The following is a 124825-nucleotide window of genomic DNA, read 5'->3' as shown; positions in this document are numbered from 1 at the left end:
AAGAATTTTAAAAAGTCTATAAAATATCTTCCAGAAAACAGAAGAGAACACTTTCAAGTCTATTTTATGAAGCTAGTATTACCCCGAGAGCAAAACCAGAGAAGACAGTATAAAAAAGGAATCTACAGATTAATATCCCTTGTGGATATAGGCACAAACATCCTTAGTAAAATATTAGCAAGACCAGGGATCATGGCGGATGGGAGGCAGGACTAGATTGCAGCTCGGACAGAGCAGCATGCGGAGGCTTGCATTGTGAATTTTAGCCCCAGGTGGGCTGCAAGAACAAACCAGCAATCCTGAGAGGACCCACAGACCCTCTGAAGGAAGTGGACTGCTCCTGCAGGACCCAGGAGACACCCCAAATACTATGAGTGCCCCAACTGCAGAAGTGGGAAAGGGAGACCCTCCTCTCCCAAACACACACCCACAGTGGAGAAGCTGAGAATCTGTTTGAGGAAGTTCTTGACTTTACCTGGAGCTGAGTCAGGTTAGAGAGCTGAGCTGAGCGAAATACAGGGGTAGAGGAAGCAGCAGGGAGGCCCTGGGAGCTCAATGGATCCCGAAGCAGCCCATTCCTGCCTGGCACCACCGGGATCCATCAGGAGGGTGGCCAGAGGAGCAGGGGGTAAAACTCCACAGGGACAAGGACTTTTCTAGCTGAACTTTGTAACAATTTGAACGGGGCGAGAAGCCTGGGCCAGAACTTGGGGGAGGGCACGAATCTGGCTTGCAGACTTCTCAGGCGGGGGAAGAAATAAAGCCCTTTTCTTTCCCAGCTGGGAGGCAGAAAGCCTTGGGCAAGTCTTCAAGCTCAACTTGCCCTCCACCTGGAAACATATTTGGGGCTGTTGCGGGGGTCAAGGTGGGAGTGAAACCGACCCTTGGGTTTGCATGGGAGCTGGATAAGGCCTGTGACTGGCTTTTCCCCTCTTCCCTGACAACCTGCATGACTCAGCAGAGGCAGCCATAATCCTCCTAGGTACACAACTCCAGTGACCTGGGAATCTCACCCCCATCCCCTATAGCAGCCACAGCAAGATCTGCCCAAGGGGAGTCTGAGCTCATACACGCCTAGCCTTGCCCCCACCTGATAGTCCTTCCCTACCCAACCTGGTAGCTGTAGACAAAGTGTGTCCGGAATTGGTTCCTTCCAGTGGGTTCTTGGTCTTGCTGACTTCAAGAATGAAGCCACGAACCCTCGCAGTGAGTGTTAACAGTTCTTAAAGATGGTGTGTCCAGAGTTTGTTCCTTCAGATGTTCAGATGTGTCTGGAGTTTCTTCCTTCCGGTGGGTTCATGGTCTCACTGACTTCAGGAGTGAAGCCACAGACCTTTGCAGTGAGTGTTACAGCTCATAAAGGTAGTGCAGACCCAAAGAGTGAACAGCAGCAAGATGTATTGTGAAGAGAGAAAGAACAAACCTTCCACAGCACAGAAGAGGACCCAAGTGGGTTGCCACTGCTGGGTCGGTGGCCAGCTTTTATTCCCTTATTTGGCCCTGCCCACGTCCTGCTGATTGGTCCATTTTACAGAGCGCTGATTGGTCCATTTTACAGAGTGCTGATTGGTGCGTTTTTACAGAGTGCTGATTGGTGCGTTTACAAACCTTTAGCTAGACACAGAGCACTGATTTGTGTGTTTATAATCCTTTAGCTAGACAGAAAAGTTCTCCAAGTCCCCACCCGACCCAGAAGCCCAGCCAGCTTCACCTCTCAAAATGACATATAATCTTGGGAGTTCTAGGGCCCTGCCCACCACCGGTCCCTCTCCACACTACTATAGCTGATGCTTTCTGGAAAGTACCACCTCCTGGCAGGAGGCCAACCAGCACAAAAATAGATCATTAAACCATCAAAGCTAAGGACCCCCACAGAGTCCATTGCACCCTCTGCCACCTCCACTGGAACAGGTGCTAGTATACATGGCTGAGAGACCCATAGATGGTTCACATCACAGGACTCTGTGCAGACAGCCCTCAGTACCAGCCCAGAGCTGGGTAGACTCGCTAGGTGGCTAGACCCAGAAGAGAGACAGCAATCACTGCAGTTCAGCTTACAGGAAGCCACATGCACAGGAAAAGTGGGAGAGTACTACATCAAGGGAACACCCCATGGGACAAAAAAGTCTGAGCAACAGCCTTCAGCCCTAGACCTTCCCTCTGACAGAGCCTACCCAAATGAGAAGGAACCAGAAAACCAACCCTGGTAATATGACAAAACAAGGCTCATCGATACCCCCCACTAAAATCACACTAGTTCACCAGCAATGGATCCAAACCAAGAGGAAATCCCTGATTTATCTGAAAAACAATTCAGGAAGTTAGCTATTAAGCTAATCAGGGAGGGACCAGAGAAAGGCAAAGCCCAATGCAAGGAAATCTAAAAAATGATACAAGAAGTGAAGGGAGAAATATTCAAGGAAATAGATAGCCTAAAGAAAAAAACAGTAAAAAAATTCAGGAAACTTTGGACACACTTTTAGAAATGCGAAATGCTCTAGAAAGTCTCAGCAATATAACTGAACAGGTAGAAGAAAGAAATTCAGAGCTTGAAGACAAAGTCTTCAAATTAACCCAATCCAACAAAGACAAAGAAAAAATAATAAGAAAATATGAACAAAGCCTCCAAGAAGTCTGGGATTGTGTTAAAGGACCAAACCTAAGAATAATCAGTGTTCCTGAGGATGAAGACAATTCTAAAAGCTTGGAAAACATATTTGGGGGAATAATCAAGGAAAACTTCCCTGGCCTTGCTAGAGACCTAGACATGCAAATACAAGAAGCACAAAGAACACCTGGGAAATTCATCGCAAAAAGATCTTCGCCTAGGCACATTGTCATCAGACTATCCCAAGTTAAGACAAAGGAAAGAATCTTAAGAGCTGTGAGACAGAAGCACCGGGTAACTTATAAAGGAAAACCTGTCAGATAAACAGCAGATTTTTCAGCAGAAACTCTACAAGGTAGAAGGGATTGGGGCCCTATCTTCAGCTTTCTTAAACAAATTATCAGCCAAGAATTTTGTATCCAGTGAAACTAAGTATCATATATGAAGGAAAGATACAGTCATTTTCAGACAAACAAATGCTGAGAGAATTCATCATAACCAAACCACCGCTACAAGAACTGCTAAAAGGAGCTCTAAATCTTGAAACAAATCCTGGAAACACATCAAAACAGAACCTCTTTAAAGCATAAATCGCACAGGACCTATAAAACAAAAATAGAAGTTTAAAAAGCAAAACCAAAAAACAAACCCAAAGTATGCGGGCAACAAAGAGCATGATGCATGCAATGAATGGTACCTCGTATTTCAATACTAACATTGAATGTAAATGGCCTAAATAATCCACTTAAAAGATACAGAACGACAGAATGGATAAGAACTCACCAATTAACTATCTGCTGCCTTCAGGAGACTCACGTAACTCATAAGGACTCACTTAAACTCAAAGTAAAGGGGTGGAAAAAGGCATTTCATGCGAATGGACACCAAAAGCAAGCAGGAGTGGCTATTCTTATATCAGACAAAACAAACTTTAAAGCAACAGCGGTTAAAAGAGACAAAGAGGACATTATATAATGGTAAAAGGCCTTGTCCAACAGAAAAATATCACAATCCTATATGTATATGCATCTAACACTAGAGCTCCCAAATTTATAAAACAATTATTAATAGACCTAAGAAATGAGATAGACAACAATACAATAAAAGTGGGGAATTTCAGTACTCCACTGACAGCACTAGATAGGTCATCAAGATAGAAAGTCAATAAAGAAACAATGGATTTAAACTGTATCTTGAAACAAATGGATGTAACAGACATATACAGAACATTTCATCCAACAACTGCAGAATACACATTCTATTCAACAGCACATAGAACTTTCTCCAAGTTAGGCCATATGATAGGCCATAAAATGAGCTTCAGTAAATTTAAGAAAATTGAAATTATATCAAGCACTGTCTCAGACCACAGTGGAATAAAACTGTAAATCAACTCCAAAAGGAATCTTCAAAACCACGCAAATACATGGAAATTAAATAACCTGCTTCTGAATGAGCATTGGGTCAAAAACAAAATAAAAATGGAAATTTAAAACTTCTTCGAACTGAATGACAATGATGACACAACCTATCAAAACCTCTGGGATACGGCTAAGGCAGTGCTAAGAGGAAAGATCATAGCCCTAAATGCCTACATCAAAAAGTCTGAAAGAGCACAAAGAGACAATCTAAGGTCACACCTCAAGGAACTAGAGAAACAAGAGAAAACCAAACCCAAACCCAGCAGAAGAAAGGAAATAACCAAGATCAGAGCAGAACTAAATGAAATAGAAACAAACAAAAAATACAAAAGAGAAATGAAATAAAAAGCTGATTCTTTGAAAAGATAAATAAAATTGATAGACCATTAGCAAGATTACCTAAGAAAAGAAGAGAGAAAATCCAAATAACCTCACTGAGAAACGAAACAGGAGATATTACAACTGACACCACAGAAATACAAAAGATCATTCAAGGCTACTATGAACACCTTTACATGCATAAACTAGAAAATCTAGAAGGGATGGATAAATTCCTGGAAAAATACAACCCTCTTAGCTTAAATCAGGAAAAATTAGATACCCTGAACAGCCAATAACAAGCAGCAAGATGGAAACAGTAATTAAAAAGTTACCAACAAAAAGAAGTCCAGGACCAGGTGGATTCACAGCAGAATTCTACCAGACATTCAAAGAAGAATTGATACCAATCCTTTTGATACCATTTCACAAGACAGAGAAAGAAGGAACCCTCCCTAATTCATTCTATGCAGCCAGCATCACCCTAGTACCAAAATCAAGAAAAGACACAACCAAAAAAGAAAACTACAGACTGAGATCCTTGATTGACATAGATGCTAGAATCCTTAACAAAATACTAGCTAACTGAATCTAACAACATATCAAAAAGATAATCCACTGTGATCAAGTGGGTTTCATACCAGGGATGCAGGGATGGTTTAACATATGCAAGTCAATAAATGTGATACACCACATTAACAGAATTAAAAACAAAAATCACATGATCATCTCAACAGATGCAGAAAAAGCATTCAACAAAATCCAGCATCCCTTTATGATTAAAACCCTCAGCAAAATTGGCATGCAAAGGCTTAGTGTAATAAAAGCCATCTATGACAAACCCACAGCCAACATAATACTGAATAGGGAAAAGTTGAAAGCATTCCCTCTGAGAACAGGAACAAGACAAGGATGCCCACCTTCACCACTCCTCTTCAACATAGTACTGGAAGTCCTAGCCAGAGCAATCAGACAAGAGAAAGAAATAAAGGGCATCCAGATTGGTAAGGAGGAAGTCAAACTGTTGCTGTTTGCTAACGATATCATCATTTACCTTGAAAACCCTAAGGGCTCCTCCGGAAAGCTCCTAGAACCGATGAAAGAATTCAGCAAAGTTTCCAATACAAGATTAATGTACACAAATCAGTAGCTCTTCTATACACCAACAGCGACCAAGCAGAGAATCAAATCAAGAACTCAACCCCTTTTACAATAGCTGAAAAGAAAGAATAAAATACTTAGGAATGAAAGACCTCTACAAGGAAAACTACACAACACTGCTGAAATAAATCATAGATAACACAAACAAATGGAAACATATCCCATGTTCATGGATGGGTAGAATCAATATTGTGAAAATGATCATACTGCCAAAAGCAATCTACAAATTCAACACAATCCCCATCAAAATACCACCATCATTTTTCACAGAGTTAGAAAAAAAATTCTAAAATTCATATGGAACCAAAAAGAGCCCACATAGCCAAAGCAAGACTAAGCAAAAAGAACAAATCTGGAGGCATCACACTACCTGATTTCAAACTATACTGTAAGGCCATAGTCACCAAAACAGTGTGGTACTTGTGGAAAAATAGGCACATAGACCAATGGAACAGAATAGAGAACCCAGAAATAAACCCAAATACTTACAGCCAACTGATCTTCGACAAAGCAAACAAGAACATAAAGTTGGAAAAGGACAGACTTTTCAACAAATTGTGCTGGGATCATTGGCAAGCCACATGTAGGAGAATGAAACTGGATACTCATCTCTCACCTTATACAAAAATCAACTCAAGATGGATTAAGGACTTAAACCTAAGACCTGAAACTATAAAAATTCTAGAAGATACTTCAATAAAGGTGTCAAAATGTCAAAAAAGGGAGTCAGATTAAATTTCTAGAGATGAAAGCTACAATGCCTGACATGAAAAATGCACCAAATGGAATTAATAGCCATTTAGACACTGAAGAAGAAAAGTTTTTTTTTTTTAGATATAGCAATAGAAACCATCCAAAATGAAACATAGAAGAAAGACCCCTAAATGAAGAATTTTAGTGAGCTGTGGGGCAATTTTAAGTTTAACGTAAATGTAATTTGAGTACCTGGACGAGGAGAAAGACTTGAGTGTGTAGTTGCTTCATGGCGTCAATGGTGTACTTAAGTGTGCTTTTGTGGTGGCTGGTAATAGTTTTTCGTTTCCATATTTAGCCCTCCCTTAAGGATCTCTTGTAAGGCAGGTCTGATGGTAACCTAGGAAATACCATTCTAGACATAAGCCCTGGCAAAGATTCCATGACAAAGACACCTAAAGCAATTGCAATAAAACCAAAAATGGACAAATGGAAGCTAATTAAACTAAAGAGCTTCTGCATAACCTAAAGAATAGGAGAAAATATTTGCAAACTATGCATCCAACAAGGGTCTAATAACCAGAATCTATAAGGAACTTAAACAAATTAACAAGCAAAAACCAAACAACCCCATTAAAAAATGGGCAAAGGACATGAACAGACAGTTTTCAAAAGAAGATGTAACACGCAGCCAACAAGCATATGAAAAAATGCTCAATATCATTAATCATTAGAGAAATGCAAATCAAAACCACAGTGAGATACTATCTCACACCCGTCAGAATGACTAATTAAAAAGCCAAAAACTAACAGATGCTGGCAAGGTTGCAGAGAAAAGGGAATGCTTATACACTGCTGGTGGGAACGTAAATTAGTTCAGCCACTGTGGAAAGCAATTTGGAGATTTCTCAAAGAACTTAAAACAGAACTACCATTTGACGCAGCAATCTCATTACTGGGTATATACCCATAGGAGTATAAATCATTCTACTATAAAGGTACATGTACGTATATGTTCATTACAGCATTATTCACAATAGCAAAGACGTGGAATCAACTTAGGTGCCCATCAATGGTAAATTGGATAAAGAAAATGTAGTATGTTTATACCATGGAATACTACACAGCCACAAAAATAACAAAATCATGTTTTTTTGCAGCAGCAGCATGGATGGAGCAAGAGGTCATTATCCTGAGAAAATCAACACAGGAACAGAAAACCAAATGCCGCATGTTCTCACTTACAAGTGGGAGCTAAACAATGAGTGCACATGGACTCAAAGAAGGGAACAGTATTCACTGGGCCCTATTTGAAGGTGTAGGGTAGGAGGAGGGTGAGGATCAAATAACTACCTGTTGTGTCCTATGCTTATTACCTGGGTGATGAAGTAATCTGTACACCAAACCCCTGTGACTCACAATTTACCCATGTAACAATCATGCACATGTACCCTAAACCTAAAATAAAAGTTGGAAGGAAAAATAGAGAACGAATACTAAAAAAAATTTGCAGAAATAATGGGTCAAAAATTTCCAAACCCTCAAACGTAAAAACTGCATCAAGGTATATCATAATCTAATTGCTTAAAACCAATGATGAAGAGAAAATCTCAAAAAGCAGCCAGAGTAAAAAGATCTATGTGTAGAAAAGAGTGAAGACTGCTGTCCTTAGAAAAGGCTACTTGTGGGTTTCGTCCTTGGCTGGTGTCTGGGAACTTGGATTCCAAGAGACAAGTTTTGTTTCCCTCTTTCCTTCTGTCTGAAGGCTGATAACTCTATTGCAATGACCAAGGATTCAGGGAATGTTAATTCTGAAGTTCTCCATTCCCTGGACCCAAGCACAGTCTCTCCTATAGAAGCCTGTTCAAATGGCAACAGCTCTGAGCCCTCACTTAATTTACTCAGAAGGGGTCCAGCTTTCTCTAGTTCCCCAAATTTTCCCAGGTGCCCAGAGGTTCTTGCGCAGTCTCAGGATTTGGCTTTCATTCTGCCTCTCCTTGCCTGAAGAACCCTTCCCTGATGACCTTGTGATTTTCAGAATATCTGCAGTGATATGGCTCCAACAGAGCTGCCCACCTCCTGTGAGCACAGCTTCACCTTCCTCAGCTCTTTGCTTATGCTTAGTCAGGGGAGTCACCTGGCAAGCACATGATCACATGACAAACATGGTCCCCAAGTGTCCCAGGAGCTCTTCAGTGATGAGTTCCTTGAGGATGGACACCATATCTTGTCTCCAAGGCATGACCACAGTGCCAGGTGGCTGGACCATGAATGGGTTATGATGGATCAGAATTCTCTGAGGACAGAATTCTCAGGGTTGATTCCTGGTTACTTGTCCAGGCTCCTATCATCATGCCCCTTAATTCCCAGCTATCCATCCCAGGGCAAACTTCCTCCCAGGGTCTGTCCTGTCCTTTCAGCAATTGGGCTCCAGTTGAGGCTACCCCAGTCCATAAGGTGTATTTTAATAATTTAAACTTCAGAGGGGAGGGATCAGAGTTCTCTTCCCTCTTCTCTTTGGAGGAACTTATCATATGTAAAACTACGGTTGCAAATAAATAAGTAAAAAGCAAATGGTGTGATGAGGGAGGGTTGATATCCCATTACTTTCCTGCTGGTCTTTCAATTCCAGTTGCTTGCTTAGGGTCAGCTGTTTGTAAATGTTTGTTGAATGAATAAAATAGAGGAGGTTAAGATGATTAGGCTCTGTGTCCCCACCCACATCTCATCTTGACCTGTACCCCCCAGGTGTTGAGGGAGGAATCTGGTCGGATTGCAAGGAGGTAACAGTGGAATGCCATGCACGATCTCGGATTTTCTTTTGGGTAGATGACATTATTGGGACAAGTTGGTAAAACCTAAATAAGGTTTGCAGGGTAGATAATAGTATTGAATTTATGCCAAATTCCTGATTTTGATAAGTGAATTGCAGTTATATAAGGGAATGTCCTTCTTTTTAGGAACTAGGTACTGAAGATTTGGGGGCAAAAGAGGACCACATCTGCAACTAACTGGAGATGGTTCAGATGATGATGCACACACACTCAAGCATATCGAGAGAGAAAGGGGCAGAGGACACAGAAGGCTCTGAGTTTAATGTGCATGTTTTGGGGAATTTGGAAGAAGAGCCCCTGATAATTCATCCTTCATTATTCTTGCAACTTTTCTCTAAATCTGAAATTATATCAAAATATAAAGTTAGAAGAAAACATGAAGAGTACTCACTTAGTATTCATTCATCTCACACCGACATTGTACCCTCTCCAGACATTGATCCATGAAGTGACTTTTCCTGTGATGGGCCATGAGCCAGGGATGTGCTGGGGGGAATGGGGAGATGAATAAACTCCCACCTCACTCTTTAGGGGTCTGTGGAATGGTGGATGAGACAGACACACCTTGTCTCTACCCTGCACCGTGTAACTGAGCCTTGCGTGGTCCTTTGTGAGTGTGTAGTAAGGGTAATTTCTTCAGAAGAGTTCATGAAGAAGCAGAAAATATGGCCAGGTGAATACATTTTCCTTAAAAAATAACTTACATGGTGAAACCCCATCTCTACTAAAAATACAAAAATTAGCCAGGCGTGGTGGCAGGCACCTGTAGTCCCAGCTACTCGGGAGGCTGAGGCAGGAGAATCGCTTGAACCCGGGAGATGGAGGTTGCAGTAAGCCGAGATCGCGCCACTGCACTCAGCCTGGGCAACAGAGAGACTCCGTCTCAATAATAATAATAATCAAAATAAAAATAAAAAAAATTACACATCAAAGTGCCCTTTGTATAAAGCACTTAGAAGTGAGTCTATTTAAAATTAATTTTAGAGACATCATAAAAGTGAGTCATCTCATTTAATTTTTACAACCATCCTCTGAAGTAGGTACTTACTTAATCTCATTATGACACAACTTATTTGCAGTAAAGGAAACAAGCGTGGAAAGGTGAAGTTACCTGCCCCAAATCAAGGAACTACAAGGAACTGTCCATCTGGACGCTGAGCTCTGAGCTTCTAATAATAATTGCACACCTCTAGGGTTAGGAAGGGCAGGTCTATGGGCTGATGAGAAAGTGTCTAGGAAGCCGATGGCCAAATTTACCTGCTTGGCTTTACGCTGCCTGCGTGGGTGTGTCCAAAGCTCAGAGCTCCTTGAGGCCTTCCTCTGTGGGTCCGCTAGAGGGCGCTGTTGGCCCAGTTCAGAAGTACGTTTTTGCCCTTGAATTCAGGTGTGGTCAGGGAAGGAATTGCTGTAAAAGCTAAAGAAGCTTAAGCTTTAGGACTTTTCACCTGTACAGACCCCTTCTGCTTTTGTACCTAACTTTGCATTTATAATTTCGTATCATTTTCCCATAAGAGGGCTTCCTGAATAAGTTGCGGGCTCCTCAAATCTGTAGTCCCCTTTCTTATGTCAATGCTTTGGTAACTCAGCCTGGGGGACTGGGACATTGAGCGTCTTGAGCATCATGAAGTGTACATTTCCAGGGCATCTGGCTGTCCGTCTTCCGGCTGTGGACTCCCGGAGGGCAGGGGCTCTGCCCTGTTTGACTTGGACTGTCTGCTATGTAGAACAAGCTGTTTGTAAATGTTTGTTGAAAGAATGAAATAAAGGAGGTTGAGATGGTTAGGCTCTGTGTCCCCATCCAAACCTCATCTTGACCTGTACTCCCCAGGTGTTGAGGGAGGAACCAGGTGGGAGGTGATTGGATCATGAGGGCGGTTCCCCCCATGCCGTTCTCGTGATAGTGAGTGAGTTCTCACGAGATCTGATGGTTTTATAAGGGGCTCCTCCCCCTTCGCTTCCTTCACAAGCGTCCTCTCCTGCTGCCGTGTGAGATTTGCCTGCTTCCCGTTCTGCCATGATAGTAAGTTTACTGAGGCCTCCCCAGCCACGTGGAACTGTGAGTCAATTAAATCTCTTTTCTTTATAAATTACCCAGTCTCAGGCAGTTATTTAGAGTCGTGTGAAATGGACCAACACAGAGGTAAACAGCGCCCCCAGCACCACTGCCGCTGCTTTAATCTTCTCTTTGGGTCTCAGTTCCCCAACTTTAAAGGTGGGGGCAGGCATTGGATTAGAGTTCATCTCTAAGTCTCTTTCCAGTCAGATGTTTACTCTAGGATTTGCTCCCTGTCCATCCCTTTCTCAACTCTACCACCTGTCATTTCATTTTATTTCTCTAGTTCTGTCCTCTTCTCCAGCCCATGCCCTCACATGGCTAGAGCCTCCTTGGCTCTGCTAACACCTTTAGGTGCTGGGATTACATGCATGAGCCACAGAATCTGGCCATGGTATAGAACATTTTTACCACCCCAGAAAGCTTCCCATGCCCCATTTCTTCTCCAGTCTCTGGCTTCTGGCAACTACTGATCTGTTCCCTGGTACTGTGCTTTGCCTTTTCTAGAATTTCATATACATGGAATCCTACAGAAAGTAGTCTTCTGTGTCTGCCTGCTTTCATTCAGCATAACGTTTTTGTGATTCATCCAGGTTCCGTCATGCATCTGTCATTCATTTCTTCTTGTTACTGACTAGTATTCTATTGTATGGGTATACCATAATTTACCTACCAGTTGATGAACAAGGCATCAGAATGAAAATGGTCCGAGTTTGAATTTAGACTCTGCTATGCATTGCCTGTATGATCCTGAGCAAACTGTGTAGCTTCTCTAAGCCTCACACTTCTCAGCTGTACAGTAGGGACAGTAACACCTTCCCCTAAGGTTGCTGAGAGGATTAGATGAGCTCAGCCCTGAGGAACACCTCGCTGTGTGTCTGGTACTCAATAGCTGGTTGTTATCAAGGATGTATTGAACTGTCTGAACCAGGTGGGGGCATATTCTGCTCTACTCTTATCTTTCTTACAATATCGTAGGCAGATCCTTGAGATTTTTGGTCATTTGCAGCTAAGTACTTCAGTCTTGTTTTTCATTTAATGCTCCTCTTTCCCACCCTCCCGCTCAGGCTTGACCCAGCCCCAGAGACCTGCGCCGGGAGAGGGATGGGAAAGGTTGGGAGCAATGGGCAGGATGCTAGCTGTTTCTCAGGGTGCCTGTGTGGGTTCTTCAGAGGTCCTCGTGAAGAGCTCTTGTGGGAGCCCTGACCACCCCATTAGCCCCTATCGTTGCCAGGGGGAGCCCACAGCTTCTTGCCGCTCAAGTCTCCTTGGGTAATGATTAGGATCTTTGGACGTGGAAATTGCTCAAGTCTTGGTCCTTCAGTGGTGTTCTCTCTGCCTGTGGGAGACTCACGCATCTTTGCCATGCTATAGTGGGAGTGCCTGCTGCTGCACCTCCACCCCCTACCCTGTGCCTCGCTCCAGGTCTTTTCTCCCCTGTTCTGTTAGACTTAAGGGGCAGATCAGAGAGTCTGCTGCAGAAACACAGATCTAGGGTCCTTTTCTTTCAGGCAGCCCCTAGCAGATGCTGGGACGTGGGCAATGTCTCCCACCTACATTCCTTGTCTCTGCTAAAGTGCTCACTGGCTAACCTCCAGGGCAGCCCCTGTATCTCTTTGCCTGAGGGCGTTCTACAGTGGCCAGGCCCCGGGCCAGAGTAGTGGGCCTAAGTACCAGGAAATTAACACCACAGCAGCAGCCCTCCATGATGACTGGTGAGTGTTGGTGTGTATTAATAAATGCCCAGGTCCCTTGTCCCCTGGTGGGATGACTCTGAGAGTCGTCTTCCTCACTAGCTCCCAGCGTTTCACAGCAGGATGAATTCCCTCTCATCCACAGTGGTCACTTCTCAATAACCACACCCTTTTCACTGCCGTTCTTTCTCCAGCTCTTTCTTATTCCCCTCCTGGAGTTTCCTTGGATAATCTCTCAAGTTAGTCACGTGTCCTTGGATTCTTGCCTCAAGGTCTCCTTCTGGGGAACCCAAACGATGCCATAGCCCTAATCTTTGCAAATAACTTTCTTGAAGTTGGCTTGGGTGGGAGCCAGGGCTGTACAGCAGGAAACGAAAAGACACAGCGTTCTCCCCATATTTCAAATACTCCCTTGTCTAGTGAGTCCTCTGGAATTCCTCCAGGTCTTTTGCTGATAAAGGTTGGAGGGGCTTGGGAAGGGGTGATGGCCGTGGGGCAGAGGTACTTCTGTCCTTTCTTGGCTCATCTTGCATGGCTATGTCACTGTGCTTTTTAGAATGTGAGAGGATTTCATGCCCATTGTCCCTAGTTTGGGGGTTTATGCAGAATTTTGGGACAACAGGGAAAACCTGTTTTCTTAGCACAATGCACAGCATTTACGTATTAGTCTGCTCAGGCTGCCCTAATGAAATATCATAGACGGCGTGGCTTAAATAACAGACATTGATTTCTCACAGTTCTGGAGGCTGGAAGTCTGAGATCAGGGTGCAGTGTGGTAGGGTCTGGTGAGGACCCTTTTCCAGGCTTGCAGAAAGCTGCCTTCTCACTGTGTCCTCACAAGACAGAGGGAGAGCGCTGATGTCTGTTTCTCTTCTTATAAGGGCACTAATCCCATCACGAGGACCCCACCCTCATGACCTCATTAAGCCTAATTATCTCCCAAAGGCCCCAGCCCCAAATACCATCTCATGGGGAGTTAAGGCTTCAATATAAGAATTCGGGGGAAAACAATACGGTCTGAAGCAGCTTATTGACATGATGATGATGCACCTCTGATTTTACCACTGAAACCTGTTTCTCCTGCTGTATTCCTTATGCTGGGGAAGACATTCTTTCCTCCCTGACTTCCTCCTGCCCTCATGTCTGGTTAGGCATAAAGTCTTGTCAATTCTACCACCTCCTAAGTATTAAGTATTAAGTACTTCCTCTCCGCTGTCCTCCACAACTTCTCTAGGCCAGGCTCTCATGCCTCATATTGGTCAGGATTGAGTTTCATGTGTGTCCCTGTGAAGAGACCACCAAACAGGCTTTGTGTGAGCAATAAAGCTTTTTAATCACCTGCGTGCAGGCGGGCTGAGTCCGAAAAGAGAGTCAGCGAAGGGAGATAGGGGTGGGGCCGTTTTATAGGAGTGGAGTAGGTAGTGGAAAATTACAGTCAAAGGGGGTTGTTCTCTGTCTGGCAGGGGTGGGGGTCACAAGGTGCTCAGTGGGGGAGCTTTTGAGCCAGGATGAGCCAGGAGAAGGAATTTCACAAGGTAATGTCATCAGTTAAGGCAGGTATAGGCCATTTTCACTTCTTTTGTCATTCTTCAGTTACTTCAGGCCATCTGGATATATATGTGCAGTCTTGGGCCCAGAGGCCTGACATTGAGTAACAGAAAACAGCTCCATTGCTTACAAAGGTGAAGGGTGTATTATTACATGCAAAAGGAAGTCTGGGGCAGGCAGTCCAGAACTGGAACAAATGCCCAAAAATGTCATCAGGGACCCTGGTGCCTCCTCCTGTTTCTACTCCAGTATCCTCAGTGTTGGCATTGGTTCTTGTGGTCACAGGGTAGTTGCTGCTTCTCCAGGCGTCACTTCCTCATTCCAGGCCATAACTCCTAATTGAGAGCCTTTGTCTTTTTCACTGGGGAGGGGCTCGAGTGGGTGTGCAGGGGCAGGGGGTGTGCAGATGGCTTAGAGTAGCCAGTTCCCGGGATTTGCTACATCATGTCTTACCATAGCTGCCTCCTAACTGATCTTTCTGCCTCCATTCTCACCGGTACATTCTTGTTGACAGCATGTCCCTCTAGGGGCAATAAGAAACCATTATACCTAGCAAATCAATGATAAGACAAATGGTAACCATAATACCAATGGGAAGTACTTATTAGATGTGTAACTTGCATGCGGAACATTCAGTGCTTAAAGGGATACTCATGAAAGCCACTTTGTTATTATTTCACTCTGTCCCTCTAATGCTGGCTGGAGGATGGCTGTCCTTTCCCTGTCCTTGGATGAAAACTCTGCTCATCTCCATGACTCTGTCTGTCACTGGAGGCAAGAGAAAGCCCTATGGTCACTGGGAGGTGCAAAACAGAACCTGAGTCTCTTCCCAAGGTAACACTCCTCCCTCCCCCATCCAGCTGGGACTAGCTGCAGACAGGACACTGGCTTTGGGAAGGGGGATAGCCCTTTTCTCTTTTTCACTAAGATCTGCTGTTTCTGATTCCTTTTGCTGTGGAGTATTGGGTAGAGAAGTGTGGAAAGAAGGAAAGTGGGTCAGCACAGTTCTTATGTGCCTGTTAACAGCATCCTATGGCTTCATGATCTTTGGCTTGGTATGAGATGGGAGCTGACTGTCCACCAGGCACTTGGGTTTTCTGGAGATTCCCTTGCTGCCCTTAACTCCCATCCTGTGCCCCTGGGCACTGCTGCCCCACCAACTGCTGGATTTTCCAGAACCCACTCACACAGACGCAGAGACCTTCTCAGTTGGTTGAGATCCCCTGACTACACACTCAGGGGCTGCCCCTGAGATGAACATTTCATGTACAAATGGTATATTCAGGAGGTGCTCCCAGGAGAAAGCTGTGAGCAAATTGGGCCAGAAGGAAAGGGAAGGGAGAGAAGCCAAGCAAGGCAGTGACTTCAGGTGAAGCCCCAGCTTCAGTCTGATTCTGTGGGCAGCTCTGCAGTATATATTAGACCTTGGAGTTCGTTCCGACTCAGCAAGGTTGCCGGCCTTTCATGTTCCCACACTACATGGTTGTTGGCTCAGGACTGCACCCAGGGGCCTGTGAAGGTGCCCAAGGGCCGGATTCCAGAGACACTCAGCAGGTGCAGCCTTTAGAAGCAAAGGCACACAGGACCCAGTAAGAGTCATAAAAAGGCCAGGCACGGTGGCTCATGCCTGTAATCCCAGCCCTTTTGGAGGATGAGGTAGGTGGATCACTTGAGGTCAGGAGTTTGAGACCAGCCTGGCCGCCATGGTGAAACCCCGTCTCTACTAAAAATACAAAAATTAGCTGGGCATGGTGGCACACGCCTGTAATCCCAGCTACTCGGGAGGCTGAGGCAGGAGAATTGCTTGAACCTGAGAGGTGGAGGCTGCAGTAAGCCAAGTTTGCACCAGTGCACTCCAGCCTGGGTGATACAGCAAGACTCCATAGACCCCCACCTCAAAAAGAAAAAAAAAGAATAATAAAAAAGTACAAGTAGAGCACCTACAGTGTCCCCAGCATCATGCTTACTGGACTCTGGGGGCTGTTTATCTTATTGTCCAAACTTGTTTTTCCAGTGACCAGCTCCTCCTGTTTGTTTGACCCTAACTTTCCACCTTTAAAACTCCTGTCTGAGAGGCTGAGGCCAGCTGCAGTGGGAAGAAAAGGGTATATGGAGAGTGTCACTTTTTCTGAGGCCACCGCTATTCACCCCCCATCCTACCCCCCATTCTTCCAACATTCATCACAACTCATCACCATTTCACATAAACTTTGACACACACTTTGTGTATTTCCATAATGTTGTCAGCTGCCCATAGAGCATCGAGAATATATTTCCCCATTCTAGAGTGTTGGTAACTCAATTTATAGCAATTTATTCCACAAACACAGACAGTTACTCAACTGGTGAGAGGAGAAAAAATAAAAAAAGGATGCTACCAAACCACCACTGTCTCAGCACTGGAAATCAAAATGGTAATGCATGGAATAGATTTCTGCAAGTAATAGGCTTGGTCGGCAGACGTGTGAGCTGAGTTAAATGCCTTCTAAGTAAATCTCAGCGTGAGTTATCTGTTCACTCAGACATGCACGCATGGAGACTGGAGTCTGTGTGGACAGACGGCACATGCTGTAACTTCCATTATCCCACACTGAGATTCTTTGTGAGTAGCCACAGTCAAAGGAACTGGATATTTCCTGATCACTGTGACAGGTGGCTACAAGTGTGAGGGGAGGCATTCATTCATTCCTTTATTAATTCATTCATTCTTCAAGCCTTTGTGAGGCCCCAGATGTGCCAAACATTGTGTGGGGCATTGAAGGTGCAGAGATACAGGGGTGAATCAGACAAGGTCCTTGTCCTGTGGACTCAAAGTCTGATGGTGGGGACAGAGCAGCAGACATTTCAGGCAGTGAATGTTAGCATGCTGCAAAAGCAGGCAAGGTTGCAGGCTCTGCAGTCAGACCAGCAGCGTTGGAATCTGGGCCCTGCCACTTACTCGGTTGGGGAAGATGCTTCACCTCAGTTTCCTCATCTATGAAATGGGGCTAGAAATACTGTCTGCCTAAGGGTGGATGTGAAGATGAGGTGACATAGTGGGGATAAAATGCATAGCAGAGGCCAGGCATGGTGGCTCACGCCTGTAATCTCAGCACTTTGGGAGGCTGAGGCAGGCAGATCACTTCAGGTCAGGAGCTCGAGACTGTCATGGCCAACATGGCGAAACCCTGTCCCTAGTAAAAATACAAAAGTTATCTGGGCGTGGTGGCATGTGCCTGTAGTCCCAGCTGCTTGGGAGGCTGAGGCAGGAGAATCGCTTGAACTCAGAGGCGGAGGTTGCAGTGAGCCAAGATCGCATCACTGCACTCCAGCCTGGGCGACAGAGAGAGAGAGACCCTGTCTTAAAAAAATAAAAAATAAAAAAGGATAGCTGAGAGCCTGATTATAGTAAGTGCTCAATAAATATTAGTTGTTGCTACCACTGTTACTGATACCCATACAGAGCTCAATGTAAGGAGTCAGGAATGTTTCTGTTGTACACACATCAGGTGGGTGGCAGTCCAATGACCACAACCAAGAAAGATTTAACACAGGGATTTCATTGCTTGCAACAAGGAAGGAGGACATTGGGGACAGTGCCCAAAGCAGTGCCTCCCCAAACAAAGGTGAAAACAGGGCATTTATTAGGCTGATTAGTTGAGCCATTATATGTACAGGTGCAGTTGCCGAGCATGCTTCTATGGACCTCGCATCCATAGAAAACAGCCAATAAGCTCCTCCCTGGGTGGGGTTTTTTAGTGTGGTGATGAGGATAATTCCCCAAAGTTCACTCGAATTCAGGCATCTCTGGAGCTAACCAGTTTTGGTTTTGCCAGGGTTAGGCTTCTTTTTGCAACTTTTGAAACAACAAAAATTCAAAATGCAACAGTTACAACTGGGTACTTTTTGACAATGAGTATCCCCAAATCCGGGGACCCTGGGTTACATTTTGATGGAGGAGGTGATGCTCATTTGAGCAGTGTTGGTGCACCTGAGTCAGGAAAGGGACTGAAGTGCAGAGGAGGAAGGATGAACAAAGGCTCAGAGTGGGCAGAAGCTTCAACAACAGACATTTATTTTCTCATGGTTCTCAGGGTTAGAAGTCCATGATCAGGGTTCAAGCCAATTCCATTTTTGGTAAGGACTCTCTTCCTGGCTTGCAGACAGCTTCCTCTTGCTGTGTTCTTGCATTGCCTTGCTTCTGTGCATGTGCAAACAGAAATTGAGATCTCTGAGTCTCTTCTTCTTCTTTTCTTTTCTTTCTTTCTTTCTTTTTTTTTTTTTTTGAGACAGAGTCTCACTCTGTCACCCAGGCTGGAGTGCACTGGTGCCGTCTTGGCTCACTGTAACCTCTGCCTCCCGGGTTCAAGCGATTCTCCTGCCTCAGCCTCCTGAGTAGCTGGGATTACAGGCATGCACCACCACACCTGGCTAATTTTTGTATTTTTAGTAGAGACGGGGTTTCACCATGTTGGTCAGGCTGGTCTTGAACTCCTGACCTCAAGTGATTCACCCACCTTGGCCTCCCAAAGTGCTGGGATTGCAGGCGTGAGCCACTGCACCCGGCCCCTTCTTTATCTTTTTTTAAAGACAAGGTCTCACTCTGTCTCCCAGGCTGGAGTGCAGTGGTGCAACCACAGCTCACTGCAGCCTCAAACTTCTGGGCTCAAACAATCCTCCCACTTCAACCTCCTATGTAGCTAGGACTACAGGCAAATGCTGCCACGCCTGGCTAATTTTTAAATTTTGTGTAGAGACGATGTCTCACTGTTTCCCAGGCTGGTCTTGAACTCCTGGCCTCAAGTGATCCTCCTGCTTCAGCCTCCCAGAGTGCTGGGATTACAGGCATGCACGATGGTGCCCAGCCTCTCTTCTTATAAGGAAACCAATCCTATCAGATTAGGCCCTGGCTTTATGACTCTAATCACCTCCTTAAAGATCCCATCTCCAAATACAGTCACATTAGGGGTCAGGGCATCAACATATGAATTTTTTTTGGGGGGGGGGACACAAACATTCAGTTTATGACAGAGTCATTGGAATACTCGATCTATGGCATGTTTCCCTACTTATTAGCTGTGTAACCTTAGGATCTATAAAATTAGGTCAATAGTGACTGACTCTTGGGACTTTTGTATGGATTAATCCAGGGAATATGTTGTGTTGGAGTGACAGGAAATGTTGAAGCCTGGGGTTGTTTAGGAAAATGATGGAGCAGGACACAGCTCACAGCAGTAGGAGGAGAGCAATGGGGTGCAGGAGCATTTTTGGCACCCACGAGTGAAGAGGTTGCCTGTCCCAGTGACCCAGAGAGTCTCTGGAGCAGTCAGTACTCAGGTGTGTGCAGAAATTTTAACCGAACCTGTCCAAGACTTCCACTCTGTTGCTGTGGACAGCCTATGCTGCAAGAGCTATGGGGGCCTTTTGTATCAAAAGATGTTTTGTATGCCACCAGCCAATCGAAATGAGACATGACAAATCTCATCAGTCCTTTCTCAGTTCAGTACATTCTGACTCCTTCCTTAGCAAGAGTATGAATGCAACATGAAAAGGAAAATTGAATGAGCCAACAAGGCCGGACAACAAGCCGACTGTAGATCCATGAACCTCAGGAATGGTCTTTAGTGGCTCGGGTTTACAGCATGGCAGTAGTCGTGCATGGAACATTCCCATCTTGCACAAGACTGGCATCTCAAAGCTATCACTTCCAATTGACTATTGACAATGTTAAAAAATTTATAATTCATATGAATTGTGGGTCACCTTGTGTCCAGGCTCAACACAAATCTCATGCTGCAAAAAAACCTCAGTCTAGAATTCGAAAGCAACTGAAAAGGCAATTTAATTTTTTAGCATAGTCGTTTTAAGAATGGTGCAGGAGGCCGGGCGCGCTGGCTCACACCTATAATTCCAGCACTTTGGGAGGCCGAGGTGGGTGGATCATGAGGTCAGGAGTTCGAGACCAGCCTGACCAACATGGCAAAACCCTGTCTCTACTAAAAATACAAATATTAGCCAGGTATGGTGGCGCATACCTGTAATCCCAGCTACTCGGGAGGCTGAGGCAGGAGAATTGCTTGAACCCGGTAGGCAGAGGTTGTAGTGAGCTAAGATTGTGCCATTGCACTCCAGCCTGGGCAACAGAGTGAGACTCTGTCTCAGAAAAAAAAAAAAATGATGCAGGGAATTTACATAAAAAGGCAAAGAAAAACTTTAAACTCCTTTATCCTTCTTTCTCATAGTTTTAATATCTCCCCCATACAAAGCCTTCTTCGCTCCATCCTCCCAGCTGACATTACTTTCTTCCCCCTTTCCATGTAGTTAAATTACTTATTTATTCATTTAAATTTGTATTGTGTCTCTCCTACGTGCCAAGATCTGTGATGAACATGATGACAGAACAGAGTTATGGTTCTTGCTTTCTCAAGTTTATATCCTTTGAAGTTGTGGGTATCTAGTAACTTTTCCACCCTCCCCTGGAAGATTCTTAAGAGCCACTTGTCTTACATGAAATTGATAACTTAGACAGGATCATCAGGACAAGAAAAACAGATCTTACATTTGTTAATATTTTATTTTATGTATTTTATTTTATTTGAGATGGAGTTTTGTTCCTGTCACCCAGGCTGCAGTGCAATGGTGCGATCTCGGCTCACTGCAACTTCCACCTCCTGGGTTTAAGCAATTCTCCTGCCTCAGCCTCCTGAGTAGCTGGGATTACAGGCACCTGCCACCACGCCCAGCTAATTTTTGTATTTTCAGTAGAGACGGAGTTTCCCCATTTTGGCCAGACTGGTCTTGAACTCCTGACCTCAGGTGATCTGCCATCCTCAGCCTCCCGAAGTGCTGGGATTACAGGTATGAGCCACTGCACCCAGCCTGATCTTATATTTGAAAGGAGCTTTGGAGGTCACCTGGTCCAGTGTCCAGGGGTCTAGACTGAGAGGACCCCCTCTGCAGTCTTCCTGGAATCACCCAGGCTTTGCCTTGGCTTATCCAGCCTGTCATCTGCAGGGGACAGTGGCCTTTCCTACATTGTTCACTGTAGTAACCCCCACATCTGGACCATGAGGTGCTCAGTTAACAATTGTTGACTTTTGGATGAATGAGGAACTCTTGATTCTAGGAGGCAGCCGGTGCCATGATTGGACAACTGTAACTTTTAAAGAAAATCCATGACATTGAGCCCAAATCTGCCTTCCTATAACATAGCTCCATCATTCTGAGCCCTACTGGCACAGAATGGCAGCTGCCAACAAAGCTGTCCTCTCCAGGTCGGATTCTAAGCTCCTTTTAGGAATTGCTTTTGGTGTTTATTTCTGAGTCACACAAAGGAATCTAGCCTGGTGTTTTTTCTTAATTTTAGTGTCTTGGAGACTTTTCTGTGTTGGGATTTGTAGTGATTTTGTATTTAGACCAAGGGAAACTCAGAGGTCTAGGGAGGGCATAGTGGGGCTGCAGAAATCACGTGGTAAGCTGACTATCTCTCAGGGCTCATCACTGTCCAATCTACAGATTTAAATTGGATGTATAAATGTTGTTGCTAGCTGCTAGATTTTTTCATTTATTTATTTAATTATTAATTCAACCACTGATTTATTCAACAAACATTTAACTAGCATTTACCGCGTGCCAAATCCTATGTTAACAATGTGATACTGAGATGAATGGGGAACCCCTTTCTCAAGAAGCTCTTAGCCTAGTGGGGGAAACAGACAAGAAGATGAATAGTTGCAACATAATGTGATGCATACTATAGTAATCATCTTCATAAGGAACAATGGGTGTTCTGGGTGGGGGTGGGGGCAGGGTCCGTTCTGATTAGCAGATGGCATCGGGGAAGTCCTTACTGAAGAACTGACACTTGCTGAACTGAATTTTCGAGGTGGAACTGGTAGATGGCATGAAAGAAGTTATTGGAAGACATTCCCAGGTAAGGGTAGAGAAAATGCAAAAGCATGTGGGTAGGGCGTGAAGGAGCCTGGTCTGTTTGGGAAACTAGGTGTGTATTTGGATGGCAGGGTTGGAGCATATGTGTTGCAGAGTCACAGTGTGGACGGGAGGCAACGGCAGACCTCAGAGGGCAACCCCTCCCCAGCTCAGAGCCACTCTTGATGTTCTCAACATGCTTTCCCTTAACTCTCTATGTTTAATGTGGAGTTATTGGCTCTATGCAGATCAGAAAAGTGTAGCCAGATTTTTAAAAAAATCATAAAAAATGTGAATACAATTAACAGTTGAGATAGTATAATGCATTTATATATCCATCACTCATATTAAATAATTACCATGTTTATTCTATTCATTTTTTTCCTTTACTTGGCTGAAATATTTGTGGTCATTTTATGCAGCAGTAGATAACTAATACAGATATGCTTGGCTGCAAGTAACAGAGAACCTGCTAGCAGTGGCTTAAAGAGTAAGGAGGTTGATTGTTAGTGAACAGGAAAGCAGATACTTCCAGATCTGTTTCAACCACTCAGTGATGTTGTCCTAGACCCAGATCTTGATCTGTCTGCTCCATCATTCTCAGCACGCTAGGTGATGTCTTCTAAGTGAGTCATCAGATCCTCACCACAGTGATCCAGCAGTAAGGAAGAGGGTGTCTCTCTCTTACTAGGGAGAAATAGCTTTCCCAGAAGCACCAAGTAGACTTCCCTGAGCATCTCATTTTCCAGAACTGGGTCAAACGCCCATACTTGGACCTAGTATCTAGGAAAGAGAGAGAAGATTGCATGACTATTTTGGATTATATCACAATTCATGTCCTGAGGCTGGGTATTTTGCTACTGGAATAAAACTGATGTTTTATTAACAAGAAAGAAGGGAGAAATGACAACTAGAGTGACCACCATCAATATCTGCCAGGTCAATACTGCATGTCGACAGGGGGTTATATATGACCTTTTCCACACATTAAGCCTGCACATCAGGCCTCTTACTTCAGCCTGGCAGGAGCTAGAAGCAACTTTTTCTCCCTCTGGCTGACAGCTGTTGTCACCACTGATTCCCACTGCATTGTGGAATGCAGTGCAGTGCATCTGATGATAACAGACGTCCAATTCTCAGGGCTGGGACCCCTTTGAACATGTCTTTTCCCCCTAATTCAAATGAAAAGAATGCACATGTGTTGTAAAATGATGGTGGACCTCAATATAACGAGTCAGTCGATGTCAAAATCTGGCCTGTCATTATCTGCAGTGTTACATTGGGAAAAGAACTGAACTCTGTGAGCTTCAATCGCCTTATCTGTAAAGTGGGTATAATAACATCTACCTCATATGGTTATTGTGAAGACTGAATAAGAAGCCACATGCTAAGCATCTAGCACAGTGCCTACTGTGTAGTGAGTACTTCCTACAGTAGTCAGGCATCTGCTGAAATGATGCTGAGTAACAAACATTCCCCAAACTTGCTGGCATACAGCCACAAGCATTTACTTTTCTTGCATGGTCCTGTGAGTCAGCTGTGGTTGTGCTGGGCTCTTCTGGGGTTGGCTGGGCTTGGCTCCAGGTTCAGGCCTGTTGCACATGTCTATTCTGGGACCAGCAGCACCAAGGACATGCTCTTCTCAAGGCACTAATGGAACCCAAGAATCCAAGCCAAACCATGCAAGTACATTGAAAGTCTCTGTCCATTTCATGTCTGCTCACATTCCACTGGCCAAGGCAAGTCACACAATGAGATTGAACCTCAATGGGGTGGGGAAATATACTCTACAGGGAGGCCCTGAGGAATCACACAATAAAGGGCATGCACTTTTATTACAGGGAGAGCATAAAGAATTGTGAACAATAATCTAATCCATCTCAGTGGAATAACACTATTATCCCTTGTGTGCAATAAATAAATGCTTATTTTAAGGCTCTGAGTTTTGGAGTTAATTGCGCAGCTTTATTGCTGCAGAAACATGACTAATACATGCTTTTCCCCCCTTCCTATAGCATCAAAGCAGAAAAATGTTGTACTACTCATTTTCTTTCCCCTAAGCCCCACTCAACAGTGTGACACTTGACTCCAGTGGAGGGATCCCTGGTTCACAGCTGGCCCTCTTAGACACACATCACCACTCTGCATTTTTTACAGTAGCCAGTCACATGAGACAGAAATTCACTTTGAACTATTTTGGGCAAAAGAGGAATATTTTGGCTCAGATGACCATAAGGAGCATAGGGGCACAGTTGTACTTCAGGAACAATAGGAATGGGGGTTTTGAATGCTGCAAGGACTCTCTCCCCATCCTATCTTTGCTGTATTTGTTTATCAGGTTCATTCTCTCAGGCTGGCTTCATCCCCATGGTAGGGACCGTCATTGCTCAATTTCACCACCAGAAAGGGGCTGAGATTTGTTTTCCCCGCCCAGTATCCGAGGGAAGGGTTCTGATTGGCTTGGTGTGAGTCAAAGGCCAACTCTGGGCCAGTCCCTGACTGAGGCCAGGGCGGTGGGCTCCTACATCTGGCCCACCTTGAGTTAGGGCAGGGGCAGAAAGGCTGAGCAAATGGCAGCTCCCATGGTTGGGTGGTATGGAAACATCCTCTAGGATGTAGCTGTGATTTCAGACAAAGTAATGTGCCCCTACCCACTATCTCTTGAAGCCCTCAAGCTTAAGAGTGCATTGAGAAGTGGGAGGACCATTTTTATCTTTGACTTGTCAGCAGCACCCATTTGATTTTTTTAAAAAAATGTTTCTTCTTCTAAAGCTAATGTTTGAGGTTTTCTAAAGGACTATGCAAGTGTTTTTTGTTTGTTTGTTTGTTTGTTTTGATGGAGTTTTCACTCTTGTTGCCCAGACTGGAGTGCAATGGCACAATCTCAGCTCGCCACAACCTCTGCCTCCTAGGTTCAAGCAATTCTCCTGCCTCAGCTGCTTCCTGAGTAGTTGGGATTACAGGCATGCACCACCATGCCCAACTAATTTTGTATTTTTTTTTAGTAGAGACAGGGTTTCTCCATGTTGGTCAGGCTGGTCTCAAACTCCTGACCTCAGGTGATCTGCCCACCTCGACCTCCCAAAGAGCAGGGATTACAGGCATGAGCCACCATGCCCGGCCAGAACTATGCAAGTGTTTTAACTAGGGGACTCCTGGGCACTTCAGTTGGGACTTGCTGCCAAGGACCTATATACTGCTCTTGGAAACTGAGGCCTGAAAACCCACTTTCTACTGCTAGCAATTCTCTCTCTCTTTTCCTTTTTTCCAGAAAGGACAATTCACATTTTCTTTCTAGATGATATCTCGTGTGTGGCTTCATGCTATGGTTCAGTCCAGAGAATGGTTCAGACTCTCTCAGTAGGGTTGGGAGCCAGATGGAATTGTTAGGAAGGTCAGACCTGGTGAGGTTTAGCTGGGAAGGGACAAGAATATACACTGAGCTATTGTAAATGGGCATGCTGAACTTTACACATCCACGTGAACTTACTGCTATCAACTGAGTTTTTGTGTCCCACACCCCCACACGACCCCCGCCAACTGGAATTAGTGTTCTTATCAAAGAGATGCCAGAGAACTCTCTTGTCTCTTCTGCCATATGAAGATAACAGCGAGAAGACAGCCATCTAGGAACCAGGAAGTGGGTCCTCACCAAACACCAAATCTGCCCACGGTTTGATGTAGGACTTTCCAGCCTCCAGAACTGTGAGAAATACATTTCTGTTATTTACAAACAACCTGGTCTATGGCTGTTTGTTATAGCAGCCTGAATAGACTAAGATACATCTCCAAAATGCCCCTTTGGAGAGGGACACGTCTTAGGTCCTGGCTGGGCCTGTCTTGTTTTCCTAGAGCAGCTGATAAAGGCAGACATCTGGAAGCAGAGCCTCTGGTAAAGTTAAGTCTTCACTGGATGTAAGGACAGGTGCGGGTGCAGGGGCTAGGGCGATGTCTACTAGACCAGCAAGTCTCAAATGCACATCATGATCATTTGGGAAGTTTATAAAAATTCCAATGCCCCAGCTGAATCCCACACCAGCTACATCAGAGTCTCTAGGAATAAGGTCCAGACACCAGACATCGGACATCAGATACCAGACATCTCTAGGAGTGGGAACTAGACATTAAAACTCCGTAGGTGATTCCTATGTACAGCCACATTTGAGAACCTGTGATCATTGTAGACAGAGGTCAGCAAATATCTTCTTGGTGAGGGGCCAGATAGGAGATATTTTCAGCTTAGGCAATGAAATCTCTGTTGTGATCACTTAACTCTGCTGTTGTTGTGAACACAGCCACAATGTGTAAATAAATGAGTGAGGTTGTGTTTGTTTGTTTTTTTGAGACAAGGATCTTGCTCTGTTGCCCAGGCTGGAGTACAGTGGCTCATTGCAACCTTGACTTCCCAGGCTCAAGCAATCCTCCCACCTCAGCCCCCCAAGTAGCTGGGACCACAGGTAAGTGCCACCATGCCTGGCTAATTTTTTAATTTTCTGTAGAGACAGGGTTTCATTATGTTGCTCAGGCTGATCTCAAACTTCTAGGCTCAAGGGATTCTCCCATCTCGGCCTCCCAGAGTGCTAGGATTACAGGCATGAGCCGCCATGTGCGACTGAGGTTGTGTTCTAATAAAACTTTATTTACAAAATAGGCGATAGGCTGGGTTTAGCCTGCGGGATCTAGTTTGTTGACCCCTGTCTGTTCTAGACCCTGCTACACAGTTTGGGTTACAAGCATCACCTGGGAGCTTGTTGGAAATGCAGAGTCTTGGACCCCATTCAGACCTATGGGACCAGCATGTTCATTTTAATGAGATACTCCAAATTGGTTTATATGCACATTGAAGTTTATAAAGCACTAATCCAGACGAGCAGTTCTCAAAGTGTGGTCCCTAAGTCAGTACCATCAGATTACCTGGGAACTTGTTAGAAATGCAACCCTCAGGTTCTACATCAGACCTGCTGAGTCAGGAACTCTGGATGACTCTGAGGTGCCTTAAATGTTGAGAACCATTGATCTAGACAAGTGCTTCTCAAACATTAACTCATCTGAGGAGGTTTAATCCCCAGGCTTAGGCCTCACTTTGGACCAATTATCAGAATCTCTGTGATACAGACCTAGGCATCAGTATTAAAAAAAAATATCCAAGCAATTCCAAGGTGCAGGTGAGTTTGAGAACCAGTGCTATAGGAAGAATGGGTTTATCGAGAGTGTGGTCCCTCAGCCCCAGAAGCAGCTTTAGTGCAGCAGGCAAAGTCAGAAAGGCACACCCTGGGTAGCAGGCCTGTGACAGACACGGTTGGCTGAGGAGCCAACAGCTTCTCCTACCTTATTTTCCTTTTCAGAGAAATCGTGTGCTTTAGTAGATGCTGGGTCCTTTCTCAGCCACAGGGAGGAGATCAAGATTGGCCAGGCTAGTGAATGGTTTAGGCAAGGATGTATGGGCCAATCTTGGCCCATGGAACTGAGAGGAAGTCTGCTGCAGGGAACTCCCTTGTTTTTGCTGGATGCAATATGTGATGCCTGGAAGTGCTGCAGTCTTTTCATGCCCATGAGGCATGCTGAAACTCACAGAGCAGAAAGAAAGCAAGTACCTGAGTCCTTGAAGCTGGTGTCGAACTGCTGAGTTAACCAACCTTGGACTTCCTTGGACAGCTTGTTACGTGAGATGATAAATTTCTTATCATCTGTATTAGTTTGTTGTCACACTGCTATGAAGAAATATTTGAGACTGGGTAATTTATAAAGAAAAGAGAGTTAATTGATTCACAGTTCTGCATGGCTGGGGAGGCCTCAGGAAACTTACAATCATGGTGGAAGGGGAAGCAAACACCTCCTTTTTCATGTGGCGGCAGGAAGGAGAAGAATGAGGGAAGTGTAGAGCGAAGTGGGGGAAAAGGCCCCTCCCCAAATCATCAGATCTTGTGAGAACTCACTCACTATCACGAGAACAGCATGGGGGAACCACCCCCATGATTCAATCACCTCCCACGAGGCTCCTCCCCCAACATGTGGGAATTACAATTCAAGATGAGATTTGGGTGGGGACACAGAGCCAGACCATATCATCATCTAAGCCACTTTAGTTGGGTCTTCTGTTACCTGTAGCCCAGAGCATCCTAACAGATTTGGGGAATAATAACTGATTTGTGATGTCAGGATTATAGAGGTTTGTCTGAAGCTTTGCCACAGCCATCTATGGGTGGGTCAGTGAAGAAGAACTAAGATATATTGAACACCTACCTTGGGCTAACACCTTTTTCTTCTGTGATCTCATAAAGTCCTGCAATGGAGGCTTATTGTTTCCATTTCATAAGTAGGACATAGAAAGTTTGCATTTTACTCCAGGCAAACTCAAACTCAAGTCTTTTTAATCTCAAAGTCTCTCCATGATCTACACACCACAGCAGCATCCTTTCTTTTCTGATGAGATTGTGGGATTTTAGACTGAAGCTCCTGGTCACAGACAGCCTAGGCTGGTAGGCAGCCCTCCCAACCCCTGCAAAAGCATTTAGTCACAGGGAACAATACAGGTATCTATTTATCATAAGTGGAATGCAGGTAGGAATTTATCTTGGAAAGTAGGCAATACTCTAGTTACACAAGTCAGCAACGGGGAAGGTTCAGGCAAGGCGTGTGGGCAACTGGAGGTTGCATCCTAAAATAAGGCTGGAGGCTGCTGTCTCTTGGGCATTCCCTGGGCATCTCATAAGAGTGCAAATTCTGGTTCAGAAGATCGGGGATTCTGTATTTCTAACAAGCTCCCAGGTGATTCTGATGCTGCCAGTCTAGGGACCACCCTTGAGTTTCAAGCACTTATGTCCTCCCTGCTGAGGCTCTGTTCTTACTCCATGTCTGTTTTGATACGGGCTGAACTCACAGCAGGGGCAGAATTGTGGAAAGAGGAGAGCCCTATGGATTGGGACCCCAGCAAGAAACCAAGACCTGGTATTTTGGTGGAGCCCCTGGACTAATCTCATGCCACCATTGAAAATGGTTTCTGGAATTCCTGGTCAGGGAATCACCTCCAATCCAGTTCAGCCATCTCAGCTGGGGGAGTTGAGAAGGAAATTCAGGGAAGGGTCCTCTGTGGATGGTTTCAGAAGTAGTATTTGCCTTGGGGGCAGTGTGAAATGTTGAAACGTGTATGTGTTGGAGGCATTTGTTCATGTATGCAGGTGTGCACATGCGCACTCAAGCAGGCATTCATGTGTGCAGTGGTCAAGTGGCAGGGTCCTTCTAGGTCTCTGGCTCTAGCCTTGGACAACCCATTCTTATTTTTCTGATTCTTCATTTCCTCATCTGTTAATGGGGGTGAACCTAATGGTCACCTCTTGGGCTTCTTATAAGGATTACATGAAATCTAAGGCAAACTGCTTTTTAGACTATAAGAAGCTACCAGGAATGTGGGGGAAGATTATATATGTTTTCTCATTCACCACGCCCTCCAGACCCTTCTCCTCAGGGCCAGCAGTTGCTCACCAGGTGTTCCTGGAGGCAGCTTTGGCAGGAGATGCTCTGGGAACTTCTGACTCATAGCTGACCATGTGAAACTGCATAGCCTTGCTGCCTTCCAGCTGCTGAGGGCATTTTATCTTTGTTAGGTGGATTCCTTGGCCCTTGTGCAGGGCTGCGATAATGAGTTGGGGGAAGGAAAGAAAGCTGCTGAGGCTGGCTGGACTGGTTTATGCTGGGAAGAGAAAGAAGCACAGAAAAATAAAGCTCTTAAGGAAGAAATTTTGGAGGGACACAAACATCCTCTTAAGGAAAAGATTGCACTTAAAATTAAGGCATTCATGGCACACTTGGAGCACTGCCTCCCCACAGTCAGTGTCTTCCCACCTCCTTTCTTCTTAGAGCATCCAGGCTTTGCTCAAGGGATGGGTGCCCAGGTGCTTCAGGTCCCTTCCTTTACTGGAGGAAGGGCAGGAAATGCTGATTGGTATAAACAGAACACAGAATTCCATTCTCTTGGCCAATGATGGGTCGAGGCACAGGCAGGTGAAACAAACTGCCCAGCGAGGCTGCTGTGGGCTACTGGGCAGGTTTTCTTCATCCCTCTAAAGGGGCAGAGGACAGAGACTTGTCCTTCCTGTCCTAGGGCATTGTCACATGAAGGCACGGTGCTTTGGGTTGGGGCAGCCGTCTCACAAGCATGATGGGAAAGCTGGGAGAACCACAGAGAAACCTCACAGCATGGAGCTGCTGGTTGATCCAACCTAGAAAGCCACTTTTAGTTTGGTTTCCATTAGTTTGCCATTCATCATTCATTGAGTAGTTCATTTATGTGGCAAATACTTGTCAAAGTCCCACTATGTATCAGGACCATCCAAGGGTTTGGGATAAGGCAGTGATTGATGTCTCTCCCTCCTGGAGTCTACTTTCATGACATGGGAGGCAGAAAGGGACAAATCAGTAAGACACAGAGAATTTCAGATGGTGATGGGTGCTGTGGAGAAAAATAATGTCAAGAAGGGGATCCTGGGGGTGGCCTCTCCCCTCCGTAAAACTGAATGAAGATGAGTCCAGAGGATGAAGCTGCCCTGGGGGTCCTGGGCTGCTCACTGGGGCTGACACAAACAGGGATTGAGGGCATGATGGGAACAGTCCCCCCAAGACTGTTCCCAGGGGTCTCCAGACAGTTGGTAGTCTGAGGTGGTGTTGGGCCAAGGGAGAAAAAAGTAGGGGTCTTGCCAGGAGCCTGCATTGTTGCAGGGCCCCCTCTTTGCTTCATGGGAATGTGTAGCCTAGAGGGGCAACGGAGCATGGCAGATCTCCGAAGCTTCCTCTTGACTCTCGATGGCATCTGAGTGATACTACATCCTCATAAGGAATGCCCCTGTCCCTTCCACCTTGGAACTGGGTATGACCCCAAAGGGTTAGGCTTCCAGAAGTCCTCAAGTCAGTGTTTTGGGGTTTTGACATCTGGGAAGCTATGGCCATCCTTCCATTTTCCTTCTGCTTCTGTAGAAATTGAGAATCACAGAGGGGACATGTGGGGCTCAGAGTCTCCCTTCTTATACCCCATTACCAGTTGTCTTGAGCCCTGGAACAGCTGGTTGCCACAGAGATTGAATCATGGTGTTAGTCAACCTCTGGTCATGATGCAGCTCTTCAAAGACCATCCTCCCACCCCTGGGAGTCCCCACAGGAGCAAAGCCCACCCAGTATGCCCCTCCCAGGCTCTTCTTGACAAATTCCAGAGTTAGCAGGAAAGGACAAGCAGGGTCAGCATTGATTGGCTTTCTGGAACCTGCCATACTGGCAAGGGTTTATATAGGGTAGCTCCAAAGATGAGGAGCCTCCCAGAGGCGCTTGCCCTAGTAGACTCCTGCATGGCATGCTATTGTGGAAGAGCATGCCTCTGAGTGAGTGCTCCATTCAAATTTGGCCTCTAGCTGAGTGCCTCTAGCACTTAGCAGCAGTTACTTCAGATCAATCACATAATGTCTCTGATTCTTGCTTTTCTGTAAAAGATGAGGATGATACATACCCCTGCTATGGCCTGAATGTGTTTCTTACAAAATTCAGAGGTTGAAACCTAAACCCCAATGTGGTGATATGAAGAGCTGAGGCCTTTCAGAGGTGACTAGGTCATGAGGGCGGAGCTCTCGTGAATGGGATTAGTGCCTTTATAAAAGAGGCTCAAGTGATCTTGTTTGTCCCTTTTTGCCCTTCTGTTATGTGCTGACACAAAAGGCACCATCTATGAGGAACAGGTCCTCACCGGACACTGAATCTGCTGGTGCCTTAATCCTGAACTTCTTGGCATCCAGAACTATGAGCAATAACTTTCAGTTGTTTATAAACCACCCAGCCTATGGTAGTTTGTTATAGCAGCAGGAACAGACTAAGACCAAAATTGGTATTGAGAAGTGGAGCGTTGCTTTAACAAATACCTAAAAATGTGCAAGTGGCTTTGCTACTGGGTAATGGGAAGAGGATAGAAGAAGGTGGAGGTGCAAGCTAGAAAAAGCCTAGATTACTGTGAATGCAACATTAAGGGCGATTCTCGGGAGGGCTCAGAAAAGGAGAGCTGTGGGGAAAGCCTTCTTTTTAGAGATTACTGAAGAGGTTGTGAACAGAGTGCTGGTAAAACATGAATGGTAAAGGGCATTATGATGAGGTCTCAGATGGAAATGAGGAATATACTATTGGAAATGGAGGAAAGGCCATCCTTGTTATACACTGGCAAAGAATGAGACTGAATTGTGCATGTGTCCTAGTGTTTTGTGGCAGGTAGAATATCTGAGTGAGTGATATGGTTTGGCTCTGTGTCTCCACCCAAATCGCATCTTGAATTGTAATCCGCACATGTCGAGGGAGGGACCCGGCGGGAGGTGATTGGATCATGGGAGTGGTTTTCCCCATGCTGTTCTCGTGATAGTGAGGGAGTTCTCATGACATCTGGTTGTTTGATAAGTGTCTGGTGCTTTTCCCTGCACACACTCTCTCTCTCTCTTGCCTGCTGTCATGTAAGATGCACCTTGCTTTTCCTTTGCCTTCTGCCATGATTGTAAGTTTCCTGAGGCCTCCCTAGCCATGCTGAACTGGGAGTCAATTAAACCTCTTTCCTTTATAAATTACCCAGTCTCAGATATTTCTTTCTTTCTTTCTTTCTTTTTTTTTTTTTGAGATGGAGTCTTGCTCTGCCTCTAGGCTGGAGTGCAGTGGTGCGATCTCGGCTCACTGCAACCTCCGCCTCCCGGATTCAAGCGATTTTCCTGCTTCAGCCTCCCAAGTAGCTGGGACTGCAGGCACACACCATCATGCCCAGCTAATTTTTGTATTTTTAATAGAGATGAGATTTCACCATGTTGGCCAGGATGGTTTCCATCTCTTGACCTCGTGATCTGCCGCCTCAGCCCCCAAAGTGCTGGGATTACAGGCATGAGCCACCGCTCCCGGCCTAGGTATTTTTTTTATAGCAGTGTGAAAATGAACTAATACAGTGATGAAATAGGATATTTGGTAGAATTAATCTTTAAGCAAAGTGTCGAGGATGTGGCATGGCTTCTCTTGACTGCCAACAGTAAAATGCAAGAAGAGAGACACATATTAAAGTTGGAATTTATAATCAAAAGGGAAGCTGAACTTAAAGATTTGGAAAATTCTTATCCTTACCATATTGTAAAGAATGAAAAGCCATGTTCAGGAGAGAACATGGAGTGTGTGGCCGAGGCTGTCATTTGATAGGAGATTAGTATGGCTCAGAAGAAGCCAGGCGCTGTTCATCAAGACTGTGGAAAAAATGACCCTGAAGACATTTTGGAGATCCCTGGGGCTGCACTACCTATCTCAGGCCCAGAATGCTAGGGCCCTAGGGGCAGAATGATTTCAGGACTCTGCTCCCTGCATTCTGGTGCAGTACTCCTTGGAAGCCTTAGGTGTGCCTTGGTCCCTCTCTACAAAGGGCTCAGGTGGTAAACCTTGTAAGTGTCCACATAGTGCCGTCTCTGCTGCCACACAGAGTGCACAAGCTGTGGCAGCATGGCTACCTCCTCCTAGATTTCAAGGGGTGCCCTAGAGAGGCTCAGGGTCAAAGCAGAGACCGCTGCAGAACAATGCCTGTGAGAATCGCCACTAGGGCAAAGCCCAGCAGAACCCTGGGTGTGGGGCTGACCCTGAGACTCCAGACCAGTAGAGCCACCGGCCAGTGATTCCAGTCTGGGAGAGCCATAGGCTTGCAACTCCAATCTGTAAGAGCTCCTGCATGAGCTGTACCCAGCAAAGTCATGGGGGGTAGGACCACTTGGAACCTTGGGAGCTCAACCCCTGCCCCAATATGTTCCAAAGATATGGAGTCAAAGATCCTCCTCCAGCCCTAAGACTTAATGTTGTTTGTCCTGTTGGGGTTTGGACTTACATGGGACAAATTATCCCTTTTTGCCTTCCTATTTCTCCTATTTGGAATGGGAATGTCTGTCCTTTGCTTGTCCCACCGTTGTGTTTTGGAAGCACACAACTTGTTTGATTTAGTGGGCTCATAGCTGGAGAGATATTTGCCTCAGGATGAATTATACCTTGAGTCTCACACAGATCTGATTTCGATGATAATTAGATGACACTTTGGACTTCAAAGTTGATACTGGAAAGAAGTAAGACTTTTGGGGCTATTGAGATGAAATATATTTAGCACGTGAGAAGGACATAATTTTGGGGGCCGAGCTGGAATACAATGGCCTGATGTTTGCGTCTCCCCAAAATTCATATATGGAAACCTGAACCCCAATATGGTGGTATTAAGAGGTGGGGCCTTTCGGATGTGAATGAATCATGAGGGTAGGGTCCTTGTGAATGGGATTAGTGTCCTTAAAAAAGAGGCTCAAGAAAGCTTGTTTGCCCCTCTTTGCCGTTCTGTCATTTGAGGATGTAGGAGTTGCCATCTAAGAATGGGCCCTCACCAGACATGGAATATGCTGGTCCCTTGATCTTGGACTTCCCAGCCTGCAGAACTATGAGCAATACATTTCTGTTGTTTGTAAATTACCCAGTTTAAGGTATTTTATTAGAGTACCCTGAAAGGACTAAGACAACCTTCAAGGGTTGTGATGGGAATAAGGGTAAGCAGGATAATGGTAGAGTTTCTGGAATGGGTACAGGATAAAATGTTCTGCTAAGAACCTGGGCTGTTGGTAAGAACCTGAGCTGAACCACAGCTCCTCCACTTCCTAGCTGTGTGAAGTCAGGCGAGGGCATGATGTGGAGCATCAGTTTACCCATCTATGGAATGGGTGTATTGATAACACCTACATTGTGGGATTGTTAGAATCTGAGAAGATTATGCTTGTGAAGCTCTTGCATAGTGTCTGGTGCATAGTGAAGTTTCATTCAAAGTTTGCATCATTGTTATTACTATTATTTCAGGTTACATAACTTTCAATTGGAAGACTCTATCCTGGACATGTCCAAAATCTTAGGACAAGGAAAGAGAACCCAGAAATCTTGATCCCCCAGTCTCTCTTATGGTCTTAACTCCCTTCCTCTCAAACTAGGCTCTAGAGTCTCCAGCCTACCACTTGGTACCAATGAACTGGGCTGCCAATTCCAGAGCAAGGAGCAGGGGAGGAGCTATTTTAGACAGGGTGGTCAGAGGCAGCTTCTCCAAGGAGGTCACCCTTGAGTGGAGGCCCCCATGAGGTCAGCACGGGGTATTTCTGTAGAAGTCATAAACTGACTCAGTGTCAGAGAGATAGTTCATCTGGTTCAATGCTTCCCATTTTACAGGTGAGGAAACTGAGACTCAGACTAAGATCGTGGACCTAGATGGTAGAAGAGCCCAACTGTCTGCCTCCTGGGTCAGTGCTCTTTTCACTCCCCTGCACTGTTAGCTGGCTAATGCGGCAGCCTCTCCCCACTTTTCTCATTTGATAACTAATTTAGAGTGCAGCTAGGTATGTTAATGTGACCCCATTTTGGCCAGTGGGATGTGAGTGGAAGTCTGCTGGGAGGTGAGGGTAGGGCTTCTGAGAAAGCTTTTGATTTCCTGGCAAAAGGGATGGGTGGATTTGTCTTTACTCTTCCCTCCCTTTCATCCTACTTGGGTGTGGTGTCTGGAGCTATAGCAGCCATCTAATAATCATGAGGGAAAGGGCAAGAGGATTGGCGGGACGCTGCCCTGACATCACTGAGCTACTGAATCGACCTGTGAGCTCCTTGTTTATATTAGTCAGACGTGCTGTTACTGGCAGCAGAAAGCATTCCTAACTGATAGAGCCTCTCTGCCTTTCCCTTTGTGAGCTCCATCTTACAGGAGAAACTTCAGACAGGAGAGGGAGGCTGCCCTTTTGTTTTCTTATTCATTTTAGAGTCAAGCTCTTGCTCTATTTCCCAGGCTGGAGTGCAGTGGCAAGATCATAGCTCACTGCAGCCTCACACTCGTGAGCTCAAGCCATCCTCCTGTGTAGCTGGGACTACAGGCATGCACCACGATGCCCAGCTAATTTCTCTTTTTTTAAAAAAAAATTGAGATCGGGTCTTGCTTTGTTGCCTAGGCTGGTCTCAAACTCCTGGACTGAAGGAATCTTCCCACCTCGGACTCCTAAAGTGCTGGAATTACAGGCATAAGCCACTGTGCCTGGCCTGATCTAGCCATTTTTAGAAGCAGCTTTCAGTTCTCACTCACCTCAGGGGCCTCATTCCAGCCTGTGACTTAGGGCTGAAAGCTCGTTACCAGTTAATAACACAGCCTGCTGCAAGATAATGCTTGCAGGCCCTCCTTGCTGAACAGTGGGCTATGAATACACAGCAATATTATCAACCCTCCCCTGGCCCCCTGAGCCTCCGGGAGCCAATAAGAATGAACCGTTTCACTCGTCCAAGAGACGGCGAGAGAAATGTAATTTTGATGTAATTCTTGGCTCCTCTGAAATGTGCCTGTACACTGCTCAGACGTTGGGGGAGGAGAGAGTGCGGCGAGAACACTTCTCATGAATGGAAAGGAGAGAAATGGCAGTTTGAGGGAGTATCAGGCTCCATTTAAAGGCCCATTTACCATGTGACACTTTATAAATTATTTCAAATATCATCTTGAATATCATCAACAGTTCCTTTCTGCCTCCTCCCTGCACACCCACCTCTTCCCACATCTCTTTTCAGAGGAAAAGATCTTAGGTAAGGCTGCCTTTCCATCGATTCCTCTGAAGTTGCAGGAAGCTGAAATTACGGCGTAAATTACCTCTTAGCTTGAATGAGGGTAAATTTATGCTGACCAGTGAGGGAACAAAGCAGGTTTGAATTCTGTGGCCAGAGTGGCTCTATCTTCCTCCCCTCAATTCAATGAATGATGCATTAATTTATTAAGCACTTATGTGCAGGGCACTCACACTGTTTCATGTATCTGGTCTACTCTGAGAGCAGTGACTCTGCCTTTTTTTTTTTTTTTTTTTTTTTACCTGCATGATGCAAAGGCTATTTAGCGATTAAGTGACAGATGGTGTACCAGGTGTCCTGTATCCCAGCCCTGGCTCTGCCATTTAGCTGTGTGACTCAGGGCAAGTTACTTTGCCTCTCTGTGCCTTAGTTTCCTCATCTGTAAGCCAGGAATTATAATAATACTTACCTCCTAAGGTTTTTAGGAAGCTTAAGTGAAATAATACGTGTGGCCGGGTGCGGTAGCTCAAGCCTGTAATCCTAGCACTTTGGGAGGCTGAGGTGGGCGGATCATGAGTTCAGGAGATCGAGACCATCCTGGCTAACACAGTGAAGCCCCGTCCCTACTAAAAATACAAAAAAATTAGCCGGGCGTGGTAGTGGGCACCTGTAGTCCCAGCTACTCGGGAGGCTGAGGCAGGAGAACGGCGTGAACCCGGGAGGCAGAGCTTGCAGTGAGCCAAGATTGCGCCACTGCACTCCAGCCTGGGCGACAGAGCGAGACTCCATCTCAAAAAAAAAAAAAAAAAAAAAAGAAAGAAATAATACGTGTAAAGGTCTTAGCTATAGCACTGAATGTGTTAACTGTGTCACTCACCATGCCTGGCACAGAGATGGAGTGTGGTTAACGCCCAGGAAGAATGACTACAGTAGAAGCCATAGAAAGAGCAGCTCACACTTATTGAACCTTCAGTTTTACCAAGGCACTTTGTTATGCTTGTTCCACTCATGATTTCAACTAATTCCCATGCTGACACTTCATTCCTTCATTCACTCCTGCTCATTCATTCACCATGGTTATCAGAAGCCCTGGCTATGCCAGGCATTGTGCAGACAGTGGAAAATCAAACAACAAGGTCCCTGCTACGAGCCAGTGACTTCAGTTACGTTATTGTGGGGAGAAAGATAATAGGTTAACAGAGAGGTAATCTAGAGTGACATGTTGCAAAATGACAGGAAAGGTGCTCTGAAGAGAAGCCAGTGGCCTGGGAAGAAGAGCATCACTGGAGGAGCTGTTTTAGACAGGGTGGTCAGAGGCAGCTTCCCCAAGGAGGTCACTTTTGAGTGGAGGCCCCCATGATGGGAAAAAGTGGCCCATGCTCCCATCTGAACTGGGAGGGTTTAGGCAGATGTTCCTGCTCTCATGGCGCTTCTGCTTTTGTAGGAGTCAGATGTGCAGCCTGGATTTAGAATGAAGGATGACATAACTATTCAGAGGAAAAGTGCAGGATGCTCTGAGGACACACAGCAGGAGGCCTAGACTGGGTGGGGGCCCGATTGTCTTTCCTCTGCAAATGACAGAAACCTCACTCAACTGGGTTAACCAAAAGGGGGTGTAAACGGCTCAGGTAAGTGACAAGCTGGGGTTGGGGTTGGCTTCAGGCATGGCTGCATCCTGTTGTTCAAATTGGCTTTAGCACGATGCCTCTGATCAGTTTGCCCCTGTGTGAGCTTTGTTCTCAGCAGACTGTCAAGGTGGCATCATCAACCCCACACTGATGACCTGGTCAGGAGGATGGTCAGCATGCTCTGATTGGCCAGGTGGAGTCCCGTGCCCACTCCCAGAGAATGAAGAGTAGGTTTCCCAAAGGAAACTCAGGCTGGCATTACAGCAGAAGGACTGCTGGGCAGTTGGAAACAGCAGTTTCAGAGGACCGAGGACAGGGCCCCTGGTGGAAGGGATATTTAAGCAAATCCTGTAGGATGACAGCTGAAGAGGCTGGAGAGAGGTGACACAATAGGAAGGAGAATCACAGAGTGTCAGAGTTGAGAGGGGCCTTAGAGTTAGGGGTCCGTATCATTTATTTCCCATTCTGGGACCTTCTAGGAAGGAAATAGCAGTAATGACAACTACATGGGGACAACAAGCATAACAGGGACTGTTGGGTGAACTGCAATGTAGGATCACTGTAGTTAAAGTCATCCTTTTTGAACCTCCTCTGACACTCAGCTCTCTCTCAGATCCCTGTTAGGTGCTGCTTGGGCCTTGGCTGGCATGCCTCCAAGGCCGAGACTCTCATTGCTTTCTGCATAAGCCCATTGTCTTGGAGTTCAGCTCTGCCTGTTTCTCCATCTGTTGCATCCAACTTGCTATTCTGAAGCTTCCACCCATTGGTCAAGGCTCCAGATTCAACACTTTGGGGTGCCACAAACTTTATTCTTCTTCTATGAACAGTGAGTTAATTGAAGATGAAGACAATGATTGAAACTCCTGGAAATGTGTGTTCTGCAGTCTAAATCCAACCACTTCATCCTGATGAAATTTCTTCATCAAGAAACTGTGGTTGGTGATGATCACTGCCCCTGCTGAGTCAGTGGACCAGCCAGAGATCAGAGATGATGTTCGTGGTGGAGCTCTCTCCCTCTTTGCTTGCTCCCTCTCCAAATCCTACTCTGCCTTTGCAGTCTGGGTTACAGCTTACTTTCCCCAGGAAGTATTCTCTGACTTGATTCATGCAAGCTGAGACCTCATCTCATACCACTCCCTCTTTGTCCCTTGCTTCAGTCACACTGCCCTTGTCTCTGACCTTGGACACCAAACTCATTCTAACCTCAAGGTTTTTGCATTGACTACTGTATTAGTCTGTTCTCACGCTGCTGATAAAACATACCAGAGACTGGGTAATTTATAAAGGAAAGAGGTTTAATTGTCTCAAAATTCCACATGGCTAGGGAGGCCTCACATTCATGGCAGAATAGGAAGGGATGTTTTATATGGTGGCAGACAGGAGAGAGCTTGTGCAGGGGAACTCCCCTTTAAAAAACCATCAGATCTTGTGAGATTTATTCACTATCACGAGAACAGCATGGGGAAGACCCGCCCCCATGATTCAATGACCTCCCACCAGATTCCTCCCACGAAGTATGGGAATTGTGAGAACTGCAATTCAAGAGGAGATTTGGGTGGGGACACAGCCAAACCATATCAATTACCCTCCTGAAATGCTCCTCCCTTAGAACTCTGCTTGGTCCCATTCTTTTCGGCACACAGGGAACGTGCCTAGGAGGCCTTCCCGGCTCACCTCTCTCAGGCCTCCTTCACTCACCCATCCCCTACTCTTCATTACATATTCTGTTTTATTTTCTTCATAGCACTTAATGATTTTCTGAGAGTACCTTATCATTTATTTACCTGCTTACAGTTGTCTTCCCTGCCCCCCGTGGGGGTAGGGACCTTATTTTCCTAGATCAACTCTGTTTCTCTGGTGTCTAGCTTAGGGCCTACCACCTAGTAGTTGCATAATAAGTATTGGCCAAATGAATGATTGATGAGTTCCCATCCCTGTACAACTCTCAATTTTATGAAATTTCCTGTATTTTTGGGATTTCCTCCTTCTATACCTTCTCCAACCCCTTCAGCATGAGTAGTCTGTTTAACCTTGAGCAATAGACATGAGCATCATATTAGGATTCAGATGATATGGGATCAAGTTCTGTCTTGGCCTTTTACTAACTGCAGGAACATTGGGGAAGTCACTGACCCTGTGCGTCAGTTTTCTCTTCTGTAAAATGGGGACAACAAAAGTGTCTTAAAGCTTAGCCAGGTGTGGTGGTGCACGCCTGTAGTCCCAGCTACTCAAGAGGCTGAGGCAGGAGGATCGCTTGAGCCCAGGAAGTTGAGGCTGCAGTGAGTTACGACTGTGCCACTGCATTCCAGCCTGGGCAAGAGCAAGACCCCATCTCTAAATAAATAAATAAGTAAATGAAAGTGCCTAAGGCACAGAGAGAGTGTGAGGCTCACATGAGATCATGGGCATGAAAGCATCCTGCAAAGTGAAAATGTTATGCAGATATTAGGAAATGAGGTTGCTTATAGGTAAGCTTGCATTGTTAATTATTAGGTTGTACCATATGGAATTACCAATATTCAGCCATTTTGACTTACTGTGTTAGTCTGTTTTCATGCTGATGATAAAGACACACCCGAGACGGAGCAATTTACAAAGAAAGAGGTTTAATTGGACTTACAGTTCCACGTGACTGGGGAAGCCTCACAATCATGGTGGAGGGCAAGGAGGAGCAAGTCCCATCTTACATGGATGGCAGCAGGCAAAGAGAGAATGAAGAAGATGCAAAAGTGGAGACCCCTGGTAAAACCATCAGATCTCCTGAGACTTACTCACTACCAAGAGAAGAGTATGGGGGAAACTGCCCCATGATTCAATTATCTCCCACTGGGTCCCTCCCACAACACGTGGGAATTATGGGAGTACAATTCAAGATGAGATTTGGGTGGGGACACAGCCAAACCATATCACTTACTAAAATGGCAATTTCGTATGATTTAATCTAATGTTTTTCCACCGAAAAGTAGGTTTTGTGTCCCCTGCCCCACCCCATAACTAGAGTACTCTGGTAAGTTCTTTGAGGGCAGTCATTATATTCTTCACCAAGCTTAGCAGACTGCTCTGCATACAGTAGGTGCCTGCATGTGTATATTTGGATAATTCATCTTCCTATAGAATGATCAGAGGTTAAATCGACAGGAGGTGCTTATCTGTGTTTAGAGGGCTCAAGGAACTCTTTCTAAAGGAGGCTTCATCAGAGCTGAGTCTTGAAGGTTGAGTAGTTGTTCAGCAGGTGGACAAGAGGACAAGGGCATCCCAGGTAGAAGGAGCAACATGTGCAAGCGTGTGGAGATGCAGAAATATGGCGCATTCTGGGAACTCCAATTCACTGTCTATGCGTGGCATAAAACCTTTCTAGATCAAACTAAACTGTCCCTGTCTCTCCCTCCCCAGCATCTCAGGTCACTCACTATCTCTACTATTCACGTAGCCCTTTGCACGCCTGTTGTGGTGATTGCTATTTTTTTTTTTTTTTTTTTTCTGAGACGGAGTCTCACTCTGTCACCCAGGCTGGAGTGCAGTTGTGCGATTTCAGCTCACTGCAACCTCCGTCTCCCAGGTTCCAGCAATTCTCCAGCCTCAGCCTCTCGAGTAGCTGGGACCACAGGCATGTGCAATCGTGCCCGGCTAATTTTTATATTTTTTTTCTGTAGAGATGGGGTTTTGCTATGTTGCCCAGGCTGGTCTCAAATTCCTGAGCTCAAGGCCATCCACCTGCCTCGGCCTCCCAAAGTGCTGAGATTACAGGTGTGAACCACTGCTCCCTGCCCGGTGGTTGCTATTTTTGATCTTCACCTGCAGTCTCTCCCCTTGTGGGTAAGCAGCAAAGACAAGGAGCCTGCAGCATCCGCTTGTGTGATCATCCAGAGAGCAATCTCCGTGCTGATGGTCATCAGACAAACAGTGGCTGATTGGATTGGAGGCTTGGTCTTGTCCCTGTGAGATTCCCCATCTCAAATTAGGCCAGTTTATGTTGGGGAGATCAAAGCCCTGTCGAGCCTGACCACAGCCAGGCAAAGCTTCTGGCTGTGGCAACAGGGAGAGAAAGGGACTTGTTTTACTGAGTGTCAATGATGGCCCAGGCAACATACTAAGCATTTCATTTATTCTTTCATTCTCGGAGCACTTAATATGTGCCAGACACTGTTCCAGATAGGGAAATATAACAGCAAACAACCCAAGTACTTGCCCACAGGATTATAGTCTAGGGAGGAATACAAGCAATGAACAATGAAACAAAAAGATATATAATATAACATCATGTGATATAATGTAATATAGGGTCATATAATGTCACATGTAATACCAATTATGTGATAGCGAGGGATTTATTTAATCATAACAACACTCTGTAATATGGTTTTTGTTTTTGCTTTTTTTATTTTTCATTTTAAAGAGGAGGAAACCAGGGCTGAGAGAAGTTGGTAATTTGCCTAAGACAGCAGAGCTGCTGGGAGGGAGTGTTTGAACTTGCTATCTGAATCCACCGTACAGCACTGCCTCCCAGGCTTTTAACTGGAAGATATGCATTTGTATCCCAGCTTTGCGCATGCCCACTGTGCACTTGGGCACATTGTTTCACCTCTGCAAGCCTTAGTTTTCTCACCTGAAAAATGGATTAATAGATGCAGGCTTCAGGAGGATTGCTGTGAGATGAGGGCTGAAGGAGGCTGTTTGCAAAGTTCTATGAAAGTTTTCAGTTTCCACATCTGCTTTTGTGGTATGCCTCACATGGCTGGGATACTTGAAAACTTTGCCCCAGTGCTATGGTTCAATGTCTTCGATTAATCCTTGCTCATGATTAATCAGTTTGTTCCTGTTGCTCTGAAGACAGAAACCAGCTCCAGAGAGGACTGGAGGGCAGGTGCTGGGTCTGGGTGTGTGTGAGAAGGGAACTGTTTTCTATAGATTCTCTCTCAACAACCTGCACACAGATTAGCCATTTCTCTAGCTATAAATAAAGGTGCCCCCCCATCTCTGTGGTTGGGAGGAAATATCAATAACACGACTAATTATGGAAATTGCATAATGCATCATTAGTTAGTAATTATGACTTTGTCAAGTGCCTGTTAATTTTTATGTAAGAATCATTCAGTGTGTGACATGGAAATATTAGCTTGTCATCCGGCTTTCCTTTCTGGTGGGGAGAATGATTTGAAAGTTTAGGTTAATGAGGTGTCAGGGTGAAGAACGGGGAGAGGGAGGAGAAGGAGGAGGAAGAGAGGCAGAGGAGCAGAAGGAGGGGGAGAATTACCGGGGAAGGAAGAAGAGGAGAAGGAGGGGGTATGAAGAAGGAGGAGGGGTGCGTAATGAGACAGGAGATACCACACATGGGGAGATGCAGGTGGAAGGACCCAGGAGCTGTCCTCACAAGGTGAATCAAGTCAAGCCTCCTGCTTCTATCCCAGACCCAGAGTTTGCATGGGGTGTTGACACATTTCCCTAATAAGAAGGCATTATCATTTTACAGCCTCCCTGGAGAGTCTTGGCATGTCTCATTTTGCTTGAATAAATTATTAATTTGGTCTAATTAGGCTCATCCAGCAGCTGGGAGGCAGGTCGAGCTAATTCAGGATTCCTTTTTGTGTCTGCCTGCATGCTTGGTTCTGTGGAGGTGGGGGTTGGACTGGAAAGCACAGCCCCTTCCCATTAGAGGGGGTTGAGGCAGGAGGGAGGGCGGTGGAAGTGGGAGGTAACATCCAACTCCATCCACTTGTGACTTCACAGGCACCTGCTGACTTGGTTGCAAGTGCTAAGAACCTATGTCTTTTTTTTCCCCTTTGAGACAGGGTCTTGTTCTGTCACTTAGGCTTGAGTGCAGTGGCATGATCATAGCTCACTTCAGCCTTCACCTCCTAAGCTCAAGGGATCCTCTTGCCTCAGCCTCCCAAATAGCTGGGACTACAGGCATGTGCCACCATGCCTGGCTAATTTTTTTTTCTTTCACTTTTTGTAGAGGTGGAATCCAGGCTGGTCTTGACTCCTGGTTTCAAACTATCCTGCTTCAGCCTCCCAAAGTGCTGGGATTACAGGTGTGAACCACTGCACCTGGCCAGAACCTATGTCTTTCTTTGGACACTTGCATCCTTAGTATCATCTGCAGAGTTGCCGAGGTCAGGAGAGGACATGCTTCAAGCATGTTCCTCAGCCCTGTGGTCAAGGTGCTTCACAGTTAGGGTGGATTCACCAGCTTTATTTTCTTGGAGTTCCAGACTCCCAAAGATGGCTCCAGTTGCACAGATTTTGAAGCAAGACAGCTGTGCTTCAGAACATAGCTCCACCCCATGCAGCTTTTGAACTTAAGAAAATTACATCAACCCTCTGTGGCCTTGGCCACAGCGGAATAATGACCACAGCCTTCACTGCCCTTGCTCTGACACTGCAGAGATGAATCGAGATGATAAATACATGCATACTTCCTAGTACAGTATCTGCCTCATCATAGGTGTTCAATAAATGGTAGTTGTGAAGCTTATGAGAGAAGTGGGGCAGAAATAGTTACAGATATTTTATGCACAAGGAAATTAAAATCCAAGGAGCTGTTATAACTTGCCTAGCACAGACTAGACGAAGTCCCTGTCCTTTTTTCTTCCTGCCCCACCAGGCCGTCTCTCAAAGTTGACATTGGCATTTGGCTATTTATTTATTTTTTGACAGAAGTTTGTGGTTGCTGGAACATAGGCAATAAAAAAGCCAAATGTGCTTAAGAGCCCTGATTATTTTTTAATGGCGTTCAAATCCCTGTGACATTTCTCCCCATGTAATAAGGTTTCAAGATTTAACTTGTTTTCAAGAGAACGAAATCATCTTCACGGCTTTTCCTGTTTTCCAATGAACAACAACCTGTTTCTAAGCAGCAGCATTAGAATCCATCAGACCTTCTTCTGAGCCCGCAGAGCCCAGGTACAAGCTCAGGCAGCTCACCCATATCGGGTATCTACTGGTTCTTTGTGTATTTGTCTCCTAGGCTAGGCTCTGAGCACCTGGAAGGCGTTGCTCTTCCCCCATGGGTAGGGGCTGCAGCCTGGATGCTCTTCCAGGCCAGGGGCTGCATCTTTATTTCAGAGTACCCAGCTCAGGGTACTGCACATGATAGCCTTTCTAGAACAACTTCTTCTTTTTTTTTTTTTTTTGAGATGGAGTCTTGCTCTGTCGCCCAGGCTGGAGTGCAGTGGCGCGATCTCCGCTCACTGCAGGCTCCACCCCCTGGGTTCATGCCATTCTCCTGCCTCAGCCTCCTGAATAGCTGGCACTACAGGCGCCCACCACCTCGCCTGGCTAATTTTTTTTTTTTTTTTTTTTTTTTTTTTTTAGTAGAGACGGGTTTCACCCTGTTAGCCAGGATGGTCTGGATCTCCTGACCTCATGATCCACCCACCTCGGCCTCCCAAAGTGCTGGGATTACAGGCATGAGCTACCGCGCCTGGCCCCTAGAACTTCTTGATGAGTTAAGAAAAGACACTCAGCCACAAAGCTGGAGTGACTGTAATTTAATCTTTCCCTTGTGTTCAGAAGGCTCTTGTAGCACCTCAAGGCCAGCAATTTAAATCAATCAACACATAATAACATCACTCACTATGACACTGCCTCTGCTCCCAAGTGCTAGCTCATATTATTAGAGAATCAGAGACTGAGTCCTTTGTATTACAAATGGGGAGACCGAAGCCCAGAAGAAAGCAATGTATGCAAGGACATCTATATTTAACTTCCCTCTCCACAGCTCCTTTCATCAAATTATCAGATGTTCTTAATGCTTCTGTATGTGTGTGTGTGTATATATATGTGTATATATATACACCACATATATACATGCATATATGTGTATATATATACACCACATATATACATACATATATGTGTATATACACCACATATATACATACATATGTGTATATACACCACATATATGCATGTATATATGTGGTGTATATGTACACGTACATATATGTGTATATGTACACGTACATATATGTGTATATGTACACGTACATATATGTGTATATGTACACGTACATATATGTGTATATGTACACGTACATATATGTGTATATGTACACATGTACACGTACATATATGTGTATATGTACACATGTACACGTACATATATGTGTATATGTACACATGTACACGTACATATATGTATATGTACACACATATATGTACATATATACGTATATACACATACATATACATATGTATACACGTATGTGTATACGTATACACGTATGTGTATACACACGTGTATGTGTATACACACGTGTATGTGTATACACACGTGTGTGTATACATACGTGTATGTATATATGTATACACACGTGTATGTATACATACATGTATGTATATATGTATACACACGTATGTGTATATATACGTAACACGTATATACGTGTATATATACGTATACACGTATATATACGTATATATACACGTGTATGTATATATACACATATATATACGTATATGTGTATATATATGTATATATGTGTATAATCATACATATATATGTGTATAATCATATATAGGTATATATGTGTATATACACATATATATGTATATATACATATATGCATATATGTATATATACATACACACTATATATATGTATTTTAATCTCCTGTCTGCATAACTTGGTGCCAAGGTTGCTGTAACCCCTGCTCCACAGGTCTTCCTGCCTCTCGTCTCTTCCATATCAGCTTGCTTAGCTTTGCAGGAGACAGAGTCTCCTGAAAAAGGGTTTCTTTGTCTCATTCCACTTCTTAAAGGAGCCTACCATGGGTTTTTTTTTCCAGCGCTCTTCAATGGTACCTGAAGCGAATTTGCACCAAAGCAGCAGCTGCGTTGCTGCAGTTCTATCTTCACCCTCACGATGTTTCTCTTGGTCAAAAACGCACTCAAGTCGTCTCCAAGTTCGAAGCATTCAGCAAACAATGGCAAGGCAGAGCCACCAGAAATGTACACCTGATTTTCATGACAAATATGGTAATGCTGTATTAGCTAGTGGAGCCACTTTCTGTATTGCTGTATGGACAAGTGTAGCAACACAAATCAAAATGGAATGGAACCTGTCCCCTGTTAGCAGAGTCACCCCAAAAGGATGGATAGATCAGTAATCATTCCAGCTGGTGTAATACCGAATTGTTTTAAAAATAGCTCATGATTGATGCCAAGTGAAAGCACTGTGTGCCCACTAAGAATTAGCCGGGCATGGTGGCGGGCGCCTGTGGTCCCAGCTTCTCGGGAGGCTGAGGCAGGAGAATGGCGTGAACCCAGGAGGCAGAGCTTGCAGTGAGCCGAGATCGCGCCCTTGCACTCCAGCCTGGGTGACAGAGGGAGACTCTGTCTCAAAAAAAAAAAAAAAAAAAAAAAAAAAGGCATTATTGAAGAAATAAAGTACATTTCAAACCTTCAAAAAAACAAAAAAGAACCTATCATAGCTTTTTAATGCCTACTCATTGCCTAAGGAAAGAAAATCTGCACAACTTTCTCAAGAAAAATTAGTGTGTGCCTGGGGGAGGAGTTTCCAAAATTCATCCAGGTGCTTAAAAACAAACCTATTATGTAGCACTATATAAGTGTTTGTTGTTGCTGATCTTATTATTATCATTTATTATGAATGTCACTGTTGTTATTGTTATTATTCCGCTCTAATGGAATGCCAGGATATATATCAATACAGCAGGACTTCCGGGGACTGGAACTGGGACTCAGAAAATGTGTTATCTCTTTCAGGACATGTTTTTGACATGCCTCTATAATTGGATTTTCAGAGTGGCCCACAACTCCTAAGTAGTAAAGAATCATTACCTATTTCTTATCAATTTTGTCCCTGGATCAAGCCAGACATCAGAGAGGGTATGCATTTAGACTTTACTGACTCCTTGTAGAATTGTTTTCACATTGGCCATAATTGAAGGACATTATAAGAAACTGGGACAAAAAATAGGTCTTTATATTTGTTGTAGGATATATTGAAAGTGTTGTCCATTACCATTCATGCTTTCCCCTTTATTGGGGAGTAATTTCTCTCAGGTTCCTGCACCAAGGAAAACTATTATTTCCTTCCTTCCTTCCTTCTTCCCTTCCCTCCCTCCCTCCTTCCTTCCTTCCTTCCTTCCTTCTTCCCTTCCCTCCCTCCCTCCTTCCTTCCTTCCTTCTTCCCTTCCCTCCCTCCCTCCCTCCTTCCTTCCTTCCTTCTTCCCTTCCCTTCCCTCCCTCCCTCCCTCCTTCCTTCCTTCCTTCCTTCTTCCCTTCCTCCCTCCCTCCCTCCTTCCTTCCTTCTTCCCTTCCCTCCCTCCCTCCCTCCTTCCTTCCTTCCTTCCTTCTTCCCTTCCCTCCCTCCCTCCCTCCTTCCTTCCTTCCTTCTTCCCTTCCCTCCCTCCCTCCCTCCTTCCTTCCTTCCTTCTTCCCTTCCCTCCCTCCCTCCTTCTTTCCTTCCTTCCTCCCTCCCTCTCTCCTTTCCTCCCTCCCTCCCTCCTTTCCTCCCTCCATCCCTTCTTCCTTCCTTCTTCCTTCTTTCCTTCCTTCCTTCCTTCCTTCCTTCCTTCCTTCCTTCCTTCCTTCCTTCCCCTCCCTCCCTTCCTTCCCTCCTTTCTTCCTTCCCTCTTTCCCTCCTTCCTTCTTTTTTATGAGACAGGTTCTCCTTATCTTGCCCAGGCTGGTCTCTAATTCCTGGCCTCAAGTGATCCTCCTGCCTCAGCCTCCCAAGGTGCTAGGATTACAGGCATGAGCCACCACACCCAGTCGAAAGCTTTTATTCTGCTGATTAGTTTGTATTTAATGCTTTGAACAATGAGGGACATTATAATAATGCCGAGATTTTCCTCTTTGCTTTTGGTGCTGGGAATCTCTAAGTCAGCTCTCCAACCTACCTCCTACAAGGCTTTATGGATGCTTTTCATGTGCTTAAGTGAATTCATCTTGTATTTTCACCTTATTTCCTTTTGCTTTGATTTCCTTATTTAAAAATCTGTTTTACTATATTCACCTCTGTAAGCCACCTTGGTTCCTTTATTTGGTATGAAGTAGGATATAGCAAACAAATATCTGTTCCTCTGTTGGTCCCAACCCATCCCAACCTGGAGACTGCATCAGAACAGGAAATACCTAGAGGCTACCAGAAAGAACCCTTTTCCTGATCCAGGAATTCATTAAATTAAGGTATTCATTCTTTCAACAGCTACTCCTTCAGCCCCACTGATGGGACAGGCATTGTTCTGGGTTCAGTATGCTATCCCTAGAAAGCGGAGTCTGAGGCAAAAGCGCATGTGCTATGACTTTATTAGGGAGTGTCACCTGGGGTCACTGGCATGGCCGCTGCTTGTTATCAAGTGCAATGGATTGCTCAGTCTCATGAGGCTGTCACTGGAGAAGTAGGAAAGATGTGACCGAAAAAAGTCCACTTGGGAGAGAACAGAGGAAGCCCTCATGGCTGGTTCCCATCTCCTGTTGGTCAAAGGCTTGCACCAAGTGCAACTTTCCTGTACTTCTGGGCAGTGTGGGCACCAAGAGGGTCTCACAGAGTCTGCTGTCATACAGGTGTGGCTGTCAGAGGAGCACTGCTGGATTGTGCCACGTGGAGCCAGGCAGAAGCCATACACAGCTGGTTGCTACAGCAAGTGGAGCAGACCAAGTGTCCAACTGCAGAAGAGGTGTCTAATAGATGGAGACACAGCAGTGAGCAAAGCAGAGTGTGCCTCTGACCTCACGAAGCAGACACCCTAGTTGGGGGTGTGTGCTGGGAGTTTCCAAGACCACTCCCAGGTTCAATGATTCATTAGGAGGACTCACAGGACTCAGTACGGCAGTGGTGCTCATCACTATTATTTGTTGTGGTGAAAGGATGCCAAACTAGATCAGCAAAAGGAAAAGGCATATGGAGCGAAGTCCAGAGGAAACCAAGTGTAAGCATCCATGAGTCCTCTCCCAGTGGTCACACAGGACAGGCTTAATTCCTCCAGCAATGGATTGTGACAAAACATGTGAAATGTGGCCAGGCGCGGTGGCTCACACCTGTAATCCCAGCACTTTGAGAGGCCGAGGTGGGTGGATCACCTGAGGTCAGGAGGCTGAGGCATGAGAATCACTTGAACCCAGGAGGTGGAGGTTGCAGTGAGCTGAGATCGCGCCATTGCACTACAGCCTGGGTGATAGAGTGAGACTGTCTCTAGAAACAAAACAAAAAATACATGTGAAATGTTCTGTACCAGGGAAGCTCATCAGAGATCAGTGCCCAGGGCATTGGGGGGCTGGTCACATAGGTACCCTCTTCTTAGCACGAAAACTCTAGCCTCTCAGTAGGAAAGCAAGTGTTCAGCATAAACCACATTGTACAAACAGTTTGGAACAGTGAGTCACTTTTAACAGGAAATGGGAACCCTCTGGAATTCCAAATTCTCTAATGCCAGCCAAGGGCCAACCTCGTAAACAGGCCTTTTGAAGGACAGCAGTTAGGAGTGCTAGGTTAACTTTTTTTTTTTTTTTTTTTTTTCTGTACAGGGAGACAGATATAAACAAACAGACAAGGATACATATAATGTAGTAGATGGTCAGGGTATCTGACAGCCCATTTGTTGTTTTTGTGTAAATTAGAGACTTGGCCTCCCTGATGGCAAACATGGCTGGTTCACAGTTTGTGGGCACTTGGTGAGTGTAAAAGAAAACTTCGTCCTGTCACTCTTCCCCTACCCCAGACCCAATCCACACTCCCCTATTTAGCAGCCCTGTAGATGGTGGTAGGTGTTGTAAAGAAACATAACAGCAGGAGAAAGGAGTGGAAAAGGTCAGGATGCAGATGGCATGGATGGGGTTGCTATTTTATTCAGGGCTGTCGGGGAAGGCCTTGCTGATGAGGAGACACTGGACAAAGGCTTGAAGGAATGGAGTGAGCCATGAGGCCATCTGGAAGAACATCCCAAGGAGAGGAAATAGCACGTGAAAAGAACCCGAGGCGTGTGAGTTTTTGGCAGGGTCAATGAACTGAAAGGAGTGCAATGAGTTGGAGGGAATGAGAAGATGAAAGGGTGGTAGAAGATGGGATCAGAGAAGTTGTAGGGGCCAGGTCATATGTTTGTTTATGAGACCTATTTATTATGTGGTAAACTAGTTTTAGAGCATAATTTCAGACACCGCTTGTAAGTATTATTTTTATGCAGGGACTTAGACCCAGGATCTTCCAAGCATGTTAAGTGGCTTTCTGAGCTAAACCGTGTCTCAGTGCATACTTGAGTTCATTGACCCCAGAGAGTTTTGATGACTCTGCTAAGGCCAAGTTGTTCCACGACTGGAAATCACCCATGCTGGCTCTGTGTGAAATTGCTACTTTTCGTTAATGAGCCCAACCGTGTAACACCATCATGGCATCATTTCAGGGAGACTTTTCTATGATGGAAGCTATTTACTTTATGACCCAAGTTGTACCTTTAGCAAGGGGGACACAAGAGGCACACACATCCTGGGGAAAACATTTGTAAAGATTTTGACATTGATAGAATCACAGGGTTTCTCTTGCATTTAACTCACTTCTGCAAACATTTATAAAGTACTATTCTATGCATTGTTGAGATCAGTCTCAGTACAAGCCCCTGTTTAATGTTTCTTTCTCACAGTTGGAACCATTTAATCCCATCTTAGGCTCAGTCTTATCTTCCACTCACCAGGCCCATCTTATACTGGAGAAACAGGACTTTGGTCCAGCTATAACCCCATAACCTTGAGCTTGACACCGACATACTCTGGCTGCTGATTTAGCTCCACTAAGATGTCCAGTTCTGGTTCTTATGAGTCCCTGTGAACCTACTCTGTACCCTATTATGGCACCAATTCTTCTGCCTTGGACCCTGTTCCTGCCTCATCTCTTCCTTGTTCTGGACAGTCTCCTGTATATGGAGAAGACATTTTTCCAGAATTTCATTCTGTTGGCTGAAAATCGCCTATTTATAACAAATTCCCCAATGCCATCTGCAAGTTTTATTTAGCAGTATTGTGCTAACCTTATATTTCTGTGTTCTACCCACTTTAAGGTTCTGAGTTATAAGGCTAGATAGATTAAAGTTAGAATACCAGTTCTACCATTACTAGCTATGTGATATTGAGAACATTCTTTAAGTTCTCTAATCCTTGATTTCTTTATGTATAAAATGGAAATAATTATGGTACCTGCTTGATATAAGGATTAAGCAAAATTATTTTTGGAAATGAGCACCCACAATAAGTGCTCAATACGTGGTACTGTATTCTTTCATGTTTGGCATATTAACTGATGTGTTTTGGGGAATATTAGGTTAATAGTTAAATTTTGCTTTATGTATTTGAATGCATGTTATTAGTTGCATACAAGTTTAGAATTGTTGTATCTTCCTGATAGCATTTTTTTTTGCCTTAATATTTCTCAGTCTGACAGCTGTCTGTTTGTTGGGGTTTGTCTAGTTTTTTCATTGTTTTATTTTCAACCTTTTTTTAATCTCTTATAAATAGCCTATAATTGAGGTTTGTTTTTGTTTTTTTGTTTTTTGTATTTTTTTGAGACAGATTCTCACTCTGTTGCCTAGGCTGGAGTGGAGTGCAGTGCAGTGGTGCAATTTTGGCTCACCACAACCTCCACCTCCTGGGTTCAAGTGATTCTCATGCCTCAGCCTCCCAAGTAGGTGGGACTACAGGTGCACACCACTATGCCTAGCTAATTTTTATATTTTTAGTAAGACAGGATTTTGCCATTGTTGGCAGTTGGCCAGGCTGGTCTTAAACTTCTGACCTCAGGTGATCCATCTGCTTTGGCCTCCCAAAGTGCTGTGATTACAGGTGTGAGCCACCATATCCAGCCATGATTGAGTTCTTAATACAGTGTTATAGTCTCTGTCTTTTAATGGGAGAGTTTAGCCCATTTACATTGATTTTGATTTTTAATTTTTTTTTTTTTTGAGATGAAGTCTCTCTCTGTCACCCAGGCTGGAGTGCAGTGGCACAGTCTTGGGTCACTGCAACCTCCGCCTCCTGGTTTCAAGTGATTCTTGTGCCTCAGCCTCCCAAGTAGCTGGGATTAGAGGCTTGTGCCACCATGCCTAGCTAATTTTGTATTTTTAGTAGAGACAGATTTCTCCATGTTGGCCAGACTGGTCTCGAACTCCCCACCTCAGGTGATCTGCCCGCCTTGGCCTCCCAAAATGCTAGGATTATAGGTGTGAATCACCATGCCCAGCCTGGTTTTTAATTTATTTAGATTCATTTCTGCTGATTTTAACTTTTCTGTGACCCACATTTTCTAGGCTTTTTCTTTTATTTTCTATTTTCTTTTGCCTTAAGATATTTTTCTCCTTATTTCACTTTTTTCTCCACTTGTTTAGAATTTATACTAAACTTATTTTCTATTTTTCTGGTTTCTCTAGAAATATATGTGCATTATTATATTACAACACATAATTGTATAAATATATGTAATAGTATATACTGTCATATAATTGTACGCATGTAAGTATATAATATATAATGTATGTAAGTTTATATATTATATATATCAACATTCTAAAGTTAATTAACAATTTTATTTTTCTCCTGAACAAAGCAAGAGCCTTAGAATACTTTATGATTACTTGCCTCCTGACTTGTTTGTTATTGTTTTGTATTTTAATTCTTTCTTGATTTCTTAACTTCACATATTGCATGTCATTGTGTCTTATAAAATCAATGTTTGTTTAGATTTCCCCATATATTTACCATTTATTTGTTTCTATTCCTTTTTATATCTGAAACCTTCTGAGATCATTTTCCTTCCTTGTGAAACATGTCCTTGTTTGTTAATAGATTATTCTCTGTCTTTTTTCTCTCTACAAATGCCTTTATTTCACCTTTGTTGATTGAAATACATTTTTTTTCTTGATACAGAATTCTAATCTGGTAGTTATTTCAACACTTTGAAAATATTAATCTATTTTCTTGTGGCTTTCATAGTTGCTACAAAGTCAGCTGTCAGTTTAATTGCTCCTTTGTAGGTAATATCATATATCCCTTTTCTCTGAATTAAGATTTCCTACTTAATTCACTAATTGCACAAGTATTTGTTGATGGTTATCATGCGCTAGGTACCCCCTCCCATCGTGGAACCTACATTCTAGGGTCTTTGGCATTTTGAAATTTGCCTCTGATGTATGAAGATATTGATTTCTTTAAATTTATCCTGGTTAAGGCTTTCTTTGTTTCTTTGAATCTTTAGTTTTATGTCTTTTATCAGTGCTGGTATAATCTTAATCATTTTGTTTTTATTTCTTTAAATATAGTTACATCATGATTCTCCCTATTTGTTCATTTCTGAATTGTTATTTCTTGTCTTCTGCAAGCTTTGGGGTTGATTTATTCTTGCTTCTCTAATTCTTTCGGTTGTGAATTTAGGTTGTAATTTTGAGATCTTTCTAACTTTTTGATGTGGGCATTTAGTGCTGTGAATTTCCCTCTTAATATTGCCTTAGCTGTGTCCCAGAGATTCTAGTATGTTGTATCTTTGTTCTCATTATTTTCAAAGAGCTTTTTGATTTTGCCTTAATTTCAATATTTACCCAAAAGTCATTCAGGAGTATGCTGTTTAATTTCCATGTAATCACATGGTTTTGAGCGATTTTCATAGTTTTGACTTCTATTTTTATTGTGCTGTGCTCCAAGAGTTTGTTTGGTATGATTTTTGTTCTTTTACAGTTGGTGAAGATTGTTTTATGTCTAATTATTTGGTAAATTTTAGAGTATGTGGCATGTAGTGATGAGAAGAATGTATACATTGTTCTTAGGTCCTTAATATCTTTGTTAATTTTCTGCCTTGATTGATGATCTGTCTAATACTGTCAGTGGAGTGCTGAAGTCTCCCACTATTATTGTGTGAGAATCTATGTCTCTTCAAAGGTCTCTAAGAACTTGCTTTATGAATCTGGGTGGTCCTGTGTTGGATGCATATATATTTAGAATAGTTGGATCTCCTTGTTGAATTGAACCCTTTGGCATTATGTAATGCCCTCCTTGGTCTTTTTTGATCTTTGTTGGTTAAAATCTGTTTTGCCTGAAATTAGGATTGTAACCCCTGCTTTTTTCTGTTTTCATTTGTTTGGTAGATTTTCCTCCATCCCTTTATTTTGAGCTCATGAGTGTCATTACATGCGAGATGGGTCTTTTGAAGATAGCATACCATTGGGTCTTGCTGTTTTATACAGCTTGACGCTCTGTGCCTTTTAAGTGGGGCATTTAGCTTGTTTATATTCAAGGTTAATATTGATACTTGTGGATTTGATCCTGTCATTGTGCTGTTAGCTGGTTATTATGTTGGCTTGTTTGTGTGGTTGCTTTAAAGTGACACTAGTCTGTGTGTTTAAGAGAGTTGTGTTAGTTGGTAGCAGTCTTTCCTCTGTATTTCATGCTCCTTTCAAGATCTCCTGTAAGGCAGGTCTTGTGTTAATGAATTCTCTCAACATTTGCTTATCTGAAAATGATCTTATCTGTCCTTCACGTAGGAAGCTTAGTTTGGCTAAATATGAAATTCTTGGTTGAAGATTTTTTTTCTTTAAGAATGTTGTATATAGGCCCTCAATCTCTTCTGGCTTATAAGGTTTCAGCTGAGAGGTCTTGCTGTTAGCCTAATGGCATTCCCTTTGCAGGTGACCTGCCCCCTTTCTCTCTAGCTGCCTTTAACATTCTTTCTTTCATTCTGGCCTTGACATATCTGACAATTATGTGTCTTGGGGATGATTTTCTTGTGTAGAATCTTGCAGTAGCTCTCTATATTTCCTGAATTTGACTGTTAGCCCCTCTAGCAAGGTTGGGAAAGTTTTCATGGAAGATATCCTGAAATATGTTTTCCAAGTTGTTTGCTTTCTCCTCCACCCTTTCAGCGTTGCTTACGATTCATAGATTTGGCCTCTTTATGTAATCCCATACTTCTCAGAGATTTTGTTCATTTCTTTTAATTCCGTATACTTTATTTTTGTCTGACTGTCTTATTTCAGAGAACCAGCCTTCAAGTTCTGAGATTCTTTCCTCAGCTTGGTTTATTCTGCTGTTAATACTTGTGATTGCATTGTGAAATTCTTGTATTATGTTATTGAGCTCTGTCAGACCTGTTAGGTTCTTTTTTATATTGACTATTTCGTCCTTCAGGTCCTGTTTCACTTTATTGTGATTCTTATCTTGGATTGGGTTTTGTCATCCTGAATCTTGATGATCTTTGTTCCTATCTATATTCTGAATTCTTCTGTAATTCTAGTCAGTTCGGTCTGGTTAAGAACTCTTGTTGGAGAACTGGTGCAGCCATTCGGAGGACATACAACACTCTGGTCATTTGAATTACTGGAGTTCTTGCATTGGTTCATTTTCACCTCTGCGTGTGGGTGTTCCTTTAACTGCAGTGTAGATTGAGTACAGTCAATAGACTTCTTTTCTGGATGTTTTCACTGGGCTGAGGTTTTGTGCAGGATCTTTATTTGAAGCTGTCTTCTTGCCTCTGGTTTCAAGAAGACAGTGTCTGTTAGTGAGGTATTTTTGTGTGGAAGCTTTGGGGTGTGGGCAGCAGGTGACACTTAAGCTTATTGGTCAGTTGGTAAACTCTTGCTCAATTATGTGGCTCCCCTGTGTTTCCTCGCAGTTGCAGCCATTTTCCCTCTCAATGCTCTGAAGATGTGCGTTTCTCTCTCCCTTGAGTGCTGGCTGTAGGTTGTGACTTGGCACTCCTGGGCTGCCTGCTGCAGCTCTGGGGTGATCTCAGGGTTTATGTTTCTTCCCCAACTTGGAGGCAGCAGAGGAAGGGATCTTAGCAGTGCTTGTGGCCAAGGGTCATTTGCTTGTCTCCTGCGGGCTCCTCCTCAGAGTGATGCTGGTCAGTAATCACTCAGTGCAGTCAACCCTGGATGGAGGGTCTGTGCTGTGGACCCAAGCCAGGGGTTCCCTGTGTGGTGATGAGCAGTTGGGGATGTGTGGTACTCATGGGAAATGGACTGGCCTCCTCTCCTTGGGTCAATTGTGGCTGGTTGGAGGTGTGGATAAAGCACTTAGGGTGTTTGCTCCTTCATTAGTCCAAGGGTGGCAAGGGCAGTTCCACCACAGAGGCAGTGGTGGAGAGGCTTTCACTTGCCCCTGGAGACTCTGTCCAGGAAGTTGTTGAGTTGCTACTGGTTTAATAGCTCTGCAGGTGGCGGCGGGGGGCGGTTTGGGGGGGGGGGGTGGCTGGAGGCTGAGGCCTGGAGGATCTGCCTGGTGAGTTATCTATTCTTTATTTCTCTGCTTCTTCCTTCTTGAGTTTTATTGGATGAAATGAGTAATTTTTGTTATTCAGTTTAATTTCCTTTATTAACTTTTTAGCTATAATAGTTTTTTGTTGGGGGGGTTGTTCTAGAGATTGTAATATGTATCTTTAACTCATCACTGTACCTTCAAAGGATATTATACTGTTTGACAAACAATGTAAGACCCTTAAAACAATGTAATTCTTTTTATCCCCTTCTTGCCTTTTGTGCTCTTGTTGTTATATATTTTTCCTCTCTGTATATTCTAAATCCCACAATAAATAGTTATTTGTGCCTTAAACAGTCTTTTAAAATAATTTAAAATATATAATATATGAAACAAATATAATTAAAATAACATATAAATATTTACCTTGATGTTTATTATTCTTATGTCTCTATTCCTTTCCACATCTGATTTCATTTGCCTTTCAGCTTGAAGAACTTGTTTCAGCATTACTTATAGTGCAAGTCTGCTGGAGACAAATTCTCTTAGTTTTTTGCTTGTCTAAAAATGTTTTCATTTCACTTTTGTTTTTGAAGTGTATTTTCATTAGATATAGAAATCTTGATTGACTTGGTTGACAGTTTGTTTTTTTTCTTCCAGCACTACAAAAATGCAGTTCCACTGTTTTCTGGCCACCTTGGTTTCCACTGCGACATTAGCTGTCATTCTTACAAATTGTCTATATATGATGTGACATTTTTCTGTTTTTAAGATACTCATATTTTTATACTCTATCAAATTTTAAAGATATTGTCTTTATCCTTTCAGCAGTTTGACCATAATGTGCTCCACTGAGGATTTGTTTGTATTTATTTTGATTAGAATTCACTGTTCTTGGATCTGTGGGCCTATAATAAACTTTTGAATTTCATATGGAGGTGAAGTTTAAAACAAAATTTAAAAAATTTAAACTTTGATTATCTCACCAATCATCACATAAAGTTTCCACTTTTCTCAATATATTGAAAAAAATGCATTATGATTTAAAACTTTTCCAACTATGGCAGAGATACAAATCTTCTGGAATTAAGAAAGAGAGACTAGTCAGTGAAGATTGGGGTTTAGATGTCTAGTCCCTAGAAAGACCTCTACCTGTACTTTCTTTCTAGGGAAGAATAAAAGGGAAATAGTGGTGACAATAGAATTTCCCAATTAGCGGCGCCTTACAGTAGAGGAAACATGTGCCCCTTTTCCTGCATAAGGCTTTGGAACATGGCAAGATCCATGATTCTCCTCTGCCCTATGTTGGTCTGAGGAATTGAATAGAACTGATTTCAGGTGTCCAAACAGAGATTATTGCGTGAGCCTCATAAAATTCCTGGAAAGCGGAGGAATGACTTTTTTTTTTTTGGAACCCAGTTGTAGCACCGATGTCAAGAAAAGCCTTAGTCATCCTCAGAGAGCTTGATGAAGGACCTGAGTGGAAGTTAGCCGTGACAAAGCTTGGAGGCTTTGCTGTTGGGACAAAGACACACAGTAGTACAGACTCTTTGAAGATGTCAAGTGGCCAGAAGGTAATGACTGAGGATCAGATTCTGCTCTCTATACTCTGTACTTTGACATTACTAAATTTTTGAGAATTTAGATAATCCTTAGTAGGGAAGTAGATCAGAAACTGAGTGAGGTTGTTTTTGCCCCCAAGCAAAATGAAGTTTAAGAAAGTAGTTAAATTCAGTGATGGCGGGCTGGGCACGGTGGCTCATGCCTGTAATCCTGGCACTTTAGGAGGCCAAGCAAGGCGGATCACCTGAGGTCAGGGGTTCAAGACCAGCCTGGCCAACATGATGAAACACTGTCTCTACTAAAAATACAAAAACAGTTAGTTGGGCATGGTTGCATGTGCCTGTAATCCTAGCTACTCAGGAGGCTGAGGTGGGAGAATCGTCTGAGCCTGGAAGGCGGAGGTTGCAGTGAGCCGAGATCGCGCCACTGCACTCAAGCCTGGGTGATAGAGCAAGACTCTGTCTCAAAAAAATAAAATAAGGCTGGGCGCAGTGGCTCACACCTGTAATCCCAGCACTTTGGGAGGCCAAGGCAGGCCGATCACGAGATCAGGAGTTCGAGATCAGCCTGGCCAATATGGTGAAACCCCGTCTCTATTAAAAATACAGAAATTAGCTGGGTGTGGTGGCACACGCCTGTAATCCCAGCTACTCAGGAGGCTGAGGCAGGAGAATCGCTTGAACCTGGGAGGCAGAGGTTGCAGTGAGCCAAGATTGCGCCACTGCACTCCAGCCTGGGCAACAGAGTGAGACTCTATCTCAATAAATAAATAAATAAATAAAATAAAAATAAATAAGTAAATAAATAAATTCAGTGATGGCAAAATGAAAGTTTTGTTTATTATATCCCTGAGTTTTTGGGTTGTGATTTCATCTGTAATGATGACTATTATTATTGTTATTATTATTAAAAAATTTTTTTTATTATACTTTAAGTTTTGGGATACATGTGCAGAGCATGCAGTTTTGTTACCTAGGTATACACGTGCCATGGTGGCTTGCTTCACCCATCAACCTGTCATCTACATTAGGTATTTTTCCTAATGCTATCCCTCCCCTAGCACCCTACCCTCTGACAGGCCCCGGTATGTGATATTCCCCTCCCTGTGTCCATGTGTTCTCATTGTTCAACTTACACTTGTGAGTGAGAACATGTGGAGTTTGGTTTTCTGTTCTTGTGATAGTTTACTGAGAATGATGGTTTCCAGCTTCATCCATGTCCCTGCAAAGGACATGAACTCATCCTTTTTTGTGGCTGCATAGTATTCCATGGTGTATATGTGCCACATTTTCTTAATCCAGTCTGTCATTGATGGGCATTTGGGCTGGTTCCAAGTCTTTGCTATTGTGAATAGTGTCACAGTAAACATGTGTGCATGTGTCTTTACAGTAGAATGATTTATAATCCTTTGGGTATACACCCAGTAATGGGATTGCCGGGTCAAATGGTATTTCTAGTTCTAGATCCTTGAGGAATGGCCACACTGTCTTCCACAATGGTTGAACTAATTTACACTCCCACCAACAGTGTAAAACCATTCCTGTTTCTCCACATCCTCTCTAGCATCTGTTGTTTTCTGACTTAATGATTGCCATTCTAACTGGCATGAGACAGTATCTTATTGTGGTTTTGATTTGCATTTCTCTGATGACCAGTGATGATGAGCATTTTTTCATGTGTCTGTTGGCTGCATAAATGTCTTCTTTTGAGAAGTGTCTGTTCATATCCTTTGCCCACTTTTTGATGTTTTTTTTTTCTTGTAAATTTTTTTAAGTTCTTTGTAGATTCTGGATATTAGCCCTTTGTCAGATGGATAGATTGCAAAAATTTTCTCCCATTCTGTAAGTTGCCTATTCTCTCTGATGGTAGTTTCTTTTGCTGTGCAGAAGCTCTTTAATTTAATTAGATCCCATTTGTCAATTTTGGCTTTTGTTGCCATTGCTTTTGGTGTTTTAGACATGAAGTCTTTGCCCATGCCTATGTCCTGAATGGTATTGCCTAGGTTTTCTTCTAGGATTTTTATGTATTATTATTATTATTATTAGGATATCGTGCCCTTTACCTTGTACCTTCCAGCCCTCCTTGTCTGTCCAATTTTAAAGCAAGTCTCATAAGTCTCTTTATCTATTGTATTATGTTGTTCCTGTGATTTATTAGATGTTTCATAATGGTGGAAACACATGGTTGACGTTTTTGACCTATTGGGCCAACAAAAGTTGCACTGGTTTGTGTCTTGGGATGCCTCATTCATGTTCTGTTTCAGTGCTTGCTTGATGTTTTTAGGCCACTAATTGTAATTTAGGGAGGAGCCAGTTGGGAAAATTCAATGGGGAAGGGGAAGCTCAGTGGGGAATATTCTAGGTATTTATCTAGTGTTGCCCCTTACTACCAGGAACACTTTTTAAAAATTATACTTTAAGTTCTGGGATACATGTACAGAACGTGCAGGTTTGTTACACAGGTATACACGTGCCATGGTGCTTTGCTGCACCCATCAACCTGTCATCTACATTAGGTATTTCTCCTAATGTTATCCCTCCCCTAGCCCCCTACTCCCTGACAGGCCCCAGTGTGTGATGTTCCCCTCCCTGTGTCCATGTGTTCTCATTGTTCAACTTCCACTTATGGGTGAGAACATGCAGTGTTTGGTTTTCTGTTCCTGTGCTAGTTTGCTGAGAATGATGGTTTCCAGCTTCATCCATGTCTCTGCAAAAGACATGAACTCTTCCTTTTTTATGGCTGCATAGTATTCCGTGGCATATATGTGCCACATTTTATTTATCCACTCTATCATTGATGGGGATTTGGGTTGGTTCCAAGTCTTTGCTGTTGTGAATAGTGCCGCAATAAACATACGTGTGCATGTGTCTTTATAGTAGAATGACATATAATCCTTTGGGTATATACCCAGTAATTGGATTGCTGGGTCAAATGGTATTTCTGGTTCTAGATCCAGCAACACTTTTAAACTCTCCTTCTTAATCAAACTTCAGCACATTCTGTATTCTTTTTCAGCGAGTAGGTTACTTCCACAGTATACCTAGAGGAAATGCATGTGCAGAAATAGCAGGAGATAAGGCCAGAACAGTCATTTGGAACTGGATCCATGGAACATAGATCATGGAAGACCTCAATGCCAAGCTGATGTGTTTGGACAAGATCCTTCAGGCAAGTGGGGTGAGGAGGTGCTGAGAGTTTTAAGCCTAGAAGAGGCTTGATAAAAATGGTGTTTGAAGAAGACTAGTTTTGTTTTTCTGATATTGAGACAACCAGGAAGCTTAAAAAAAAAACAAAACCCAAACACACAAATAAGAACAACAACAAAATGCAGATTTTTTTTTTTTGCTTCTCTTTTCTGAAAAAAAGAGACAAATTAGCTTATATAAAGTGATGTGGGCAAGATGGTGATAGAGGGGCTAACAGTAATAAAAATCCAACTCTCAGAGCATGATGTAAAGTATGTCCAATTTTTACAACCTTCTGTGTTCTTGTATCTGCAGGGCTTCCAGTGGTGGTGTTGAGACCCTGCAAGACTGTTACCTTCCAAATCCAGTCAGTGTATTCTTATAGATTCCCCAGCTATCTTGCCTCCTCCCCTAGAAAGTCTTCCAAGACCCTTTTAGCTCTTCAAGCTCTCATTGTAATATTTATCTGTTCCACTTTTGGGCTCATATCACTTTCTTACCTTGACTTTGAGTTAATGGACTTGCCTTCTCTGTCCTACCAGACCATGAGCTTTTTGAGGGCTAGGAAACACTTCATCTTCTGACACATAGTGAATACTCAAAACATGTTGGTTAAGTGATCTAGTTCATGTGAACCACTGGGACTTATAAATCTTCAGAGGGGAAAAAAAAGATTAGTGCCAGTTCACGGTGATTTTAGTTGGAAGTGTACTTCATTGTATGGGTCCTTTGAAGAGAGGTAATTCAAGTAGGCTACAGAGTCGGGAATTTTTAATTGTAGTGGCAATCTGGGATCCACAGGGAGAAACTAATTCATCAAGCATCAGTTATAAAAGAAACATTGAAAGTTTAACAAGGAATTAGAGAATAATGTGTAAAATGTCCATCTCTTTTGCATTCCAAGTTAGAGGTGGGGACGATATGTTCTGATGGGAGAGAAGAATTGGGATTTGGGATCAGACATTCGTGAGCTTGCATCCTGTTCCTACACATTTTTGGCTGTGTGACTTTACACAGTTCACTCAATTTGAGTTTCAATGGCACAGACTTTGAATCTAGACTACTTGAATTTGAATTCTGACTCTGCAAAATACATAATGGTGTGACTTTGGGCAAATTACTTGTGCCTCGATATTTTGCTTTTGTGAAATAGGGGTAGTAATAGTACCTGGATTTAGAGTTATTGAGAGGATTAAACATATTAATACTCGTGAAAGGGCTTTGAAAAGTGTCTGAAACACAGTAAATATGTAGGTTATTATTATAATGATAAATATTGTTATTTTGCCTTGTGGGGTTATGATGCAGATTTTATATGCAGTCATGAACCCCATAATGACATTTTGGTTGATGACAGACTGCATATATGACAGTGGTCCCATAAGATTGTAATATTGTATTTTTACTATACTTTTTCTATGTTTAGATATATTTAGATACACAAACACAATTATGTTATAGTTGCCTCCAGTATTCAGTACATAATACAGTTTGAATCTATGTCCCCACCCAAATCTCATGTTCAATTGTAATCCCTAGTGTCGGAGGTGGGGCCTGGTCGGAGGCGATTGGATCGTGGGGGTGGATCCCTTATGAATGGTTTAGCATCATCTCTTGGTGCTGTTCTCATAATAGAGTTCTCATGAGATCTGGTTGTTTAAAAGTGGGTGTCACCTCCCCCAATCCTTTCTCCTGCTCCCACCATGTGAGATGTGTCTGTTTCCGCGTTGCCTTCCTCCATGACTGTATGTTCCCTGAGGCCTCCCCAGAAGCAGATGCTGCCATGCTTCCTGTATGGCCTGTGGAACCATGAGCCAATTCAACCTCTTTTCTTTATAAATTATGTAGTCTCAGTTATTTCTTCATAGCAATGCGAGAATGGACTAGTAAAGTACAGTAACATGCTGTACAGGTTTGTAGCCTAGGAGCAATAGGCCATGCCATATAGCCTAGGTGTGTAGTAGGCTATAACATCTAGGTTTGTGTAAGTGCAGTCTATGATGTTTGCACAAGGAAATCACCTAACGATGCATTTCTTGAACATATCCCAGTCGTTAAGCAATGTGTGACTGTGTATGTAAATGTATATAGTATTATTTTCTTTCTTTTTTTTTTTTTTGAGATGGAGTCTTGCTCTGTCACCCAGGCTGGAGTGCAGTGGCGCGATCTCAGCTCACTGCAAGCTCCGCCTCCCGGGTTCATGCCATTCTCCTGCTTCAGCCTCCCATGTAGCTGGGACTACAGGTGCCCGCCATCACGCCTGGCTAATTTTTTGTATTTTTAGTAGAGATGGGGTTTCACCGTGTTAGCCAGGATGGTCTCGATCTCCTGACCTCGTGATCTGCCCGCCTTGGCCTCCCAAAGCGCTGGGATTACAGGTGTAAGCCACTGCACCCGGCCTATAGTATTATTTTCTATATGTAGTATTATCTAATGATTTTAGTTCAATGATTGATCCTTACGGTCATGCCATGGAATAGAGGCTCATTAGTAAATATTAAGGAATATACTGTCCTATCTTGATTATTTTAGGAGCACAACCATGATAGTGAAGAAAGAGAAATAGTAAAAGGAGGAAGGTTGATGAGGCACAAGAGAGGTAAGTTTAAAGAGAGAATGAGAATGAAAGACACCTAGGGAGAGAGCAGAAGAGGAGAGAAAGAGAAAGGGAGACAAACAGATACATTTGAACTTCGATGAGAAATAAGTCAGGAACCACGCTCTTCCAGACTCACTAAAAACAGGGACTTAAGCACCATCATTCCCTATTTTGAAATATCTACAGACAAATTAACCATGGCTCTTGCTCACTGCTGTAAGGTTGACCTCAGCAGAGCCTTGCGCCGGGCTGGGGAATGGTCCTCCCGGAGATGGCCCCAGAGTCAGCAGTGCCCTGGGTGGGTGGGGAGATGCGGTGCTTGGCCTGTAACTCTCGCTCCATCTGGGCTCTCCTGCCAGCTGTGTGTTGTTTATGGCAGCTCCCTATGAGGAAGACAGGGAGTCACCTCCTGTCATCTGGAATCACCTGGAGCTTCCCTGAAAGTGCTGAACCACTCTGCCAGCCATTCTACCATTGTGCAGCCTGGTACACTTCGATGTGCCCGTGTGGATGCCCCAACCCTGAGACTCCACAGAAGACGTTGGCCTCATCTTCCTAGTATTCCTGCGATGTTCAGTGCCCTGCAATTTCCCTTTTCAATCAAAGCTGCTCCTGGCATTGGCAGACATGCCTGCCCAGCCTCACTCCTCTAATTTCTAGGGACACGGCAGTAGAGGGGCTTGTTGCAGAGAGGAGAGGAAGCCGAGAATGGAGACTTGGGCACATTTAAATTTGCCATTGAGACATTTCACCAACATTTGGCAAAAGGTCCCTGACTCTGTGTGGCTGTGCAGGCAGCCCAGTGCCCAGGCTGCCAGCTTCTTGGAGCTCCATGATGACTGCCAAGGGCCTGGCCATGTTCTCCTGCCTGTCAGTGCTTGTCCAGGAGGCTGCTTGCCGGCATGCTAAAAATGGAGGCCAGCTCTTGAAAAGCCAGGAGGGGGCAGTGCAGAAAAGCAGGCCTGGGAGGCACAGAGGAATCAGGCCAGGCAGCCACAGGTCTGTGGGTCTGGGCCAAGGAGACAGGTGGGAAGCAGCTGAGCCACCTGGGATCAGGTGGGTGGGATAGTGTAATTTTCACATATCCTGAGCATCTCACGTGTGTGAAGCTTGCGTCTCTGTCCATTTATTCTGTTTCCTTCCTGGTAACAGAATGGATGGGCTATCCCTGCTCCTATCCAAGGCCACCTTCTCCACCTGTGCACTAGATACCTCTTCCTTCTTAAGGACATCGCTGTCGCCACTCTCTTCTCTCCTGCTTCATCAGGTTTTCTTCTAAGCTCTGGATCCTTTCCATGAGCACACAATGCAAACAGGCTGTAATGTCTTCCAACTTCAACCAAACCCTTCCTTGACCCCGCATCCCTTCCCGTTGCTCCCACTTTTCTTTACTCCCTTTTACAGCTAAACTCTTTGAAAGAGTTTACTATGCTCACTGTCACCAATTCCTTGTCTCCCATTTGCTCTTGAATACACCCTAATCAGGCATTTTTCTACTCTCCCACAAACATTACTCCCAGATGGTCACATCTAGTGGATATTTGTGTTATTGTCTTAACTGACCTCTTGGTAGCTATCTATCATTCTAGAAGCACTCCCTTCTTTTGGCTTCAGGAAACCATATTTTCCTGGTTTTCTTCCCATTGATCATTTCCACCCCCTCTCCTTGTCTGGCTCTTCCTCTTCTCCAGTTTCCAAAGGCTGCCCTGTCCCTGGACTTCTTCACATTGACTCCTTTCCAGTTTGTATCCTCTGCCTGTACAAATTTGAACTACAGATGTGTTTACACAGCTGTCTATTTGACAGATGTCTATTTCTACTCATGCAATGGTGTGCCCTTTCTGTGCCAGGCACTGTGTGGCTGCTGGGGATCTACTGTGATCCCTGCCCTTAGGGGGCTTCTAGTCAGTGCTCTTTGCTTTCTCTGTGTGCTAACTTATAACTTGATGATTAATTTTCTGCTTTGGTATCTATATCCTCTTATTTGCTGACTGATATTAGTTCCTAGAAACACCAGTCAGGTGTTCAAATCAAGATCTGCTTTCCAGAGTTAAGAGCTGGATCTGTGTGGTGGGGTGTAATCCAGGGCAGCCAGGAATGGGAGGGGACAAATGGCAAATGAGAACTTAGACCCTCAGAAACACAAAAGGTTAAAATCCAGAAATCCAATGGGGTCATCAAATCCAGAAATGGAGTGAGTCCAGAAATGGGACACTCATACACTGTGTTCAGTTGTGTAGGTCGTGCACTGTGCAAGGGCACTCCTACCACTGGGGGCAAGTGGGGACTGAAATCAGCCTGCGTTCTTCCCATGATGAGTGCTTGCTTAGGGCTGTGTCTGCCTGGAGAGGGGAGCCTTTTTTTCCTGATTCACACAAAGCCACATAGACTGGCTGGTATCCTGACTATGAATAACCCTTGCTTCCTTTCACCATTCAGCTAGAATGCTAGTTCCTGGATGCTGTGGTTTGTCCAGACCAAAACTCATGTTCAAATTTAATTGCCGATGTTACAGTATTGAGAGGTGGTGAGGACTTTAAGAGGCCTTTTGGTCATGTGGGCTCTGCTCCCATGAATGAATTAATACAGTTCTCTTAAGACTGCGTTTGTTCTCAAGGGTCTGGAATAGTTACCTTTGAGAATGGCCACGTCTTGTGTTTGCCCTTTGACACGCTGGCTTTGCCTTCAACTTCTCTGCAATGTTGTGATGCAGCACGAGACCCTCAGCAGAAGGTGAGCAGATGCCAGCACTATGCTCCTTGGACTTCCCAGCCTCCAGAATCCTGAGCTAAATAAATCTCTTTTCAAGTAAATCACCCAGTTTCAGGTATTCTGTTAAAGCAACAGCAAACAGACTAAGACACTTGGAGAGGTCTCCCTAATACCCTCTCTGGAGTAGGTCTTCCCTGCTGTTCCAGTTCTCATTTCCCTCTTTGGCCTTCTTAGCTCTTGTCAAATTTGTAATTACTCATTTGTGTGCTGCTTTGTTTATTACGGTCCCCACCAGATTGTAAACCCACGAGGGCAGGGGCTGTCTCTGTTTGGTTCACTGTGCATGTCTAGCATCTGGCACATTGTGGGAATCTATTCATAGCTGTTGGATGAATGACTGAGGGCAGAATCAGAACAGAGGATGGGGATAAAGAGAGGATGAAAATAAAGTGGAGGGGACAGGTGGCTGCATGTGGATAGGTCAGACCCATGTTTGGGTTTCCTCATTGGCTGTGCTGTGTGCGTTCTGGTTCTCAAGAGCTACCAGAATATACCTGGGCTCCTGCCTATGCCCTAAGTTCCTGCTCAACCTGCCCTTGCCCCTTCTGAGTCCTTGTATTAATCACCTACTAGGTACCAGGCCTTGCACTAGGTGTGGGTGACAGACGTGTCTTGGGCCCAGTCTCACCCTCAAGGACATCACAGACTCACAGAGGAAACAAGGCTTGTAGAGCAAAGAGAAACAGGGGCAAATTCAATGGGATGAGTGCAGAGAAAGGGCAGGGGAATAATGTCATATTGGAGAATCAGGCAGGTTTCAGAGAGGAGGGGGCATTCTGGTTAAGCCTTGAAGGAGGAATATGATTTCACTGGCTGAAGAAGTGGAAGGAATTCTGGTCTGAGGTAACAGCAGCTGGATGGATGAACAGCAAGCAGTGTGTGTGTGTGTGTGTGTGTGTGTGGGTGGGTGTGGGTGTGTGTGTGTGTGGCTGCAGCATAAGGCGTGCACCTCAGGTACTGTGCTAAACAATTTGATGCTCTCGACCACTCTGCAATTTTTTTTCATTTTACTTTTTCCAAAAACTTTCCCCATTTTCCATTTTACAGATGAGGAGACTGAGATTCAGAGGGGCCATCTAGGGTAGCCAAGGTCACACATCGAGAAAGCAGTGAGGATTATGGAGGGCCAGGAAAGGGTATGATGTGAGAAGGGGATTTCTCTGGAGGCTGCATGTGGAATCTGGCTCAGGGTGGGTAGAGACCCATGAGTAGCTGCTGCACAGCATGGTGAGGGATGAGAGGAGGGCTTTGGGGGTAGAAGGCTCCCAGCTCCTGTGCTGTCTTTGAACACGTGCAGCCTATTCGTCCTAGAGAGGAACGAGGAGGCAGCTCTCAGGGAGAAAGGCTGTGAACTCCAGGTGACCATGCAAATGTTCCCAAGAAGCATCCCCTCTCCTCACCCTGTTCCCATACTAAGTCCGGGACATCCTTTTCTCAAAGGAGACTAATTGATAATCCAGGGTGATAAAATGTTATCACTGTCATTCCATTGAAATGCAACAGCAATGCCCTATAAATGTTCTATAAATCACCCAGAGCTTAAAGAGGAGAGTGAAATGAGCATTGCATTATAAAGCACAGAGCCCATTAATCACATGGCTACAAACCATAAATATGACAAGTACATCCATCAAACCTGCACCTTTCTTTCTGGTCTGCAAATGCACGCATTAGCAACTTAATGGATTTAGAAGGCATTTTCTCCTATAGACTCAGAAACAGAGGGTATTTTATTATTAGCCTCCTGGGCTTAAAAGGAAGGAAAAAGAAGTCACCTTTCACCACAGTACTCAGGGGCACTCCAGGGGGTGTCCAGGCGGTGGCTACAGCCACTGACTCTGCCTGAATTCTGAAGACATCAGAGACCTGGGAGCCTGGCCTTGGGCAGTAACAAGACTTTTGGGGGGCCATGACCTGCCCTGCTTCCTGGCCTCCACCTGCTCCTGGCTCACACAGCTGCAGCTCCTTGACCTGAAGGTTCAGGCCTGCCCCAGGCTTCTGGGCCAATCTTTCCCTCAGATTAGAGGGATTGATGTAGCTTGAGTTTATGATAACAAAACTGCATTTTCATTTCATTTTTGCTGCTAGAGTTACTCTGATTTTGTGTCTTAATGATAGGCTTCTTTCTTCTTTCTCAGACTGCATTCCTACCTGGCTCTGAGAAACCAACAGACATAGTCCTTGCCCTTTGGGGCTCACCATTGAAGGGGAGGTACACACCCCATGTGTGGAAATGCAGAGACAGAAAGGTCCAGAGATGGCGAGAGACCTGGTTCTCCTTCTGGTCATGGGAGTCCTTCCTTGTCACTCCCACTCTGACCTCAGGGCTGGGGTCTTGCTGGATTTATGGATTTCAGCCTTTGGCTGGGGCATCTTGTCTGCAGACTTTCCTGAGGATTGCATGATGGGTTCAGCTCACAGGTGTGGGAGCAGATGCGCTCTTTCCATTGCCTGATGAAGAGAGTCAGTGTCTCAGATGAATAGGACAAAAGTTTTGAAGTCAAACAGGTTTAAATTTGGATGCCAGCTGTGTGACCTTGGGCATGTCACTTTGTGACTCTGAACCTTGGTTTCCTTCCCCATGCATGCAAGTAGTCTGTCTCTCAGGGTTTGTACTACTAGTAACTGACATGTATTAAGTCTTTCACGGTACTTAGCCAGTGCTGTGCTAAGTACATTACCCTATAAAGCTCATTCTGTTCTCAAAACTGCTGTGAGGGGCTCATGGGAGCCTTGACGTGGCTGGGGTGGGGGCTGTAGTTGAGAAGACCTAAACCTCTAGGACAGTGGTTCTCAGTTGGGGTGATTCTGCTGCCTATGGGGCATTTGGCAATGTCTGAAGTAATTTTTAGTTGTTTCAACTGGGTTATCTAGTGGGTAGGGCCAGAGATGCTGCAAACCTCCTGCAATGTACAGGACATCTCTCCCAGGCTGATGAAGAATTATTTGACCTAAAATGTCAGTAGAGCTGAATTTGAGAAATGGTGCTCTAGGAGAAGCAGGCTGGCAGTAAAGCCAGGGGATCATAATTTCCAACTCAGCTGCGGTGCAGAATGCTAGTCTAACTGGGTTATGACCCAGACCCTTTCTGCAATGGGAAATGTCTCTGAAAGCAGGCCAGTGACGCCTTGGTTCCATCCTCTGGGCTGGGCTTCCTTCCTGCAGTTCCATCCCTCTCCCACTACCTCACTCCCACCCACTCCATCCCTCTCCAAACATTCGCTGAGCACCTGCTTCATCCAGAAGGATAAGACCCAGCCCCCAGCCAGGAGCAGACAGCGCACAGCCCAGGGAGGGAGAATGGCACAGAATCAGATGTAAAGAGATAAACAAAGAAACTTAGCAGCCAGCATGGGGGCTCCCCTAAGGGAGAGAGGGTCTTCATTTGGGAAAGTGCCTTGGTAGGGCTCAAGCTTCAGTACTGAGATCACAGTGTTGAGCCCCCACATCCCAAAGTGGAGGTTCTGCCGGGGCTCTCGTGCTGGACTTCACATCCTAGTCATCTCATGAGATGGGCCCCGCCTCTCACCAATTAAATCAGAATTTCAGGGACATCTGCCGTTTGAAAGCTCCCCAGGGGATTGGAATGAGCAGTCAGTTGAGAAGCACATGGCTTTGCCTGGCCAGTCTCTGAGACAGATGCCAGGTGTGCACCACATCCCACAGGTAAGTGTCATTTAGTAGGTTCAGGAGTCTGGTCTGCTTAATGTCTGCTCAAGGTGGCTCTGATATCTTGCAGGTGCAGGATTTCAGACGAGTAGCCACCTGGATGAGATACTGATTTTCCTGCTGAATAGGAGTTGAGACAGAATGGAGGGTGGAGAGAAAGGAACCAGAAACATGGAAGAAAACTGGAACCAGGTGAGGACAAGGGCCAGGGGATTTTCCGTGGGAGGGGGCTCTGCTGCTTCCCTGTGGTTGTTTGCCTTGCTGCAGTGGGAACCCCTCTGATCCCCTGCCAATCTTCACAATGTGTTTCTGTGAGCAGCATTTTATGTAAGTGTGTGTAAACTGAAGAGGGGGCAAAATCTCACATTCTGGTTGGTGGTAGGCAGAGCAAGTCACCTACAAAGAAGCAGGGAGCCCACAGGCATCAGAGGTCAGAAAGCATCAGCTCGGGAACAGCAGATATCTTGGGTGAGGGTCTTTGTTTTGAGATGGAATTTCGCTCTTGTTGCCCAGGCTGGAGTGCAGTGGCACGATCTTGGCTCACTGCAACCTCTGCCTCCCGGGTTCAAGCAATTCTCCTGCCTCAGCCTTCTGAGTAGCTGGAATTACAGGTGCCCACCACCATGCCCTGCTAGTGTTTTGTATTTTTAGTAGAGATGAGGTTTCACCATGTTGCCCAGGCTGGTCTCGAACTCCTGACCTCAAGTGATCCACCTGCCTCAGCATCCCAAAGTGCTAGGATTACAGATGTGAGCCACCGTGCCTGGCCCAAGTTGCTTAGCTTTCTCTTGCTATAAAATTGCCCAGATCCAAGGAATTAAGACAATAAACGCCGATTTCTTGTTTATGTGCAGACCTCTGTGGAGGCTCCTATTAGGCAGGTCTCTTCCCAGTACTGACTCAGGGCTTTGATTCCTTCCATCTGTAGCTCACACAGAGCATCTGAGGAGGAGAGGGAAGAAGAAGAGCCTGCAGGAGCCCCTTTTGCCCTTCACTGCCCTGTCCTGGAAGTGACCCCTCACTTCTGCTCAGATTCCATCAGTGAGAACGAGGCACAGGGACCCACCGAGACACCAATGGGCTGTGAGCTGAGGAAGAGGTGAGTTTCATGAGCATGTGACCAGTCTGTGATGCAGACCCCCATTGTCCTCTGTGTTCCATATGTGAGTCATTCAGTAGGAGAGGTGTGCGGAGGCACATGGGAGAGAAGAGTTTGCTTAGTCCGGGCAAGTTTTGGAAGGCTTCCTGGAGGAGGTGCTGCTGAACCTGGTCTGCAGAAAAAGCCAGAGATAAGGGCCAAGAGGGCCAAGGAATGTGATTTCAGTCTGCGTCTCCATGCCTTTGCAGGTGCATTAGTGTACATTGCTGCTGTAACAAATCACCACAAGGCTAGTGGCTTGAAAAAACACAAATGGTGTTACCTTTCTGTAAGTTAGAAGTCTGAAGCATGTCTCACCGAGCTGAAAATCAAAGTGTTGGTGGGGCTGCTTTTCTCTTGGAGGCTCTAGGGAAGAATCAGTTTCCTTATCATCACCAGCTCCGGGGGGCTGCCATATGCCTCAGCCCTCTCTCCATCTACAAGGCCAGCAATATCCCAGCTCTCTGGCATTCTCATGTAGGCTCATCTCCCGCTGACCACAGCCAGGGGAGTCTCTGAGTTTAAGGACTCATGTGATTAGATTGGGCCCGCCTGGGAAATCCAGGCTAATTGCCTTAACCTTAATCACATCTGAGAAGTCCATTACCTTAAAGTGACATATTCGCAGGTTCTGAGGATTAAGACATGAATGTCTTTGGTGGGCTGGGGGGGCAATCTACCTACCACACACATGCAATTCCTTCTACCTGAAATGTCCTGCCTTCTCTTTGTCTATCTGGCTAACCTCTATGCATCTTTGAAGACCCATTCAAATAACTTTCCCCCCTTCCCACCAAGAAACTTTCCCATCACTTATTGAGGAGTTAGTCTCGCCTTCAGCATGTTTCTGTTGTGCCATTTGTATCCTACTGTAATTACTAGTGTACTTCCCCCAATCCCCATCGCAAAGTCTTTGGGGTCAGGGTCTCTGACTTAGTTATCTCCATATCTTTAAAATCTACCATAATGTTGGACACAAATGTGCCCTGTGTTTGTGGAATAAATGGCTAATATATACATATATATATTTTTTTTACAGTGTTCTATTCAGAAAGGGCAGAAGGCTTATATAATATAATTTAAAAGGAAATATCATCTCAGCCTAATTGTTCCTGTAGGATCTCAACTTTCATCTGAAGGCTTTTTTTTTTTTTTTTTTTTTTTTTTTGACAGAGAGTCTCGCTCTGTTGCTCAGGCTGGAGTGCAGTGGCATGATCTTGGCTCACTGCAACCTCCGCCCCCTGGGTTCAAGTGATTCTCCTGCCTCAGCTTCCCAAGTAGCTGGAATTACAGGTGTGTGCCACCATGCCCCGGTAGTTTTTGTATTTTTAGTAGAGACAGGGTTTTGCCATGTTGGCCAGGCTTGTCTCAAATTTCCCTCTGTTTGTCTGTTATTGGTGTATAAGAATGCTTGTGATTTTTGAACATTGATTTTGTATCCTGAGACTTTGCTGAAGTTGCTTATCAGCTTAAGGAGATTTTGGGCTGAGACGATGGGGTTTTCTAAACATAAAATCATGTCATCTGCAAACAGGGGCAATTTGACTTCCTCTTTTCCCAATTGAATACCCTTTATTTCTTTCTCCTGCCTGATTGCCCTGGCCAGAACTTCCAACGCTATGTTGAATAGGAGTGGTGAGAGAGGGCATCCCTGTCTTGTGCCAGTTTTCAAAGGGAATGCTTCCAGTTTTTGCCCATTCAGTATGATATTGGCTGTGGGTCTGTCATAAATAGCTCTTATTATTTTGAGATACATCCCATCAATACCTAATTTATTGAGAGTTTTTAGCATGAAGGGCTGTTGAATTTTGTCAAAGGCCTTTTCTGCATCTATTGAGATAATCATGTGGTTTCTGTCTTTGGTTCTGTTTATATGCTGGATTACATTTATTGATTTGCATATGTTGAACCAGCCTTGCGTCCCAGGGATGAAGCCCACTTGATCATGGTGGATAAGCTTTTTAATGTGCTGCTGGATTCAGTTTGCGTATTTTATTAAGGATTTTGCATCGATGTTCATCAGGGATATTGGTCTAAAATTCTCTTTTTTTATTGTGTCTCTGCCAGGCTTTGGTATCAGGATGATGCTGGCCTCATAAAATGAGTTAGGGAGGATTCCCTCTTTTTCTATTGATTGGAATAGTTTCAGAAGGAATGGTACCAGCTCCTCCTTGTACCTCTGGTAGAATTCGGCTATGAATCCATCTGGTCCTGGACTTTTTTTGGTTGGTAGGCTCTTAATTATTGCCTCAATTTCAAAGCCTGTTATTGGTCTATTCAGAGATTCAACTTCTTTCTGGTTTAGTCTTGGGAGGGTGTATGTGTCCAGGAATTTATCCATTTCTTCTAGATTTTCTAGTTTATTTGCGTAGAGGTGTTTATAGTATTCTCTGATGGTAGTTTGGACTTCTGTGGGATCGGTGGTGATATCCCCTTTATCATTTTTTATTGCATCTATTTGATTCTTCTCTCTTTTCTTCTTTATTAGTCTTGCTAGCAGTCTATCAATTTTGTTGATCTTTTAAAAAAACCAGCTCCTGGATTCATTGATTTTTTGAAGGGTTTTTTGTGTCTCTATCTCCTTCAGTTCTGCTTTGATCTTAGTTATTTCTTGCCTTCTGCTAGCTTTTGACTGTGTTTGCTCTTGCTTCTCTAGTTCTTTTAATTGTGATGTTAGGGTGTCAATTTTAGATCTTTCCGGCTTTCTCTTGTGGGCATTTAGCTTTCTCTTGTGGGCATTTAGTGCTATAAATTTCCCTCTACACACTGCTTCAAATGTGTCCCAGAGATTCTGGTATGTTGTGTCTTTGTTCTCATTGGTTTCAAAGAACATCTTTATTTCTGCCTTCATTTCGTTATGTACCCAGTAGCCATTTAGGAGCAGGTTGTTCAGTTTCCATGAGTTGAGCGGTTTTGAGTGAGTCTTAATCCTGAGTTCTAGTTTGATTGCACTGTGGTCTGAGAGATAGTTTGTTATAATTTCTGTTCTTTCACATTCGCTGAGAAGTGCTTTACTTCCAACTATGTGGTCAATATTGGAATAAGTGCGATGTGGTGCTGAGAAGAATGTATGTTCTGTTAATTTGGGGTGGAGAGTTCTGTAGATGTCTATTAGGTCCGCTTGGTGCAGAGCTGAGTTCAATTCCTGGATATCCTTGTTAACTTTCTGTCTCATTGATCTGTCTAATGTTGACAGTGGGGTGTTAAAGTCTCCCATTATTATTGCGTGGGAGTCTAAGTCTCTTTGTAGATCTCTAAGGACTTGCTTTATGAATCTGGGTGCTCCTGTATTGGGTGCATATATATTTAGGATAGTTAGTTCTTCTTGTTAAATTGATCCCTTTACCATTATGTAATGGCCTTCTTTGTCTCTTCTGATCTTTGATGGTTTAAAGTCTGTTTTATCGGAGACTAGGATTGCAACCCCTACCTTTTTTTTGTTTTCCATTTGCTTGGTAGATCTTCCTCCATCCCTTTATTCTGAACCTATGTGTGTCTCTGCACTTGAGATGGGTCTCCTGAATACAGCATACTGATGGGCCTTGACACTTTATCCAATTTGCCAGTCTGTGTCTTTTAATTGGAGCATTTATCCCATTTACATTTAAAGTTAATATTGTTATGTGTGAATTTGATCCTGTCATTATGATGTTAGTTGGTTATTTTGCTCGTTAGTTGATGCAGTTTCTTCCTAGCCTCGATGGTCTTTACAATTTGGCATGTTTTTTCAGTGGCTGGTACCAGTTGTTCCTTTCCATGTTTAGTGCTTCCTCCAGGAGCTCTTGTAGGCAGGCCTGGTAGTGACAAAATCTCTCAGGATTTGCTTGTCTTTAAAGGATTTTATTTCTCCTTCACTTATGAAGCTTAATTTGGCTGGATATGAAATTCTGGGTTGAAAATTCTTTTCTTTAAGAATGTTGAATATTGGCCCCCACTGTCTTCTGGCTTGTAGAGTTTCTGCCAAGATATCAGCTGTTAGTCTGATGGGCTTCCCTTTGTGGGTAACCCGACCTTTCTCTCTGGCTGCCCTTAACATTTTTTCCTTCATTTCAACTTTGGTGAATCTGACAATTATGTGTCTTGGAGTTGCTCTTCTCAAGGAGTATCTTTGTGGCATTCTCTGTATTTCCTGAATTTTAATGTTGGCCTGCCTTGCTAGGTTGGGGAAGTTCTCCTGGATAATATCCTGCATAGTGTTTTCCAACTTGGTTCCATTCTCCCCGTCACTTTCAGGTGCACCAATCAGACGTAGATTTGGCCTTTTCACGTAGTCCCATATTTCTTGGAGGCTTTGTTCATTTCTTTTTACTCTTTTTTCTCTAAACTTCTCTTCTCGCTTCATTTCATTCTTTTGATCTTCCACCGCTGATACCCTTTCTTCCAGTTGATTGAATTGGCTACCGAAGCTAGTGCATTCGTCTTATAGTTCTCCTGCCATGGTTTTCAGCTCCATCAGGTCATTTAAGGAGTTCTCTACACTGGTTATTCTAGTTAGCCATTCGTCTAATCTTTTTTCAAGGTTTTTAGCTTCTTTGCGATGGGTTCGAACTTCCTCCTTTAGCTCGGAGAAGTTTGATTGTCTGAAGCCTTCTTCTCTCAACTCAACAAAGTCATTCTCCGTCCAGCTTTGTTCCATTGCTGGTGAGGAGCTGCGTTCCTTTGGAGGGGGAGAGGCGCTCTGGTTTTTAGAATTTTCAGCTATTCTGCTCTGTTTTTTTCCCCATCTTTGTGGTTTTATCTACCTTTGGTCTTTGATGATGGTGACGTACAAATGGGGTTTTGGTGTGGATGTCCTTTCTGTTTGTTAGTTTTCCTTCTAACAGTCAGGACCCTCAGCTGCAGGTCTGTTGGAGTTTGCTGGAGGTCCACTCCAGACACTGTTTGCCTGGGTATCAGCAGTGGAGGCCGCAGAACAGCGAATATTGCTGAACAGCAAATGTTGCTGCCTGATCGTTCCTTTGGAAGCTTCGTCTCAGAGGGGTACCCGGCCATGTGAGGTGTCAGTCTGCCCCTACTGGGGGGTGCCTCCTAGTTAGGCTACTCGAGGGTCAGGGACCCACTTGGGGAGGCAGTCTGTCTGTTCTCAGATCTCAGACTCTGTGCTGGGAGAACCACTACTCTCTTCAAAGTTGTCAGACAGGGACATTTAAGACTGCAGAGGTTTCTGCTGCCTTTTGTTTGGCTATGCCGTGCCCCCAGAGGTGGAGTCTACAGAGGCAGGCAGGCCTCCTTGAGCTGTGGTGGGCTCCACCCAGTTCGAGCTTCCCGGGCACTTTGTTTACCTACTCAAGCCTCAGCAATGGCGGGCGCCCCTCCCCAGCCTTGCTGCCGCCTTGCAGTTCGATATCAGACTGCTGTGCTAGCAATGAGTGAGGCTCTGTGGGTGTGGGACCCTCTGAGCCAGGCGTGGGATATAATCTCCTGGTGTGCCATTTGCTAGGACCATTGGAAAAGTGCAGTATTAGGGTGGGAGTGACCCAATTTTCCAGGCGCCATCTGTCACAGCTTCCCTTGGCTAGGAAAGGGAATTCCCTGACCCCTTGTGCTTCCCGGGTGAGGTGATGCCTCGCCCTGCTTTGGCTCACACTTGGTGGGCTGCACCCACTGTCCTGTACTCGCTGTCTGACAAGCCCCAGTGAGATGAACCTAGTGCCTCAGTTGGAAATGCAGAAATCACCCATCTTCTGCGTTGCTCACGCTGGGAGCTGTAGACTGGAGCTGTTCCTATTTGGCCATCTTGGAACCGCCCTCCATAAGTATACATTCTTAAAAATGAGACAATAATAAATGTATAGACTGCTTTTTAATTGCTCTGTTAACTTTACATTTTTTCCATGCAAATGAGCAAAGTTCTACTGATGACAGAAACAGACTGGGTACAAAGGCTTTATTTATTGATATTTATCGATCATCTGCAAACATCAAGCTAGAAGCTGGAAGCACAAGACTCACCTGACACATGGAAATAACATAAGGTTCACGGCAAATGAGTAAAGACGTATTAGGAAAATGCAAGGAAAAAGAAAACAATGGGAATCACAATATTAACCTCATGGAAAATGGCAGGAGTCCAGGCATTGGCAAAATTCATCATGATGGTCATGGGGATTACACAGCTTCCCATAAGGATACACAGACAATTCCTCAATTGTAGCTCCTTATTCTCTCCTGATTCCTCTCATCTCCTCCATGAACATTTCCATATCATCTCCACCTCTATTCATCCCATCATTGACCTGCCTATTGGGTATGGCCCATTGAAAATTAGGGGCCAGTAAAAAAGAATGAGTTCATGTCCTTTGCAGGGACGTGGATGAAGCTGGACACCATCATTCTCAGCAAACTAACACGGGAACAGAAAACCAACCACTGCATGTTCTCACCCATAAGTGGGAATTGAACAATGAGAACACATGGACACAGGGAGGGGAACATCACACACCGGGGCTTGTCAGAGACGTGGAGGGAAAGGGGAGGGATATCATTAGGAGGACTACCTAATGCATGCATGGCTTAAAACCTAGATGGGCCAGGCGTGGTGGCTCATGCCTGTAATCCCAGCACTTTGGGAGTCTGAGGTGCGTGGATGACGAGGTCAGGAGATCGAGACCATTCTGGCTAACACAGTGAAACCCCGTCTCTACTAAAAATACAAAAACAAAATTAGCCGGGCGTGGTGGCGAGTGCCGGTAGTCCCAGCTACTCGGGAGGCTGAGGCAGGAGAATGGCGTGAACCCGGCAGGCGGAGTGTGCAGTGAGCTGAGATCGTGCCACTGTACTCCAGCCTGGGGGACAGAGCCAGACTCCATCTCAAACAAACAAAACAACAACAACAACAACAACAACAAAACCTAGATGACGGGTTGAAAGTTTCAGCAAACCACCATGGCACATGTATACCTATGTAACAAAGCTGCACGTTCTGCACATGTATCTCAGAACTTAAAAGAAACAAAGAAAATTAGGGGCAAGTCGGCGAGCCTGTTTCTGTTTATTCTTTCCTGTAGGCTGGAGGTCTTTCCTGTAGGAGGCGGTCTTTTCCTCCTCCCAAGGGTGGTCTTCCTCTCTATTCTGAATAGGCTTCCCTGTTTCTTTGTTTTCCTGGTGGATGTTGGCCACCATGAGACTTTTTTCTGGTTGTTTTTCTGCTCTGTTTTCCCGAGTCCTGATGACTGTTAGCATTTTGATGTATTTCCTTCCACTTTTTTTTTTTTTTTTGATATGGAGTCTCACTCTGTCACCAGGCTTGAGTGCAGTGGCGCGATCTTGGCTCACTGCAACCTCCGCCTCCTGGGTTCAAGTGATTCTCCTCCCTCAGCCTCCTGAGTAGCTGGGACTACAGGTGCCTGCCACCACACCTGGCTAATTTTTTTGTATTTTTAGTGGAGACGGGGTTTCCACCAGCCAGGATGGTCTCGATTTCCTGACCTTGTGATCCGCCCTCCTCAGCCTCCCAAAGTGCTGAGATTACAGACGTGAGCCACCGCGCCCAGCCTCTTCTACCTTCTTTTCTATGCCCATGCTTATATATTCCAAAAGTACACATTTTTACCTATGGATATTATGACATATTCAGTTTTCCCGGCTTGTATTTTCAGTCAACATTATATTAGAAGAAATTCTTCATGCCATTGAAGTGTTTTTTGAAAACATGACTTCTAACGCCTGCATGTATTTCATTATGTGAACGTACCTTCACTTAGCCATTTCCTTGCTTGACAACCGGGTTACTTCCAATATTTCTCTAGTATAATTAATCCTGTGATGACTATTCCTGTATAGGTACTGTGTTCATATCTTTAATTATTTTCTTGGGTTAAATTTCTAGGGATTAAATTACAGGGCCAAAGGATATGAACTTTTTATGACTATTGTTACATATTTCAAAGAAAATTGGACACATTTACCCGCTTATCAGCAAGTGAATCTGCTGTGGTCTGAATATTTGTGTCCTCCCAAAATTTATATGTTGAAATCATAACCCTCAAGGTGATGGTATTAGGAGGTGGGACTCTTGTAAAAAGATCGGTGCCCTTATAAAAGAAACACGAGGGAGACCTCTTGCCTTTTCCACTGTGTGAGGACACAGTGAGAAGTCACCGTCTATGGGGAAATGGGTCCTCAGCATCACTGAATCTTCTATTACCTTGATCTTAGATTTCCAGCCTCTAGAACCATAACAAATAAATTTCTGTTATTTACCAACCACCCAGGTGATGGTATTTTGCTATTGCAGCCCAAGGAAACTAAGACAATATTATCTCAGCTTTTGACAGGTTCTAATGAACACTCCTTAAGAGAAAACTCTGTTTATGTTATGGGTAAAAATTTGTGTCTAATTGTCATTTTAAGGTACATGTCTTTCTTAGTGAGGGTTTGCAGTATTTTGTTTATTAAGGGAAAAGTGACTTATTTTTTCCTTTATGAACAGTCTGTTTATGTTCTTCGCTCATTTATCTACTGGGGTTAATGTTCTTTTCTTCTTACCTATTTGTATGATATATTTGAATATAATGATATTAATCCTCGTTCTGTAACACTTGTGGCAAACCTGTTCTCTTTGTTCAAAGCTTCTTTTCAAATAGGGGCAGGGAGCTGGTGTCATTCAGGTTAACCCCCAACCCTGCCAGTTTCCTCTGGGAATGGTCCACATCCTTCTCCGTAGAGTTAGCCCCCAACCTGCAACCCCTGGCTCGCTGAATCCTTCATTTTGTCTTCAAAAGGAGTTGAATTTTAAGCATCTTTCTTGGTCCTCTGGGAGCAAAACCACTTTGCCCGCTTGAGATCATTAATTTCCCCATTTCTTTCCTCTCTTCCATTCCTCATAAATAATCCCTGGCAATTATTAAGCATTTTTTGTGTTGCCTTAGACTTTTGAGTGCTTAATGATCCTTTAGTGGTTCAGCAGAGAAAGGAGAATCTTTCCTTCCTTCTCCCACCCCCTTTGACAATTCTGGGCTGTAGGAATCTTTCTAATGGACTGACAGCTCTTGGAAGGGAAACAGATCCTGGACATTGTCCATCACCCGGTCCAGATCTGGTAATTTCAATGTGGGGGAAAAAAGGCCAGAGAAGGCATAGGAGTCATGTAGGATCTCACAGATGCTTGGTGACGAAGCCATACTTCACTAAGTGAGGACTGGGGAAATAGAGAGTTCTATCCTGGAGAAGGCAGTAGACTAAGGAGGTGGCACACGTGGAAACAGCCCCATAGAAACATGTTCTTAGCAGCATGGCATGTTGTGGTTGCAGCTCCACCAAAGCAGAAATGGAGACAGCACTGTCCTCCCTGGACCTGGGAGAGTCAGGAGCTGGGCACAACGTGGGCACAGAATGGGACTGGAGATGGCCCAGGACGAGGGCTGTGGGCAGTCAGGGACAGGGATGGCTGTAGAAACTTTATGATGCTCTTGTTTCAGAAAAGGGAAGGCCTAGGCAACTCCACTTAGTCCCCCATCCGTGGAGGCTTAGGAGGCAGAATGGCCCGCTCTTTACCCCTGCGGGAGTAGAAGGTGTAGGGGAAGGAAAGGGCTCTGGGAGTCGTTGGAGCCCAGCTTCCTGACGGTGCTGAATGTTGCATCTTAACCATGCAGCTCTCTGGCAATGCAGGCAGAGGAGCAGCGACCGTACTTTACCTGCCCTGGCCTCAGGGTCAGGCCTGCTTACCCACCTTTCCACCCAGCCCACCCTCGCCCCACAGGACCCCGATCCAAGGCCCTCCTGCAGGCCCCTGCACAGCAAAGAATTCTCTTTGCAGCACTTTCCCTGGAGGCTCCCCTTAACTCTCCCACTTGCAGCTCCTTATCCAAAGGTGTAAGTCTTCTTTCTAGTTCTCTCTCCTCTCCCCTTGCTACTGCCTTGGGATGCCATGTGAATTCTCTTCTCCCTACCTTTCTCATGGACAGGCAGTCCCAAATTTAAAAACATATTTAGGCCAGGTGCGGTGGCTCATGCCTGTAATCCTAGCACTTTGGGAGGGCAAGGTGGGCGGATCACTTGAGGTTATGAATTTGAGACCAGCCTGGCCAACATGGTGAAACCCTATGTCTACTAAAAATATAAAAAATTAGTTGGGCGTGGTGGCACGCGCCTGTAGTCCCAGCTACTCAGGAGACTGAGGCAGGAAAATCGCTTGAACCCAGGAGGCGGAGGTTGCAGTGAGCTGAGATTGCGCCACTGCACTCCAGCCTGGGCAACAGAGCGAAACTCCGTCTCAAAAACAAAAACAAAAAATTACCCTGGTGTGGTGGCGCGTGCTTGTAATCCCGGCTATTTGGGAGGGTGAGGCATGAGAATCACTTGAACCTGGGAGGTGGAGGTTGCAGTGAACCAAGATCGTGCCACTGCACTCCAGCCTGGGTGACAGAGTGAGACACTTTCTAAAACAACAACAACAAAAACATATTTAATATTTTCTCATGTTCTTATCTTACTATTTTCTGCTAATGTCTGTATTGCCGATGCTTCCTTCATTCATTCAGAACATATTTATAAAGCACAAAGCACTGGGTGCAGTTTTTCACACCTGTAATCCCAGCACTTTGGGAGACTGAGGCAGGCGGATCACTTGAGGTCAGGAGTTCGAGACCAGCCTGGCCAACTTGGTGAAACCCTGTCTCAACTAAAAATACGAAAAACAGCCAAGCATGGTGGCACGTGCCTGTAATCCCAGCTACTCAGTAGGCTGAGGCAGGAGAATCGCTTGAACCTGGGAAGCGGAGGTTGTAGTGAGCCGAGGTCGCGCCATTGCACTCCAGCCTGGGCTATAGAGTGAGATTCCATCTCAAAAAAAGAAAAAGAAAAAAAAGAAAGCACAAACCTTGCTGCTAGACAGGGATTAAAAAGACAAACCATGCAAGCAGAGAAGGGGGACTGCTTTGAGAAATACACAGGAAGTGAAGTCAATACTGGGGTGTGGAGAAGAATGGTATTGGGACCTCTGCTGGCCCACCTTTGAGAAAATTAGAAACTTTGTTGCCATCTGCCAGGAAGTGGTTGTAATAAATAGAAAAATCTATGCTGTCATGAATGGCGGGCTGTCTCAGGCATGTCCTTCTCATGACAGCAAATGGAAGCGTGAGAACAAAATGAGCAGGTGCGTTCTCATGCTTCTGGACAAAGCCCCGTCACTGAGCCCAGAGTCAAGGGTGTGGGGCAGTTACCTGGCAAAGGATATGGATACTCGGAAGGAGGAAGAATTGTTCTGTTACAGAATCGGTTAGCCAGTCTGCTACAGAATATAGGTTTTTTTTTTTTTGAGACAGTCTCGCCCTGTCGCCCAGGCTGGAGTGTAATGACGCAATCTCGGCTCACTCCAACCTCCACCTCATGGGTGAAAGTGATTCTCCTGCTTCAGCCTCCCGAGTAGCTGGGACTACAGGTGTGCACCACCACGCCCAGCTAATTTTTGTATCCTTAGTAGAGACGGGGTTTCACCATATTGGCCAGGCTGGTCTCGAACTCCTGACCTCGTGATCCACCTGCCTCAGCCTCCCAAAGTGCTGGGATTACAGGTGTGAGCCACTGCGCCCGGCTGGTGTTTTTTGCTTTTTGTTTTTTTTTTTTGTTTGTTTGTTTGGTTTTTACTCTGCAAGAGTAGAGTATTTTGGATTTGGGGGCTTATGGGCATCCCACATATCCTAACCTAGGGGTGAGTGGAAGGTCATAGAGCACATTCTCAGGAGGCTTTCCATTCTCACAGAGATGAGCTGGACATAACCCATTTGATAAGTTTGGAAAAGCTGCCTTCTAGTGAGCCGTAACACAGCCATGGACAGGGAGACAGTCATGTGAGCTGTAGAGAGCTGTAGAGAACATTAAAGACCGGAACTAAATATAGCTCTGAATTTATTAGTATTACCAACTACCCCAAAAGCTCCATCCCCAGGGACTGAGATACACAACATCGCCTCAGAATCCTTAGCAGAGGCTTCCAGGAGGAGCTCAGATCCCTCTGGAGGGCTTCATAGAATTGTTGCTGCACAGAGTGGAGCTGAGGCTACATTAGGCACCCTCATCTCAGTGCGGCTTCATGCAGGATCTCCACCCCCACCTTGCAGGCGCCCTGGGTCCAAGCCTAGAGGGATGTTGATTTTCCCATGATGGCCCAACACCCCATCCCCAGCTAGTAAATGGCAGGGCCAAAGCTTCAACCTCTGCTCAAGCCATTGCCTGTGAAAAGTTCTGACAACTTCATACAGAGCCTGAGATATGTAAGAGCTCAGGAAATGGCAATTAATATTCTAATAATAATACTTTGTAGATAAATATGAATGAATAACTATTGAGTATCTCCTAGGCTTCACGCACCGTATGAAGCACTTTCCTTGAAGTGACTTTAGCAGCTGGGATTGTCATCCTCATAGATGGGGAAACTGAGACCAGAGAGGTTAAGTGACTTGTCTAAATCCTCCTCTGGAGGTAAATTTAATTTTAGGAGATGGTTTTGCTAACTTTGGGAAAAATAAACCATGCATTCAATTTGCTCATGAGACTTTTAGCAATGGCATATTTAGAGGTGAGGGATAATTGGAAATTCTATGGAAAAAAAATGGAAAAAGTACTTGGAATAAAATAAAATACCCTTGCCTCAAGTTTTTTTACCTTTTTTTTTTGTTTTGTTTTTTGTTTTTTTTTTTTCCTGGAATGTTATATCTCTGACAAGGAGTTAGAGCTTTGGGGCCTGCCGCTGACAGGAAGGCTGGTGGAGACAGACACGGGCCAGATGGAATGTGCAGTGTCCTATCTGTCCCTTTAATAACTCTGGCCCGGGTGACCTGTCACTATAAGCAAGGGGAAGGGAGAAAAATGAGCCAATTCATTTCTAAATGGCTCTGTAACTCCAGGGTGTTATCGAGCAGAGACAAAGGACACTCCATAATTCTTGGAAAGGGAATCAGGATCTCCGGGAAGCAGGCACAGGCTCCATCCGGTCTGCCGAAGCCTCCTGCCAACCAGGGATCCACGCTCCATAAATACACAGAGAGATAGATCTCCTGGCCCCATTGATTTCCCCTTGCCATTATTGATTGCATTCTTAGATAAGTGGGGACTTTTCGACCAGAACTAAACTCTCTGTATCTTTCTTGGAAGCCTTTGCAATGCCAGGGGTTCGGCTGAGGGGGGAAGTGCTGTCTGCTGTCTTCTCAGAATGCTACCCACCAGCTATGTCCTGGGTAAGAGAAAATAAAGGACTCTCCCTGGGCCCCTCAGTTTTCCAGAACATGTCAAGTTGGGAGTTCTCCCAAGGGGAGAAGAAAATGGCTTCAACTGACAGAGCCTCTATAGGTGTTCTGTGTGGATGACATCAACTTTGTTTATAATCCCTTCAATTATGAATGCAGAAGGGTAAGTTTGCCCTTGGCAGAATTTCTCAAACTTTAAAATGCAAAGAGGTCCCTTGGCCATCTTGTGTGAAAGCGGCCTCTGATTCAGTAAGTCTGGGGTGGGTCCTGAACTGTGCCTTGCTGACAGGCTCCTGGGTGTGTGGGTGCTGATGCTGCTGGATCTGGGTCCCCACTCAGGTCAACTCTGTACTCTCTCAGGCTGTGCACGTGAGCCTTTGCTATCCTTCAGAGCTGCCTTTAAGTATTAATTCATTCATCAAGCATTTATTAGCTTCTACTGTGTGCCAGGCCCTGTGCTGGGCTCTGGATAGAAGATGAAGGGAACAGAGTGCTCACCTTCAAATTACTTACAGCTGGGTTGGAGACACTACTTTTCCAACAAGCACTGCTAATGCAATGTGATTGCAATGTGATTACGTCCTGAGCAAGGATGGAAGGCCCTGCTGCAGGACCCTTCTCAGGTGAGGGGCAATTAATTCTGCTGGGAGGCCTCAGGGAGGGGGATATTGAAGCTGGGTATTGAAGCATGAGGAGGAGCCTTTCAGATGAGAAAGTGGAGGCAGAGGATATGAGTATGAATGGCTGGAAGTTTGAAAGTTTGGCATTGCCAGGAAAACATGGATGCTAGTTGCAAATGCCCCCAACTAAGAGATGGCTGGCTGGATGTGGAGTGCTGATCTGGCTATCACCACCAGACTCGGAGTCCTTGAGGTCAAGAGCCTCATCTGGCTTATCTCTACTCCCCCAGCTCTGGCAAACGGTGCCCAGAAAATAATTAAACCAAAATGAAGTTGATTTGTTCATTTCTGGCAGAGGTGCTCATTCTTGAGTGTACATCAGAATGCCCTGGAGTGCTTGTTAAAAAGACTTATGGGCCCCACCCTCAGTGCTTCTGACCCCGTAGATCTGGGCTGGGGCCTGGTATTTGCACTTCTAACAAGTTTCCAGGCAATGCTGCTGTTGCAGAACCAGGAACCACCCTTTGTGGACCACCAATCAACATCCAACGTCATTGTTTTCAAGTAATTCCTCCTGAGGGAGGGGAGTGGGTGGTTCACAGAAGGCAATGTGGATTAATGTAGAAAGCATGGCCTTTAAAGCTGCACACACTAGGTTCAATCAAGTTCTGCCATCTGTGTAACCTTGTTTGGATCAGACATTCCATAATACCTACCTTAGGACTCTTTAGTCAAGTTTCAGGTGAGAGAAACCCAGCTCAATAAATAAAAAAGAAATGACTGGGCTGTATAACTCAGAAGTTTGGGTGTCTGGAGTCTGGTGTGCCTGGATCCAGGAAGTCAAATCATGCCCTCGGAACTCCGTCTCTTTCCACCCTTTGGCTAATCTTTCTTCTGTATTGATCCCATTCTCAGGCAGGCACTCTTCCTGTAGCAGCTAGGATGACCAGGTAGCTCCACAATGATATGTTTTGCATAGTTACCGATCCCAGAGAAAAGAGAAGAATATCTCCGTTTTCTAGTGTTTTTAGCAAAAGCCCCAGAGATTCCTTTGATTGGCCTGGGCTGGGTCATGTGCCCACTCCTGAACCAATCACTGAACCTGGGGTACGGAGAGCTCTGATTGGTCAAACCTTGGTCACACGGCTATTCCTTGGTGGGTGTGTGTGTGTGTGTGCGCGCACGCGCGCGTGTATGTGTGTGTGTGTGTGTGCGCGTGCGTGTGTGTGTAGGGTATTGTTCAGGCTGGCATGGATGGATGGGATTTTCCTGAAAAGCCGCTCTGTTGCCAGAAAAATGGGACAAGGAAAGGATGTATGCTGGGCACTTTAAAACTACCTTGCTTTCAAAGTATTCCAAAATCTAGAATTGTCATGTCACCATTTTAGAATTCCTCTCAGTCGGCATGGCTTAATGAGGTTTTTAAAGGACTGATAAGGACTTAAGAGCACCTCACGTTATATACTTAGGAGGACCAGGTAGTGTTTTACATATTTTACACATCAATTCACGTAGTCTTTCTAAGAGCCTTATAAAGTAGGGACTCTTCTTCTTTTTAACAGATCAGGAAACTGAGGCACAGAGAGGTTAAGTAATTTGGCCAAGGTCACAGAGCTAGCGAGTGGTAGAGACCAGCTGCAAACCCAGGCAGTCCAGCTGTCTGTGTGCCTAACCACTATGTCCGCAGCCTGCCTCTTGAGAATTTTGAAATCTTAGTACTGGAAAATGCCTTGGAGATGATGTCAGCCAGCACCCCAACCCCTCCTCCCTGTCTGTTTGTTTATTTATTTATTTATTTATTTATTAACAATTGAGGACCAGAGAGGAGGATTCATTTACTTGAGGTCATGCAACCCAGTAATGGCACAACCAGGATGAGAATTTTTGTCTTTGAATGCTGACCCCAGAGCTTGTTCTGCCCCACCATCCCTCTACTGCCTCCTACTGGGTTTTCTGGAAATAGTCGCTGTTCTTAAGCGTGTGCAGGAATCAACTTTCACGGTTCTCCACGACCACCAACCACCTGGAGCACCTTGTCCTTTGCATCCTGAGTACCTGGCCCTGTGTCTAGTAGCTTGTGCAGATACTGTTCCTATATGCAATTTTTTGGTAATACTGAAAGCTTTTCCTCATGTTTTACCCATTCTGACTCTATTTCTTTGGGTTAGATCAAGGGGAAGCTGGGCACACTGGAACCACTGACCACACGAAAGCAGCGTAGATGAGCCCTTGCAAATTGGCAACTGGTCAGCACAGCTCAGAAATTCCATTTTCCTCACCCCTCAAAGTGGGGTCTGAGGATATACAGTAGCAGGATTTGCTGGGAGCTCCTTGGAAATGCAGAATCTCAGGCCCCATCCCCATCGGCTTTTTAACAAGACCGCCAGGTGATTTGTTTGCCCGATAAGAAGTCTCATTGTGAACCTGACTCTTCGCCAGTCCTGGAGAGAGAGGAGAAAGTAGCCACTAGGTGGGGGTATTGCCTGGGCCGAGGACCAAATGGCTGGTGCAGTGGGATGCCTGCGAAGAAGAGGCGCGAGGAGCCAGGAGCGGCTCAGCCAGCCAGGCTTTGAGTTGCAAATGGCACAAATGTCTTGGATTTCAAATAGCATCCCCTCTGTCCGCACCCATGTATTCCCTTACTCCCAGCGGCTCTGGAATGTTTAAAAAAATTCAAAGTAATCTTAAGGATAAAGATGTCCCCGACAGAGAAGATTCAAAGAAGGTGCCTCAGGCCCTGTAGACATCCTCAAAGCCAGGTTAACTTACCTTGTTGTTGAGGAGACAGAGGGTCCAGGTGGGAGGTGACTGACTTGGAATCCTCTTTGAGGATCTTTGACTACAAAGCCTGTGTCCATTCTGCCTCTGCACCTTGGCTCCAGAAATGTCCTGAGCATGGAGCACCTTGTTAGATTCAGTGTCTAGTTTGTACTGGGGACTTCTTTAAAAAGTGTAGGCACAGAGATCTGAGGCTGTAAAAGTTCTCTCCTTTTGTCCAGAAAAACTTGCTACTGGGCAGTGCAGGTCTAGACATCACACTGTCTCCCAAAGCTTTTTTTATTTTTTAGCTGTCTCTCAGATCAGGGACTGATATTCTTCCAGTCTCTGGCCCTGCCACTCACTGGCTGCATTTCTTGGGACAGGTCACTCAATCTCTCTGAGCCCTTGAGACGGGGATGATAGTATCTGTCTCTCCGGTTTATTATAAGCATCAAAATCAAATGTCATTATAAAGCAAAAGCACCTTCTAAGCTGCAGAGTACTGTAAAAAATGAGGGGCGACTGGGGATTTGGCCATTACGAGGAGATAAAGGGTAATTTTTTGCAGCAGGGTAGATAGCTGTTGACACCAACATTGTCTCAGCTGCAGAGGTCTCCTCTCTGTTTTCCCAGCTCCAGCTTCTGTCCCACTCTCGACACTGTAGCCAGAGTGATTTTTTTTTTTTTTTTTTTTGAGGTGGAGTCTCATTCTGTTGCCAGGCTGGAGTGCAGTGGTGGGATCTTGGCTCACTGCAACCTCTGCCTCCCGGGTTCAAGCGATTCTCTTGCCTCAGCCTCCTGAGTAGCTGGGACTACAGGCACGTGTCACCATGCCCAGCTAATTTTTGTATTTTTAGTAGAGACGGGGTTTCACCATGTTGGCCAGGATGGTCTCGATCTCTTGACCTCGTGATTTGCCCGCTTCGGCCTCCCAAAGTGCTGAGATCACAGGTGTAAGCCACCGCGCCCGGCCCAGAGTGATATTTTAAAGTAAAAAATCAGTGTATGACTCCACCCACCCCTTAAAACTCTCCAGCAGTTTCCCTTTTCCCTTAAAATTAAGCCCAATTCCTTATCTGAGCTGCAAGGCTCTTCTGCTGCCTGCTCCTATGCAGGGGGTCCTGCTTACCCCTCACTCATCCCACCCCCTCTTACTCTCTGTCCCTCATTCCCACCTTAGGATCATTGCATTTGCTGCCCCTGAGCTTGCTTTAGGAGCGCTGGCTCTTTCTTTTCATTCAGACCTCCATTTACCTGTCACCTCCCAAATGAGCCTGTCTTGGGCCATGTGGTCTGAAGTGGCCATCTAGCCAGCCCCTCTCGGCACAACACCTTATTGAAATCCTCTGCATAGCACTTCTCATTGTCCAATATTCCACTTGTTTATTAGTCTAGTCTCCACGACTAGAGTGTAATCAGCATTTGAGGGGGGATTTTGTCTGCCTTGCCCACCTTGTCTCCCTAAGGCCTAGAACGAGCAATGCCTGGCACATAGCAGTAGGCACTCCATGAATTTCTGTTGAGTGAATGAATGGCTGAATGAACACATCTACCACCCTGACTGCTGGGAATACTCCAAACCCAGTGGAACACCTAGACCCTTTGCACAGATAGGATACCTGTAGCCACTGTGCTACATGTGCTGCCATCTTGGCCCTTTGCCTTCTGCCTTGAGAGATTGGAGGAATTAGGAGGGGAACACATGCTTTGTTATGTGAAAACATGCATTTCCTCCGAAGTCCCTTAATTCCTGAGAGTTGGGAGAATAATTAAATCCCATTTAATGATTCAGTGTTATCTCACACTTTGGGTTCTGTTGTAATTATTAAGTAGGATCGAAAATAAAACGTCCAAATATCATAATTAACTTTCAGATCAGAACAGATGTCAGCTTGGGGAGTACTCACACCTCTGGGGCAAGTCTCTTTTTCTTCTTCCTGCAGCTGTCTGCCTGTCCCTCACCTGTGTCTCCCCTCCCTTCATCAACTAGACGTGCATCCTAATGTGGTAGGAGTTATTAAGAAATTATTTTAGGCAGATAGAGAGGAAAAGGGGTCCTTGGAAAGTTTTCCTCTCTTAAAGCAGCTCCAGAAACATTTCTTGTCTAGCAGGAAAGCCCCAGCTCTTAGAGCCCACCGGCAACCTTTGATATGCAAATGCAGGCCATTAGAAAGTGGGTCCACCCAACATGGCGATTCCCACTGTTGTCCTCTTGCCCTTGCCCCTACATGTGCCTGGCAACATGGCCACCCCCATATATCCCCATGTGTGTAGAACATCATGGCGTCCTGCATTTGCATATTAAAAGGGCAGGGTGGGAGGGCCAGTTTTTTCGAGGGCTACATGAATGACACGCCTGGTCAAACCACTCCCCTGAGGCCTATGCAAATCAGACACCATCTTCTCCAGCCTCTTCATATACCCGGCTGATTTCTGCTGCACTTGGGGTCTCCTTTCTCGGCTTTGGAGCCCCCCCATCTCTGTACAGGGGAGCTTCTTCCTTCTGGCTTCTCCTTTCTTTCTTGCCTATCAAACTCTCTGCTCCTTGAAACCACTCCATGTGTAGGCCGGGCGTGGTGGCTCACACCTGTAATCCCAGCACTTTGGGAGGCTGAGGCAGGCGGATCATGAGGTCAGGAGATCGGGACCACCCTGGTTAACGTAGTGAAACCCCGTCTCTACTGAAAATAGAAAAAAATTAGCCAGGCGTGGTGGTGGGCACCTGTAGTCCCAGCTACTCAGGAGGCTGAGGCGGGAGAATGGCATGAACCCAGGAGGCGGAGCTTGCAGTGAGCTGAGATCATGCCACTGCACTCCAGCCTGGGCAACACAGCGAGACTCCATCTCAGAAAAGAAAAAAAAAAAAAAAAACCACTCCGTGTGTGTCCATGTCGTTTTATCTAATTTGACTCGAGACGAAGAGCCCTGGTGTTCCTCCACTCATCAGAGCCATGTCACTAATCCTATTTTTCTGCTCATGTGGTCAACATATATTCACTGAGCATTGCTTAGTGATAGACTTTTATGGAGAACAAGAGGGAGAGAGAGAACTCCTCCTCATACTTCAAAGCTTAGCACAAACTTCACCTCTATTTACTGGCTTCCTGGGTTCTTTTTTTCCCCACTCTGTGGGAGTTGGGTTCTGCCTTATTCCGTGTGGGGTTTGCACCCAGTGCTCAGTGGAAGACAGGCTGGACACGTGCATGTCAGTCCCCCCAACCCCACCCATGCCGACTGCACCTTGAGGATCATGCCTGCCTTGTGTCATCATAACCCAGTGCCTACAGCAGAGCCTGGTACTTACTAGGTGCTCAGTAAATATTTACTGGTGAATAAAAGTTCTTATTCATTTCTCTGTCTCTAAGAACGAGTCCATCGTTGGGCTCAGTAAATATCTGGAGAATAAATGAGCAAAGGAGGTATCTTCAGATATGGAGAGAAAGAGGGAGTGAGGCAGGGGAGAGGGAGGGGAGAAGCAGGCCAGGAGGCCAGGAAGGGAAAGGACTAGGGGTCGATGAATCAGCTGGGGCGGCCAAAACAGAGTACCGCACACTAGGCGGCTTAAAGAATAGAAATTCACTTCTCACAGTTCTGGAAGATCATCAGGGCAGCTTTCTTCTGAGACCTCTCTTGGCTGTAGAAGGCTGTCTTCTCCCCGGGTCCCCATGTGGTCTCCTTCCTGTGCGTGTCTGTGTTCTAATCTCCTCTTCTAATAAGGATACCAGGCACGTTGGTTAGTGCCCACTGTCATTACCTCACTCTACCTTAACTACCCCTTTGAAGGCGCTATCTTCAAATACAGTCGCATTCCGAGGTACTGGGATTTAGGGCTTCAACATACGAACTTTCACGGGGACAAAATTTAGCTGCAACTGGGCCCAAGGCCCCTTCTGTTACTATGATGGGGGCGGAAACTGAACCAAAAGACTCTAAGAGAGGAAGGGATAGTGACTTTTAGGCTGCATGGCTGGGGACAGTGATGGTGGCGTCTTGCTCCTCCTTTGGTTTCTCCTCTGCTTCCTCCCACAGTCTTTGACACTGGACAGTCACGCTGAGCTCGTTTCTGGTCCTGCCACCAGGGGGAGCCAGAGCTCATAGTACTGGCCCCACTGCAGGAAGCCAGACCTGCTGGGGCAAGCCAGGGGCTTCCCACCCGGTCACTGGCACAAATCCAGGACCCCAGTTCAGAGGCAGCAGAGTGGTACAAGCAACCCTGTCCTGAATGTCTAGAGTCCTGGGTTGGAAGGGACTCCGTGGGTGCAGCGGGTGTCCTGAGGCTTGTCACTTGTCAGCATTTATAAGAGAGTGAAAGATACAGGACTGGGGAAAGGGAAAAGATGAGCCGCGATGCAATTAATGATGTAATAAACAGAAGCTCAGTTCTACCAAGGGAAGAGACTTTGCTTATGGGAAGCCACGACAGCTGGTCAATACATGCCACTGTTCCTTCTCGCCTGTTACGTAAGTTACCACCTTCCCACCATCGAATCAGAGGGCAGGGGACAGATGACATAACCTCCTGCAGTCCCTTCCAGCCCTAGTCCTTGGTGCTGTGAAATTGTGCAGTGTGGAGTTTCTAGTTGCTATAGAGTTGGGACAGACTTTAACTGTCGAAACTTGGGAGAAAGTTGTCCCACATTGTATTCCTAAATAGACCAGTCACTGGATACAGATATCCCCTTGGGGAAGGGGGCAGGCATGACCTAAGACAAAGCCACTCCCTTCAACCCAGTGCAATTCCAGGAAAGGGGTCATGAGCCATCCCCAATCCTGGCAGCTGGGGGAAAGAAGAGAGAAGCCCAATCCTAAAGGAGAGAGCTGGGTAGCACACAAGAGTGTCCACTACATACATTCACCACCTTTGATAGAAAAAGATGATTTGAAGGACTTGGCAAGAAGCCACAGTAAGGAGAATATTATGGCTGTTTTGATCATAGGATGAATATCTATAAGATTTAATAAGATATCAGAGTTGGGATGAGCCTTAGAGTTCATATAGTCCAGAGAGGTCTAGTGGCATGTATATGGCCACCGTCCCAGTCTTGGCCATAGCAGACATCCCCAGTTGAGCACAGCCATTCTCTGAAGAGTCCCGTGTAGCCTCCAAACCCTTCTCAGCATGACCTTCAGGCAGCCAGTCAAACAACACTGACCTGCAGGAGAAAACTTACTCCCTCATTTTCCAGAGGAGGCCCTGCTTAGAGGAGTTGCTTATTCCCCAGCACACAGTCAGTTCTGGAATGAGACCGAACTGGGATGGGACCCCCGGTGTTCTTTGTGACAGTGCCTGTCTCACTGGATACGTGAGTAAGCAGCAGAGACTCAGCTCCATCCTCTTTTTGAACATCTGCCTCACTACACAAGGCCATAGCAGTAGGCCTACTGGATCTGCTGAAGTCCTCACATGCCCTGCTCTGACGGCCCTGCACAAGGAGGGGGTGGTTTGTACCTGTGCCGATTTCTATCATCCTTTCAGCGGGTTAGCAAGAGCTTAGAGTAATCTGTGGCGGAGGCGCCAGGAGGCCCTTCATTAAGCATTATGAGATAATCCTGATTGTATCAAGGAATCTTTCCCTAACTTGGGAGAAAAGAAATTGACATGCACAAAAAAGGCAGGGGAGACATCCAAAGCTGTCATCGTCTGTCATGCTGCTATTTTTATTCCTCTATGACAGCTGGAGATTACGGCCAGATGTGGTAGCTTGGCAGCCCCCTTGTAGAATGCCAGCTGGAAGGGGGTTAGGGAGCAGGGGGCAGAGCCCCTCTGTTCCACAAATGGGGGGGTGCCCAGAGCTGACAAGTGACAAGCCCCAGGACACCCACTGCACCCACCGAGTCCCCTCCAACCCAGGACTCTGGACATTTAGGACAGGGCTGCTTGTACCACTCTGCTGCTTCTGAACTGGGGTTCTGGGTTTGTGCCAGTGACCGGGTGGGAAGCCCCTGGCTTGCCCCAGCAGGTCTGGCTTCCTGCAGTGGGGCCAGTGCTATGAGCTCTGCCTACATTCACATCTCCATGTCAGGGTCAGTTTCTAGTGAGCCCAATCCAAGAAGCAAGCTGATTCCTGCATGTCAATGACCTGGGTCACCTGGGTTTCCAGGCTTCCTGTTCACAGACCTTTGAGAGAAGCTGATCAGCTGCCTGCACAGCCAGCCAAGGGAAGAGACCTTGCTTAGGAGAAGCCACGACAGCTGGTCAGCAGATGCTGCAGCTCCTTTTCAGCAAAGTTACCTAAGTTAAAACCTTCCCACCATCTAATCAGAGGGCAGGAGACAGATAAAGTATCCTCCTGCAGTCCCTTCCAATCCCAGTCCTTGGCGCTGTGAAATTGTTCAGTGTGGGCTTGTGTGCTGCAGTGTAAAGACTGGAGACCCAGGTTCTGATTGCTGCTCTGTTACTAACTTGTATGACCAGCGGCAAGTCACTCCGTCTGTCTGAGAAAACAGAAAACTGAAGGGACCAGTTGGATATTCGGCTTGAAAACTCACCTGCAGCCCCTCCACAATTGCTTCCCCGAAGTTCCCCATCACTTGTTCTTACTTAATCTTACTTCACTGCCCAATGTGTAGAGGAGATTGCTGGGGAGCTGCTCTGCTCCATGAGGGATGGCTGGCCTGGAGTCTGACCTACTTGTCCTATGCACTCCTGCCTGAAGATGCCCCCAAAGGCCCTCTGAGGAGCAGGGTTTAAAGATTATTGACCAGGCTGGGTGTGGTGGCTCATGCTTGTAATCCTAGCACTTTGGGAGGCCAAGGCGGGTGGATCATCTGAGGTCAGGAGTTTGAGACCAGCCTGGCCAACATGGCAAAACCCTGACTCTACTAAAAATATAAAAATTAGCTGGGCAATTCTCCAGGCTGAGGCAGGAGAATCTCTTGAACCCATGGGGCACGGTGGGGAGGCTGCAGTGAGCCGAGTTTGTGCCACTTCACTCCAGCCTGGGTGAAAGAGCGAAACTCTGTCTCAAAAACAAACAAACAAACAAAAGATTATTGACCAGAGGGTCTTCAAGTCCCTCCAGTATATACTCCTGTATTAGCTTCCTATGCCACTCAAAACTTGGTGGCTTAAAACAACAGAAATTTATTTTCTTATAGCTTTGGAGGCCAGAGTCTGAAATCAAGGCGCTGGCAGGGTTGTGCTCCCTCCGGAGGCTCTGGGGAGACAGCATTCTGTGCCTCTCTCCTAGTTTCTGGTGGCTGCTGGCGACTTTGATGCTTCTGGGCTAAGTGGCCGCAACATTTCAATCTCTGCCTCCATCTTCATATTGTCTTCTCTTCTGTGTGTCTGTCTGAAATCTTTAGATTTGGGGCCCACCAGGATAATCCAGGATAATCTCTTCTCAAGATCCTCTACTTAATAACATCTGCACAACCCCTATTTTCAAATAAGGTGCATCTACAAGTTCCAGGGATTTCGTATCTTCTGGGGGCCATTTTCCAGCCTGCCACACCTAATAGGGGTGGAGTGAGTCATTCCTGGGAGGCCAAGCTGCTGGCGGGAGACATAGCCTATTGTTAGGGCTTCCTAGGCCAATCCAGCATGAGAGCTGGGGGCAGTCTGGGTGGAGGTCAGCTGTGTGGTCAGAGTGGGTCTTGTCTTCCTTCCCTGCCTTCATCCCTCTCCCTGCTTCTCCTGCACCCTCTGAAGAAGAGCTATGTTGTGCATCCCTCAATTTTCCTAAAATGGGATTCCAAAGACAAAATGGTCCAGAGACAGTTCTGGTTGGGGGGGCCCAGTCTGGGTCACCATTCGCCTGCCAGTCACGGTCACTTGCAAGTTTGTCCCCAAAGCTCAGCTCCCTTTTTGACACGCGTTATGAATTCAGCTCATTTCTGGATCATGGCCCTTCTGGGGAATAATAGAACATAAAGAAACCTCTTTCTAAAGTTTCAACACTTTTCATAAATCAATAGTCTAGTCAAAAGTCAATGTTCTTTTTTGGCATTAACTTTTATATCGGTCAGAGTTTGGTTAGAAAAACAGGAACCTCTCTGCGTTCCAGGCATGAAGGTTATAGGGGCTTATGGGACTGCGGGAAACAGGGGCTGACAGAATGGCTGGAAGATCCGGGGTGTCAGAGGTTAGAGGAGCTGCTGCCAAAATCCAGGGACATTGACACGGCCAGGAACCTGGGCCTGAAGTATTGAAGCTGGTGGTTCTCACAAGCCTGCAGGAAGTTGCTGCAACGCTCGAGAATCTCTAGGAGCTCCTTCCAAGTGCTTTGGTTGGAAGCAGCAAAACCAGCGGTTCCCAAGCAGCTACTCTTTGAGAATGATGGCTTCTCCTTCACTTCCGCCTTTCAAATCTTGTGCCAGTTCCCCTCAGTGACAGACTGAAACCCAGAACCACATGGGCAAAGAGATGCTGGAAAATGTGATTTGTAGGTTCCTAACTGGGGAGAGAGTGGGGGATGCTGAGTTGGAAACACACAATTCAGTGTGGTTTTCAAATGATTTTGCGTTTTCCAAAACCTGCCTCTCCCTTTTCTTTGTTTGAAAAGAGGACCTCAGTAGCCAGGGGGTGGGTAAGGAGCCCCACAACGTTTTTAGGACAAGGATCTATTCATACTTAAGTGACGTGGAAGAAAGGGCATTTGTTGTGACTTAAGGGGTGCTCAGAGGTGGGGGCTGTTGGTAGGGCAGGGGCAGCAGCCTGGTGTAGGTGAAAAAGCATGAGCTCCACACCAGCTTGGGCTGAATCCTGGCTCAGCCCCTTGACTGTGCCCACTTCAATTTCCCTTCTTCAAAAGCTGGCACATAATAACCTGCCTCACAAGTTGTTGTGAGTATTTAATGAAATAATGGCATGTCCATGCCAGGATGTTTAATGCAGCATTATTCACACAAGTTAAAATTTGGAAATAACCTAAATGTCTATCAAAAGGGGAATGGCTAAATAAAGGATAGAAATCAATGCTATGGAGCAGTATACAGCAGGTAAAAAGACTGAGGCAAACCTATAGTACTAACCTGGAAAGATTTCTAAGACATCTAAGTGAGTGAAGAAACATATTTGCACAATACTAATGACAGAAAAGCAACCTGAATGGCTGATGCTTACATAGCCCTTTTATTGCTATGTGTACGTGCATACGTGTGTGTGTGTGTGTTTGTGTGTGTGCATGCCAGCCAATGCCCCTGATTGTGTGGGTCTCACAACAACCCCAGGAGTAGGGTGCTATTATTATCCCCACTTTCTAGGAGAGGATACTGAGACACACAGAGGTCAAGTAGCCTGCTGAAGCTTCGGCTGCCACTTACATAAAACATGTCCAGGGTGGGCGCAGTGGCTCACGCCTGTAATCCCAGCACTTTGGGAGGCCAAGGCAGGCAGATCACCTGAGGTCAGGAGTTCAAGAGCAGCCTGGCCAACATAGTGAAACCCCATCTCTACAAAAATTAGCCGGGTTTGGTGGTGTGTGCCTATAATCCCAGCTACTCGGGAGGCTGAGGCGGGAGAATTGCTTGAACCCGGGAGGCAGAGGTTGCAGTGAGCTGAGATCGTGACACTACACTCCAGCCTGGGCGACAGAGCAAGACTGCGTCTCAAAAAAAAAAAAAAAAAAAAAAAAAAAGGAAAAACATGTTTGCATTATGGTCTGCATGCAAAATTGGTACAATTGATACTATTTATGTTATGAACCCCAGAAAAATTTAACATATATGTTTGAAAGTAAATGCATGAGAAAAGACAGGATGATGTTGTCTAAGTGGTCACAGTGGTTCCTGGAGGAGAGTTCAGGGGAGGTTACAGTGATCTAAGTGACTTACGGACTTATCCATAATGTTTTACCTTTTTTATTAGAAGGCTGTTGTATTATTGGTGTAATTTAATGCCACCTTAAACACATTTAAAGTGTGAGATGAAGGGTGTAGGAATGTGGCACCCAGCAGGAGCTTGAGGTCAGTGTGTTCTTCCTCCTCCGTCTTCCCTTCTGCCAGGTGGGTGCCTGGGAAGGGCAGGTGGAGCTGAGATGGGTGTGAGGGTCTTCGTGGCTCACACCACTCATCTGCCTGTTTGAGCATCATGCCAACTGGATGTCATTTTCCTCAGGAAGTTCCAAGAAGGCAAAAGGCCTCCTAAAGCCCATTGAACTAGCACAGTGGGCCAAGCCCTGAACAAACTGCCATTAGAGAAGGCGTGCGTGTACCCAGGTTCCTCCAATTTTCCTGGTGACCTCTCACAGCCGAGCTATTTAACCTCCTTAGGCCTGATGGCTCCACCTGCAAACTGGTGAGAAAATCATCCCCGCCTCCTTGGAAGGGGAGATCACCTCTCAGAGGAGCTGGCACTGTCCAGGAGTAACCCAAAGTGTCCTGGCACTTTTGCCAGGCACTGTCCAGGAGTAACCACCAGGTGAGTGCAGGCGGAAGAGTCTGCTGGGCTGAGAAGGTCGCATCACCTAGGATCAGGGCAGGAGGCATCTGGGGAGGACAGCAGACATGAATCTGGGGATCCACAGAGATCCCGCAGTAGCCCACATCTGTTCTGTGACTGTTTCTCCTGGTAACACCCCCGCCACCCCCTCCACAGTGGGGGCATGAGATCTAGCCTGGACCTGTCTGAATCCTTCCTCCTCAGACAGTTGTGTTAGGGGACCTGGAGCATCCTGGGCCCACATGCTCTTCACACAGAGAAAGCTCATCTGCAGTGGGAGAAGATGAAGGTGATGGCGGAGACACAAAGATGTGTTTCGGCTCCTGAGTTGGCCTCTCTTGAGGGGATGTCCCTTCACCCCTGCCTTCATCGTCATGATTCTGTTAGAAGAGCCATAAATCCCCTCACCTTTGTTTCTGCTTAGTTCCCTTCACCGTCAATGTCATTATTAGGTAATTAGATCAAACCCACCTCCTCATTTTACATAGGAGAAACTGAGGCCCAGAGAAGGGGGCTGACCGGCCCATGACTCATATCCAGGATGGACAGACCTGGGGCTAGACCCCAAGGGCATCTGCTCCTTGATTCAACCAGGCTGGCTGGCTCTGTGTGTGTCCATGGAAAAGAGGAGCCCTTTCCTGGGGGATGCAGGAATGGCCACTTGTCCATGTCCCAGCAGGGCGCACCACTCTGGAAGAAGCGACCAGCGCATTGTAGCTGGGGAGTTATCAGACTGAGAAATGTTCTTAATTTTCTTGTTTCTCTTCCACCGATCGCCTCTGTGATCTCTCTGTGTCATCTGCTTGTCCTCCTTACAGCCCACAGCCCCACGTGTGGACCTTCTGTTTGGCTCTTGTCATCGTCCACCTTGGATTAGACTCATGCAGGAACATGGTTTGCCCTCTCCCTCACTCCTGAGCACCTCTCCCTCATATTTCTCATATCCACCCCATCCTGCTATTGCCTTAACATTGCCAAGTCTCACCCTGACTAATCTGATAGCTTCCATATTACATAGAGTAACACTCATTAGCTGTGGTAACAATCACCAAGTTCAGTGGTTTAACAAAGTAAAAGTTAATTTCTTGCTCGTGTAACAAGTTGGTGAGGGTTGGGCAGCTCTCTTAGGCTTCCGTCCTCCAAGTGGTGACTCAGGGATCCAAGCCCCTTTCACCCATCACTAGACCATCTTGGAGTCCTTCTCTTCCTATTGTGTGCATGAGGCGAAGGCACGCCAGGTACCTTACCACCTTGCCTTGGAGATGACTTACATACTTCCCACTCCATTGCATTGCCCTGAATCAATCACATGGCCAGCCAGCTACAAGGAAGACTGGAAAATATAGGGAGATTCCCGCATAAAATACAGAGGAGTGCTAACAAATTCTACCATGTCTTTCTAACAGGACTTCAGTCTCGCACAAACGTTTTAGATAGGATAGTCAGGGCTGGAGTTTTGGTACTGCAATTGACTAATTTAAATGTCTTCCACCTGTGGTAGGCCCTGTAGTGAAGTAATAGCCAGATGGGAAATGTATAGAAATTTCAATGGCTAGGCAAATACCTGACAAATGAGCCCCCAACTTCCATCCTAAATGTAGGACTTTTCTGGTAAGCCATGTGGGAGGACAGGTTCAGGTCCCATTTCTTTCCTCTGCAGCTAAGTGAGCAGTCTTCCATCCTGTCACCCAATCAGCCATGTGTAGAAGGCCCTAGAGCCTGCTTTGGTGGTGGGGATGTTGAGAGATGGGAACTCTTCTAGAAAGCATGGGAAGGAGGAGATCCTCTTTTGCATGGGTCCAGGTAATGACAGAAGGCTGGTTCTTGGGACCTGCCTTTAAGGCACAGTTGCTGTGTCTGGTAGTGACTTAAGCCTGGGAAAGGGGAGTCCTGTGTTTTAAAAGGTCTTATTTGCTCTCCTCCAGCTATGTCCCTTCTCTCAGAGAACATGGACAGCTGGAGCTGTGCCCTCTTCCCTTCTAGATCATGCTCTGGGTACTCAGAACCCTGGAATTTTCTGGCCAAAGGGCCTCAAGGCAACTTCTAGTACCTGGAGCCCTCTTTCCTGTCCTTATTCTTTACAAGGTGGACCCCACTGTTGGTGGGTACACTCCCAGCCCAGAGAGTACCAAGGGGAAGTTGGTTGGGGGCGTATGGAGCTTGGATGTGCAGCCAGAAGGTCCACATGTGTGCAGGTAGGGACCGGGGAACACAGGATTCAGGACAGAGACACGAGCGGCTGCACGCTGGGGGCTCACGCCTCAAACCCTCTCCCCACCATGTTCTAGCATGGAACACCAAGGAGTTGGAGTAGCCTAAATTTGGACCCAGACTTCTAGGTTGCTATGAAGGTCTATTTATCATGGTAGGTGGATAGAATGTATTTTATGAACTTAGTTTGAGTGATAACTTTTAAATATTTAAGTGTACGGTCAGGGCTGCTTCTTGGGTGTGGGAGCTAGGGCAAATTTTTATAGGGTGTGTAGGAGCTGGGGCAATTTTTTTTTTTTTTTTTTTTTTTGAGACAGAGTCTCACTCTGTTGCCCAGGCTGGAGTGCAGTGGGGCGATCTTGGCTCAATGCAACCTCTGGCTCCTAGGTTCAAACAATTCTTCTGCCTCAGCCTCCAGAGTAGCTGGGATTACAGGCACCCACCACTATTCCTGGCTAATTTTTGTATTTTTAGTAGAGATGCGGTTTCGTCATGTTGGCCAGGCTGGTCTTGAACTCCTGACCTCAAATGATCTGCCCACCTTGGCCTCCCAAAGTGCTGGGATTACAGGCATGAGTCACCGCACCTGGCCTGGGGCAAATATTTTAATGTCCCTGTTTATATAAAATATTTGTCACCCCGAATAATTGTTGGTGCCAGTCTACTGGCACAATCACAGGTCATCTCATGCAAGAAAAACTGGCCAGTGGGAGCCATCTGCTTGCTGGCTCCTTTCCGGAGCAGGAGTCTGGCCTTGGGCCAGAGAAGGGAGGCTGGGGGAAGGGAGAGGGTCAGAGAGTGCCCCACAGGGGAGAAATGGGGACTGCAGCCCACGTGGGACCCAGCTTGGGCCTGGATTGCACTCCTAGGTTGGCACTGCTGGCCATGGGTGGTCATAGGCCCTGGTGGAGGATGTAGAGTGTTTGAGGAAGGCAGGGTACAGCGAGGGGCCCCTGGAACATGCGGTAGTCTAGGGGCAGTACTGGGGATGCCATATCGGCTCTATTTAAACTCTCACTCTAGGCCCCACGAATGTCAGACATGGAGCTGATCCACCCCCTTGTGCCATGTGGCCCAAGACATCACAGCCTTGAATTACTCAGGGGAGCAGCCGGCTCTCCCATGTGGGGGCGCTCTCTCCCCATAATCTCTCTCATTAAGAGTGAAATTTCCGTTCCCTGTGAGCCAGCCCTGAAACCCAAAGTCTCCTTTCCCAATGAAGATCTTTTCTTAAAAGCCTCAGGTCAGAGCCAAGCCCTTAGCCTGGCATTCCCAGCCTTTCCTGAGCTGGCCCCATGTGTCTTTCCAGACCTTCCTCCTGCTACTCTCTCCCGAGCAATTTACACGCTATTACCCATGATGATTCACAAATTCCAATTCAATTTGATTTTTTTTTTTTTTTTTTTTTTTTGAGACAGAGTTTTGCTCTTATTGCCCAGGCTGGAGTGCAATGGTGCTGTCTTGGCTCACTGCAACCTCTGCCTCCCGGGTTCAAGCGATTCTCCTGCCTCAGCTTCCTGAGTAGCTGGGATTACAGACACATGCCATGACGCCCGCCTAATTTTTTGTATTTTTAGTAGAGATGGGATTTCACCATGTTGGTCAGGCTGGTTTTGAACTCCTGACCTTAGGTGATCTGCCCACCTTAGCCTCCCAAAGTGCTGGGATTACAGGTGTGAGCCACCATGCCCAGCCTCAATTTGAATTTTAAAACACATATAATGAGCAGTTAGCTACTGCCGAGCACATGCCGAACACATTCCTCAAGCAGCGGTTTCTAACCTTGGGCTCCTGTTATTTCCTCTTCTTGGAATAACCTTCCTGGCAATGCTCCTCGCCCAGTTCAAACGTCATTTGCTACAGTTTTTTCTTCTCGTTTGAATAACTTTGCTCCCCAATTAAAAACTTTTTTTTTTTTTTTTTAAGTAGAGATGAGATCTTGCTATGTTGCTCAGGCTGGTCTCGAACTCCTGGCCTCAAGCCATCCTTCTGCGATGGCCTCCCAAAGCACTGGGATTATAGGTGTGAGTCACTGTGCTTGGCTGGTTCCCCCCTTTTATTATGGCATCAATTCAGTTCAATCAAATTTATCACATAACAAGCATGATACTCAGTGGATAAGACCCAGCCTTTGGGGTCAGTTTGAATTCTGGCCCGGAAATGTACTAGCTGTCTGACCTTGGGCAAGCCACGTCCTCTCTCTGAGCCTCAGTTTTTTCATCTGTAGAATGGGGATAGCAATAGCACTATCTCATAGGGCTTTTGCGAGGATTCAATGAGCTAATGAGGATGATGATGATACTTAGAGCCTATCCATAAGCCTGATGTCTGGCACTAGTGTTCAATGACTGTTAGTCATTACAGTCGTTATGGATGTTATTAATATTAATTATGTACTTTCTGGGTTCTACACACCGTGCTATTATAATGAAGCACAGCCCCTGTCCTCAAGGAGCTCACAGCTGAGTGCAGAAGCAGACAGTTGACGCTAATACACCCGAGTTCCATAACAGAGGTCTTCTGGCAGAATCAGGAAAAACTTTGCAGAGGAGGTGTCCCTTGGACTTGCCTTGAAGGAAGGGCAGGTGTTTGGCAGATTGGGGTGTGAGGGAGTTGGGCTGGGAGATGCCCGAGGTCTACTATAAAATATCTGGAGCCAACTGGATGATCCAGTTGGCCATTGGGCTGCTCTTCCAGGAAGGGGCCTGAGTTGGCTTGGTGGCCTGGTTGTTGCTTGACATCATTGATGGTGAGCCCCCTTGGCCCTCCTCATGGCAGGACTGAGGGGGACTTATTTTCTCTCTCCTAGCCTCCCTCTCTCAGACCTGATGTGGGCCATCTCCTCTGCTTGGAATGCAATTTCCCTGGGTGGCACACTCCTATTCAACCTTCAACACTCAGCCCAGGTGTCACCTCCTCTACATCTTAGCATGCTTCCCCTGCACTCTCGTGGATCCTGGCATTCCTGGTCTTCTGACACATATTGCTGTGGGCTGTGATGTTCCAATTTACTTGCCTGTCTTCTTCCCCAGTAGATGAGGGCCTCATGGGGCCTCTGGAGGCAAAATTTTGACTTATTTATTTATTTTTTTTGGGTGCTCCCAGTGCCTGGAATAGAGAGTGTTTGTTGATGGTTGAGTGTTGATTACCCAGAATTCCTGGACTTTCAAGAGAGTCACATTCCTGTCTACAAATGCTCCTGTTTTAATTAGCCAGCACAACCTGACTCCTAAGCAATCCCATTCTGGGTTTTCTGTGCATTCTGAATGTGGTGCATTCAACCTCACCACCTGTTGGGAGATGGGAAGAAAATGAGACAAATGGCCTTACAAGGGCCAATTGCTGTGGCAGTGCACTCATTGCAGGCAACTCCGGCATTGGTGATCACCACAGCTCATCAGATGTGATTCGGGGGCCTGGACTAGGATGCGTTGATAACTGCAATGTGCCTGGAGCAATGCCAGCCATGCCTTTCTGTCCCAGATTGTCTATACATGGAACCCTTCCCATAGCCTCTGAGTCAGTACCACCCCCATTTCACAGGTGAGCAAACTGAGACTTGTAGCATTGTGGTGGCTTGTCCATGGTGATGCTGTCAGCAAAGGCAGAGACTGAGTGGAATCCGCCAAGCTTTTCCTTCTCAGGTGCTGAGAGCAAAGGTCCCAGCATCTCTCTGGTTCTGTAGTTGGGAGAGGCCTATACCCTTGGCCAACCTTCACCTTTTAATAGGTGTTTTCTCAATATTTACTTGGTGTTGGAGGGGGAGTCAACAGTGCGAGAGACCCTTCTTTCCCCCTCACATTCTCCTCTCCCTGTCTTCCATTCATCCATTGCCAAGTCTTCAATATGCTGGCCCCTTCCAAACCTTTATTTTCCCCACAGTTTTGTCTCCCAAGCCCCAGACTGCTGAATATCCCTGTTTGTGATCTGTTATTGTCTTTCTCAAAGTCCCCCAGACCTATCCTGGGGAAGATGAATGAGATGTTTTCCTTGCCGTAATGGAACTGAATTCTGGTAGATGAACAACAGATCAGAAAAAGAAGATTCAGAGAGCTTAAGTGTCTCCCCAAAGTGTCACATGGCAGAGAGCCAGCCAGGACTCACACTTGAGACTCCAGACCCCTCACCCAGTATCCTGGCACTCTTTTCACAGTGCCAGGCTGTAGCTGTGCTCTAGAAAGGAGGGAACTCAACAATTAAGAACCATATAAAAGAAACACTGAAATAGAACAAAGAGAACCCAGGAGTCCTGGGTTCTAGTTCTGGCTCTGCCTCTGTCTCACTGTGCAACCTGAGATAACTCATTTTTCCTCTCTGGTCTCATGCTCTGCCTGTAAAATGAATAAATACTTTCCACCGTCAAAGGCCCACAAGTCCCCACACACATGCCATTCCTCCATCCTCCATGTCCACTGGCAGCAATTATTGTGGTTGCTGTCTTATTCATTCCTGACTTACTTGTAGCCATCACTCTCAGTAGAACTTGGACTCCTTAAGAGGATAAACCAAGTGCCATTTGTTTCTGTTTTTCCATAATATAGAACAAAGGGCCAGTTAAATGAACTGGGATTAATCCTGTGGGCAATAGAGAGCCACTGAAGGCTTGGGAGCAGGGCCCAGTATATACAAAGCACTGTTTCAGATTTTTCTAGAAGTTATTCCTATTCTTTAAATTCTAAGAGGCAAAAAGTACTGTGGTGGTAAAGTCTTGAAGGCAAGACTTGATCAAGAATGAGTAACCTGGAACACAGTGGGAGAGTGTAGCTGGGGACAGTACCACTAAGTGCATCCCCATTGGCACCTTTCAGTGCCGCTCCAGCCCTAAAACTGGGTAATTATGCCCACTGAGAAAGCTGTTAGCAACTTGTGCTCAGCACAGTGGGAAACAGTCAGCGGGTGAGTTCAAGAGAGTGTGATAATTGGATAATGCCTGATGATGCTTTAAAGCGTCCTTGGTGGATAGATGGAACCAGATGACCTCTCTGAGGCCTTCCAGCTTGAACATTCACGATCCATGCACACCTTTTAGTTTCTTTGTTTCTCAAGTGGGGAGAGGGGAGAGAAGATGCAGAAACCACTAGAGAGAGGGCGTTACCTGTTGAAAGCGCTTGGGTTCACATGCAAAAATGAAAATCCAATCCCACAATTATTGTGTGACACCTTCACCAGACTTCCTCCTGGTCTCGACTTTCTTGCTGTAGGGAGGCTTCATGTCTTACCCTGGTGAGCATTCTAAGATGGAAATGGAATGCTAGGGCAATACCATTGAGAGGTGAGGGCAGGTGGTAAGGGGAGGCTCCCACCAGCAGATGGACTCTCAGGGCCGAATTTCCAGGCAAAGGAAGCCATTTCCAATGCCAAAACACTGATGAACATTTTCCCAAGAGAAACCCAGGTAGGGAGGAGGCGGGAAGAAAACTCAACTGAGTACCTGTTATGGTTCAGGTTCTATGCTTCATGCTGGAGATTTATTTTCTGGGCTCAGCCTCACATCATTTCTGCCAGGAAATGACAACAAACCCAGTTTTTATCACAACACTGAAGTTCAGGTTCTTTTTTTTTTTTTTTTGAGACAGAATTTCGCTCTTTTTGCCCAGGCTGGAGTGCAATGGTGCAATCTTGGCTCACTGCAACCTTTGCCTCCTGGGTTCAAGTGATTCTCCTGCCTCAGTCTCCCAAGTAGCTGAGATTACAGGTGTCCACCACCACGCCTGACTAATTTTGTATTTTTAGTAGAGATGGGGTTTCACCATGTTGGTCGGGCTGGTCTCAAACTCCTGATTTCAGGCGATCCACCTGCCTCAGCCTCCCAAAGTCCTGGGATTACAGGCATGAGCCACTTCTCCCAGCGAAGTTCAGATTCTTTAAATCAGCTGAGGTCACAGAGCTAAAAAGTCTCAAACCTTGGATTTAATGAGCTCCCTCTCCCTATTGGTTTCTGCATCTTCTCCTAAGGTCAGAATTGCCACCAGCCTATGTGGCACATTTGCACACATTAGAAGACGGTGCATTTCCTCAGGTGGATGAAACCCCATACCAGCATGCACAGCTTGCTGAGCAGAGCCCAGGCTGTATTGCAACCTCCCTGGCCCCCTCAGCTGAGCACCGTTGTGCAGTGTGGAACTTCAACAAACATACATGGCAGCCCTGTCCAGGTCTGTCTCCTAATCCTGCGCTCTTCAAGACACACTGGGCCTTCTTGCAGCCAGATAGAATCACCTGCTCTTTTGCCTCCTTCACAGACATTCCTTCCATCCAGTGGATAAGTGGTTGGTTGAGAATCATAGAATCAGAGAAGGAGGAGATAGAATTTGTGTTATTAAATCCAAGCCTCTCATTTTATAGATGAGGATATTGACAAGCAGGAGGTGGAAGTCACAGCCAAGGACACATCTTGAGTCATGAAGAGAAACTGTCAACTCACTGGCCTCCCGACCCTGTTTGCATCTCACCCTCAAAGGGTTTTGGCCTCAGCGCTTGCCTGCCGGTCTCTGGAACCCTATCCAAATGGTAACAACATCTAGGCTGTGACCAGGCCCTGATGTTCAATCTGGAGTTCCTTTCCTTCTCAGGGTGGCTGAGAGTTTGGGCTTTCACCCTTCACCCTCAGTTTGCCAAAGTCTCTTCTTAAGACACACAGAAGGAAATTTGGTAAATTACTTTCTCTTTCTTGTCACTCTCAAAGAGCAGTGCCACTTCCCTGCGGTTAGGATTAAATGAAAGAAAGCATTTGATGAAAGGCACAGTCACTCCCCAGGGGCAGGCGAAAGGGCTATTCCTTCTTCTCTCCTCTCCCTGGCCTCCTGCTTTCAAATACAGATGGAGCCATTCTCCTCTAAGATCTTCATGCTCAGGAAATCAGGGTTGTTGGCAGGGGAGGCATTCAGAATATTTAACCACCAGCAGGACCTGGGCACTGTCCAAGCAGGGCTGATGCAGGCGATAGCTAGAGCAGAGTCCTAGAGCCCCCCTGTGGCTCCTGAGGCTGAATGAAGGGGGGCGGGGGAAGGTAATGGTGGGTCTAGTTGGCCCTGGGGGAGGGGCAGGGTGGCAGAGGCTCAGAACAGAAATGGTTCAATGACAAATGGTCTGCCTGTCCCTGTGCCTCCAGACTTACAGTCAACCCTGGCTGTTGGTGAGAAGTGGGTTAACCTCTGATGGCCACCCACCAGGCACCTTCCCCAAGTCTGGGACAAGCGCCACGGTGGAAGAAGGTACTCAGGCCGAGGGGCCTGTGGCCCTCCCCTATCAGGTCAGAATTCCAGCTGGAGGCTTTCCCTGGGACAGCACGAGGTGCCACGGCTCCTCCCTTTACCTTTTCACCCCTGTGCCCTGCTGGTGACCCAGGTTTATGGGGCAGCCTATCTTCTCCTACAGTTGCAGGGGAACCCTTATCACGGTGCTGATTGCACTAACAAGGCAGAGACACCCGCCCTGCTCTGTTTGGAGAACAACATGGAACTCTAATTGTTTTATGGCCTCTTCACACTCAGAAAAGAGAGGAGAAATGCCAGCCACCTCCATCTGATTTCTGAGGCTTCTATTCTACAGTTACCTCCTTGTCAACCACTCCTGAGTCCCAAAACCCTGGTGTGGGGGAGCCCACATAGGGAAGGCACCTGAGGGCTGTCTGAGAGTTTCAGGGTAGTTGTGAGAAAACATCCCAAAACTGGCTTTTCCATTTGGTGAAAGGAAGTGGTGAAAGGAATCTAGCTCTCCTAGATCCAGACAAAGCCCTCATCTTGATGGTCCTCTTGCCAGGCCCTATAACAGGCACTGCGACTTCCCCGAGCCCAGCCAAAGCAAGGGGCTGCACAAAGCCCACCAGGCTGAGTAGAAAAACTCACGCTTCTCAGGAATATACCGGCATTCCCTCCATCAGCCAAACTCCAAAGACTGACGTCTGTCATCTCCTGGTGCCTGCAGCAGTCCAAGGAGTGGGTGGGACTGGGGAGGGTGGAGGGAGGGCAGGGAGAAGTAAAGATTATTATCCACACTTCATGGTTGAGGAAACTGAGACTAGGAATGTTAAGGGACCTTCCAGAGACAGCGAAGAGAAGAGCTGGGATTTGAACTCCGGTCTATCCTTTTCCCTCCTCTTTCCTTCAGGGCCCTCCTCTCCCCTCCTCTTTCCTCTCCTTTCCTCCCCCCCCAGCCTGCGCACACGCGCACACACACGCATGCACACACACATGCACACACACGCACATTCGCTCACCTCTTTCCTGGGTCTTTCTCAGGTCGCCTCTCTCTCCTTCCTCCTCCCTTGTCTCCATCTCATCCTGCTCTCACTCTCTGTTTTCTGGCTGCCCTGCTCCATCCCTCTCAGCCTCTCCCTTGCTCTCTTTCCTCACCCCTCTCCCTCTCATTTCTCTTTCAGTCTCTGTCTGCTTTTTGCATCTCCCGCTGCCTGCTCGGTGGATATTATGCTTCCCCTTCTCTTCCTTTCTCCCTGCAAACTGCTTTGACATGAGGGTCCAGGAAGCCTCTACTTCTCCCTGTCTCCTCTGCCAGTGAGCGTCAGAGCTCCCTCTGCTTGGCACAGGGGCCCTGCCCCCAACTCGACTGCAGAAGCCCAAGCTGGCAGCGGACTCCATGGGAAGCACATAACCTGTTCCCTGAGTGGACTGGGACCTAGCCTTGGTGTCTCGGTGCCTTGGTGCCAGAGCCTCCCCTCAACTTCCTTAGCCAAACCATTAATTCTTTATACTTGTACTCAACAGTGGCCCAGTGTGTCTGTGAAAACACTTTCATTCTATTATTTTATTTTGATCTTCAGAACTGCATTATAAGGCAGGCTGAGCAAGTTTGATGGTTCTCATATTACAGAAGGAGATATGGGAAACTAGCCTTTATCAAGGGCTTTCTCTGTGCCAGTCACTAAACACACACCTGTGAGGCACACACCAGCACTCCTGCTGACACTGGGCATCTATGTGCAAATTAGGAAAAGATGCCTACTCATTGGTACTCTTTCTTGCTACCTGCTTGAAGACCGTAATAGTAAAATACAAATCCATGCTGCCGCTGCTATGAATGATACCCTCTAGAGTTGTGCAGTGCACGACCTGCACACATGTACATGGTGGCTCTAAACAATAGCAAACCTGCCAAGGAGAGATAATTGCTTGAATTTTGCACACAAGGATACCGATTCTGATCCCACCATCTCAAGACAGCAGACTTCCCTTTCATTCCAACAAGCCGCTTGGTCCCCTGGTTTGGTTTTCCTGGTTCCCGGATATCAGCTGGGTTGGGAGCCACTAGCAATCTCTGATCCTCAGCCTTGATGTGTTCAGTTCAGGTGGTTCCATGATACAATGCAAAAGGCACCAGGCTGGGGGTCAGGAGATTTGGCTCAAAACTAAGCTCTACCACTTACTAGCTGTGAAACCCTGGATTAGTTACTTTAACTTCTTTAAGCCTCAACTTTCCCATCTATAAAATGGGAAGAATCATGAATACTTTCCCCACAAGGTTGTCTGAGGATTGAGTGAGATAACGGATGTGAAAATAAATGACATATCGTAGACATTAATGTTTGATGAATAAAATAATTCATGAATAAATACAACGGAAAATATTGCTTCATAGGAGAAAGTGGACATAGGAGACTGTATTAAGAGCCAACGCTCCTGGGTGAATTCCTGGAGTCAGAAAAAGGTTAGCTGAGACTTTAGAGTCGGCAAGGTGCTCCTGTCACCCACAGACCCCCAGTCAGCACCCCAGGAACAACTGTCTTGAACTGCACTTTCTGTTCTTGTCATGGCCTCCACACTCATATCTCAAGGACCCAGAACATTGTGGAAGAGAGGAATTAGTAGGCACTAACTAGCTCTTTTTTTTTTTTTTTTTTTTTTTTGAGACTAACTAGCTCTTTTAACACAAGGTAGCTTTGACTTGTCAACATCTGGTCTATGACAGAATACCTTTCTTTACACCTTGGGAACACTCTTAGAATGTCAGGAGTAAGTTAAAATTTTGCAAATCAAATTCTATTTTTGTGGCTGTAACTCAAATCTTCTTGATGGTGTTGTTTTTTAATGGGCAAATGAATCCTCAATTATCTGGCCTTCATCTGCTAGATGCATTGTTTGCTTTAATTGTTAGAAAGCTTAGAGTCAAATCTGTGACCACTTTGCAGCAAGTGGCTGGGACTCTGAGCAAATCCCAGATCTAAGCCTCTCTTCCTTTAACTTCCCTTTGCTTATTTTGCTATCCCCTTGTCTATGTCATTAGGTGCTTTATCTTGTGTCTCATGTATATCTTGGTACACTACCTTAAATCCTTTGGGGAACAAGGCAGGGCAGAGATAAAAAAATTTAATTTAAATGTGTCAGGTTAGTAGAAGCAAAGTCCACCTATGAAACTGAGATGATTCTGCAGATGCAAGGGTGTTATCGGGCTTCCCTTTGCTGAGCCTCCCCCACAGCCTCAGAGTCTGCACTGAAAGCTGGAATGAATTCACAAATGAATACGTGGAAATCTTGAACCAGCCCAGAGATTTGCAAACTGTGATCCGTGCAGCTTAAGTTTTCTGTGGACCTGACCAGAGCTCAAGGCTTCTGGCTCCCAGCTTCCACTAGAGCCATCTGCGTTTCCTGTTTTACTTATTGGGCCTCCACATGAGATTAAAGGAAGTGTTCACAGCTAAAGACATCCTGAAAAGCCACAGAAGGAGGTGGCCTCTAGAGTTCTTTCAAGTCCTGCAAGTTTGATTATAACTTTCCTTGTCAAGCTTTTTTTTTTTTTTTTTTTTTTTTGGAAAAGGGTAACACTCTGAGAGTCACCCTTGTGCTCTGGAGCTGTCGCCTCAAGGACTGTAAGATCTCAGTTCTGGGCTCTGGCCAGGGTGAAGCCAGTCAGGCTTCTACGACGTAAAATTAAGGAGGCACGTGCTCTCAGCGTTGGGCAAACGCTGGCCCTGCCGTTTAAGGAATGAGCGTCTCCTTAAGTTTTGCCACCGCCCCCTCCCCCCACTCCCCATGGACCTGCCTTAGCTTGGCCTTGCTTTAGTTGCCTTTCCCCTCACCCTGCATTTTGCAGTCTTGGATCTTTAAAATATGCTTAAATTTCACCTGTGTTTTGAAACACAACCACCATCACAACAACCTCGGCCCCACGCTCCCTTGTGGCTGCCTTTGCCTGCCCCCTCCCCTTGGCTGCCACACTTCTTCAAAGGTTGCCTGTACTCTTGGTCCCTGTTCCTTCTCCCCATCCTCTCCCTCCTCAACCCACCCCTATTTGGATTCTTCCCCATTGTCTCCAACAAACAGCTCTCAGGGAGGGCATCATGGACATTCTCCACGTTGCTAAAGTCCTGGACACTTTCAGACCTATCTCCTTGAATCAGCTCCCCCTTGACTTACTTGATACAAAGTATCCTGGCTCAGCAACTAGTTCTCTGGATTCTTGTCCTCTGTCTTCTCCATTATGGTTGAGCATCCTTTACCAGGCACTGAATGTTGATTTTCCTCAAAGCTCCATCCTGCCTCCTCTGCTCTTCCTCACTACCTTCTCACCTGCCGCCATGCTTTCAGTTGCCACCTGCATCCCCTGTCTTCAGAATTTATATCTGCTCTCTCTGCTGGGTTCCAGACCAATATATAAATTGTCCCTTGTCATCCCTACTTGGATGTCTCCAGTGTATCACAAAATCCACATATTCAAAACTGAACCCATGATCTCCTTGTTCTCCCTCTCCACACCACCCCTAAAGACCTGGTTCTGTTTATTCTTTCTTCTAAATATGTTTATAATCATGAGCTAGCTGATATGGGAGAATATTGAGGCAATGTAGGTGGGAGGAGTCATGGAGGCTGCATGACCTTAAATCCCAAGGAGAGGGAAAAGTTATTTAATTGTCAAAAATATGACAGGACTGTCAAAAATAAATTAGATGAGAAACATAAGTTGCGAAACATGAGTCACCATTCTGTTCACTCAGAGATGCAATATTCATGGCGAACTTTTCATAAAAAATTATAAGCGGCTGGGTGCGGTGGCTCACGCTTGTAATCCCAGCACTTTGGGAGGTTGAGGCGGGTGGGTCACCTGAGGTCGGGAGTTCGAGACCAGCCTGGCCAGCATGGCGAAAACCCATCTCTACTAAGAATACAAAAATTAGCTGGGCGTGGTGGCTCACGTCTGTAATCATAGCTACTTGGGAGGCTGAGGCACGAGAATCGCTTGAACCTGGGAGGCAGATGTTGCAGTGAGCCGAGGTTGCGCCACTGCACTCCAGCCTGGGCGACAGAGACTCTGTCTCAAAAAAAAAAAAAAAAATTATAAGCACCTTGATGAAATCTACTGATGATAGCACTTGATGAAACTGGTGGAGTAAACTCCATCACCACATTTGAGAAACCGCTGTGCCATCCCCTACCCTACTCCCAGTCCACCAGTGGGGAATTTCACTGAGCTGCGGGAGATCCCCAGAGGTGGCTAGTGACAGCAAAGCTCTACTTTGCACATGCTGTTCCCACTACCTGGGATTATTTTTCCTTCTCCTCTCCCTTCCCAGCTCCTCTCTATTCTTTTCCCCTGACCAAGTGTTACTCATTCTTTGTTTTTTATTTTTTTTTGAGATGGAGTCTCGCTCTGTTGCCCAGGCTGGAGTGCAGTGGCGCTATCTCGGCTCGCTGCAAGCTCCACCTCCCGGGTCCATGCCATTCTCCTGCCTCAGCCTCCTGAGTAGCTGGGACTACAGGTGCCTGCCACCATGCCCAGCTAATTTTGTTTTGTATTTTTAGTAGAGATGGGATTTCACCGTGTTAGCGAGGATGGTCTCGATCTCCTGACCTTGCGATCCGCCCGCCTTGGCCTCCCCACATCCTTTGGTTTTTAAGTTAAATGTTACTTCCTCTGAGAAGCCTTCCTAGAATGCCCTTCCTAAGATTGTTCTGGGGTAGAGTCGGCCAATGGAAGTGCTCATGAGAAGTATAAGCCATGGAAGAGGAAGAAGGTTTTGCTCTCCAGAGGCATAGCAGCCAGGGAGGTGTACAGGCTTGAGCCTGGAAGCTTCCAGGGGAGCTTCTTGAGAGTCACCTACATCAGGTTCGCAGGTGGAGGAGCTTCTTGGTGGCCTCTGGGTGAGCTCCTGAAAATCACTCCCTTCAATGCTGCTGATAGTAAATAATATCGATCTTCCCCCAAAACCATAAGCTCCGTGTGGTCAGGGTCACCATCTACATAATACATGACTGTATCCCCAGATATTAGACTAAACTAAAACAGAGCCTATGTGGTCCCATTTAACAGATTAGAAGACTGAGAGCCAGGGTAGGTCACAAGATAGTGGCAGAGCCACTGTCAACCTACTTCTGAGTGCGTTCTTTCTTTGCCATGAGAACACTAGAAATGAATGAGGGAAATGGCTTAAGTTTGAAATAGCTTTTGAGTCACATTTTCAGGTGTTAAGCCTCCAGATCGAGATGCTAGTCACACTGAAACTGAATCACAGGCTTCTCACTAATACCACTGAGTTATGATCACCATGTTCCAGTTGACAAAATTATTTCTTATCTTTGTGTTTTACAGGTATAACAATAAAAATTATTGTCAAGGGTATTATTACAATTTTTAACTACTAATGGAATTAAAGTGTTTGATGGAGTATTGGCAACAAAAATGTACTCCTCACAGCATGCAAGAACTTTTTATTTATCATTTCTGGGCTTTCCAGTTGCTATAGCAATAAAATTCATACTCACCAGGATTATTACCGTTTTCAACCACTAATGGAATTACTATCTTTGTTTGTTTGTGGTTTTAGGCCTTAGAGTAAAATGTAATTCCATCAACGGTATTGAAAATTTTAATGTCCTTAAACATTACCATGAAAGATCAACATAATAACGGAATTCCTCTAAGCTGATGATCACTCCCCTTTCAGCCACAAGGTCTTCTTGTTTCTCTCACTATGAGATCCAAATTTGTTAAGAAAGCATTTGGGGCATTCATTCATTATACAAGTATTGAGTAAGCAGGCCCTGTGCTAGGGGTGGAGGCTGCAAAGACAAGTAAGACGTCTGGCATGGTAGTTAAGGATTCAGGCTTTGGGACCGTCTGAACCTGAGTTTGAATCCTGGTTCTGGTGGGTGGCTCTGGGCAAGTTGTCTAACTGCTTGAAGTTTCTGTTTCCTTATTCCAAAAGAAATGAGGAAACAATTCCCACTGTTTGATGTTGGGCGAAGATGGAAAGAGACTATCTTTGCAATGTGCTTAGGAAGATGCTTGGTGCAGAATAGATGCTCAATGAATGATGGTGGTTGCTGTGTTTGTGGTTGCTGATGCTGTAGACATAGCCCAGCCCTTTCTCTCAAAGGATTTGTTTTTAAGCAGGGGACATTCCATAGTTCTGACATGTGCTACACAGAGTATCTCAGGAGAGCTGTCTAATCCAGCTGGGAAAGGTCAGGTGGCTTCCTGCTGGAGGTGACTCCTAAGCTGAGTCTTGAAGGATGGGTGGTATTGCTACACAGGGAGAAAAGGAGAGGACTTTCCAGGTAAGTGCAAAGTCAAGAAAGCTAGTGAGAGCTTAGTGCCTGTGGGTGGGAGAGCAGTCATCAGATAGAGAGCAATGGGCTTCTCCGTGGGCTAAGCGACCCCCACCAGGCAACTCTGACTTTGAGCATTTCCCCAAACTCCTTCCTTCTCAACATGTGAAAATCCATTAATCATAATACACCATGCTTGGAGAGCCTGCAGGCTGTCTTTGGATGAAAGGAAGCATTATCATATTAACTAATTACATGAATTAAAATAGATTAATTAAATAAGTGGCTTAATGAGATTAGTGCATTTATTGTTTAAGTATCCATCACTACTATTGATAATAATAATGGATTGTGCCCTTATAACAGGTGACAAATCTGTCAGCAAGCAGTGGGGTTTAAAAACCACAAAGGCGGGGGTCACATACATAGGGTAGACAGAGGATGCTGCAACTCCCCTGGGCTTGTCCCTCAGAATCCCATGGTGATGAAGGCCAGGATGTGGTCAGAGCGCTGGTTTTCATCCCCCACTTAGGCGACCTCTCAGAGTTTCGGTTTCCTCACCTGTAAAAAGGACAGGGGCTATCTCAGCTTAGTGGGATTCAGTGATACTAAAATTAGATGATGTTCCCAGCCAGATAAATCTGGGTTTCCCCCAAAGGAGAGCCTGTGTCAAAGGATAATGAGGGAACCCCCTCATTGCCACTCAACCTTGCTATGTCAGTAAATTCATCCACTTGGCCTCTGAAGATGAACAGCTGCCATTTGACTGGAATTCACCATGTCCACTAACACTGGACATACCAGTTCCCTGGCAACATCTACCACTCTTATCAAAAGGATAAGAGGTCATGGTATTAGCTCCCCTTCTTTCCTATTTTTATTCCCCCGATCCTCACGCCTTCATTCTGGGATCACATTCCCAAATAAACTATCCACATAAACTTTTGGGGGAATCCAGGATAAACATCGGGAACTGAAAGTGTCCCTTGAAAGCAATCCTCCAGATGACATTTTGGAACTGACGCCTGCAGAGGTGGCTGCCCCAGGCTTCTCTGAGATGCTGGTTTACTCTCCCTACACCCTGGCCTGCCTCCCTCCCTCCCAACAGCATGTGGCTTATTGCCTCTGTGGAGGGTGGGTTTGCCCATCTCACGTAATAAATATAGCTAGCTGCCCTGCCTCCCTAAGCCTTCTGGTCCCTTTCTCAATATTGTGCCAGAGCAGTTCTAGCATCTTCACTTCATCTAATTATACTTTGGGAGGCTGAAGCAGGTGGATCATTTGAGGTCAGGAGTTCAAGACCACCTGGCCAACATGATGAAACCCCGACTCTACTAAAAGTACAAAAATTAGCTGGGTGGTAGTGGCTTGCACCTGTAATCCCAGCTACTCGGGAGGCTGAGGCAGAATTGCTTGAGCCTGGGAGGCGGAGGTTGCGGTGAGCCGAGATCACAACACTGCACTCCAGCCTGGGTGACAGAGTGAGACTCTATCTCAAAAACAAAACAAAACAAAACATAACAAACAAAAAAACTTCAACAAATAAATCACTGTGCTCCAGCTACAAGGAGCTGTCCCAACAGAGTGTTAGGATGGCCCCCAGTATCCTTGTTAAAACAGGTCACAATTGAGTGTCCTTGTGTCAATACTTCTACCCTAACCCGTGAGAGTCTTTTTAGCTGGGTCTTGCAACTCCTTCAGTGTGAAAACCACCCCAACCCAGAGCTGCACTTGTGTGTTACTGCTTGGGCTGTACCTAGACTTTATTCTGTTTATCATCCTGAGAGTAATGAGGGACTGTAGGGGTAGATCTTGAGGAGGACAAGCATCAGTTTGTGAGATACCAGCCTCAGTCTCTGCAGGCTCTCTAGGCAAGGAAACATAGCACTGCTCTGTAGAGGGGAGGAGGATGTTTCTTTCTTTTTTCTTTTCTTTTCTTTCTTTTTTTTTTTTTGAGACAGAGTCTTGCTCTGTCGCCCAGGCTGGAGTGCAATGGTGCAATCTCGGCTCACTGCAACCTCTGCCTCCCGAGTTCAAGTGGTTCTCCTGCCTCAGCCTCCTGAGTAGCTGGGATTACAGGCACGTGCCACCACTCTCACCTAATTTTTATATTTTTAGTAGAGACGGGGTTTCACCATGTTGGCCAGGCTGGTCTTGAACTCCTGACCTCAGGTGATCCACCCGCCTCGGCCTCCCAAAGTGCTGGGATTACAGGCATGAACCACCATGCCCAGCTGGAAGAGGATGTTTCTATCGGCCTGATATGTTCACAGCATGTGGGGTCCAATATTCTCAGGCTAGTTTACCTAACTGTCCTCATTCTGAATTTTAGGGTCCCATTCATTTCCTCTGAGACCTCTGATGATCACAGGAGTCTTGTGGCTGTGCATTCAGGTTCCTCTGTAATTCTTCCACTCTTATAGTCAGATCCAGGCCGGATTCTCAGCACGTTTTGCCAGGTAGCTTCAGGAGATGAGAGTATCCTTAAATAGTGCTATAGATGGAGCACAACTCTGCCTTGAATTGACAGGTTGGCTTATCTGAGCCTGTCATTTGTCGTTTTTAACGTTTCTCAAGCAGTTAAGAAAAGCTGGCTCACTGCACAATCTTCATAATTACTCTTACCCTTAGGCTGGTCAAGTGCCACAGTCACTACACAATTCAGAATTTCACTATCCAGCTGTACCTTATTCTGTTCAACCAGAGATGGAGGCCTGAGTGGTTGTGATGCTACAGAATTTCAGGGGTTATTAATAGCTGCAGAATGTTAACTTTCAGGATTGCTTTCCAGGGCCACTCCCAGTACTCAATGTCTTTGCCTGGGTTTCCCCAAAGGTTTATGTGAAGATAGTTTATTTGGAAATGTGATCCCAGGAAGGAGGAGTGAGGATAGCGGGGAATAAAAACAGGAAAGAAGTAAATCCAGTACAAAGACCTGCTATCCTTTTGATGAGTTTGGCCACCTCTAAAGAGGACTACTTATTCAATTTCAGAGTTCCTTTTTTTTTTTTTTTGAGACGGAGTCTCACTCTGTCACCTAGGCTGGAGTGCGGTGGCAAGATCTCGGCTCACTGCAACCTCCACTTCCCAGGTTCAAGCGATTCTCCTGCCTCAGCCTCCCAAGTAGCTGGAACTACAGGCACATGCCACCACACTCAGCTAATTTTTGTATTTTAAGTAGAGACAGGGTTTCACTATGTTGGTCAGGCTGGTCTCAAACTCCTGACCTCAGGTGATCCGCCTACCTCGCCCTCCCAAAGTGGTGGGGTTACAGGTGTGAGGCACCGCGCCCAGCCCAGAGTTCCTTCTAAAAGCCTTCTGGGTTAGGTTTCAGAACCACCTACTGGAGGAAAGAAAGGGGGTGTCTGTCCCCTACTGGTCAAGAACTGTCTGAAGAGGGTCAGCTGCCCTGCACTTCCAGTTTGCATGTTAGTGAGTGTTGAGTGGATTTTTCCCAGGTACCTGGGGTCAGGAGGTGAGAAATGCATAGTAGGGGCCTGAGATAAGGCACAGTCAGGTTTAACACTCATGAAATTGGTCTAAACCTGCACAGTTCTGCTCTTCACAACAGTGGCTGGAATAAGAGATGAAGCTGGTAAGATTTGATGTGATGTCCAAGGAGTGGCCAGTATGTGAAGTGTTTTGCAAAGTTTCTGGTACAAAATAAGAGAACAATTTAAAAGGCAGTTATGATTTTGTATCCCTGGTTACATGCCTTCAATAAATAATGGATGAAGGAAAGAAAAGAGTAAGTCCCTGGCCTTTCGTAAGAGGGTCTCACATTTATATTTAAACGGCTTAGCTCACATGCTAGTGCAATGTGAGTGTGGGACGTCTGAGGGGTGTCTGTCCACATTCTACAAAGATCTCTGTGCTGAACCAACAGGACTTTCCACTGATATTCTTGAGAAGAGATTTTGGCCTATGTCTCCAGAGGAGCACACCTGAATAAACTCAGGTGGCCTGGGGAAGTATAGCCTAGTGGTTATGATCATGGGCTCTGAGACTGCTCAGGGTTGAATCCAGACTCAATCACTTATTAAAATGTGTGTGGGCAATGTCTGCTTCTGGGAAGATAGGACAGACATACTTTTCCTTCTCTTGCTGTGTGCCACTAACAACCCTGGACATGAAATACAAAATAAACATAAGACTCTAAAAGGCGGAGAAGGCAGCAGACTGGCTAGGGACTTTGGGATCTGAGGAAAAATCGGGTGATGAGTTTCTAGGAAATGTCAATCCGGATTCCTATACCCAGTGAAAATATCCTTCAGGAATGAAGGGGAAATGAAGCCATTCTCAGATAAAGGAAAATAAGAATTTGCCGCGAATGGACCTGTCCTAAAAGAATGGACGGAAGGGCCGGGCGCGGCAGCTCACACCTGTAATCCCAGCACTTTGGGAGGCCGAGGTGGGTGGATCACCTGAGGTCAGGAGTTCCAGACCAGCCTGGCCAATATGGTGAAACCCCATCTCTACTAAAAATACAAAAGTTATCCATGCATGGTGGCAGGCAGCTGTAATCTCAGCTACTCGGGAGGCTGGGGCAGGAGAATCGCTTGAACCCGGGAGGCAGAGGTTGCAGTGAGCCGAGATTGCACCATTGCACTCCAGCCTGGGTGACAGAGCAAGGCTCTGTCTCAAAAAAAAAAAAAAAAAAAAAAAAAAGAATGGACAGAAGAAATTCTCTAAACAGTGTTTAAGGTGCAGTAGGGATTAGAGGGAAGTGGATTGATATAAAAGGGCAACATGCAACAAGAGGGATCTTTGTGGTGAATGAAATGTTCTGTATGTTGATTATATCAGTCAATATCCTGGTTGTGGTAGTTCTGCAAGATGTTACCACTGGGGGATTTCTCTGTATTATTTCTTACAGCTGCATATAAAGCTCCGATTATCTCAAAATAAAAAGTTTAGTTAAAAAATGCATGACTTCAGGCAAGTTACTCACATCTTTCAGCCTTAGGTTTTACCATCTGTGAAATGGAGATGATACAAAGATTCCCAAATGTAAAATGGGAATGCCACAGAGTGTTGCTGTAAATAAATAAAATGAAACAAGACAGTTACTCAGAACAGCATCTGACACATGGTAACCACTTGTTATATGTTAGCAATAATTACTACTAACAATAAAAAGAACTACTTTGCGGCCAGGTACGGTGGGCCATGCTTGTAATCCCAGCACTTTGGGAGGCCGAGGCAGGAGGATCACGAGGTCAGGAAACAGAGACCATCCTGGGTAACGCATTGAAACCCTGTCACTACTAAAAATACAAAAAATTAACCGGGCGTGATGGCATGCGCCTGTAGTCCCAGCTACTCAGGAGGCTGAGGAAGGAGAATTGCTTGAACCCGGGAGGCGGAGGTTGCAGTGAGCCGAGATTGTGACACTGCACTCCAGCCTGGGTGACAGAGCAAGACTCAATCTCAAAAAAAAAAAAAAAAAAAAAAAGTACTACTTTGCATTGGGTAGCACATCAAACCCTTAACATAGCTTCTCTCACATAATCCTTATAATAGCCCTGGGAGGCAGATGCTACCAGAAAGGCCATTTTCAGATGAGAAAATGGGAGCTTTAGCGAGTTTTCCAAGGTCACACAGCTAATAAGAGGCACATGCACTTTGGGAGGCCGAGGCAGGTGGATCACAAGGTCAGGAGATCGAGACCATCCTGGCTAACATGGTGAAACCCCATCTCTACTAAAAATACAACAAATTAGCCAGGTGTTGTGGCGGGTGCCTGTAGTCCCAGCTACTAGCGAGGCTGAGACAGGAGAATGGTGTGAACCCGGGAGGCGGAGCTTGCAGTGAGCCAAGATGGTGCCACTGCACTCCAGCCTGGGAGACAGAGCTAGACTCTATCTCAAAAAAAAAAAAAAAAAAAAAGAGGCACATGTGGGATTTGAACCCTGGCTTCTCCCCCTGCCCAGGTTTGAAACCACTTTGTCACATTGCCCAGATATTGGTTCTCCTTCCAAGATGGATTTTTGTTGTTGTTTTTATTTGTCTCCTTTGTCTCTTTACCGGAACAATGATTACAAAGGTTTATGAAGCTGGTCTTTGACTTAGACCATGCCCCATGCCCCAATCCTTTATGGCCCACCAGCCATAAAACCAAGAGATGGAGTAGGAGGAGGCAGTGTGAAAGAGAGCAACACAAATAGGCAGGCTGGGGTCCTAGAGCCTACGACGAAGAGGTATAAAGAGTGGGAGAGGGCCAGGCGCTGGTGGCTCGCGCCTGTAATCCCAACACTTTGGGAGGCCGAGGCAGGCAGATCACTTGAGGTCAGGAGTTTGAGACCAGCCTGGCCAACATGGTGAAACCCCATCTCTACCCCAAAATGCTAAAATTAGCTGGGTGTAGTGGGGTGCACCTGTAGTGTCTGAGTACTCTACACTACCTGTAGTGTAGAGTCTGAGATGGGAGAATCGCTTGAACCTGGGAGGCGGAGGTTGTAGTGAGCCGAGATTGCACCGCTGCACTCCAGCGTGGGCGACAAGAGTGAGACCCTGTCTCAAAAGTAATGATAAAAAAAGAGTGGGAGAAATCAGCCAAGGCCAGGAGAGGTCCCCCAGGGGCCTACCCCAGTGGGAACCAGAATGACAGACAAAAGTTTAGCTCCACATTTCCCTACTTGCTGATGCTATGACCTTGAGCAAATGCACTAACCTCTCTGAGCCCCAGTTACTTCACTGACAAAACAGGGCTTGTGTTAGCACCTCTGGATACTCCGAAGACTAGATGAGGTCCCAGTAGTAAGCACATTGCACCATTGCTGGTACACAGTAAGCACTTAATAAATGTTCCCTCCTTCTGCTCTCCTCACTGGTAGCTGATTTAAGCAGGTGAGGTGATCCTCACCTTGGGGCTCATAGAGCTTAGGGGGGTCTGTTGCTACAGAAGTCAGATATCAAAAGTTGTGGAGGTTGTTTTCTGTTGTTGAAGGAAGCGTCTTTCTATTAATATAATGTTGTGTTAAGGGTATTGCACATGGTAGGCGTGGGAAGGGGTGAGCTGAGCTGTGAGGAAAGGGCCCTTTCCCCAGGTTTCAGGGAAGGAGGCTCAAGCCTAAGGTGATTTTTAAATAATAGTCCCAGCTGTGTGGCTCAGGAAATGAGGATTTCATAAGAACAACAATAATAAAAATAGCAACTACACGGCAGATACTTAGCATTAATAGCAGGCTAGTTTATCAGCAGAGCACTCAGCAGGCCTTAACTAATTAAAACTGCTTCTAGGTAAGCAGTTATTGATTTGTGAGGAAAGATTAAAATAACTCCACGTAGAGCTTCTTATGTCCAGTCAGGCTGAACAACGAGTGAGCCTGCGACCTGAGAATGGCTTCATTCCCAGGTGCAAGGGGTGATGCCTGCGGGGGGCTTCTGGGAGGCTGGAGCCCCCAGAAGGCCTTGGATCTTCTGGACCAAAAGGTTTTTTCAACTGCAGAGAGGAGACAGCCATGCTTGCCCTCCAGGGGCTGGGTCCGGGGGAAGAAGGTGCCGTGGGATGGAAGAAGGTGCCACAGTGACAGTAACGCTGGCTGCTGTGAATTGAGCACTTACCATGTGCCAGTGACCTAGGTGTTGACTCCCGTTATCATACTTAATTTGAATAACAGCCCTATGAGGTGAATACCATTATCCCTGTCTTACAGATTGAGAAACTGAGGTCGTGGGAGATGAAGTCATTTTCCTAAGGTCCCATAGCTGGTAAGAACGAGCTTTTTCTCAGGATTTCTGGAAGGTTTTGCACAGACTTGCTCTCAGTTGATCTTTAAAATGAACGTCTGGGGCTAGGGACGTGTTCTCTTTTTACAGGTGGGGAAAATGAGGCCCACAAGAAGGACATCCCTTATTAGTGGTGGGACCAGGACACATAAGCCCAGGGATGTCTGACTCCAAGATCACTTCTCTTTCTCCTCCTGGATTCTGAGACTGATGGAAAGAGGGGCTCTCCAGGCTCTACCTTGAAGAGGAAGTTTCTGATGTCAAACCTGGTGCTGAGAGTTTGTGACCTTTGCTCAGCACACTGGTGGTGGGGATCAGAGCCAGATTAGATTCTCCAGCCACTCTGGTCTCTTTCCAGCCTTGGTCTGTGCCTCTGCAAAGTATTCCATGTCTACAAAGTGCTTTTGTATCCCTTTTCTCAATGCCGCTCAGCAAGCAGGACTGGAAAATGAGTCAAGTGCCCAGGCCCAGTCATGGGGCAGATTCACTACTGAGCTTAGGCTACCTGACACTGAAGGCCAGGGCTAGGGGGAACCCCAGGTGCTTCCTGGACTGGAGGATCCTTGTCAACAACATAGCTAGCATCCTGGGACCACGGCTGGAGAAAAAGGAGACGGAAAGGAAGCACGTACTGAAAACCTACAATAGCTTCATATTGTGTTAGGTATTTTCACTTACTCCTTAATTTAACCCTGCCACAAAGCTAACATTATCATCAACTTTGCTATAGTGCAGAGGAGAGAGCTGGCTGACCCAAGGATACACAGCTAGCAGGTGAGTGAAGCAGAGCTTGATTCCGGTATGACAGCTCCAGAGCCCACCTGCTTAACAGTGATGCATGCCCACCTGCCCTGGAAATGGG

General features: G+C 45.6%; 1 long non-coding RNA gene and 1 pseudogene across 1 annotated transcript; one reads left to right on the top strand and one right to left on the bottom strand.

The window, feature by feature from the left end:
* The first annotated feature begins 10996 nt into the window (after positions 1–10996).
* LOC134730149 (uncharacterized) lies at positions 10997–124134 on the top strand. The gene is made up of 6 exons (XR_010111823.1): positions 10997–11055; positions 47248–47410; positions 71511–71632; positions 72369–72539; positions 123891–123945; positions 124054–124134. It is a non-coding gene; the product is annotated as an uncharacterized LOC134730149 (long non-coding RNA).
* Positions 78629–80242, bottom strand: LOC100994648 (protein BEX3-like; annotated as a pseudogene).
* Positions 124135–124825: the final 691 nt, after the last annotated feature.

The sequence above is a fragment of the Pan paniscus genome, chromosome 23 (genome assembly GCF_029289425.2).
Source record: "Pan paniscus chromosome 23, NHGRI_mPanPan1-v2.0_pri, whole genome shotgun sequence".
Classification (NCBI taxonomy): Eukaryota; Metazoa; Chordata; class Mammalia; order Primates; family Hominidae; genus Pan; species Pan paniscus.
The sequence above is the reverse complement of the archived record's forward strand: the minus strand, read 5'-3'. Positions and strand labels throughout refer to the sequence as shown.